The following is a 144,179-nucleotide window of genomic DNA, read 5'->3' on the forward strand; positions in this document are numbered from 1 at the left end:
AACTGTGAATTTGGGTGTATTCACAAAATAAAATATTGAAATAATAAGGATGAATGAATTATAACCACATGTAAAATTAATTGAATCCCACAAACAAAACATTGAACAAAATAAACCAGGTCCCCATTCCCAAAAATGTTTGTAGCATATGATTCTATTTGAAAATATAAAGTAAAGAAGGTAGACCAGTCAATGGTGCTAGAAATTGGGATAGTGTGATTTCAGAATAGCCACGATGGCTTAGTGGATAATCAGTGTACTCTTGTGTGTTTTAGAATAAGTACTCTGAAAAAGAATACAGTAAGGGATAGTGAAGCCTGATAATGTTGGTTAATTCATCTGTTTGATCTTGCTGGTTACACAGCTGGGTTCTGTTTGTGAGTAATTCCTGAGTCTTACGCTTATGATATACAAGCTTTTCTTTTTGTATATACATCCTTGCTGTATGTTTTCATCACTGTGGCAACATTTATAGAGAGAAAAGAAACTTAATTTGTTCTGCAAAGGATGGCCACATTAATTTTTGTGCGGGAAAGATGGCCATAATCATGTTGGTCACCTGATGCAGAATTGGTAAATAAAAACAAAATTTTGCCAAATGTTTCTGTTTGCAAAAAATAAAAGCATGTGTGAACTGAGGTACACTGTAGTTGCTTGCTAGACAAAAAGAGTACCCCTCATTTATATGTTATCATTTAGCTAATCCAGGTTATTTAAAAATTACAATTAGCAGTAAGTGATTTATTTAGTGTTGTATTTGGTTTAACTGAGTTTCACATAGAAAAATTTGTCCTGCATGTATAAAAATTACATCATTTCTTAGTAAAATCAAGCATTTTGTTATATTATTTCCCTTTCTGAGTTAAAGATGTCAGATTTCCACCAATTTCTGAAGTATTTACCAATCATCTGCTAAAAGTCTAAAAGCTATGTTGAAAACATTAAAGACACAAAGAAGGATGTTCTCTGATTTTTTGTTGTCACTACTCTTAACTTTTAGATCTATAGGACAAGCAAACTGTAGTAATTCGAGAGCAATTTGGAACTAAACTGTAACCTGTAGTCGCAGGGTAGATATTAGGGCTCAAGACCATGGTGCTCAAATTTGATGGCACATTAGGCTTGTGGGACACTTTTCGAAGCTTTTTCTTTCTTAAGGAAGAGGAGGAAGTTGGCATTCCAATAATGACCTAGTGTCTCTAATCAGGCTAGTTATACCACAAGTAACAACTATAACTTCTAGATAAAATACATTAAATAATTATTTGAAAGCACTGACTATTGACTAAAGATAACAAATTCTGAGAGGGAATTAACAATTGGAAAAAGTGACAGAAATTGAAAATGTATTTAATAATTTTAATACAGAAAATGTATTACTTTAAGGTTCTCAGATTGTATTAGTCAGCTTGGTTTATGATAACAAAATACCATAGACTAGGAGGCTTTGGTAACATATATTTATGTCCAACAATTCTAGTGGCTGGAAGGTATGTGATCAAGGTGTTAGCAAGCTATCTTTATTTTGAGGACAGATGTCACAGCTTATTGATTATTACTCACATGGCCTCTTTGTGTATGCATTGGTCAGGGTTTCTAGTGGAACAGAATCAACAGAATCAGTAGAATCCATGCAAGGGAATTTATATGACAAGCTTAGGATCACAGGCAAGGTAGTTAGTAATGGCCATCTGTGTGCTAGAGAGACAGAGGATCCAGGAGCTTCTCATTCCAACAAGCTGGAAGCTGAAGATCAAAAAGAATCAAGGATACAGTGCTACCCTGAGGCTAAAGGCCTGAGAGCTCCCTGGAGAGTTGCTGAGGTGAGTCCACTTTGAAAGACTGAGAAAGCTGGAGTCTGATGTCCACAAGCTATGGCAGTAGCAAGAGATGCATCCACTCAAGCAGAATGCAGCTTTTGAAATTACAGCCAACTCCCTCCTTATCCCCTTTTCCATTCCACATGGGCTTCAAGCCTATTGGATTTCATCACCCACAATCGGGTGGGTCTTTCCCCTTCACTTTGCTTGTCTCTATGGCAATCATCTCTGAAAACACTCAGACAGACAAACACAGAAGTGAGCTTTGCCGTTCTGCTAGGCATGTCTTAATGCAGGGAAGGTGAGAACCAAGATTAACTACCACAGTGCACCTCTCTCTTGCTTTTTTTATTGGATTAGGACCCTGCCCTTATGAACTCATTTAATCCTAATTACTATGCATGCATATGGTAGATTTGTTATTGGTTGAATCTATGTATGGTTACATTTCTCTTACTTTTTTTTTTTTTTTGGTACTGGGGATCGAACTTGGGTCCTTGCACTTGGACAGCAGGTGGCGAAACCACTGAGCTAAATCCCTGGCCCTTATGTATGGTTACTGAATCCATGGAAATATACATATTTGAAAATTGCATCTTCCCTGAATATGAACAAATTTTTTTGTCCTTATTCCCTGAATAATGTAGTATAATGATGATTTATTTATATAGCATCCACATTTCATTAAGTACCATAAGTAATCTAGAGATGATTTAAAAATATACAGGAAAATGGGAATAGGTTATACACAAATATCTCACCATTTTATATTAGACTGGACATCCTCAAACTTTGTGTTCTTTTTCTAACATTTTCCATCCATGTCTGGTTGATTCTGTGGAGGTGGAACTCATGACATAGAGGGTTGTCTGTATTTAACAAAATGTGTGTAACTTGGTTTCAGTATTACTCAAAAGGATATAGTACCTAAAGCCCAAGCTGGATTTGTCTTGACAATTCAGGGTTGTTTTTACACTTAAAAATGTATCTTACTAAAAGAGTAGGAGTGGAAAGTATTGGATTAAAGAATTTGAAAAATGCCAATGCCAATTTAAGATAAAAACTAGCAACAAATTAGGAATATAGCAAAACTCGCTTAATTTGATAAAGGATTTCTATGGGAAAAACTACACCATGAAAAACATTGAAAAATCTTGAATGCTTAACTGATAAGTCAGCCACTATTTTTAGTGTCAATAAAGTAAATTGGGTAAACTGTCACTTATTGTGCTTCAAGACCAAGACCACAGATTAAAACTTAAAAAAATTTGATAGAGAAAATTTGATAGAAAATCTGGGATTATCTCCAACATATAAGCCAGAGGCCACTTGATAGCTAAAAGGAACGAATATTCAACCTTCTTAGCAGTTTCTTTCTTACTGCCATCAACAGTTTAAGATGGTTAAGAATTAGATATCCATGTATTTGGTTGGAATGCAAAGAACTTTTCTTTTTCTATTAAACCCAATCCAGGACATGATTGAAGAGTATTATTGTCTTGGCAGTTTGATGACTTAATGCTTTTTCAGAACTCAAATGGGCTACCATGCTAAAATATTGTTAAGTTTTAAAATAATTTTAAAATAAGGACTATAATCGTTAAGTCTAATGCAATTTCAATAGCGAAGCCCTATCAGTCTAATCAAACATGGGCTGTTGTGACAGCATGGTCATTTTACAAACTCCTCTATGTGTATCCATAGTCAGCATGGATCTAAGTGGTAGCAGAATGCAGGGCCATGTGGATGGCCAAGAGGAGTCACCTCACAGTCACAACAGGAAGTCCTGGCCCTCACTGGAAGCAAGGTATGACACATAATACAAATCACTGAATATAACCAGTTTCTTTTCAGTTTTCTTAAGGAAATTTTTATTGTTTTCCCATTTTCATATAATGTTAAATATTTACTCTTGCTGAAGAGAATGGTTAAATTATTTATTAAAGGTGATAAAATTTCAAATTCATTTCTGACCAAGAGAAATATTAGTCACCCAGGGATGGTGAACTGGGGCTAGAAGCAGTCTGGTCTACTCCAGTGAGGAGATGTATATGTTTCAGTAGTTGCACTACATTACACGAGGACATCTTTCAACTGTATATGAGAGAGGGTGGTGAGGTACATTGTTATATGCGACCACAGGGTGAAATGTTAGATACCTGTTTTATATACTTTGGCATTTGTTTTCCACTTTTTCTTTGGGGAAATCCAATGTACAATCCAATGAACAACCAGTCCTCATGGACTTAAAGGGTGTTGTGTATCTCCAACCCCCCCTGGTATTATACAGTGATGTCCATGACTCATACTAGTAGAGTGGACTCCCAGACTAGAGAGATTTGTAAGGAACCTAGCTTTGAATATATGGCTGCTAAGCCAGTGTTTCCTGTTTCTAGTGTAACAAATTCCCACTACCTTAATGTCTTAAAACAATACAAATTTACTTTTGTATGGTTCTGGAATTCCTAAGTTCAAAATGAACCTTCTGGTGTCACTAGAATTGGTTCCTCCTCCTACCTTTTTTAGCTCCTCTTCTCAGGGCAGCTGACAACCTTGGCTTGTGACTGAATCACTTCAGTTTCTGTTTCTTTTGTCACATGGTCTTTTATATTTGTGATGCTCTGTCTCTCTCTTACAAGGACTATTGCGATTTGCATACCCATATGGTCCATGTTAATCTTCCCATTTTAGGACCTTAAATTAACATCTGTAAAGTCCCTTTTGCAATGGAAAGTGACATATTCATAGGTTCTATAGATCAGGATGTGGAGAACTTAGGGCAGAGGTATTATTTAACGTGCCACAGGGGAATCTCTCTCTTTTTTTTATTTTAGAATTGAGATGTCATTAGGTTTAAAGCTATTAGATGAGATTATGGTTGTCAAGTAGTGAGAGCCTACAGTAAATAAAATCAACAAAGTTAAGCTGAAAAATGTAAAGTGGAGAGAGAGAGAAAAAACAGAGAGCTAAATAATAGAAAGTGAATGGAGAGAGATGTGATTACTTGATAGGAAACAGTAAAGTAAAAGAATGCTTTTGGGTTTTCTAGCTAATATCCTTTTTCATTAAGTTTGTTTGAATTGTGATTATATCTACATTATCAGAAAAAGTATGGTAATAGTTTTTATGCAGAAATTTCAATAAAATATTTTCAATAAATATTCTGGCTATTTAGTGATGTCTGAACAAACATGACTAACAGCAAATGGTTGACCAGTGGTTGTACACTTACCTTTTCTGAGAATATAGTTAGTTACCTAGAAGTCACTTAGGGACATTGAATGAAGACATATAAAGAGAGAAAGAGTAAAATATCCAAAAATGGAGAATCATGAAAAAGCAGAAGTGGAGCAAACACATAAAATGAAATGCTAAGATTATAATAATCTTAGAAGAAAACATCAGAGTCAATTTCCATAAATTTGGATTTGGGAATTATTGCTTAAATTTAACACCAAAGCATGAACAACAAAATATAATAGTCATAAGACTCCATCAAAATTTAAAACATTGTGCTGCAAATGATAAATAACATCAATAATTTTAAAAATAACTGACAGAATGGGAGAAAATATTAGCAAATCATATATCTTATTGGGGCCTCATAACTAGACTACAATACAATTCAATAAAGACTAACCCAATTAAAAAAATGGACTGACATATCTTTAGTGATGGTATGCAAATGGCCTTTAAGCAGAAGAGAAGATGCTCAACATCATTCGTCACTGGGCAAATGCAAATCAAAACCACAGGAAGGTCCTTCTTCAGATCTACTAGGACAAAAAGTAACCAGTGTTGTCTCTTTAGATGAAAAAATGAGCACTCTTATGAATTGTTACTGGAGATGTACAAGGGTCGAAAGATATGGTGAATATTTACATTTTAAAAACACACATAAAATAAAATAAAAAATATTAAAATAAAGACACATTGCCTAGAAGGATGGGATTTGAATGGGATTTGAATGGGATTATTTTGAGTGTTTTGAGTGGGATTAACGGCAATCTATCTTTTACTGTAATAAATTTTTAAAATTTAAACTTTTGCTCCTTGCTGATCAAATATCTGCAGCAATTTCTGTCAAATAAAACATTACAGTGTGTCTCATCTGCCTTGTTACAATGAGTCCTTATCCACCTTTTGCCTTCTGGCTCTTCATTTTGACTTTAAATGACCACAAAGGTGAACATTTTGAAAGAATTCAGTACACTGAGACAGCCACAAGAGTGCAACTAGAGACACCCATGAAAGAGAACTTCTAGAAATGCTTCAGAAAGTGTCATTAAAGATGGGATAACTGAGTTTGAAGCAAAGGACGTATTTTGAGGGAAATTAATAGCAATGTATCATTTTATGTAATATGATAACTTTAAAAATTTAAAAATACATCTTTAAAACAGGTTGACAGTTCCTCCAAAATTACCAGTAGTGTTACCAAATAACACAGGAATTCCACTCCTAGATGTACACTGCAGAAAAATTCACACACCGATGTTCACAGCAGCATTATTCATAATAGACAAAGAACAGCCTAATAATAGACAAAAGCAGCCTAAGTGTTTATCAATTGATGAATGGATAAATAAAATGAAGTTTATTCACACAATGGAATATTGTTCAACAGTGAAAAGGAAGGAAGTATTGTTGCATGCTACAACATGGATGAACTTTGCAAACCTTATGCTAAGTGAAATAAGGCAGTTAAAAAGGACCACAAGATATAGCCCATATAGAGTATCCAGTGTAAGAAAATCTATACAGACCGAAAGTAGGTTAGTGGTTGGCTAGAGGTAGATTTGTGCAGTCGTTGCTAATAGGTACAAAGTTTCTTTTGGGATGATTGAAATGCTTAAAATTTAAACCTTAGTTAAAGCATTTTGAATACAAAGTTAATGAATTGCATGCTTTAAATAGATGCATTTTTATGACGTGAATTATATCTCAATGAAAATGTTTTTTTTAAATAGTAGTAAAAGCAATGAGCCAGTGAAGCTTTGAATAAACAAAGGTAGAAAAATAATATGTAGGCAAAGAAATACCAACCATCAGCAAGATAAGAAGGTATCAGGGCAGTTTAGGCAAAAGGAACCTGAGCCATGTGGATATTGGTTTATGAAGATGAGTACTTCTGAGTGTCTACTGCTAGAGTTTGCCTGTCTGATTTATTTCACTTAACACTATGGTCTCAAGAAGCATCCATTTTCTACAAATGCCTCGAGTTTATCTTTCTTAACAGTGCAGTAACATTCACTGTGTATAGATTCCACATTTTCTCCATACATTCATCTGTTAATGGGCATGTAGGCTGTTTCCAAGGTTTAGTGATTATAAATTGTGCTACTATAAACATGAGTACACATACATCACTATGACATGATATTTTTAATTTTTTTAGAAAGGAAAGTAGAAGGGAAATATCTGGGTCAAATGGGATTTCTACTTTATTTATTTTTTTTATTTTTTGAGGAATCTCCATACTGATTCCCATCGTGGTTGTATGAGTTTACACTCTCAAAAATGAAGGAGCATTTCTTTCTCCCCAGAGCCTAGCCAGCACTTATTATTGGTTCATTTCTTTACGGTAGTCATTCCTTCTGGAATGTGATAGAGTTTCTTTCTTGAGTGATCAGTGAGGTTGTACATTTTTTCATGTATTTTTTGACCAGTTGTATTTCTTCATCTGAGAAGTGTGTTTTTCAGATGCCTATTATTGATTGGGTCATTAAATTTGGGAGGATTTTTTTTTTCCTCATTGTATATTGTAGATGTTAGACTTTGTCTTAGGAGGAGCTGGGAAAATTGTTTTCCCATTCTGTAGATTGTCTCTTCACCTTTTTGGTGGCTGCCTTTGCTGACAAAAGCTTGAGACAATGAACAGAATTATCAAGATTTGTGAACAAATTATCAAGAAAGTAGTCATTGTGATTTTAAAATAGAACATATCCAACTAGGTAATGGAGCAGGGAAGGCTGTAAGATGTAGGAAATCCTGCCCTCAGTACAGATATGCCGTGGTGTTTGATGTTGGGAGAGGTATCCTTTAATACAAGGGCAGTCATTTAGTTTTATGAATGGGTTGGGAAGCTAGATCAGGAACACTGATAAATTCCAACAAGGTGGGGGCCTTTACATTTGCAAACTCACCAAAGTAACTACGTCTTTCTGCAGCTAGTACCAAGCCTTAAATCTTTCAAAAGTTGTTTCTTTGAAATTTCTGATTTCACTCCTTGAATTACAGATTTGCTTAGTGTTCTCTGAAATACTTTCATATAATTATTTCTTCACATAAAAATTTATGGGAAAAGTCCTATGCTTGTAAGAAATTAGAATCATGCTGTTCCCTTGGTAACATTTGGGGAAAACAGAGCTCTCTCATTTGTACATCTTTTTAGAAATTCCAGAGTACCCAATATAACCCAGTAAAGATTTCTGAAGTTGAAGCCTGGAGTGGCAGTGTGTATGCTTATAAATCCACCACTTTGGAGGATCTTGAGATCTTGAGTTTGAGACCAACCTGAACTTCATAAAGAGTTCCAGGTCACCCTGAGCTGAGATCCCTATCCCCTGAAAAAAATTACTGAAGTTTTTCATTTATCTAGAAGGTATGAAGCAGAATAATCATATTTGTTTTGCAAACTAATTTGGAAGTTGCTACTAGAAGTGTGTCAGTGACATTCACAATCAGATGATAATGTAGAATTCTTTTTATAAAGTTGTCAAAATATTTTTTACTTTCAAGAGCAGCTTAAATTTATTCATAACTATAAATAAAGTGAAGGGTATTCACTTCAGTCCAAAAACAAGTCTAGTAAAGATTTTGATGAATCATTCTAAAACTGTATCTCCTTCAAGGAAAGAAGGAAAGGAAGATTGATGGAAGGAAGGAAGGAAGGAAGGAAAACAGGTTGGCTTCAGGATCAAATAATTTATCTTCAATTCTTTGAGATTTTTCCAATTAAGTTTTGTTTATGTACAACTCTTCAGTCTTTTCTCTTAGAATACGAGTTCTTCTGAGAGTCCCCTGGGCTGTAAAATCAATTAACATATGGGTATGCTCTTTTATTTCCCAGAGACATGAATCAGAAGTGGGTTCCGACACCTTCTTATTAAGGTCAGGGCTCATTGGAAAGCAGCATGTCATCTTGGGACAAGTGAGACAGATTGCAGTATGGCAATAATTTCTGAGAGGCTGTCTGCTCTAAACATATAGTATTCTTTTTGTTAAGGATAAAGAACAATAATCCAGTTGAGGCTTTTATATTGAACTCTCATTTCCCTCTTCCTCTTTCTGTACAAAATAAAATATTAGTCTAATTCATTTCAATCTTTAGAAATAGGGTTTAGCCTATCTGTCATTCTATGTCTGTGTAAATATTTTCCTCATATGATTTTATTTCAAGTCTTTTTAATGTTTCTTATTACCTGATACTTTTATTTTTACTCATTAAATAATTTTACTGGTTAAATAATTTTGATAGAAAATACTTTAATTGTTCTTTTAGTGCAATACTCCTAGATATTAGAAAATGTCAAAATATTTTTATACTTACTCTGCCAAAAGGGAAAGAGTAAACCAGCAATTTTAAAAAATGAATTATGTACTATGATATATATTTATATATATATATAATTAATAACTTAAGAAAACTTGGAATTTGGGTAGAGAATATAATAGATGGCCAAGTTTTAAGCATTTCTTCTCTAAAGATTCTTTTTTGAGGAGTTATATTTTCCAGGTACAAACAAAACAATGTTTAGATCAAAGAAAAAACTTGTTGATGACTAAATATAAATTTTGGAAATATTCCTTAATAAATAAACCATTTTTAAAACCCTTGGTAAAGTTTTATTGGTGAGTCAGAAACTCCTTGGCTTTCCCTACTGAAATAAGAAGCAAATCTTTATTTGCTCAGTAATTACTTTGACAAGCACCAAAAAAAGTATCCATTGGAAAACATTCAGAATATGTAATTGCATCTGGCTTGGTGCTTTTGAATCAATAAAAGGTATTCTTCCACTCAGTGAACCTAGGAAATTTCTACATGCTTGGGTAATGATGCCTCAGAAATATTTAATTATCACTTTCCTACCTGGCCTAAAATTGCTCATGAGTTTTGGCTAAGAGAAAGGAGACCCAAAAATTCAACAATTATTGGACCATGATATTTTTCCAATGTGAAGATCAGAAAATTATGTATAAAATGATTCTCTGTATTCAGCCAATGAAGCTTCAATAAAAACCTATACACTTTATTTTTTTACAAAGACAAGTGAATTTATATATCCAAGTGCAATATATAGGTACAATTAAAGAAGTCTAATCTCATTTGGTTTTGCTATATACCTGTAGGATAAAGGACACAATTAAAGTATAGCCCTGGGAGGAGATGTCACTGAAAAAGAGTCTCAAATACTTTACAGTATGAGTGTCTCCATTACAGTTCATATTTTCCACTGACATTTAAATGAATTTTGAGGAGAGAATAAGACTGGCACAGTGGTCTTTGGATCCTAAGAGTGTATAATATATTTATTTTTATATTTTGCTTTTTTCATTAATTTTATTGGTACATTTTAGATATACAATATGTTGACATTCATTATTGGGAGTACCTTTACATAATATATCTTGATTCTTATTTTTTTCCCATTCCCCTGCCCTCCCTTCAGCCCCTCCATCCCTCCCTATTTGCAAAGACTTTGTTTCCATTTTTTCTTTTCTCATATTTATTCCTTTCCCTTCTTTCTTTTTCCCTAACCCTCCCACTTCCCCTTCCCCTTCTGACCTTTTCTTTCTATTTCACATTATCTATTATACATTTTGATCCTCATTTACACTTTCAGTTTCTCACACCAGAGAAACGATTTGGTATTTTCACGTGTGTCCTATTTATTTCACTTAAGAGCATGGTCTCACTGTGCCTCCATTTCGTTCCAGAGATGATTGACATGTAGGCCAGCAAACTGAGAAGGGACAACCCATCCTGATATTTACTCTACAGTCCCCTAACCAATACAATCCTAATCCTCCAAATCAATGACTATGTCACTTTATGTCACAAAATAAAAATTGTAACTTATTTAGTTAAGGATCTAGAGATAGGAAGATTATCAGAAATTATTCCTGTTATCTTAATGCAATCAAAATTATTATTTTAACCAAAGGTATGAAAAAGAAGAAAAGGTTGTGTGACAATGGAGAGAGAGAGAGAGAGAGAGAGAGAGAGAGAGAGAGAGAGAGAGAGAGAGAGAGAGAGGACACCAGGGATATATTCTTTCCTAGAGCCTCCAGAAGTCAGTCCTCCAATACCTTGATTTTAGTTTAGGTAGGCTGGTCTGGATATTCAAGCTCCTGAAGCAAATGTGGATTATTTTAAGCCACAAGAGTTGTGGTAATATAGTGCAACACCAACAGGAATCTAATACAGCTATTAATAGTTTTGAATTATGAAAGCTTATATCCAGTTTATAGCAATGACTGATTTTCTTAAGATCATGTAGCTAATAGGGGAGAACTAGTATTAAACCTTGGTTTCATGACCTCAAATCTAGTACTTTTATTCTACTGTAACTTAATTTAATACTTTAAAATATATATTATGCAGTTCTATATTAAATTCCTATTGATGATACAACTAACCACCACAAATGTAGTAGTTTAGAGCAACATAAATTTATTCTCCTACAGTTCTGGAAATCAAATAGCTAAAGGAGTCTAGCTAGCTAAGATTAAGATGTTGGGAATTTTGTGCCCTTTCTTCAAAATCTAAGGTAGAATTTGTTTCCTAGATTTTTCTACCTTCTGGAGATTACCTGCATTCCTTGGTTTGTGGTCCCATCTTCCACTCCTAAGCCAAGGTATAGCATCCCCAAATCTCCCATTTGGCCAGAAATCTATGATTTCTGTTTCCTTTGTCACATATTCTCTCCTGATTTTAACCCTCTCACTTCTCTCTTATAAGGTCCCTTGTAATTATAAGGAGATAATTCAAGCTAGTCTCCCTTTTTCAAGGCTATTGATTTAATCACATCCTCAAAGTCTCTGTCCATGTATGATTACATATTCAGAAGTTCTAGGAATTGAGAAAGTAGACATTTTTCTATATGCCAAGTTCTCCTATGTATCAATATTTTTTTCAATTTTCTGGTAGTAATTTAAAATGCCCAAATTTGATGTGATTCCACTAAGAAAATTTGAAGCTAGGCATGGTGGGACATGCCTGTAATCCCAGCACTTGGAAGACTGAGACAAAAGGATTTTGAGTTTGAAGCCAGCCTTGCATATATAGTGAGTGCAAAAACTACAAAATGAGACCCTGTCTCGAAAAAAAAAAGAGCATAATCTGATTTGAGTCTTTATAAAATCACCTGATTTTTTGTATAAAATAAAATGGAAAAAGGGGGGAAGGGAAAAAGGAGGAGAGGAGGGTGTCCAAAGAGCAGGTTGAGGTGGGGTTCTAAGAGGAATGGTAACCAGCAGTGTCACATGCTGCTGACAGTTTGATATTAAACAGAGAAGTTTGCCATTTCATATATACTCTATCCAAGTTACACCTGTAAGGTATGCCAGTTCTAATTTCAAAATTTTCCCCAAACTGACCACTCTCTACCACCTCCACTGTTCTCTGTTACATTTTATTACCTTTCCCCTGAACTCCTTAATGGAATCTCCATCCTGGCTTACCTTGGTGCAGCTAGTAGAATTTTTCATTTTATATGATACTTTGTGAAATATATTGCAACATTTCTATTGTTATCCAGATACTTTTATAAATGACTCATTCTAAGATTTTTCCGCTAATTTTATTTTACTTTCTGTGGTCATATAACCATGTATTTGGTTAATCGACCACTATTTTTCCAGCACATTTGTTATGGTTTAGATCTAGAGTGCTCCCCAAAGCTTCCTGTGTGTGGAAGGTGCCTAGATCATGGGGTGCTAGTAAATCCCTACGTGAATGTGCTGCTAGGGTATGCAGTTTGGTGGGATGTGGTGATTCACTGGGAGCGTGACAAGCAAGTCTCCCTCTCAAGTTCCTGCCTTCCTTCTCTCTGCTTTCTGGCTGCCATGGAATGAGTCTGCCCTGTCATTTCTGTATTGGAGCCGGCTGATTATAGACTGAAACCATGACCAGAACTAAACATCTTCTTTACGTTGTGGATGTTGGGTATTCCATCTGAGTGCTGAGGAAGGGGCTCACAACAACACTATTATCATTATTATTTAGTAAGCACTGCCTTTATTGCTGATGATATACCAATGACCAAAACAGACAAAAATGCCTATCAGCTTGGAGATAAGACAAGGCTTTGTTGGAGTAAAACAGATTCTGATAATATATATATATATATATATATTATATAAACTGTTATGTATATGTATGTATATACATAATAATATTTTTAAATGGTAAGTTTTGTGAAGGAAAATAGAGACTTAATTCTGTCTCTTCCTTTTGAAGAAATATTATTTAATTGATTTTCCTGTCATATCTCTTTTTGGGAGGGTATATCCTTTAATTGGTACATTTTAGGTGAACATTATAATGACATTCATCATTGGAAATTTGCACCTTTACATAATCTCTTGGTTCTCATTTTTCCCCCTTCCCCTGCCCTTCCTTCAACCCCTCCATCCCTCCCTATTTACAAAGACTTTGTTTCCATTTTTTCATTTTCTCATATTAATTTCGTTCCCTTCTTTCCTTTCCCCTAGCCCTCCCACTTCCCCCTCCCCTTTGCCCCTTTTCTTCCTATTTCACATTATCTATTATACCTTTTAGTCCTCATTTACACTTTCAGTTTCTCACACTAGAGAAACTATTCGGTATTTAGCATGTGTGTCCTGTTTACTTCACTTAAGAGTATCTCCTCAATGTGCATCCATTTAGCAATAAATGTCTCTAATTTCTCATTTTTGATGGCTGAGTAGTACTCCATTTTATTAAAAAAAACACATCTTGATCTAGTCTCCAGTTGATGGGCATTTGGGCTGTTTCCAAGTTTTAGCTATTACAAACTGTGCTGCTATGAACATGGGCGCACATATATCACTGTGGTATGATTCTTTTAATTTTTGGGGGAAGATGCCCAGCAGGGGAATAGCTGGGTCAAATGGGACTTCCAGTCCTAGTTCTTTGAAGTATCTCCATACTGATTTCCACAGTGCTTGCACCAGTCTACACTCCCACCAGCAGTGGAGCAGGGTTCCTCTTTCCCCACAGCCCCGTCAGCATTTGTTGTTGGTTGATTTCATGATAGCAGTCATTCTTTCTGGAGTGAGGTGGAATCTCAGCATTGTTTTCATTTGCATCTCTCCAATGACCAGTGATGTTGAACATTTTTTCATGTGTTTATTTGCCATGTCTACTTCTTTGTGTGAGAAATGTCTGTTCATTTCAGATGCCCATTTTTGGATTGGGTCTTTAAATTTGGATTGGGTCTTTCAATTTGGGAGGTCTGATTTTTTTAAGTTCTTTATAGATTCAAGATAGTAGACCTTTGTCTGAGGGACACCTGGTGAAATTTTTTTCCCACATTGTGGGTTGTCTCTTGACACTGCTGGTGGTTTCTCTTGCTGTGCAGAAGCTTTTTAGTAAAAAGAGATCCCACTTGTTGATTGTTTGTGCTAGTTCACAGGCAACCAAGATTTTGTTCATAAAGTCTTTTCCTATCCCAATGTCTTGAAGAGTTCTACCTAACTTCTGTTCCAGCTGGTCCAGCATTTCTGTTTTTATATTTAGATCTTTAATCCATCTCAATTTTAGATTAGTGCATGGTGAGAGATATAGGTCTAGTTTTAGTCTTTGGCAAGTTGAAACCCAATTTCTTCAGCACCATTTACTAAAGAGGCTATCTTTCCTCCCTCAAGGGTGTTTGGCTCCTTTGTCAAAGATGAGGTGGCTGAGTGTGTCCGGAGTTGTTTCTGCATCTTCTAATCTGTTCCACTGGTCCTTGGGTCTGTTTCTTTGCCAGTACCAAGCTGTTTTTATCACAGTAGCTTTGTAGTAGAGTTGCAGGTTGGAGATTGTGATACCCTCTGCCATGTCCCTGTTACCTAGAATTGCTTTTGCTATTCTGGGTCTCTTCTTGTTCCAAATGAATTTTGGGATTGTTTTCTCAAGGTCCATGAAGTATCCTGCTGAGTTCTCAATTGGAATTGCAATGAATCTATATAGCAGTTTTGGAAGTATGGCCATTTACACTATATTAATCCTTCCTACCCAGGAGGAGGGGATCTCTGTCCATTTTCTGATATCATCTTCAATCTCTCTTTTCAGAGTGCTATAGTTTTCAGAGAATAGGTCTTTGATTTCTTTCATTAGGTTGACTCCTAGGTATTTCAGTTTTTTGGATGGTATTGTGAAAGGAATTCTTTGCCCTATTTCTCTCTCAGTGAGTCTGTCATTGGTGTAGAGGAAAGCTATTTATTTTTGTGTGTTGACCTTGTAACCAGCTACTTGACTGAATTTGGTTATTAAGTCTAGAAGACTTTTGGTGGAGTTCTTGGGGTCTTCTATGTAGAGTATCGTCATCTGCACATAATGACAATTGACTTCTTCATTTCCTATTTTTATTCCTTTTACTTCTTTCTCTTGTCTAATATCTGTGGCTAATATTTCCAATTCCTGTCATATTTCTTTGGTATAAAAAAATGCCAAATGATGGCAGACATCCTTAACCTCTATTATTTCCAGGCTTATCCTGATTCCAGTGAGAGAAGGATCCTTAGGCTAATGAAGATCAACTGGCAGCAATAAAGTTCCAGAATGGGCAGCAAAAACAAAGCAGTCATTGCACTGCTTTATTCCAAATATGGCATCCTCAAGACAAAATATTTGGCAGCTTACAAAAATCTTATTTCATCTAGACAGCTAAAATTTCAATACTGCAGAAAGAAGTAAGACTTGAGTCATCTATATGGAGAGTTATGGCCTCTCAGTTTCTATAACTAAGCAAATACAAATATCTTATAGACCTTTTCTTAAGGAGAAGGACAGAGTCTCTTGATGAAGAGCCTGAAAGTGCTACTACAGATCTGTATATTGTAACTCTCACGTGAAAGCTTCCCCCAAGAAACTAGCAACTATAGAATGACTATGCATTGTGGGAGAGAAAATAGCCAGAACATGGGGATTATAGGACCTCATGTCTTAGTTGGTTTCAAAAACCTAATTGTAGTTTATTGGACAAATAGGAAAATAATGGAAACCAGGTTATAAATAGAGCATTTGCTCAAGTTTGAGTCGCAACTAGCCCAGTAAGTCTATGGATCCAAATTGTGGTTGCTTTCTCATTTTCTGAATCTTTGATTTTAATAGACATATTTGACAGTGGGGTACATTCCCCACTCAGCAGTTGTAGTAGGAAGGGCCCATTAAAATCTTGGTACTTTCTCCTCCTTAGCAAGTTAGTGAAGCTTAAGTAACACCACATATCTGGAGAATTGTAGATTAGTGACAACACCTGTGTCATTACCTGTGCTGGAGATGGATAGATATTAGGTTAATGAAGTACTGACTCCAAATGTAGCTGCTGTTCTAGATGTGTTATCATTCCTCAAATAAATCAGTCCAGGACCCTAGAATGTATTATACATATAATTGATCTGAAACTTCCTTTCCCATCTGTAACAACTCACAAGGGTCATATGACATAAAGCAGATTTCTTTTACCTACCAAGGTCAATATCAAATCTTTACAGTTTAGTCTCAGGGCCATGTTAATTGCCCAAGTCTCTGCTATAATATAGAGATCTCGATCATTTCATATTAGAATATCACATTGCTTTGTACATTTTTGACATTTGCATTTTTAACTGCCACTTAAGGAAGTCAGAAACATATACTAGGAAAGTTCAGGGACTCATTTTCAGTGAAGAATTTTAGGCATAGTAGTCAGAATAATGCCACAATATTCCCATCAGTGGAAAAGACAAGTTGTCTTACCTTGCACAACTATCAAAATAAAAGAAATATAATACTTTATAAGTCCTTTTCATTTGAAAAAACTTTTTACATATTTCTGTATTCTAGCATGACCCATGTATTGAATAATACATATGGATGCTAGGTTTGAATAGAAACAGGGTCAGAGAAAGTTCAGCATCAATCCACATTGGTGGCTTTTCTTTTCTTCCCTTTTCTTTTCTGATACTGGAGACTGAAATAAGGGCCTTTGCATTGACCAATATCCTCAGACTTTTTTTTTTTTTAATAGGATCTTGTTAAATCACTGAATTTCCTAGGCTGGGCTTGAATTTGCAATCTTCTTGTTTCAGCCTGCCAGAATTCTGATATTACAAGCATGTCAGCATGCCTAGCTGCTTCCTTCCTCTTATGTGCACTACTACATCTATCAATCCACAAAGATTTGGAGATAAATCCAGATGTTAGTATGGAGTTTGTTACAAGACCGAGTAGTAGAATCCCAGGCCAAGATGTTAAAGTAAATCCATCTCTTCTTCTGAAGATACTTGTTTCTTTTCTGAGCAACAGTTCCTGGTTTGCTAGAAAGCTCTCACATAGAGTGAATATCTAGCTGAGGAACATCAAGTGACAGAGGGATTCGACTACTCATTAGAAACAAAGTGTTATCTGAGCCTGTAAGCCATGAAGCTGAGTACTCAAAACCACAATTTATTACACTGAAATGATAAATAACAAATCACACGTAAGTTGCATGAGCAGACCATCTGGATCCTTTGGACAATAATTTCTGCACTGTTTCTTTTCTTCTACTGTTCACCTATTTCTCATGGAATTTCTTTATGCTCAGTTAACTGGAAAGAAAAAATCTCAAACGGTTTTCAGAGGATTTTGCATGATTTCCTGGAACCAACTGTAAGTAGGTAGCTGCAGAATTTCAGCCCCACTTAATTTTATCCCTGAACAAAATGGTGATGGGAAATTCCCCAAATGGGCAGAATGTCAGGCAGCACATTTGGCTTTCTACTCTGGCTCAATGGAGAGACACTTAGAAACTGCACTGGTTCATGAACAATTAATTACTCCTTGGTTGGATCTATGTAATCAGAGATTTGAACAGGACTGGGAAATGGGGACAAGGGGATGTAAGAAAACTGAAACAGTTAAACTTCTTGGAATGAGCACAGAGTGTGAAGGTATTTTTAATCATGTGTGTGTTTATTAACAAGCATCCGTTTTCAGGGAGGCAAAATCAGTCTCTTTCTTCAGTCTGTGTAGTAAGTCCATGTACAAACTGGCCATAGGTACTAGATTGCAGGACATGTATAGATTCAATAATGTGGACTTCTCTCACAAAAGCTGATTTGGCTACTACTATTCCTGAATCCTTAAACTTGTAATAAAGACTGATGATGATCTACCCATATGGTATCAGCTTTATCCCAGTGGATTGCTTATCTCCTGGAAAAGGCGATAGTTTATTGACACAGGAAGAGAAAGATTCCAGAAGAGAAGGAAGTTGAACAGTTTCTCTTAGTTAGTTCTGCATTATTTACAATTAGTTTTCTAAACTGATTAAATTTTAAAACATTGCTTCAATTTGTGCAGGAGACCCTAAATACGCATAGCAAGGAGTGGTAAAATGGTTCTGTCATAGCTTAGTAAATTAGCTTTAAAAAATATTTTGTGGACATTTAAATTGAAATTTTTGTTTGTTTGTTTGTTTGTTTGTTTTGTTTTTTGCTTTAGGATATAGCAACACAATTGAAGTATTCTTTTGACCTGATCCTAAGGTCTCTGAATTAACATAGAAAAACAATTTATATTTATTTTGTATACTATATGTACAGACAGAAAATTAACCATGTGTATTTGTCTCATAAACAAATAATACAAATTTTTTAAATTTTTAATTGGATTTTATATTTCCTGAGTGTTTATTTTACTCTTTTTTTACATGTTTTTTTTTCTTAATGAATTAGAAGAGATAATCATATTTTGAGTTTTCCCACTTGCTGTCTTTAACTTCAATAATATACTGAGATCCACATTTTCCTTAAATATTAAGGAAATAATTTTAGAATAAACATTTATTATCCTATATTATTCACTGATTCTTTCAGATAGCATTTAAGATTCCAAGAATGTTTTATCTGTTGTTTTGTGTGTTTAGGGAAATGTACTACTAAAACTATTCTATAATGGAAAAAACTTGTATAATTAAAAAAATTTATCATTCTTCTGCATCCTTTTTTTTTTTTTTTTTTTTTTTTTGGTACTGGGGATCGAACTCAAGACCTTGTGCTTTCGAGGCAGGCTGTGGAACCACTGAGCTGAATCCCCGGCCCGTATTATTCTTAACTTAAAAATTTAGCCTATTTTTATTTCTCTTTACAGAATCACTGTTGATTCTCATAATAATGACCTTAGGTCATCAAGATAAAATTGAATTATGTTAATTCCATCTGTTTAAAGAGGTAAAGATTTTCATTAGAGAAAAAAAATGTTATTAGAATAATTGGAACAAAAACAAAATTTTGGAACTCAAAGCCTCATTTTTGTAATATCTCATTCTGGGATAATGATGAAAATTTTAGATACACTTCCCATGTCTATATAAACTTGCATTTTCTTAGTAAACCAATTTCTGAACTCTTTGAAAGATTTATATCAGTAACATTAGTGAATTCCATGAAATTTTATGAATTATGGATAATTTTATTTAGATTCAGAGTTCTGGGCTTGAGTAAATATCCAACTGTAATAATATCAGCTTCTAAAGTCAACCTTAAATTTGGCTAAGACACTCAATGACAATGGATACATCATTTGACCTTATGGTAATTTGGTGACCTCATTTGTAAGTTGAAGTTTACGTAAAAACACTGCGGGATGTATGATGATGTCATGGTCTCTGGAACTTTCCAGGGTACTTTCCAACCAGAGTATGAAAGCTATCTGGTCCCTGGGCCAAACTATCAGAAAAATAACAAGGAGGACAGCCTTCAAATCTGAAGAGTTAAAATTAGCCAATAGATCTAGCAACTACATAAAATGTTAACTTAAAATACAATATCTAAAATAATGATCCACCTGTTTCTTTACAAGATTTTTAGGGCTTTCTGTGAGCATCTCTTTTTGCATCAGTATTCTCTGCTTTAAAATTTAAACAAACAAGAAATGTTGGGCTTACCATCAACTAACTTGATGATTACCATGCAAACATCAACTTTTCTTACAAAATCCCTTAAACGTTTTATTTTAATATTATTTGGGAGGCAAAAGTAGATGCTATATCAACAACACTCAGTATTGTAGCATTTGTTTCCAAATATAGGTAAGTCTATATTTTAAAGTAAGACGGACATACATCCTTCAAACTGATTTCTCAGATTGCTGGATTTGCCAAGAGTCTTTTATTCAAATCTTATATACCCAAAACATCACTATACACCGGGAAAAAAAATGTTAAGAAAAGTCTTATCCCATATATAACTCCTTTTTAAAGGAGAGCTGAAAAACAGCCAGAAAGGTGACACTGGACTATTCTCATCATACTAAAGAATTATAACTTTTGTCTGAAATGATTTGCCTTTTAGCCAGTTCCTTGTCTCATTCTGAACATTTCAAGGAGCTATGAAATTCAATAATTTGAACCTTTACCTTGATCCTTTTTGCAATCAGCACTTTGAGAGCATGGAAACCCTGATTCCTTTCTCTTAATTCTGGACAAGAACAAACAGGAAGAATGGCGACTGACTTAGAATTTAGTGAACAAAACATTTAAAAAATGAGCAAAACTAAAACTTAGAAACTGCACAATATCAGCTGATGTGACTGCTCACAGTCTCTGTCTCTAGCCTCTTGTAGGTCAGGGGCCATCCTCCAGCTTCCCTCAGTTACAGTAAGACTCCCTTTAACTTTTGACAAGTCTCCAAACAAACACAGTCCCGGTTGCTTCCTAAACATTAAACAACAAGACTACAAAAACAATAAAACAAAAACCCTTAGATAAAACCCTTTGCAATAATTTAAAAAATATCTTTCCCCTTTTATGAAAAAAAAGAGCTAAGAGTATCTGGGTGTCAAGCCAAATGAAAAGGTGTTACAAGGAACAGATACTCATGCTCTGCCAAAGATGATGGTTGGTAATTACAGCCTGATATGAATGATTGATCATTTCCTTCAGTTGGAATGCCTAGTGATTTGGGAGTTAGGGACCCAGAGGATAATTCTTATCCCCCAAGTAATAACAATTTGGCCAAAGTGACCTTCATATGGATTTCTGTTAAGTATTACAGATTTCCAATTCCTTTTAGTGTTGTGGTCACAGAGAGGGTGGGGAGAACTCCTTAGCAGTCAGCACATTTTGTACAGTTTCCAAGATTCTTCAGTCCTCCTGCCAGGAGACAAGCTTCCCATGAGCTCTTAATTGCCTCTACATTTTATCACAATTAATGTGAGACTAATGCAAAAAGAAAAGCTATTATACTTAGCCTTAAAATATAATAATCTAGTGGGAAGAGTACACATTAAAAAATTCCAAAGAAGCCAAGCTAGCACATTTTATTGTTTGTTTGCTTGTGGGGTTTGGGAAAAAGCTCAGATTGATTCCATCCAGTCTGTCATCAGTCTGGGACTATTAATGTACTCAGTGGGGGTGCAGTTGGATATCTGCTCCATATGGCCCCCATCCCCGGGGGTTCCAGGCATATTCTCTGCCTTGGATGCGGATTTGGATTTTGAGAAGGCAAGATGGATTTGGGTACAAGGGTAGTAGGTAAGTGGGACCTAAGAAGCCTCATAACATTGGCATCACCGTTATTAATCAACAAAAGAGGTTCTGGCTGTTCTAATGTTGAAGTCCCCTCTGATCACAGTGTGGGAGACGACTGTGGTACTGATGACTTACAAGAATATTAGACCTCCAAGTGCTGACTAAGTTTTCTGGTGGTGTTGATAGAGCTTTTGATGAGCTGATAGCCTGAGCAGATTTTGTTCTGGCCCACCAGACCCATCTATATGGGACACTCAAGTTTCAGGACTCCCACACCTGCGCCTGGTCATGTTTCTCCCTCTTTTTCCTCTCTCCTCCTGGACTCAGACTCTGAGACATTTACCTATTTTCTGAGGGACAAGGAGATTGATATGTGGTGATCAATTATTTAAAAACATTTCACAATTAGTGTTTCATAGCAGGACTTCTATGAAAACTACTATGTTTTGAAGACAAAAGCTAATCATCTGACTGTCATTAACAAAAGCTGTAGATCTGACTCTGTCATGCCCTAGCTCTCTAGTGAACAAGTTCTCTTCTGAAGTATTGAAATGCCTCCTAGTCTTACATAATTTGTGTCCAACCTGAAGCCCGCCTTTTATTTTTTGGACCTCTTTTTATTAACATCCTAATAAAAATATTTTTAAAACAGAAGTTTGTTACTTATACATACTAACTATATTATATATTTTTTTATGTGGCCTCAGACAATTCCTTTTCATTTAAAAAAAGATAAAAATGTGGGCCACTGTTTGTACATGCCTGGAAGAAGACACATATACACGTTAATTAATATACTACCCTGCTGCAGTTATATTGAAGGGTTTTGTGTTTCTAAATGATTAAGAAGCTTTGTGTTTCCCATAATAATCAAAGAGGTGTTGAGAGAAAGAGAGAGAGAGAGAGAGAGAGAGAGAGAGAGAGAGAGAGAGAGAGAGAAATAAAATAAGGTGATCTTGATTGTTTTCTGGCATTCTGATCCTATGAAACAGGGCAAAGTGCTTAATGTCTTAAGTACTAAGTACCTACTCTAGGATCTTCTTCTTTAAAATTAGGTTTAATTGTTACACCCAGTGAGAAGGAACCAACCGGAGACTGATATTAAATCCACACAGGAGTTTATTACTGTCCGGGACCCGAGCCGAACATTGGACTCGAGCCTTGACTGGGGGGAGACAAACATGTTTTATACACCTTTGGGCCCAACAGTTCCTAGGCCCCCCTATGGGATAGAACTAGTAAAGCAAGCAAAAGGTACAGAAGCAGAACATACTGCTCTTACAACATCTGTAAAACAATAGTTGATTAATTGTTATTTCTAAAGAGACTTTCTAAGGGGAGGAGGTTTTTAAGCTTCCTCCTTCTGAGTTCATCTAAAGGGCAGGCAGGTGGGTCAAGCAGCAATATGGAGTCTGTCTTGCTAACTAGGGACCTTCAGTAATAATACACATCAGGCTTGCTACCTGGCAGGTTGTATTGTATTGTGGTGGTGGGATTTAAAATCATCCTTGCTAGTTTTGAATTTATTCTCTACCACTTACTTACTGTGAGATTTGCCAAGTTTCTCAGTCTTCTTAAGTCCCAGTTCTTTCAACAGAATTGTGAAAAGAACTGAATGAAATAATCTATGTATAGTTGAGTGTAGCTATTTCTGACATGTAAACAAACTATTCAATAATTGTTAACTGCTGCTGTTAATTACTACTTCTTTTCATGTGGATAGAAAATGAATTAGTTTAGTAGAAAAAAAGTTGCCTAAATTATGACTTCATGCAATCATTTTTGTTTTAGACATTTTTCATTCGTATGTCCTAAAATCAGTTATGTACCATCCTTTTTTTTTAAAGTCAGGCTATAGAATTTTTTTCCCTTGAATGCAAGCCCATATCATTGTTGTGAACATCAACTGTGAGCCTTCTGTCATCTTTGTGATTCTAACTTGCATAGTAGCTCAGATTAGTTTTGTGTTTAATTTACTTTTTTAAAAATGTCATCCCTCCTGCAGTTACACTGTCAAATGTTACTTTTCATCAACGTCCTTTTATGTATTTCTGATGGCTAGGACTGTTCTTTAGCTTGCCATCAGTCATCTATGGGGTTTGGAAAAACAGATCATTGATTTGTTTGAAAATTGCATATTAAAAAGAATAACAGTATTAGGATAAAGACAGAGATCAAGGACCACTTTTCAACATGGGAGGTTTTGTCTGTTCACTCATTTTTTGTTTTAAGTGTTTTCTTGTTTTTTTAATAGGCTTATCTAAAACTGGTGACTTCATCATTCTAACAGGATCCTTCACATCTCAATTTCCATTTTATCATGAAGAAAAATAGCTGGTAATGTCTTAGTATTCCACAGTAAGGAGTTAGATCACATGTGTTAAAGACGTGTTTTGTGATCTTTTTCTCTTGAGATGGTAATGAGATGAAAGTTATGATTTCCTTTGGAGGAAGCTGGTAGTGAGGGAAGGAAGGTGATTTCTTTATTCTTACTTTAACTCTCAGAAAGCTTCTTCCAATGCTCATTCCCTAGGGCTCAGGAGACAGAATGGACTAAGGAGACTCACACTGGGGAAAGGAGAAGAGCAAGAGAGTAGCTGGATCGGGTTGCACCAACAGAGTAGAATATTGCAGTTAAAGAGCCACTTGGCCTTTGTCCAGTGTTCCAAAGCTTTCAGGTGGAGGTGATACTAGAGTCACTTTTTAGGATTGTCCTGAACCTTATCCAAAAGGATCACCTAGAGTAGTGAGGAGGCACTTGTAGAAAGATCTCAGCCGTGTACTGATGGCTGCTCAAGGGCCTGGCTGGGATCTTGAGCAATAATCTGGAAAGATGCAGTCATCTGTTTTGCAGTAATTGTAGTGCAGGGTTCTTAGCTGTTCTGTTTTTCTATTACTGCTGTAACAAATTAACACAAGTTTAATGGCTTAAAGTAATACATATTTATTCTTTTGGAGTTCTGGAGGCCAAAATCAAGGTGTGGTCCAGCTGTGTTCTTTCCGGAGGCTTCAAGGGAATAAGCTATTCCTTTCCAGTTCACAGCTTGAATTCCTTAGCTGTGTCTCATTTCTTCATTCTCAGAGCCAGCAATGTAGCATATTCAGTTCTCTCTCTCTCTCTCTTCCCCTTCCTCCCTAACTCCTCCTCCCCTTCCCTCTCTCCTGCCTTCATTATCATTTTGCCTTCTATGTCTGAAATTGTTGTGTCTTCCTCTAAGGACCCTTGTGATGACATTGGGCCCACTGGGATAATGTTGGATAATCTCCATCTCTCGGGATTCTTAACATAAAGAAATATCCAGAGCCCCTTTCACCAGGGAGGGTAACATAATCCCATGTTCTGGAGATTAGGATACAAACATCTTTGGAAGCTGTTATATCTACAGTAAGAGTACAGCAAGTCAGCCTATGAACCCACCAAAGTACAAGGGGAGGAAGAATCGATTTTAAGGAATGGTGACCAAGAGAAGCCCGGCATCATGACGTAGACATTTCCTCCTCTTTATTTCTGTTGGCAGAACCCCAGGGGAAAGCATCTGTTGGCCAGATAGGAAAGAGGGAAAAGTCCAGCCTGGAGAAATAGGAAAAGAATGTGGAATCAGATAAAATGATTTTTTTTCCTATTGTTAAATTCTTTCCATCTTTGTTACTGTAGAATTCTCACTCAGAATCATGTTCAGTTATTTAATTTACTTTGAATGATATTCCCAGTTATTATAGAGTGGAAATTATAGTTGGTGGAGGATATTTCTCTTGTGTGACAGTATCTAGACCAGTCACAGTCACAGCTCATGTCAGGATGGTCATTGCTCCACAGGGATGATTTGAGTTGATGGAGCCAGAGCGAAAGGAGGCAGGAGATAGAAGCCGTTACTGCAGCTCAAGTTAAACTTCTTCAATATGATGTTTATATAAAATGATCTTACCTTTATTTTATTCACATGGAAAAGATGAAGCCAGAGAGAAAGAGGTGATGCCACAGGGTAGCATTTGATTGAACAGTTAAGCGAGTCTTACCATGACCAAAACTTGGAAGTTTTCGTGCCTGCGTGTTACTGGTCTGAATGGTAGGGAAAGAGAACTGAAAGTAGACATTGAGACAACTGCTTACACTACAAGCAAATAGAAACGTCCAAAGTGGCAAACTATGGAATCACTGAGCCTGTTAAGTGACACCAGACAGCAGAAATTACCATTGAGGAAAAGAAAATGAATTAATTAAAAGAGAAATATATTTTGGAAGTATTTAGAGAAAGGGCTCACCTAGACACATTTCTGATATTAAGGTGACATAACAAAGTATGTCAAGTAGAGCATATCTCTTATGACAATTCCACAAAAGGTCATTGGTCCCTTGGTTCTCTAATTATCTCCACAATCTCTATTGTCATATAACACTATACTACCCTAATGTTCTTCACGTCTAGACCTCATAAAAAGAAAAAAAGTTATTTTGGGGGGAAGCATATCATTTTCTATGGCAGAAACATGAATAATGCATTTTAGGGGATTGCCATAAAAAGTTCAAATACAGAACTCTTTCCTGCAGTGATCAGCCTCCACCACCATCCCAGTGGTCCTTGTCTTCTGGCATTCTTGACCTCTGCATTCAAGCAGGACTTTCCCTGAGTGACCAGTAGAATGAAGTGGAAGCAAAAATGCACGATTGCAGAGTAGGTCCCAAAAGGTATTACAGTTTCTTGGTCTTTTGGAGCACTAGTTCTAGAAGAAGCCACTCACCAGGCCATGAGATTATTCAAATTGCCCAGTGGGGAGTGAAATCTACATGAAGAGGGACTGTGGTTCCCAGCCAGTAGCCAGCATGCATTTGTCAGGACCCTGAATCAACCACATTGGAAGTGGATCCTCCAGCCCCTTTCCAGTTTTCTGATAACTGCAGCCTCAGTCAATATTTAACTACAGCCTCGTATTAGACCTTGTGATAAAACCACCAACTGAGCTAGTACTGAATTCTTGATTCATAGAATGCAGAGATTATAAGTTGTTGTTGTTTTTAAATGATTATGCATGTATGTATGGATTAACATACTAAGGATTAAACTCATGGCTACATCTCCAGTCTTTTTTATTTTTATAATTAATTGATATTTCTGGTACTGGGAATTGAACCCATACCCTTCTCACTGAGCTACATTTCTAGCCCCTTTTCATTTTTTTTGTTGTGAAACAGTCTTGCTAAGTTGCCCACAGCGGTCTTGAACTTGTGATACTCCTGCCTCAGCTTTCCAGAGTGCTGGAATTATAGCCTTGCAGCACCATACCTAGTCACAGATAGTTGTTGTTTTAAATTACTACATTTTTTACAATGATTTATGACATAGCAATAAAGAATGAGTATCATCACTAAAAAGTAAAGCGTCAAGCAGCTGTGCAGTTAACAGACATTATATATTTCTATTTTTAGCAGGTTATGATGGTACACACCTGTAACTGGGGAGCCGAGGCAAGACAATCTCAAATTTGACCCCAGTTTAGGCAATTTAGTGGTTATCTTTATACTGTTTTGTCTCTGAGAATAAATACCTAGCACCCACAACTGAAAGGAGAAGAGGTATTTATTTGGCTCACTGTTTCTAGAGGTTTCAGCCCACAGTTGACAGCTCCAAGGCTGCAACTTCCTGGAGGAAGCTGCTCACCTCACAGTGTCCAGGAAGCAGAGAGAGAAGGGAGGAGTCTGGGAGAAAGATCTACCCTTCCAGGTCATACCTCTAGTGACCTGCCTACAACCAGGATTCACTGATGAGTATAATGCCCCCATGATCCAAATCATCTTCCAGAAACCCATGAGAGTTTTGTGGGACATGCTAGGCCTAAGCCATACAGCAACTTAGAGGACTCCTGTATATAAATAAATAAATAAATAGACAGACAGACAAATGGCTGGGGATATAGATCAATGTGAATCCCTGGGTTTAATCCTCAGTACCAAAGGAAAGCAAAACTTTAAATTTCAATGTAATTATTTCTACTTTGTCTAATATTGATTTCATTTCATGACTTAAACTGTTACTGTTAAAAAACGGAATAAATCCATTAGAGCAAAACCACTAGTAGCTCCCAGATTCTTCCTAGGGGTTATCAAACTAACATATCCCTGAGAATGTCCAACCTATTTAAATAAGTGCATAATTTTTTGTATAAAAATACACAGTATGTGATTTTCTAAAACATTTTAATTTCTAAAGACAGTGATATACTTGCATATATATAATATGTATATACATAACTATATTGATATATAGTTAATATGTAGGTAAAGTGAGATGTGTGCCTATATAATATATATATACTTATGTACATAAATATATTGATATGTAGTGAATATGTTTGTATAATTAAAAATAAAGACATTAATATATCCTACTTTGATTCTGTCAGATCCTTCTCTTAAGAATTTGAGCTTGCATTTGCTGCATTACAAGAAGAAAGTAAAAGCAAGTAGTTCAGTTAAGCACAATGCCAGGAAAATAATTCATCATTATGTAGAAATTATCCTTTAATTTTTTTCCATCTCTCTAAGGAGCAACACAAGCCTGTTCAACTTGATTATTTCATATGAGATCTTTTTATAAAAACATAAACATATACAGTTCTGTTTCCTGTCTATTTATAAAGTAGATTTTATATTCTCATCCTGTGCTTTCTCTCTATAAAATGTTGATGCTATAGCAAGAGTTTCACATTAATGAAAGTCCAAAATAATTATATTCATTTTCTAAAATTTATAGGTAGCTTGATAGTTAATAGATTACAAATATTTCCCACAGCTCAATAAATATATGGATAGATCATTTAAATTCAAATTGCCAACAATTATTTTATCCAACAAATACTTATATAGATGTAAACTGTAATCAGTTACATTATTGAGTTATGTAATGTACAAATATATATGTACCTTGAGGAATATAAGATATTTAATATATGGTTCCTGAATTCTGGAGGCTAATAGTTGATATAAGACATATGTGTAACAAAAGTTTATTACAATGATAGGTTCTATTCAATTTATAGCAGTCATACAAAGATGTTAAATCTTATGCATAATCATTTAAGAAAATAAATGATAGATAAATCTTAATGACAGTTTAAACCTTTACAGAAAGTTTCCTTACCTTTCATTTTCATTTTTTAATCCACTTTTGGAAAACTAGGTAAATACTGTAACCATAAAATGTTATACCAATTGTTTTGCTCTTAGTAATTGAAATTGTGTTTTAGTTGATTTTAATATATTTAACTGAATACACTATACTATAATATACTATACCTAGTATGTCTACTGAACTCTCTATATTTAATTTTCTTTCAGAGAAACACTTTCTTTTGATTTGTGGAATGAAAAACTACTGACTCATTGTCCAAAATAAACAAGGGCTTTTATTCTAAACCTAGCATTAATGAATTGTTTGCCAAAATTGCATAATAATATTAACCTAACCATTTATTGATAGGGTTAAATATGGAACATATTTACAACTTTTGATATGATGCCTGGTACTAAAATAGTTATTAGAAAATGTTTGTTTCTTTATTTTTTTCTCCTTCTGTATGTTTCAGATTGATAGTGTCAGCATAAAGATTTACACTGAGTAGAATATAGTATTTTTTTAACCCAACCATAGCCCATAGTGGTGTGCTGTCTCCATAGAGCCAAAAGATGTTTCTGCATGAGATGAGGAACTGGTCACATTTCCACAGTACTTCAGGCTGCCAAATTCTTTTTATTAATGATCAGTATTTGGAACGCTTTGTGGAAATGGATTCAGAAGAAATCTTCATATTCATTGCAAAGGTTGATAGGAAGTTTTCTGAATGTAGCCGAAAATGTTTGGGAGGAGTGGGAGGGGTAGGGGACAGGAAAGAAGGGAAAGGAAAAAATATGAGAAAAGGAAAAAATGGAAACAAAGCCTTTGTAAAGAGGGAGGGGAGTTGGGGTGAAGGGAGGGCAGGGGAAGGGGAGAAAAATAAGAACCAAGATACATCACGTAAAGGTACAAGTTCCCAATGATGAATGTAACTGTGTTGTATACCTAAAATGTGCCGATAAACTTGATGAAAAAAAAGAACACCCCAAAACAATAGGAGATAGTCACTGATAAAATGTGTCCTTTTGTTGTTGTTTTTTTTTGGTACTGGGAATCGAACTCAGGACCTTGCACTTGTGAGGCAGCTGTGGCGCCACTGAGATAAATCCCTGGTCCCAAAGTGTGTCTTATTTTGAAACCTAATGCTTAGATTCAAGAAAAGCAGAGAGAGAGAGAGAGAGAGAGAGAGAGAGAGAGAGAGAGAGAGAGAGAAGGAAGAATAGAGCTAGGCTGGAATGTCACATGCAGGACAGACACAGGCTAGCCTAGAATTTGGAAGCCTCCTACTTTACATCTTTAGCCTGTATGGAGGTTATATATTCATCTAGTAGTTTTCACCTTTCGTAGGGAATCTCTAACTTCTCATCCTTAGTTTGCAATGTACATGAAACAAACACAAATTCTTCCAAAGAAATAGCAGGCAGCAGAGACGGTTCGCTCAGCCTATGCTCTCTCAATCTTTCCATTTGCAAAGATTCTAAGATTATTTGCAACATTTTCATTCAAAGATGGGTTCCAATGGATTAAGATTTGGCCAGCTTGAGGTGAGAAAACCTGTCTGATCTAGGGCTTGCCCTGACAAGTCTTTCTGAATTTGGAATTAGTTTTACATGGATTCTGCCTTGTTTCATAGCATTGTTCAATTTTTCTGAAGCTAACTCCACAACTTTGTTAAACTTTCAACTTTAAAAGGCTAAGACTCTGAGACTCTAAATTTGCCTGAAACTAGAGCTTTTCAAAATACCAGTTAAAAAGGTATTTAAAGAGTAAAATACAGAACTTAAGAAATTTATTTTATACTTGTCTGATTTATACCCGCTATCTTGTGCATAGATTCACTTTTATATTCTAATTATACCTATGCTCTTTTCAAAGCAACTCTAGTAGTCCTAAGAGTTGATGGAGCATATTAAATGTTGATACATGGGAGGATCAAAAACATGGTGATTGTTAAAATTTAACAAATTTATTACAATAAAAGACACCTTGCCACAGACACCTTGTCATTAACACTCTTCAAAATAATCTCCCTGGCTTTGCAATACTTCTTCCATCATTATTTCCATTTTGAGGACTCTAATACATTCATATTTTCCAGATTTTTTTTGTCCTTTTAATTTTTTTAGCAACACTTAGTAGATGTGAAGTTGTACTTCACTCTGGTTTAGATTTGCATTAACTTAATGATGTCAAGACTTTCTTTTTCACGTGCTAATTGCCCATTCATATACCTTCATTGTAGAAATATCTATTCAAATCTTAGTTGGCCTATTACATTTTTTACATCCTCTGTATCCAACTATATATTCTCAAAGAGAAACTCTAGACCTATGGTCACAAATGGATTGAAAGAGAGAGGACAGAAAAGGATATTCCAATCAAATAGAAACCAAAAGAGAGTTATGATGTCTAAACTATCATTAGACAAAATAGTTTTTAAGTTAAAAATAGATAAGATGCAAGGAAGAACACCAGATGTTAATAAAAAGTTCAACACTGCAAGATGATAAAACAATTAAACTTTTACACACTTCATGTCAGACCATCTAAATATATGAAGCAAAAACTAACAAATTGCAAGGAGAAATGATAATTTTACAGTAAGAGGTGGAAACTTCAATAGTTGACTCTCAATAATGTATAGAATAGTGAGACAGAAAATAAGAAAACAGAGAATTAAAATACTACAATGAACCAACAAGATCTAGTAGACACACAGGACACTTTTTAACAACACACACACTCTTTTCAATGGAAGCAATCACATTGTTCTCAATGGCACATGAGACGTTTTGCAGAAGATACCATTTCTTATGTTTCAAAAGATCTAACAAAATTAACCTTTTCTCCCACCACAAGAGAATGAAGTTACAAATGGAAAACCATGTAACTAAGATTAAGGGTGTGAGTGCTACTGCCCTAAGTAGAATGGATAAAACATAAGGGATAATATATAAGATAGAAAGAACTGTGGTTGTCCCTTGTTTGTCTTGCTATCTGCCTGCCATTAACTGTTTCTCATCTCTAATACCTGTCTGCCATGCCAATCTGCCTTGGAGAAAGTTGATTAAGTTCTGAAATCTCTATAAACCATGAGCCAAATAAACATTTCCTCTTTTAACTTTGGGTGTTGAGTATTTTGTCTCAGCAATGAGAAAGTAAGTAACACAGAATTTGGTGCCAGGAGTGGTGTTGTTGCTGTGACCATACTTGACCATATGGCTTAGGACCCTTTGGGACTGGCTTGTGGAAAGTTTGGAAAGGTTCAGAGATGCCAGCTAAAAAAGTAGAGCTGTTACACCTTAGGAAGTACTTGATGGGAGATTCTGGTCCAAGATCAGAAGATCAGAAGGCTGATAGAAATGCTGCTTGTAAAGACCAGGCTTGGGAAGTTTCTGCTGGGAAGAATGACTGCAATGGCTGTTGAACTCCATGGTGTGTTAACCATGGCAGAAAGTTTACCTGAATTTTGCTTGTGTCCAGAGACTTTGCCTCAGACTAAGATTAAAGGCAGCCGACTAATTAATCATGCAGAAGAAATTTCAAGACAATCTAATGTTGAGGTGGTGACATGGTACTGTCCATGGGGGCTTTTAGCGGATTTATTTTGAGAGTCAAGAGCAAAAATCTCAGCAGAATGATTAAAAATACTGTGAGTGTGGCCAGAAAGGAAGACCCAGTATAGTTACAGCCTGAAAAGATGGAACAGAGGATAAATTGGTTGCTAAAAAGACTAACAAGACAAAGCCAAGTATTTCAGAAGAAGACAACAGAAAATATGACCTGAGGACATCAAAAGAACCAACAGAATTCCAGCCTTTGCAGCCTCAGAGTTGCCAAGGTGAAACAAGTTTCTTTGAGATGAGAGCCCCAGAGCACCATGTTGCAGAATGGCAGTGCCCTAGGGAAGTTGTTCCTTGAGATTTGGTTCATAGGCACTTGACCTCTACAGGCAAGAGTGAAGGAACCCTGGCTACTGCTCCACCTTGTAGCAGACCTTGGCATCATCTACATGGCGCTGATTATAGGTGCATCCAGAACACAAGAGTTGTGAGGTCCGGAAGGCTTTCACTTAGATTTCAGAAGAAGGCCTGGGAGGCCAGACAGTTTGCCCCTGAGAGGGCAGTATGTAAAGCTGTGAGTGTGAAGCTGAAGGTGCAGTGGAGACCCCAGAAGTTTGGAGAAACCAGGAACATAGATCATGTGAGGAAAACTTCAAGGAGACAGCAGAGCCAGCCCAATAGAGAAGATATGGGAACTATAACTACTGGAAGTGTTGTAGGGATGGAGCCACCCAAGCTTTTTGGTGTTTACATCTTGCCACAGATTGCTGGGGATTCTGGAAGTCAAACTATGAGATTTAATCTTTGCCCTGATGGAGTTTGGTCTTGCTTTGCTTACATTCCTTGCCATGCCCCTGTTTGTAACTTCTGAAATTGGAATGTCTATCTTGTGCATTGAATGTTGGAAGTGTTTAGTTTTTTTTTTTTTTTTTTTTTTTTTGTACAAGAGCTTGAAGCTAAGAGTTTTCTTTAAATCTCAGAAGAAACTTTGGACTTGACCTTTCAGCAAGGCTGAAACTGTTAGGACTTTGGGAACTCTTAGAGATGGACTAAACACTTTTTACATAAAGGGCTTTGTGTGAGTGGGGGGGAGGCTTTGTTATAGTTTGTGTCTAGATGTTCTCCCAAAGCCTCATGCAGTCACAGGCGGGGCATTTTCAGAGGTGGCTGAATCTAGAGTGTGTGATGCTGGGATTTATTCATGGTGCAATACTAAGTTCAAGGGCACTAGGATTAAGGGTGTGAGTGCTACCTGCTCTAAGTATCCTGCATAAGATATAAGGGACAGAAGGAACTGTGGTTGTCGCTTGCTTGCTTTGCTACCTTCTGCCTGCCATGAACTGCTTCTCCCCTGCAATACCCATCTGCATGCCAACTTGGCTTGGAGCCAGTCAATTAGGGACTGAAACCTCTACAAACTGTGAGCCAAATAAACTTTTCCCCCATTAAGTTTGGAGGTTGAGTATTTTGTCTTAGCAATGAGAAAGTAACTAATACAGCTTATATTACCTCTATAATTTTAAGGACTAGATTCTGAGATGTTAAGTGATCCACTCAAGTCCTCAAGTGTAATAGGTAATCTGTTCCACACGCCAGGCTGGCCTGGATGTGAGTGTCTTTTCACTGATGTCCTTTCAGCTGTCCCTCCACACGAGCCAGGCCTCTACAGTAAAGTTGTGAAAAAGTCATTGGGGTGGGACACAGTGAAGCCTGTAGTAAATTTATTTCATGCTTGGACAGAAAGTGATACAATTTATAAACTTATAGATGTATATTATATAAAGATTCTGTTTTCAACATTCTATAAAACTCATGGTCATTTTCTTGATTGAATACCTATTGTACCAAAAAATCATTAATGTTCATCAGAAAAGAGGAGTTCCAAGTTTACAACTATGGATTGTTGGATACTAACTTTCTTATCAAGTTTCATTTACAGTCACATTTGTTCTTATCAATATTATCCTAAACCACAAAAGTCATAGTCTGATTAAGGCTAGGCAATACTTACCTTTGCTGCAAAATTATAAATATGTTCTTGTCTTCAACATTTTCTAAGAACTCTTACTTATTAATGGATATTAGATTCATGCTTAACACCAGATTAGTTCAGCCTGAGGCATAAAAGGACTACCTTTGCTCCTTTTGTCTGTCATGCTAATTACTACTAATCTCTATAGACTAGTCAAGCATTTAAATAGCAATGGTACTCAGGCTAAACATCACACACACAAGCACACACACAGACATGCACATAGACATTGCATTTTTGTTTCATAACATTACAACAGTACTGAATGAAAATGGTTGTAACAAAAACTAAATACAGAAAATTTTATATACTGAAATCTTTAGAATTCCAACTTTCAAATGTATACTATATTGCCTTAGAACACATATACAGTTATACTTCTAGATGAAAGCTGACATTTTCTGTTCCAATAATAAGCCTATTAATGAAGTACAAGGTAATTCTAAACAATATGAAGTATTTGAGAATCTAATTCTTGAATTTCATTCATTCTCATCTTGGCACCTTCATTTTCTTTTTAACCCTAGACAAGCTCGTGTCATTTTTGTAGCTCAAGATTTCCATATGTAAAATTGAAGAAATAATTGCCATTTATAGATGTTTTAGATGAAAATGTATCCTGAGAATTAATGAGATTAGTAGTCAGTAGACCTCCAGGCCATTGTCACTGCATGGATAGTGTTATTGGACTCCAGAGGAAAGGGAATTGCAGGGTTTTGTGGGAAGAGAAGGAACCCAATGAAATGGGAAAGAGATTGGAAATGAAATGAAGTAAAGGTGTCAATTTTTAAAAGTACTGAGTAAGGTAAGTGAGAAATCCAGAGGGAAGTCTTTCTATTTCCCATTGTTCTAATCCATATTTGCCGTCTGTAACTTCAAACTACCCAACAGAGAGACAGTTATATGTTTTATCTCTTTCCCCCTTGTAATAACCAGAGGCCACCTTCTTCTTCCATCATCAATCACAAATTACTAGTGTGGCCCTCTTGTCCAATACATGGAAACAGGTAAGAAATGCTGACTTTTCCCTATCTCTACATCAGTAGAATAGAGTACTAGGATAATTTACTAGTTCTAAAAAAAGTTTTAAATTGATGACATGGATTTGGATGGAGGGAGCTATTGAAATAGTTACAAGATGACATTTTGCTTAGATAGAAGAGTTGGCTTCCTGTTTGTAATAAATATGCCCTGTGCATTTTTTCTTTTGGCACTTGGAAATGATTGTCAGTAAAGGGTTTAATCTAATGTTCATTTATTCTTTTTTTTTAATTGCCCAATTGCCAGGGCTTGTTTTCTGTGATGACAGAGAACCAGGAAGAACTTTATATTAAGCTGAAATTGATGTTCAACATAAAGGTACTCAGCACTAAATCTGAATTAGTAATCAACTAATTAGATTGGTCCATATGTTTGATGGTGATGTTTCAGTTAACACTTTCTTTAATCAGCTAATGATGCAACTCACTAAACTTGCCTTTTCACTTTAAACATACTATTAAATGTGAAGTCATCTAATCATCTTTTAGCCAAATACATACCTAAAAATAGACAGTTTTTATTTTTAGATATAAACCTAACTACTATTTTAGTAAAGTAAATCAACTTAAACGCTCCACTCTCTTTTCTGTCTTATCATCTGCACTGAAATAACAAGCAGTTAAGCTATTTTGTTTTCCACAAACCTAAATCCCAAATCAAAAGACATTTTCTAAATGATGTTCCATGCTTCATAATTCATTGTATTGTGCCCTATCACCATAGGATCCAAGCAAATAATTCCAAAATGGTTAAAGGAGAAGGCTCTGGAGCTCTCAGTTTACATGGCTTTATGTGCCTTTCTGGCTAAGATAGTGTACCCAGGGGAAGACCCGGGTGGCATACTTTGTCTCTCAGAGCAAGGATGGAAATATTGGAAAGCAGTTGCTCACCAACAATGTGCTGGGCTCCAGTGTGTTTCTCACTCTCTCATGCTGTTCCCCCAAACTCAATACAAGGTCAACACATGGTTTGCTCATGTTCAGTTCTGTCAAGTAACTTCCACTCCTCAATACTTCTCTTTGTGTCACTCTGCTCATTACTTTACATGTTGAGTATTGCAAATGCTAGTTCAATTTCTATGAAGACTTTGAGTTCACTTAAATCAAATGTTTCAGTTGAAATAAATTTGAAACATTAAAAGGAAACAAAAAAGTGAATTGAGAAACATCAGTCACTGTAAATATACTACAAAAAATATTTTCCATGAGGATAAGAGCAAGGGTCCATATTTTTTAAATGATAAAAAATTCCTAACCTATAGCACCACTGAGCTATGAAATATGGCATGTATTTAAGAAAAAAATATAAAGCACAGTATTTGCAATAAAAATAACTCATCTTATTTGTTCTAAAATATTTTTTAAAATTATGTTTGTTAAGTACAGAACTTTAATCCTCTTTCATAATTTGCAGGTTTTTTCTTTATTTTTTAAACAATATTAATATACTTCCAGGTATATATTTAGTTTATAAATAATACATGTATTCATTATTCAGAATAAAGGGCCTTAAACAATAGTTGTTCTGTATAAAAGTTGTAAATAGACACTTACCACAGTTTCCTATAGAAATGATTCTATAAATATCACCTAGTTTTATAAGTCATTTCTTGAAAGGCTGGCTCTTTAGTTTTCCAAGATAGAAATGAAAAAGCAGAACTATTTCTCCTATGATGACAACAGTGAGAGAAAAGTCTTCCTTCACAAAAAGCAAGAAAATAGCTACATCACAGCTTCCAGAACTGTTCAGATTTAGAGAATAAAACATTGATGGTCATTTGTGGTCCCATCATACAGGAAGTACATGATGCCAATTTTCTTTAAAGTATGGGATAATTAATTTCTGGGGATGTAATTCATCTCTTGTTTTAAGACTTTGGATTTGATCCCTAGCACTGCAAAAGAAATTGAGCAATTATAAAGAGGTGGACACATAAATACATATTTACAGACACACTCATTGAAATGGAAATTAATGTCTGACCATGCCCATCTCAACACAGAAAGTACTAAAATCATGAGTATTTCCTACATCCAAAGAACTGTTGCATGTGAACTGTGTACACTTTTCCCAACCTTGTCAAGAAAGTATTTCTACATTCAAATAATGAATGAGAAAGCTGAGCACAATAGGCAGTAATTCATCCCCAGTCTCTCAGCTGATAGGTGAAAGAATTATAATCAAATTTTGTGCCTCTTCACCCAGGCAAATGGCTATGATCCATACTATGTCTGGAAGCTAAGAGGTTCAAAAAATATTTTCAAATAAAAGGCAAAATGGACCATGATATGAACCTCTCCTAGTATAGATTTAAGTTTCTCTAGCAACACAAGGAAAGAAGAAACCAACATTAAATGATAATCACACTAATTCCTCTGAGGACAGAATAAAACAGAATTTTTAAAACCACATAATTAAATACATCAGTGTAACTCTCTGAACTAGGTTCCAGATCTAACCACCAGAGTAGAATTAAAACTAGTTAACCCATTTTCCAAAGCAGAGGCTGCCAGTCAATGGTATCTCAAACGGGTATAACCAATATTCAATTCAGTCATAAATTCTGTACTTTTCAGATAGTGGGGCCAATATTGATTCCAAAAAGTATGTCTAGAATAAATTACATCTAGAATAAGTTATATTTTCTTTTTGATAAATGCTATTTTGTAACTTTAATATTTACTTAACATGTTCTGAAAAAAATTTAAAGGATCTGAAAACCTACTCAGTGCTTGACAATATGCCACATTACAGCTTCATTTTAGTGCCAGCACACCTGTTATCTATCCTTGTGAGGCATGTATCATTTAAATGTTCATAATTTCAGTGGATAAATACACATCTGTAAAACTCTCCCTTCCTTTAAACCCTAAATTATATCATGCATTATTTTCACATTTTAATACATTGATTTCAAATCCAGAAAAAGTGGGCATTTGAGTTATTGCACCTTATTCTTTATCAGTATCTGCATTCAGAGCTCATCATCTTCTTTATTTTTAGATATATATTCACTTAGGAAAATTATACTCTGGATCCCATTTTTAACTTCATATTTAAAAAGGTGAAAAAAGATGAACTTATTTATAAAATCGCAAATACCTTGCTTAATTGTTGAAAGAAAAAAGAAAGGTATAAATTTTAAATTTTTTCTTAAAAGATATTATTTTAAACATTAGAATATTTAAAAAACTTTAATAATAAATATTTTATGTGTATTCAGAGATTTTGCCCATGTGCATATTTCTAAGAACTGAGGATGGAAAGTAAACAAATTAAGAATGAATGAAGAAAAAAATACAATAATTTAAAATTATTTCTGAGGTTTGCATTTTCTTTTTCTCATTCACTGCATATAGTTATATACCATGACATGTTGAAGTAGAAATAAGATAGTATTCAAGTAAATAGCTTTTTCAGATGTTACCCTAGTAATCAGAGCAGTTGCTAGTGACTGTGCCCTGCTCCATCCAGCTCACTCTGCCCACTTGCAAATAGGAAACTGTGAGGAACATCCAGGCATGCCCACCAGCCACCAGCTTAGCCATGCAGGCACCTGCAACAACAGACCACCCACCACCAGCAGCCTCTGGCCTCTTGGCTGTGCAGCTACCTGGTTCCACACTACAGAGGCACAGTGGGACATAAAGGACATTGTCCTGAGCTGCAGAAGTGAACAACAGAGAGAGGGTCTCTCTCAGGCTCTCTGATGAAAACTGAATCCCACTGGAAAAGTGAAGAGAATCTCTGCAATAAAGGCACACCAGACCACCGTGCTTGGTAAGTTGGAGGGATCATCACCTCCCATTGGAACCTGGACTATTTTCAGGGGACAAGCAGCTGGAACCTGCAATAGAAACTTGCAGAGTTCAATCCTACAGAAGAACAGGAAACTCAGCTTGGGAATTGCAGCCAGCAATCTGCCTGAATCTCATGGGTCTCTGACTGGCTTACTGATTCTCATTGACTTATAATCGCACACTGCTGCCCACATTGTCTATTGTGACAGCAGAGACATACCATGAAGGAGGCCCTTCACTTTTATCTGTTATTTGTTATTTTCAACATTACAACTATATTTTTTGCTCTTATTTTTAATTTCTTTCTTCTTTTTCTACTCATTTAAAATTTTTATTTTTCTCTTTTTTCTTTCTTTTCTCTTTTCTTTCTCTCTTCCTATCTCCCCTGCTCCCTTGGTGTCCCGCACTGATCTTCATCTCCCTTTATGGTCCTGTTCTGGCCCTAAATCGTATTTCTTATTTATTTTTCTTTTCTTCTCTTTCCTTCTCTTGCCTGTGCCCTCTGGCCTCACTGCTAACCTTCGCCTATCCCTCTACCTAATTATCTCTCCCTCCCCAACTCCTTCTAACTCCCCATCCCAAAGGGTAAAGTTGCTATTTTGAAGAGTTTATTTACTATAAACATATGTTGGGTTGGTCCTCGATTTTGATCTAATTCACATAGTTAAAGGTAATAGGTTAATAACTACCACAAATTGTCATTTTCTAAGAGGCAATTGATGCCATTGTGTTGCTGATTGTATCATTTGGATAAGGTGTTGTGATTGATCTAATCAGTTGTCCTTCCTGGTATAATGAAAATGAGATAGCCTCAGAGCTATTAGGGACTCAAAACCTAAAGACTAGGTATATGTGGAAGACACCTCTGAGAATCAATCATTCCATAAGGGTTCTAAATACATCAACAAAGATACTTACAATAAGCAACTTCAAAGTATCAATCCAGGAACTAAACCAAGGACAGCACCAAAAATAAAAATGAGAAGATATTTAAGCAACTCACAAATTCAGACTTCCACCCCACAAAAGTCAAATTCTGAGGGGAACAAGATAGAAAAGTCTGATAATTATCCTCCTGGACACCCTAAACTGATAGCACAAGAAGTAACAAAACAGATGAATGAAGCTTTAGAAAAATTCAAAGTAGAAATAATCTTCCAGATAACTACAGAGATGGTGAGTAGAGTGAAAGTCATGATTAGAGGCTCTAGAAGAGAAACAGATAATAAAATAGATGAGCTCAGAAACATGCTGGAAGCCATGAATCCCCAGCATAAGAAAGAAATGGAAAACATGAAACAGATTCAAACATATTCAGCAGATTAAAAACTCCATTGAAAGAATGCAGAGCAGATTAGGGGAATCTGAAGATAGAATATCAGATATAGAAAACAGGATTGTGGTTAAGAACCATGAAAACAGATTTCTTAAAAATAGTAAGGGACCATGAAAAATCAATCCAGCAGCTACAAGATGATGCAAAGAAGAATAACATAAGACTGATAGGAGTCCACAAAAACAGGAGAAAGTACAATTGACATAAAAAATCTGTTCACAGAAGTAATAGTAGAAAACTTTCAAGACAGAGGTGGAGAATTGGACATACAGATAAGTGAGGCATATAGAACTCCAACAAGCCACGTTCAAAAAAAATCTACACCTACATATATAATAGTTAAGATCCTAGAAATGCAACAGAAGAACAAAATCCTGCAAGCAGTTAGAGAAAAAAAACAAATCACCTACAAAGGAAAGCCCATCAGAATCATGGCAGACTTCTCAACACAAACTCTCAAATCAAGTAGAGCCTGGAGTGAAGTATTTCCAGCCCTAAAAGTAAATAACTTCCAACATAGACTGTTGTATCCTGCAATATTATCTTTCAAAATTGATGAAGAAATTGGATACTTCCAAGACAGAGAACACCTGAGAAATTTCATGAACACCAAAGCAGCACTCCAAACAATTTTAAGCAATGTCCTAGAAAAAGACAATAAAATTGGATGTAAATAACAGAAGAAACTGCAAAACACCCCCAAACTCATAGAAATTGAATAACACCCTCATAAACAACCAGTGGGTCACAGAGGAAATTAAAAAATAAATTAGATAGTTTCTACAAGTAAATGATAATTCCAGTAAAACATTCAGGAATCTATGGGACACAATGAAAGCAGTTCTATGTGGGAAATTCATAGCAGTGAATGCCTATATTAGGAAAACAGAGACAACTCAGATAAATAACCTAATGCACAATCTCAAGATTTTAGAAAAAGAAGAGCACAACAAACCCAAAGCTCATACAAGAGAGGAAATTACAAGGATCAGAGCAGAAATCAATGTAATGGAGACTAAGAGAAAGATATAGAAAATTAATGAATCAAAGAGTTAATTTTTTAAAGAATAAATAAAATCAATAAACCTTCAGCCAAACTTATCAAAAAAAGGAAAGAAAAGGCTCAAATCTATGCAATTAAGAAGGAAAAAGATGAAGTCACAACAGACCCAACAGAAATCCAGAGGATCATCACTACTTACTTCAAGAACCTCTACTCATAAAATGGAAAACACAGAAAGAGATAGATTCTTAGATACATATGAATTGCCAAAGTTAAATGAAGAAGATATAGAAATTCTAAACATCCCAATTACAATGAGTGAAATTGAAAATGTAACAAAAAATTTACCAACAAAGAAAACCCTGGTCATCATGGCTTCACTGCTGAATTCTACAAGACATTTAAAGAAGAACTATCACCATTAATCTTTAAACTCATCAAGGAAATTGAAAGGGAAGCAAAGCTTCAAAATTCATTCCTGGAGCAAGTGTTACTTTGATTCCAAAACCAGGGAAAGACCCAACCCAAAAAGAGAACTACAGGCCAATCTCCCTAATGAACATAGATGCAAAAATCCTCAACAAGATACTGGCAAACAGAATACAAAGTGTCATCAAGAAGATCATACACTCTGACCAAGTTGGATTTATCACAGGGATGCAAGGATGGTTCAATATTTGTAAATCAATAAATGTAATATGCTATATTAACAGAGTCAAGAACAAAAACCATATGATCATCTCAATAGATGCAGAAAAGGCATTCAACAAAATACAACACCAATTCATGATAAAAACTCTACAGAAAATTGGAATAGAAAGTCTTTATCTCAACATGATTTAGGGTATCTATGAAAAACAAACAGCCAACATCATAAGAAATGGTCAAAAACTGAAAACTTTCACACAAAAATCAGGAACAAGACAAGGATGCTCACTATCACCACTCCTGTTCAATATAGTTCTGGAAACATTAGCCACAGCAATTAGAAAAGAGAAAGAAATAAAAGGAATAAAGATAGGAAAGGAAGAAGTGAAACTGTCATTGTTTGCTGATGATATGATACCTTATATAGAAGACCCAAAATACTCTGCCAAAAGACTTCTAGGCTTAATTGACAGATTCAGCAGAATAGTTTGGTACAAGGTCAACACTCAAAAAACAATAGCCTTTTTATACACAAATAATAGACTCACCGAGAGAGAAATTATGAAACAATTCCTTTTACAATATCATCAAAAAAAGAGAAATATCTAAGAATCAATCTAAGAAAGGAAGCAAAAGACCTCTACACTGGAAAATCCAGCACTCTGAAAAAGGATATCAAGGAGAATATAAGAAAATGGAAAGACATCCCTTGTTCCTGGATAGGAAGAGCCAATACAGTGAAGATGGCCATACTTCCAAAGCTACAATATAGATTTAATGCAATGCTGATTGAAATTCCAACAATATATTTCACAGAACTAGAGTAAGCAATCCAAAAATTCATTTGGAGGCAGAAGAGACCTAGAATAGCAAAAGCAATTCTAGGCATCAGAGACATGGCTGGGGGTATCACAATCCCCAACTTGAAGCTATACTACAAAGCTACTGTGATGAAAACAGCATGTTACTGGCAAACAAACAGACCCAAGAATCAGTGGAATAGATTAGAAGATGCAGAAACAACTCCAGACATACTCAGCCACCTTATCTTTGAGAAAGGAGCCAACCACCTTCATTGGAGGAAAGATAGTCTATTTAATAAATGATGTTGGAAAAACTGGATTTCAACCTGCCAAAGATTAAAACTAGACCTGTACCTATCACCATGCACTAAACTAAGATCGAAGTGGATTGAAGATTTGAATATGAAGACAGAAACCCTAAACTTACTGGAAGATAAGTTAGGTAGAACTCTTGAAGACGTTGGCATAGGAAAAGACTTTATGACCAAAACCTCAGTAGCACAGAAACTAGCACAAAGAATCAACACTTGGGATCTCATGTCATTGAAAAGCTTCTGCACTGCAAAAGAAACCACCAACAGAGCTGAGAGACAACCTACAACATGGGAAAAATTTTTTAGCATCTGTGCCTCAGACAAAGCACTACTATCTAGAATATATAAAGAACTGAAGATATCAAACCCCCAAAATTCAAAGACCCAATTCAAAAATGGGCATCTGAAATGAACAGACATTTCTCAGACAAAGAAGTAAAAGGAGAAAATAAATATATGAAAAAATGTTCAACATCACTGGTCATTCGAGAGACGCAGATGAAAACAACACTGAGATTCCACCTCACCCCAGAAAGAATGGCTGCTATCATGAAATCATACAGTAACAAATGCTGGCGAGAGTGTGGGGAGAAAGGAACCCTTCTCCATTGTTGGTGGGAGTGCAGGCTGGTGCAACTTCCTTGGAAATCAGTATGGAGATACCTCAAAGAACTAGGACTAGAGGTCCCATTTGACCCAGACTATCTCCCTGCTGGGTATCTTCCCCAAAGAATTAAAAGAATCATATCACAGTGATATATGTGGACCCATGTTTATAGCGACACAGTTTGTAATAGCTAAAGCTTGGAAACAAGCCAAGTGCCCATCAATCAACTGGAGAATGGATAAAGAAGATGTGTGTTTTTTTTTTTTATAAAATGGAGTACTATTCAGCCATAAAGAAGGAGAAACTAGAGACATTTATAGCTAAATGGATGCATATTGAGGCCATCCTCTTAAGTGAAATAAATAGGACACACATGTGTAAATACTGAATAGTTTCTCTAGTGTCAGAAACCAAAAGTGTAATTAAGGATTCAAGTGATCAAAATGAATAATTGATAATTTGAGATAGGAAGAAAAGGTTCAAAGGGGTAGGGGTGGCTGGAGTCGAAGAGGAGAGATCAGAGTTACAGGCTGGAATCTGGAAAAAATCCATATATAGATTGTGTTTAAAACTATAGGAAGAGATGTAGATAGAGACTAGGCTGGAGCTCATCAGTGGGTTGGGAAGGAAGAGTCACTGAGGTCAAAGGAGTGGAGGGTTTGTTTCCAGAAGAAGCACATACAACTATGTACAGTACACAGCACTCGATAGTGTGATAAATGACTGTTACTGTTTTAGGTACTTATCATAACATGTGCTTTTCATCCTTTAGAGCATGATCCTACTTATATAAAAGAGTTTACTGTAAAACAGTGTGGGGCTATGCCAAAGATAGCCTCATGTGTCTCCTGTTTAAGTGTGTATTTGGATAATATCAAGTGGCCGTCACAGATGATCGACGTATACCTTCTCAGTTTGCACTTAGAAGTTGGCACTCAGTGTGGTACTTTGCAATACACACGGATGAAATTGCCTAATAACATATTTCTCAGATTATATTTCCATCACGTGTCACATGACTGTATTGAAATTTAAATTAGAAAAATTTGGCCTATGTGGAGTCTACTAGCTAATTTAGAATTTTTCTTCCAGACTACTATTTGTTCAATATTAGTTTTGAAAATCTTTTTAAAACAAATCACATCCTTTGATATCTTGTTAATGCTTGAGATGTTTTTTGAACTTATATGGAAAAATGTTTAAGTTCTTTTCAGTTTTGCTTTGGTTGAGTTCTATTATATTTGAATATGATTATGATTTTTTTCTCTTGCATTGCCTTTCTTTGAATAATTTTAATTTTTGTATATATGTGTGTTTAGTGAATGATAATAAAGTTATACTTTTTTTTTGGTACTGGGGATTGAACTCAGGTCTTTGCACTTGCAAGGCAGGCAGCAGAACCACTGAGCTAAATCCCCAGCCCCTAAAGTTATATATTTTTTTTAAAAAATAGCTTTTTCAAATTATTACATTGTAAGTCTACTCTATACATTTTATAAATTTTCATAAATGTAGTAAAAATTTCTGTGGTTGGCTCTCCATATCCTTGGATTCTAGATCCACAGATTCAATCAATCATAGATCAAAAATATTTAGAAAATAATTTTATACACTGCTTTTCTCATCATTTTCTAAGCAATGCATTACAAGTATTTATACCTAATTTCCCTTGTAATCAGTATAATAAGTCATCTAGAGAAGATTTAAAGTATGTGAGAGTGTGTAGGTTATATGTAAATATTACATCAAGATTTTATATAATGGAGTTAACAATTCTCTGATTTTGATATCTGAGTGTGGCTCTATACTTTGCAATCAAAGAGTGCTTATCTGAATCATGGCCCTACCTCTTACTCTCTGAAAGATATTGAACCATTCACATTGTACACTCAAATACTTGCTGCACAATGTAAAATGAAGACAATAAGATCTACTCTATAGCCCCTTGAATGACTGAGTATAGAAACACACTCTAGCTCACAATGAGCACCAAATTAATATTTATTCATTTTCTTCATTTTATACTCATATCACAAATTTACCTTTTATTTGTATATACTTGTAAATAGGTCATATTTAAGTATAAAAGCTCATAAATATGGGAACATTACCCATTCATATTTGGGTCGAAAGGAACCATAAACTTTATTTAGTGCATTCTCTATAGATTAAAAAAAAACCATAGGAATTTCTGAGATCATACACTGTTGTATTTTATATTCTCTAATGAAAATTTGTGTCAGATTATTAGGAACCCCTGAAACTTTACCAGAAACCTCTATAATAGGCTCCAGTCTCCTGCCCAGTGTATGATGCAAGGCTGAACAAAAATCTAAAAGACAGAACTGAAAGAGATAGAGAAACTGGGGGACTGGGACAACCAATGCTGCTCATTCAGCAAAGGTGCTGGTCTGTCCAAGCCACTGATTCTTATTAGTAATCAGTTGGGATAAAGGCAAGCTACATGCAAGGATGGGACTATATGAAAGGACATTCAATCCTCTAGTTTCTATGGAAACTAATGGAAACAAGCCTTATAAAGGAAAAGACAAAACATTCTCAAATTAGGAACAGAGTAGACAAAATATACAGTTGTAGTTAGAATATCATCTTTCTAATTAAGAAGGTTTTAATTATGGCAATGGAATTTGGTTGGAAGCTGCTCTGACTTTGGTATGTAGGCTTTGGCTGGACTCACTTCTATAAACAAACCAATTGTGGGGTTAACTCTTTAAAGCCTGCACTGCTTACAGCCTGCTTCTGGTATAATCAATATTGTGATTCCCCTCATCAGATAATGAAATGGACAGAATGAGAATCTTCCCAAGATATAGATTCATAAGGGCTGCTAGAATATCACTGGGTTCCACCTAATTAAATTTCCTAAGAATGCCTATATGTATAACTGGAAAAATATAAATTTGTCTCCCTATGTGTTTGTTTTCTACATTATCTCATGGTACTTGCAGGTCAGAAGTCTAGACATGGCAGTAACTATCCTGCTCAGTCTCTCATTGATCTGAAATCCCAACATCAGCTGGGGCGGTGAGCTCATCTCGGGCTTAAGTTTCATCTTCTAAGATAACTAGTTACTGACAATTCAATTCCTTACACATTAGGACTGAGGTATTAGGACTGAGGTCTGCTTTTCCTCATGAATCAGCTGTTGAGGCTTAGCAGCTAGGACTGGGTGCAGTTCAATGTGTGGCTCCACACAAAGCTCATAACCTGGCTGTTTGCCCTCTTTCACGTGAGATTGAATGTGTGTGTTTGACTTCCTCTTCTGGGACCAGCTAGAGAAAAAGGTTCTGCTGTTCTAAATGACTCACCTGATTAGATTAAACCAACTCCCTTTCTCTCTAATTTCCCTTTACCATAGAACATAAATAATGGGAGCAATATCAAAGCATACTTTAACAGGTCACCCACACCTGCAAGGATCACACAGAGCATGGACAGGAGGAGATGGAAATCCTGGGGACCATCTCAGGACCCTTCCTAACACATCCCCTTAATAAAGAGAGTCTCAGGTAAGGAGGGAAACAAAAATAAGGCCTTTGCTGCACTGACATGCCTAGGTTGAGTTCTCTGGCCATGGGCACATGCAAGTTGCAAAAAACATTAACACCTATGTCACCAGCTCTGAGACCTCTGCTTATTCCCTTAACTTCACAAAATAAATGCCCGTATGTAGGTGAAGATTGTTTGCTTGAGGAAGTGTTAAATTATTAGCCTATCCCGAATAGTTCTGTTTGTCTTCAATACTTTGTCATTGTGATATTTTCCTATTTCAAAGGTTCTGCTGAGGTTAGAATTGGAAGACAATTTTTGCCATTGAGATAATGGAGAGATGATGCTTCAAATATATTTGGCCATATGATGAATTCTCTTGGCATAAATGTAAAATAGGAAGCAAGAAATCATCAACTTTTAGGGCCTAAGAGATGCTGTGTCATTGCTGGAGATGAGAATAAGGAACTGGAGATACTAAGAGACCCATGTCAAATCTAGCATGGTCAGGATCAGTGTCATGGTTGCCTGTGTCCAGGTCCTAAAGCACTGCTACTTGCAGGCTACAAAGATTCAGCACTGTAGTGAGCATTCTGGCCCAGACAGGGACTTTAAGGGGTGTAGGAAAGAATTGTTGAGACTGCAGTTGAGTGTCCAGGAAATGCAGCATTGGCAAAAGATTAGCTGAAAAAAGGATCCACTTGGAAATCACTGCTTTAGAGTCCTTTTGCAGTGAGTCCCTACGGCCAATGATTTTTGTTCTCTTTCTTTCCTTCAGAAGCCAGTAAAGCAGATCTATATAATAGCACCTCTCCTCTTACCCTGGGGAATGATTAAATGAAGGAAAGAATTGAGATCATTTGAATGATTGATGCTTAGAAGTGATTTAAAGATATGGGCTCCCGGAAACCAGAGGAAACACTGAGAGAAAACTATATTTTCTCAAATCAGGTGCCTTGTGAGTGCTCTTGCTGTCATGCTGTAATCCTTAGGAGGAGATTTTGTCCCCGTGGAGAGTCAGTAGAAGACTGTCCTGTAAGGATGAGCACAGACTTAGAAAAGTGGCAAAATAAGCTTACCTGTTCAGCAGTGAATCCTTATCATACCAACTTCTCCATTCCTCTTTTGGAGAAAGCTTAACCTATACAGTTCTGTCATGTTAAGGCAACCTTAAAGTTGAAGACAGAAGGAGAATGACAGGAAGCAGGAGGAAGGAAGTAGGAAAGATGTGTAAAAGAGAGGGAAATACAAGGATTGAGCAGCATTTGCACAGAACACCATCCGGAGGTTGTGGAAAAAAAGGACAAGTTCTTGGTAAAGACTCTAGGGCACAGAGCCTGAAAGTGAGTGAAGGAGACAGACAGGCAACTGTTCTGAACAACAAAACAGCTGTCTCTTGCAATTTTTTGCTTAGTATTGTATTTATACACATTTCCTTTAAGGGTATGTATTTAATTCTTCATTAAAACAAGTTTTACTGGATTTTCAAAGTTGTGTGGTAGCCCTTGCCCTGCTATTTGCCATTAGTATGATATTTGATTGCCTTGGAATAAATACAAAATTATTTTGTCTCATTATAGCCAAGAATGAATAACGGTATTTTAGATACAGATTGAATTTTCACATTAATATCATGGATATAAAAACTTTAGAAAAATGAATTGGTTCCAAAGAAGTGCACTTAATTTCTATTTGCCTACATGAAGCTCTACATAGCAAGATACAGCTGCACCTAAAATAGATATGGCTATTTGAAAGAAGATGTGAAATATCTTTATGTTCTGAGAATGACAGAGGCTTAAAAGGATCTTCATAGTCTCAGCAGAGAAAGAGTGAGCTGCCCAAATTGAGTTACTAAGAGAGAGGTGATACACTTGGGAGCTTTAGATGGATTAAATTCACAGCATCCAATAAATTACAGCTTCAGAGGAAGAGCAAGGGTCAATGAGCACTCTAAGAATATTCCAAGCACAGATTTTCATACTTATTTTCACCAAAGATACATCTAAGTTCAAACTTAAGTTTTGCTCCACTGTTTTTTGATAATTGGCTCCTATAAGATGTAGAAAGCAGAGATGGGGATTTAGTTCAGTGGTTCCACCACCTGCCTTGCAAGCACAAGGACCCAAGTTCAATCCCTGGTACCAAAAAAAAAGACGTAGAAAGCACTCAATTTTTGGAGTCCTGTTTTTACCATGGAGTATCCGTGCATCACACTTACTTCTGGTTTGCTGTAGCACTTAAAGTATTCAATCTATGTTGTTAATTTTCACTTGCAGCCATGGTTTTTATGCAATTTTTTGATATCTATTTAGATTATCCAAATCTTGATTCTCATACTCTTGATACTAAGAATTTGATATATTTATAGTATTTGACCTTATACACAGAAAATCCAGATATACTGAATAAACTGAATTTTATTTGAAAATCAGCCCAACAGGTAGGCAAGAATGTCATGTTTTCTCTTGAAACACAGAGCCCTGTCTGCTTCACCTGGGCAAGTTCCTAGGTTTTTCTGGACACACATGGTTACCCAACTTCCAGGAGAAGGGTTAATTTTTTTTTCTAAGAATGTGAAACTTAAATTTAAAAGATGGATGACATTTACTTTATCCATTTTTAAATTGTAGATTTTATTTCAAAAGCAATAGCAGAGACTATATGAATGCCAGAACATCCCTCTTCAAATATTAAAAAAGTTTATTGCTTCTTTACCTATAACATTTCTCTGAACACATTTATATGTTATAAATTAGTTACCAAATATATTTGTTTAGTGCTAATCAACTCCCAATCAATTAAAAGTTGTAACTCTACTTTCTCACTAAAAGCAAAATTCAAGTGAGAAATTAGTATCTGGCTCAGCTTGAACAACAGTATTGGTAAGAAACATCTTTCAGAGACTTACATTTCTTTCCTGAATGTAATACAAAGCCTATCACCAACTCAACCTCTAAGTAAACATCACAGTATGTGGCCTCAATGTGGGAGCCATTTATTTCTTTGAAGACAGTGTCAGTTATTGTTTAAATATTCCAAACTACCTCTGCCTCCTAACAGTCTCAGCACTACCGCATTTACTCAGCAATGCCTGCTTTATGTGATATAAAGGTTAAAAAAAAACCCTGCTGTTCTCATCTATTCATATGTATCATATCTCTTTTAAAATTGACATTCATGCTCACAGAGCATACCCAACTAAGTTTGAATTATATCATTGCTTTATAATACTTTCAGATTTAGTAGGTCAACATTATTTCTGAGTAGACAATGAGTAGTATTGAAGCAGTGCTCCAACCTGTACCTTAGGTTCAAGACATGCTGGTTGAAGAGCCACTCCAAGCCTACATGGGGCATGGTAAGCCCTCCACAAGAGCAGAGTTCATTTGCATTCTTGTTGGTATCTGGGATACTCTTGAGCACACACCCACTGGATTGCTACCCTTCCTTTCCTGGCTGCAAGTGATGCTTTGTCCCAAACTCTGTTTTCTTCAGAATAATGATTGTGATTTACCAACATACTCCCAGATGTGAGCCCAAGTTTTCATTTTTTTTTTTTTTAGATCCTGCCACTTGACCTAACTATAAAAATTGTGGGATGAAAATGAGGTCATGATGAATCGGAATGATCCAGAATAGTCCAGGAATGCACTCTAGCCTGGACTGTGTTGGGCCAGCCAAGAATGGTGAGGACCAGTCTGGAGTTCAGGAGCTTTTTCCCACCAAGAGCCTGGAGATCCAACACACAGTGTACCCAATGGGAGCTGTGTACCCTAGGCAGGGCAGCAGGTGGTATCACGTACCACCAGATAGCCTGTATTGTCCTTTTTAGTGCATGTTCCTCTCACAGCTGTATATTTCAATAAAAATATTTTAGAATTAAGGTGTGATCTGGGAGCTAACTCTCTGGAGAATATATCTAGTCCTCCATTGTACCCTTTTGCTTCAGTCTCTGAAGTCATGGAGTTGTCCCCATCCTGCCTGTGCACCTGGCCACTGCATGAGCCTCACTGGCTCTCCCATCCTTCCCTGTACTGGTCACATCTTGTGGGAGGAGCTGCAAATCTGAGATCCAAGAGAAATGCCCATTATCTTTCTCATATCCTTATATTATTGTTTTATGTTCTTTTCATTTTGTTTTGTTGAGACAGGGTCTAATTGTATATTATAGGCTGGCCATGAACTCACTATGTAGTCTTGGCTGGCCTTGAACTCAGGGTGATCCTTCTGTCTCAGCCTCCCAAGTGCTGGGATTACAGTCATGGGCCACCATGCCCAGCTATGTTCTTTCACAACACAGTGATCCATTGTCCTTTGATGCTAGTGACTACACTGTGACTTTTATATTTCTTTTTAAAAATTTCTTACATCTTGTTATTATTTTTTTCCTTTAAATTCTTTCATTGATACATTTTAGGTAAACAATACATTTACATTTATCATTGGGTGCTTGTACTTGTACATGATGTATCTTGGTTCTTATTTTTTTCCCCATTACCTGTGCACCCTTCACCTCCTCCACCCTTCCTTATTTACATAGACTTGGTTTCCATTTTTTTTTCTTTTCTCGTAATTCTTCCTTTCCCCTTCTCCTCCTACCAGCCCTATGGCTTTGGACCATTTCTTCCCATTTAAAATTATCAATTATTCATTTTAATTATTTTAATTCTTATTTACAATTTCAGTTTCTCAAACTAGAGAAACTACTTGGTATTTACATGTGTGTGTAATATTTATTTCATTTATGAGTAGGGCCTCAACATGCATCCATTTAGTTATAAATGTCTCTAGTTTCTCATTCTTTATGGCTGGGTAGTATTCCATTTTATTTTTTAAAAAACCACATCTTCTTTATCCAGTCTCCAGTTGATGGGCATTTGGGCTGTTTCTAAGTTTTAGCTATCCCAAACTGTGCTGCTATAAACAAGGGTGCACATATATCACTGTGGTATGATTCTTTTAATTCTTTTGGGAAGATACCCAGCAGGGGAATACCTGGGTCAAATGGGACCTGTAGTCCTAGCTCTTTGGGGTATCTCCATACTGATTTCCACAGTGGTTGCACCAGTCTGCACTCCCACCAACAATGGGGAAGGGTTCCTTTCTCCCCACACCCCCAACAGCATTTGATACTGGTTGATTTCTTGAGAGCAGCCACTCTTTCTGTGGTGAGGTGAAATCTCAGTGTTGTTTTCATCTTCATTTCTCAAATGACCAGTGATGTTGAACATTTCTTCATATATTTATTTGCTGCTTTTTTTTCTTTGCCTGAGAAATGTCTGTTCATTTCAGATGCCCATTTTTGAATTGGGTTTTGTAATTTGAGGGGTCTGATTTTTTTTTTCAGTTCTTTATATAGTCTAGATAGTAGTGCTTTGTCTAAGGTAAAGCTGCTGAAATTTTTTTCCCACATTATAGGTTGTCTCTTGGCTCTGCTGGTGGTGTCTCTTGCAGTGCAGAAGCTTTTTAATGACATGAGATTCCAGTTGTTGATTCTTTGCACTAGTTCCCATGTTACTGAGGTTTTGTTCATAAAGTCTTTTCCTATGACAGTGTATTCAAGAGTTCTACCTAACTTATCTTCCAGTAAGTTTAGGGCTTCTGTTTTAATATTTAGATTTTTAATCCACTTTGATCTTAGTTTAGTGCACAGTGATAGGTATGGGTCTAGTTTTAATCTTTGGCTGGTTGAAATCCAGTTTTTCCAACACCATTTATTAAATAGGCTATCTTTTCTCCAAGGAGGGTGGTTGGCTCCTTTGTCAACGATGAGGTGGTTGAGTATGTCTGGAGTTGTTTTTGCATCTTCTAATCTATTCCACTGATCATCAGGTGTGTTTTTTTGCCAGTACCATGCTGTTTTTATCACAGGATCTTTGTAGTATAGTTTCAAGTTTGAGATTGTGATACCCCCAGCCATGTCTCTGATCCCTGAATTGCTTTTGCTATTCTAGGTCTCTTCTGGTTCTGAATAAATTTTTGGATTAGTTTCTCTAGTTCTGTGAAGTATATTGTTGGAATTTCAATCAGGATTGCATTAAATCTATATTGTGGTTTTGGAAGTATGGCAATTTTCACTGTATTGGCTCTTCCTACCCAGGAGCAATGAATGTCTTCCATTTTCTTATATCCTCCTCGATCTTCTTTTTCAGAGTGCTATATTGAACAGGAATGGTGATACCGGGCATCCTTGTCTTGTTCCTGATTTTAGCATGAAAGTTTTCAGTTTTTGAGCATTTAGTATGATGTTGGCTTTGGTTTTTCATGGATAGCCTTAATCACGTTGAGAAACAGACCTTCTATTCCAATTTTCTGTAGGGTTTTTTTTTTTTTATCATGAATGGTTGTTGCATTTTGTCGAATGCCTTTTCTTTATCTATTGAGATGATCATATGGTTTTTGTCCTTGACTCTTTTAATATAGTGTATTGGATTTATTCATTTATGAATGCATGAACCATCCTTGCATCCCTGGGAGAAATCCAACTTGGCCAGGTTGTACGATCTTCTTGATTATCCTCTGTATTCTGCTTGCCAGTATCTTGTTCACGATTTTTGCATCTATGTTCATTAGGGAGATTGGTCTGTAGTTCTCTTTTTGGAGTGGGTCTTTCTCTGCTTTTGGAGTCAAAGTAATACTTGGTTCCAGGCATGAATTCAGAAGCCTTGCTTCCTTTTCAATTTCCTTGATGACTTTAAAGTGTAATGGTGATAGTTTTTCTTTTAATGTCTTGTAGAATTCAGCAGTGAAGCCATCAAGACCTGGGCTTTTCTTTGTTGGTAAATTTTTTGTTTCATTTTCAATTTCACTCATTGTAATTGGGGTGTTTAGAATTTCTATATCTTCTTCATTTAACTTTGGCAATTCATATGTATCTAGGAATCTGTCCATTTCTTCTGTGTTTTCCATTTTATTAGAGTACATGTTCTCAAAGTAGATATTGATGAGCCTTTGGATTTCTGTTGGGTCTGTTGTGACTTCACCTTTTTCATTCTTAATTGTATGGATTTAAGCCTTTTCTTTCCTTTTATGATAAGGTTGGCTAAAGGTTTATTGATTTTATTTATTCTTTCAAAAAACCAACTCTTTGATTCATTAATTTTCTATATTGTTCTTTCCGTCTCCATTGCATTGATTTCTGCTCTGATCTTTATAATTTCCTCTCTTGTATGAGCTTTGTGTTTCTTATGCTCTTCCTTTTCTGGGAGCTTGAGGTTCTGCATTAGGTTATTTATCTGAGATCTCTCTGTTTTCCTAATATGGGCATTCACTGCTATGAATTTCCCATGTAGAACTGCTTTCATTGTGTCCCATATATTCCTGTATGTTGTACTGGCATTATCATTTACTTGTAGAAACTGTCTAATTTCTTCTTTAATTTCCTCTGTGACCCATTGGTTCTTCAGGAGGGTGTTATTCAATTTCCATATGTTTGTGGGAGTTTTGCAGTTTCTTCTGTTGTTTATCTCCAATTTTATTGCACTATGATCAGATAATATATAGAGGGTAACTTCAATGCTTTTACATTTACTTAAACAATTCCTGTGAGCTAGGATGTGGTCTATTTTGGAGAAGGACCCATGTGCAGCCAAAAAGAATATGTATTCTGATTTTGTGGTGTGGAACACTCTGTAAGCATCTATTAAGTCCATTTTTTCAATAGCTTGGTTCAATTCTATAATTTCATTGTTAATTTTTTGTCTAGATGATCTATCTATTTGTGATAGTGGGGTATTGAGGTTCCCCACTACAATTGTATTAGTGCTTATTTGGTTTTACATGTCCATTAATATTTCTTTTGTATAGTTGGGAGCATTTGTATTTGGTTCATATATATTTAGGATTATCATCTCTTCCTCTTGGACTGTTCCCTTCACAAGGCTGTAGTGACCATCTTTGTCTCTCTTAGTTTTGGTTTGAAATCTGCTTTGTCTGCAAATAAGATTGCTACTCCTGATTTTTTCTGGGTTTCTGTCACATGGAGAACAGTTTTTCATCCTTTAACTTTCAGTCTATGCATTTCCTATTGAGTTTGGTGTGTTTCTTTTCTATAGCATATTGCTGGATTTTACTTCTTAATCCATTCTGTCAGTCTATTCCTTTTGATTGATGAATTGAGGCCATTAACATTGATGGTTATACTTGATAGATATTGATTCATCCTTCTCATGATGTTTTACTGCTGTTGGATCTTTTATTTCTTATTTTTCCCCCTTTTCCTATAGTGTCTTACCTTGCCTTGTGGCTTCCCTCTGTTGGGCCACATAGAGTTGTGCCCTACATTGTCTTTTTCTAGGATATTGCTTAGAACTGTTTGGAGTGCTGGTTTGGTGTTCATGAAATTTCTCAGGTGTTCTTTGTCATGGAAGTATCTAATTTCCCCATCAATTTTGAAAGATAATTTTGCAGGATATAACAGTCCAGGTTGGAAGTTATTTTCTTTTAGGGCTTGAAATACTTTCCTACAGGCTCTCCTTGATTTGAGGGTTTGTGTTGTGAATTCTGCCATGATTCTCATGGGCTTTCCTTCGTTGGTGATTTGTTTTTTTTCTCTAACTGCTTCCAGGATTTTGTTCTTCTGTTGGGTTTTTGGAATCTTGAATATTATTTTTCTATGTGTAGATTTTTTTGATCATGGCTAGTTGGAGTTTTATATGCCTCTCTTATCTGTATGTCCAATTCTCCACCTCTGTCTGGGAAATTTTCTACTATTACTTCTGTGAACAGATTTTTTTATGTCAATTGTACATTCTCCTGTTTTTTTGTGGACTCATATCAGTCTTATGTTATTCTTCTTTGCATCATCTAGCAACTCCTGGATTTATTTTTCACGTTCCCTTACTATTTTGAAGAAATCTCTGTTTTTATGGTCCTTAACCACAATCCTGTCTTCTATATCTGATATTCTATCTTCAGATTCCCCTAATCTGCTCTGCATGCTTTCAATGAAGTTTTTAATCTCTTGAATATGTTTGAATCTGTTTTATGGATTCCATTTCTTTCTTATGTTGGGCAATCATGGCTTCCATTTCTTTCCTATGCTGGGCATTAGTGGCTTCCAGCATGTTTCTGAGCTCATCCTTTTTTTTTTTTTAAATCTCTTTCTGTTCTAGAGCCTCTAATAATGTCTTTCACTTGGCTCACCATCTCTGTAGTTATCTGGGAGATTATTTTCTTTTGCATTTTTCTAGAGCCTCATTCATCTGTTTTGTCACTTCCTGTGCTATCAGTTCAGGGTGTCCAGGTGGTTGATTATCAGACTTGTGCACCATATTTCCCCCAGAATTTGCCTTTTGTGGGGTGGAAGTCTGAGTATGTGACTTGCTTAAATGTCTTCTCATTTTTGTGTTTGGTACTATCCTTGGTTTAATTCCTGGGTTGATACTTTGAAGTTGCTTATTGCAAGTATCTTTGTTGATGTATTTAGAACCCTTATGGAATGATTGATTCTCAGAGGTGTCTTCCACATATACCTAGTCTTTAGGTTTTGAGTCCCTAATAGCTCTGAGGCTATCTCATTTTCATTATACCAGGAAGGACAACTGATTAGATCAATCACAACACCTTAGCCAAGTGATACAATCAACAACATAATGGCATCAATTGCCTCTTAGAAAATGACAATTTGTGGTAGTTATTAACCTATTACCTTTAGCTATGTGAATTAGATCAAAATCGAGGACCAACCCAACATATGTTTATAGTGAATAAACTCTTCAATATAGCAACTTTACCTTTGGGGATGGGGAGTTAGAAGGAGTTGGGGAGGGAGGAATATGTAGGTAGAAGGATAGGGGAAGGTTAGCAGTGAGGCCTGAGGACACAGATGAGAGAAGGAAAGAGAAGAAAACAAAAATAAAGAGAAATACTAATTAGGGCCAGAACAGGAACATAAAGGGAAATGAAGAACAATGTGGGACAGCAAGGGATTGAGGGAGAGAAAGAGAGAAAGAAAAAAGAAAAGAAATTAAAAAGGGAAAAATAAAGATTTTAAATGAGTAGAAAAAGAAGAAAAAAATTAAAAATAAGAGCAAAAATAGTTGTAATTTTGAAAATAACAAATAATAGATAAAAGTGAAGGGCCTCCTTCATGGTATGTCTCTGCTGTCACAATAGACAATGTGGGCAGCAGTGTGCGATTATAAGTCAATGAGAATCAGTAAGCCAGTCAGAGACCCATGAGATTCAGGCAGATTGCTGGCTGCAATTCCCAAGCTGAGTTTCTTGTCCTTCTGTAGGATTGAAATCTGCAAGTTTCTATTGCAGGTCCCAGCTGCCTTTCCCCTGAAAATAGTCCAGGTTCTGATGGGAGGTGATGATTCCTCCAACTTACCAAGTTCAGTGGTCTGGTGTGCCTTTATTGCAGAGATTCTCTTCATTCTTCCAGTGGGCTTCAGTTTTCATCATGGAGCCTGAGAGAGGGCCTCTCTCTTTTTGTTCACTTCTGCAGCTCAGGACAATGTCCTTTATGTCCCACTGTTCCTCTGTAGTGTGGAACCAGGTGGCTGCACAGATAAGAGACCAGAGGCCAGGGGAGGTTGGGTCTCTGTTGGAGCAGGAGGCCTTGGTGCTCCAGGGTCAGCTGGTGGGCATGCCTGGGGCTCCTCGTTGGCTCTTGGTCACTAGTGGGCATAGTCTTCCAGACAGAGCTGGGCTCAGTCAGCCCAGGGTGCTTTGCCCACGTGCTTCTGCCCATGTGGCTCCATGGGTGGCTTATTTTTTATATTTCTAAGCTAAAGTGACTACAGTCAAGAAGAAGATCACACAGTTTATGCAGAAAGAGCACTTTCATAAAGTATCCAAAGTGAATCTTTGTAACAGCTCTAAATATTACATTTACTGTGATAATTATGTGAGCATTGCAATAAATAAGGAGATCATCAGAGAATCTAATTTCTAAATTTTCCTTTCCCACAACAGCAAAGTTTTTGAACTCCCTATACAATTTGATTTTTTTCCACATAAAATTATACCAAATAACTTGAACCTGGGTCTTCTCAAACAAAGGAAATGTGCCACAGAAAAATGAATTTACATGAGTAATGAAATTTGGTGCTGAAAATAAATGAGTAGAGAGCTCATTTAAGAGTGGGTTGTTTAGTGATACTCAGCATTTTCTGTGAAGTTATAACTTCCAAATTATCAAATGGATGGTCCTAGGTGTTAGGGATTAGAGCATGAAAATGTTTCTTGAGCTCTTCTCTGCAAAAATCAAGGTATACAAATACTGACTGATCATCTGGATAGAAAACATTTGGAAATTTTTAGGATGATAGAGTTTGAAATTTGGATTGAGCATTTGTTAACTAAGTGTACATGGTATCTTAGTAGGCCTACAAAATTCTAATTGACTCCCAGAAAAGTGGGAGGTGAAGGAATTTTGCATATTGGTTTTCCTTATTTTTTAAAAAATTAATTTTATTGGTACATTTTAGGTGTACAATATAATGACATTCGTCATTGGAAATTTGCACCTTTACATAATCTCTCTTGGTTCTTTTTTTTCCCCCCATTCCCCTGCCCTCCCTTCAACTCCTTTTCCTTACTTGACTGGTACTTGGTACTAAAAGTATTTGACTAACAATTTACATTCTATCAAGATAACTTGATTTCTTTATTCTTTTTATTCATTAAGTTTATTGGTACATTTTATATATACATAATGCTCATGTTCATCATAGGGAATTTGTACCTATACACAATATATCTTAATTCCTCTTTTTATCCCATTCCCCTACCCCTCCTTCAATCTCTCTTCCCATCTATTTTAAAAGCTTGTTTCCATTTTTCTTGGGTTTTTTTCTTTCCCCTTCCTTTCTTTCCTCCTCACACTTCCTTAGTTCTCCTTCCCATTGAGCGTTTTCTTCCCCTTTCATAATATCTAGTATACATTTTGGTTCTTATTTACACTATCAGTTTCTCACATCAGGGAAACAATATAATATTTACACTGTGTGTTCAATTTATTTCACTGAAGAGCATGGTCTCAAGATGCATCCATTTACTTAGAAATGCCTCAAGTTTTCCCTTCTTTATGGCTGAGTAACACTACACTGTAGTAAAACACACACACACACACACACACACATACACACACACATGCACATACATCATTTTTATCCATTCTTCAGTTGGTGGGCATTTGAGCTGTTTCCCAGATTTAGCTATACATAGTGTGCTGATAGAAACATGGGTGTGCATATATCGCTGTGGCATGATGTTTTTAATTCTTTCCAGAAGATTCCAAGAAGGGGAATGGCTAGGTCAAATGTAACTTCTAATCCTAGTTTTTTTAAGGAATCTCCACATTGATTTCCACAGTGGCTGAACTCTTACTACACTCTTACGAACAGTGGAGAAGGGTTCCTTTTTCCCCATGACCCCTGCAGCATTTGTTATTGATTGATTTCTTGAAAATAGCTATTTTTTCTGTAATGAGGGGGAATTTCAGCATTGTTTGAATTTGCATCTCTAAAATGACCAGTGATGTTGAACATTTTATCATATATTTATTTGCCATTTGTAGTTCTTCATCTGAGAAATGTGTATTCATTTCTGATGCTCATTTTTGGATTGGGTCTTTAAATTTGGGGTTATCTGATTTTTTTGAGTTCTTGGTCAAGGCTATTTGGAGTCTTATATGCCTTACTTATCTGTACGTCAAGCTCTTTTCCCCTGCTTGGGAAGTTTTCTGCCATTATTTCTGTGAAGAGTTTTTTTATGTCATCTGCACTCTCTCCTGTTTCTTCATTGACTCCAATCAGTCTTATGTTATTCTTCTTTGCATCATGTATCAGCTACTGGATTGATTTCTCATGTTCCCTTAGAATTTTGAAGCAATTTTTCTTTTCCTGGTCACTAATTGCAATCTTATCTTCTATATCTGAAATTCTAGCCTCACATTGGTTCATTCTGCTGTGTAGACTTTTAGTGGAGATTTTCATGTCCTGGAAATCTGTTTGCATCTGTTTTATGGATTTCATTTGTTTCTTATGTTGGGATTCCATCATGTTCCTGAGCTCCTCTCTAGATTTGTTAATCATGTCTTGCACTAGGGGTACAATTTCTCCTGTTATCTGAGAAATTATTTCTGATTTCATTTTTTCCAGATCCCCTTTTGTTGCCCGTTCAGTGGGTCCAGGTGATTGAGTATCAGAGTGTTCCATCTCATATCCCTTTGGGGTTGCTGTAGGTGATCTGGAAGTCTGGTTTTGAGACTTATTTATGTGTTTTCTCATTTTATCTGGGGCGGGAGGCTGTTGGTGCCTGCACAGATTACCTCCTCTGAGCTGGGAGAGGTGGGATGGGGCTGGGAGCAGCGGTAGGGATGGTGACCCAAAAGCCCTTTCCTGTGGGCTGGGAGCAGTGGGAGGAATGGTGGCCCAGAAGCCCCTTCCTCTGGACCAGGAGCAGTGGGATGGTGGCTCCAAAGCCCCTTCCTCTGGGCTGGGAGCGGCGGGACTCAGTACCGTGGTCTGGTGGTCTGGTGTCCTCTGCATCTTTGTAGTGTGGAACCAGGTGGCTGCCTGTCTGCAGCAGGGTGATTTGGCCTGCTCTGCATGACTCAGGACCTCAGTAGGGCATCTTGAGTTCTTTATATATTCTAGATATTAGTCCTTTGTCTGAGGAACAGCTAGTAACTTCAAAATGTCGAACAAAATGTCTTCATTCTATTAATGAGTCTGGAATTATTTTATAGGGCTAGAATGAGAATGTAATATACCTAGAGCTCAATTTATCAAATTTTGGTCTTTGTATACCATTGCCCTTTTTATAATTTTTTCCTCTTTATGATTTTTAATTGTACTTAATCTATTTCTTTAAATCAATTTATATGTTAATTTGCATTTATTTTATAAGGAAACTTCAGGTCATCATTATGAAGGGAAAAATCATTAACCCTGTGTATAATAATAAAAAAAAACTGTAAACTAAATTTTATGGGAACAAGACACACTATTAAATTTTAGCTAGATAATTATGTTTAGCAAAACTCTGAGCCTGAAGTTCATATCAGTTTTTCTTTTCTTTTGAGGGAAAACAAATGTTAGAGAGCAGCTTAGGATCTGCTAGCACTAAATGGAGACTTTCTTTCTTGAAGTTGTCAAGACTGGAGAATAATTGGAAAATATTTTCCTGTATGTGTAATTTAGTGCACATTACCTGAACTTACCTCCCCTGGGCAGAGTACACGTTGTATGATATTGAGAAATACTTACTCAGAGTGACCCACTCTCTGACTATTTTGTACAAAAGATTTTGTCCAGTTACTTAGTTTAAAATTTGACTATGATGGTTTAATAAAATAAATGTTGTTATTTGTTCTTAATTTAATCCAAATCCAAAAATAGAGAGTACAGGGCTGAGGCAGACGTTTGAGAATGTCATCGTTGACCGATGTTCCTTCTAATGCTCTGTGCGACCATCTTTAATATTGCGTCAGTCTTTATAAAGGAGGAAGAAGAAAAGGTCGGAGCCAAGTGGTAGCCAGCTGAGTTTTCTTTCTGAGCATAAGAAGATGTAAAGCTTGTTCATCAGGTAGACTCTCAATTCCATCTCACTGTTCAGGATCAGTTACATGCCTACTTAGGGCTGCAGGGTGGTCTGAGCAGGTAAATAATTTCCCTGGACATTTGTTCTCAGAACAAAACAGATCCTATTAATAAATATGAAGTTGATGAAGTAGTGTCTGTTACCTACCATCCAAAATTTCTCTCACTGGAATTGCAAATTATCATCTTAATACATCCTTCTATTGAGAGAAATTCATACCAGTTACCACTCAAAGTCACTTAACATAGAAATCCAGATACCACACGATATTTCTGATTCTATGTTCCATCACATATGATTTGACCTGGTTAGTAATGAACGCTAATAAGAGAGCTGAATTAATATGTCCTTCATGTTATATAGCTTATGTTTGCTGCCATTAATATTACTTCAATAGATCTCTCCTCATGCCCATTTTTCTTTTATAACTTTTTCAACATCTCCACATTATCAATAAAGTATGTATAACAGTTCTATCTAAAATGTATCAATGATAGCAATAAAAGTGGCTGTATTTTGCTAATCATCTTAATAAACGCAGTGGTTCTTTATGTTGGTTTGCTTGTTCAGACTCAGATACTGTGTGTGTGTGTATGAATGCTTTGTGGTTGTTCATCTAAGTGCATTCTGGGATCATCTACTTACATGAACAATTTATCTCACTCAAATGCACAGAACAATATCCCCTCTAAGTAGTCTGATTATCTTAGAAAAAGAAAATGCAATTGAAAAAATTTTGGCTCCCATGAGTATAACGTTTTAGAAACTGCTTTTATGTTTTCCATTTTTCTGCAAAATCTAGGGCTTAATGCGGATAATCATTGTGGTTACATTTCATCTGGAGAGATTGTGTATCTCTCAAGATACAAACTGCCCAAGTCTACTCTAACAGAATGAAATGCTGAAGAAAAACCATTTGATAAATCAAGATCACTCATTTTGTCTAAAATAACCAGAAAATCTAATAGAAGAAAATTTTTAAAAATCTAGTTTTCTTAATGCATGCCTTAGATCTCTACCTTGTTAGTATATATGCTATTTCATATTAATATTAGTTGTTTTTTTATTGTGGTTAAATGATCCAAAATACTCAAACATAAGTAGTCTTATTCGGTTCTAATTTTTATAAAGTAGTTATAAGGTATGTTGCTGGCTGCATTTTATAGATAAAATTGAAAATACCCAAATACCCAAATGTAAAATATAATTTCTAAATGCCATATTACTAGAAAAAAATGTCCTTTTACTTAATAAAATGAAATCTGAGCAGTTGTATGAATTGAAAATAAGCATAACATCCTATAACTAGATGTCTCATTCATATAAATTTCCATACAATGTATAAAACTTTCAAGTTCCACTGTGAAGAAAAGTTCCCTTTGCTAAGATGGGTGGTAAGCTTCCAGAGCCTGAATCTAATAGAAAGTGGATTAATTGTTCTTCAAAGTTATAAATTTAAGTATTGTATTTCAGTATACTTTTCCTACTCTGAAATCTTAAAAACATTCTCCTTTCTTTTCTAAGAATTTTCAGTTTTAGGGGGAAATTGTATTCTCAAATTACTTCGTACTTATTTTTTTGAAATAACTGATGTAGAGAACTAAATTTTGGCCCATGTGGATAAGCAAATGTAATCACTTACTGAAGTGTGAAGCTGATGGAGACATATTGATTATCACATATTATTTTGTAAATGTGGGCATGTGCCACTCAACAGGCAGCTTCACATTCAGAAGCAGAACAATGTGGATGTCATGATTGATTTCCCCTTGGCCCAGATGTGGAACTGTGTGGATGCTATAACAAACTTCATTAGCAAATTTTACAATAGGTCTCAAGTCTGGACAGGCACTGTAGTGGTTAGAGGTTGGTAGTTTCAGAGGAAATGAGAAGCATGAAGTTAGATGAAATAGCAGGTAAAAGAAAACAGAGTACTGATGTGAAGATGATCAAAGAAAATCTTATCTGAATATCACAATAAGTTCTCAGTCTCTGTGCTTTTGTTATTGTTCACTTTCCAATTTATTCTCTTACCATCAGTCAAAGTAAAGCCATTAAAATTTAAGTCATATCATATAATTCATCTCATCGAATTCTGCAATGATCTCCATCTCACTAGAAGTCCGAAATCCTTAGCATGACATACACAATCTAAATAAATTCAGCCAACACTAATTCTGACCTTCACTTTTGACAATCTGCTTTGTTTTTTTGTTGTTGTTTTGGGTTCTGGAAATTGAACCCAGGGTCTGCATATGCTAAACTCATGATCTAGCTACACTGCCAGGCTTTGCCATAGACTTTTGTTTAAAGAACAATTTGAAATTAAAGAATAATAAGCTAAAAAGAAAACCAGGGTAATGGCCAGAAATATAATTAACCTGGTTTCACTGAGACAATTTGTGAAAATGTTTAGTGACATTCAGTTTTTTAGAAAGGAAAGATAGAGCTAACATCTGTCAAGAATTGGGAATGTATCCATTCTATTATTTATTTTATTCCCTTTTAATCATATAAACAATGGAATCTTTCCAATTTATAGATGAGAAAACTGAGAATCAAAGGGGCTAGATAGCTTTTATAAGGCCTGTCTCGTAGACATAGATGAACAGATTCCCCTTAAAGATCTGTCTGACATTCACCACCCTACACTATGCTAGATTTTTCAATATAATAATAGGAAAGTGCTAATAAGGTATTTATTATTTCTAATCTAACAATCAGGGTAAATTGAACCCAACTGAAATTATCAACACCAGTAAGAAAGGAAGGTCCAGTAGCACAAGAAATTGGAAGAAAGTAACCCAGTATTGTAAAGGTCAGCCTCAAATGAAACTGCAAGAATTCCTGTTTCTTTAAACCCTTATACTCTAGGGTTTTTTGTAATAATAAGAAGAAATTAGTGGGCTTTTTGTGCAAAACAAAATATGTTTTGATTTATAAAAGTAGACTAGGAATAATAAATGTGGTAATCTGTTTTTCTCAGTTGACCAAGCAGAGAAAGGTTCTAAGGTATGAAAGAACAATTAATAGATTTTTGGAGGCCACAGGGAAATATCTAGAAGTCTTTTTTCTAGTCTCATGGAATAGCTGTAAATTTGTAAATTTATCATAGTTTGACCATTTTTGCAGGTTTCCTAGCTTTGTTTCTGTTCCTTTAATTAGCCCTTTTTCTGGGAATGAACAATTTAATCACTTTCATCTCCCAAACTCAGACATATTTCCTTGGATATGTTATTACACCTACTCTGGTTATAAGCTAGTCTTCTTGCCCAGGGATAATAATGATGATGATGATATTAATGGTAGCTCTAGTAGCTATAATTCTGATAATGATATTAAAATGATAATCATATAAATGAGGAAAAAGTTCATTTTACCGCTTACTTTCTGACAAACATTTCTAAAAGCATTTTATGGATATCGTCTACTGTAGCCTCACAACAAATCCATGCGATAGGTACTATAGCATGATTTTCATCATCATTTTTCTGAAGAGAATCAAAACATATGTAATATAGCAAATTGTTCAAGTTCACAGAGAAGAAGAGGGGGAAGGTCACTGTACACACAGGGAGCCTGGAACTACTGCCTGTGCCCTTACCCCCTAAGCTGCTCTGCTGTGTAAGGGTGGCTGAACACCTTTGATACCACCTGACTCTGTTCGTTGTTGATTTTGCCACCTCAGTGCACAAAGAGCAATTTCATTTCCTTACTTTCAACTTATGATGAGGATTAGCAGAGGAGCAACTTTTTGGTAAGCACCCAAACACCAGCAATATAATTATCACATTTCCAGAAGGTACTTGTGACACACCAATAGACTTGTGTCAATTTTAGATTTAAAAGACAGTGTAGAATTCTACATGATGTGGTTTGGAAGCATGAAATATAGGGGTATTTCAGACATTTGTGAATAAGGCATGAGAGTGTTTGGGATTTGAGAGCCTGTAACTGAGATAAATCTACCTGCCAACCCCCAAATTACTCTAACAATCTGGCACCTGATTGGGATAAAATAAAGATAAAATGCTAGGGAGAATGAAGGGAGCTCACTAATATTTTCCTGGGCATCCCAGCATTTTGAATAGAAGAGAAAGCCTCTGTTTATATGTAAATTTCGAACTGTCTTTAAAGTAATAACAATATAAAAACCATGTGCTGTATTTTTTAGGGAAGTTTCATTTTACTACTTCTTATTCTTTGTTTTTCCCTTAGGGAAAGAAAAAAAAAGAAAAAGAAAATGAAAGGACACCTTTTATTTCTATATTATCTTGACATAATTTCTCTATTAAGTTATGAGGAATTGAAATACATCTGCCCCAAGAAAATTGAAGAAAATACAAACCTCATCATAAAGAATGTGAATATTGAAAGCAGAAATAATGATGCTGAGAACTTCAGAAACTATGATTCTCATAATCATTATTTTCCTGTCTTTCAAATATTTTGCATTTTTGCCATTCTGAGGCAGGATCTCATAAGATACAGTGATGGAGATGATGAAAGACTTTTTTGTGAGTACTTTAGGAACTTCTTTCTTCAGTTTTGGCTATGATCAGTGCTTATAGACCCATCTTGCGTCTCCCTGTTGGATTTAGTTTTGTGTTTTTTCCTCTTAAAACTCAGTGTGTTAACCTTTCTGGTGTCACTTCCTATATTGTTGATCTTTTTGTTGTTATTTTAAATATTGCTGTCTTTGAACTTTTGGAAGAGTGGCTTTGTGTATTGTATCATTGTGGATGAACTCTATAAGTATAGGTAAGGCTAGAAAAAATTTCCTTTTGACTGCATAACACCAACCCCCTAAATAAAAATATATTGAAGCATCATACTAGTTCATACTAGTTCATAGTAGGTTTAGGAATATATGGTGTTTTTCTTATTAAATATTAAAAAGAAAGTTTTGTATGCCTGAAAAAATTCCTTCAGATTCTTCATGATGTTGGATGTTCAAAATTATAACTGAAGGTTAATAATTTTGCACTTTATTCTTTTTAATAATAAGGGATGGCTTGTTACTAGAAACCTTCAAAGAAGTAGAAATTTATTTTTCAGCAGCACAATTTATCATATATGTAGTTTAATTTCCTTCATTTATAAAAAAAGAAAATTATCTCTCTTAAACTAGTTAGACCAAGTTATAATTTTCCCTGAGATACCAAGTTATAATTTCTTAGTAGTAATATTACAAGTCACAAAATATTTAAAAATATATTCATGGTTTGGGGTGTTTCTATATATACATTATATATATTATATATCTTTCATTTTTCTTTTATAGCCAATTTATGTTCTAATATTATCTTTCTTATAGTCTGCCATAATCTCAGAAAAATAAAGCAATAAACACAATGCTTTCACTGGCTTTTTTCTTCCCTCCATTTCTCCCTCCTTCCCTCTCTCCCTCCATCCCCTTCCTCCCTTCATTCTTTCCTTTCTTTCTTTTTTCTTTCTTTCTCCCTCCCTCCCTCTCTTCTTCCCTCCCTCCCTTCCTCTCTCCTTCCTTCCTTCTTCTTCTTCCTTCTGTGGTACTATGGATAAAACCTGAGGCCTTCACACTGAGCTACACCCTAGCCCTTTTTTACTTTCATATTAAGAGAGCATCTTACTAAATTGTCTGGGCTTGGCTTGAACTTGTGATCCTCCTGACTCAGCCTCCCAGAGTACTGGGTTACAGATGTCCTCTCGCCTTCTCTATCTCTCTCTCTTACACACATACACGCACATTTTTTTATGAGTCTGTTAGTGTATTGATAGGCAAAAATGTATATATATATCCAATGTCATTCTACCTTAAAATTACATGAAATTCTGTCATTTGTGACAGCATGAATGGACCTAGGGGTCCGATGACAAGTTAAATAGGTTAGAAACAGAAAGTCAATACCAGATAAGTGGAATCTAGAAAAAATTAGTAATTTATACTTTGGACAATCAGGGTGATGGTTCAAATCACATCGGCCAGAGCTTAAGTCACTTCAATGTCTTACCCTCCAACCCAGGTTGCTTCAGGACCTTCACATTTCTTGTTCCTATGGACAGAAACACAGCTATTTATATTTTTTCTTCCCTAACTTGAATGTCCCAATCATCAGTGTGGTCTTTCACTTTTTCCAAAAGGAGCTGTAGTTAAGGATTCCAATTTATCCTCTCATTCTGCTACACACAGATGTCTACTTTCAACATAAGTGAGAACCCCATGATCAAACCAATTCCTCATTTGTCCATACTTTTCAGACTCAAAGTTAAACACATTTTTAGATCATAATTTTGGATATTGACATTTTCATTCTCACCTGGCTTTATTACATGATTCCTATAATTTTATTCTTATATAGACATGTTATTTTTTGTTTTAAGCAGCTCAAATAATTTCTTTTAGGTAAAGAGACTATTAATAATTTTCTTTTTGCTTAAGTGTACGCTTTACAGTTGATTCACTCTTAGATTCTCAAAAGAATTGGCCATTAACAAATAAAGATTTTCCATATGTCCCAAAGCTATCACACCCCATTTATATCTCATAGTTGGACAAAACTGGATTAAGAAAGTAGCCTCCCCTCTTGTTCTTTTGGATGGTGTCAAGATTGAAAAAACCTTAAGCAAAATTGAGGAATGAGGTTTAAAAAAGTACAGAAAATTTGCCTAGAAATGAACTATAGTGATATAAAAAAAAATCCAAAATAGTTTAGCAGATATTTTATTAGAAAAAGTACATCATAATTAGGGAAGTTGCCTCAACCATGAGATACCCAAGGTCAGACAGAAAAGGCTTTTCTTTTAGAGAGAGGAATAAACACGGTTGGAAAGCACCCTGTGAGGTGGGGCTCAGCAGTGCTATTGGACAGTCAGGGCCACCATGATTCTCTCTGCAGTCAGCCCGCTCCCTGGTGGAGCTTGTAATGGTTGCTTAGGGGTGAGACAAAGTTCGGGGGTCTGGATGAAAGAGAAAAAGCTGACAAAATTTGGTCATGTTGGTGGGTATTTTGTTCAGACTAGACAATGGTAACAAAGAGGTCAGTGGATCATTTATGACAAAGAAATATGAATTTGGAGAGCCTTTTGATAGATAAATAAAGGAGTCATTTGAGAATCTTATCCAACACAAATAGACAAGGGTGGTTCCTTGCAGTAAGCTCTTTCCATGCACAAAAGGATGGGAGATATCTTTTAAGCATCACTGTTTTTTCAGAACATGAGGCTTAGGTAAAGTTTAACATTGCAGGGGTTATTGGAACATGAAATTTTCTATAATAGAATGGATCAGAGTTCTACTAAATGTATTGCTGAGGAATGAGTCACACCTCTTAGCAATCATCCTTGACTGGTCAAGCTTTAAGGCAATTCTTGATATCTCACATTTAATTAAGAAACATCCTGCAGAGGTCATATAGTCTCTGGGTTGTGTGTTCACCCCAATTTTCACTTCAAATATAGCCGTAGAGGTTACTGGACAAGGATGTTTCCCTGGTAGTTATGCACATGGGATAATGAAGGCCAGGGAACAAAGAGTACTTCCAAAAATCTTGGGCTACTTAAGGAATTTCCTTATCTTTAAATTGTGGTATTCACAATTGTTATGACTAAACTCTTTCTTTAAAAAATAAATTCCATTTGAGTATCCCATATCTGCTCAGTTCTTATAATGGAAATCTAAAGAGTTGTGATTAGCTTGTTCTTTTAGATTTTAGGCAGCTGTACTTGGAGAAGCTATGTCTGGACACAATGGTGAAGACAGTGCAAGATCCTCCAGATCCTAAACTTTGAGTAGTATAGAAGGGTAGGAGTGAATGTTGAGTTTCTTCCTAGGGGAAAATGGGAGTGTGTTTTGTTTTGGGGGCACTGGTAGAGATGAGGTACAGATACTACAGGGCCAGAGAAGCCAACTATTTAAAGGAAACAAATTCTCTATTACAGACTTGCTCTCCTCTTCCCCAGAGTTTGCTTGTTGTTGGAAAGTGAGTTCTCTTGCTCTGCAGATCCCTTTGTACATCACTAGTCTCCTATATTAACTCTAACCAATGAAATATGAGTGAAGGAATAGAATCTCTCTGCAGATTCACCTTATGCAGAGCTCCCACATATGATCCCTCTTCCCTTATTTCCTGACTGCTTACCCATGCCAGACATGCCTTGACAGCCTCTCATTGGAAAAAGAGAAAGGGAATATTATAAAGTGATTAGTTTGGTTATATTATTCAGCAATATCTCCTTTAAGCAGAACCAAACATACAATTAAAAAAAACCCTAGGCTCAGAAAAGTTTGTTGCTTGCTAAAGGTAAAAATATGACTAGCAGAATCTGATTTAAAATTACATATAGTAGGTTATTTTGACTATACCATAATGCTTTTAGCTAAAAATGTCCAACTATCACATAAAGCATTTCTTCTCTACCATTGTCCTTTTTATTGATATTTTTATAATAATCAACATTTTCATCATTAATTTAACAACATTATTCTTCTCACTATCATCCCATCTGGCATTTAAGAAGCGCTCACTATATAACCAGAGCAGGATTAAATGTCTGTCATGCACTATTCCTCACCATCATCATCATGGTCTTTTATAAAATCCCATTTATCATTTGTTGATCCCTTTTTCTGTGCCAAGAACTGGGCCATAGGTTTTTCCAGCATTTACAAGAGTCATCTTGTGGCAAAGCAGAACAGCTCAGTGCTATAGAGCCAAGTGTCAGAGCTCAGTGTCACAGCCAAGTGCCACAGCTCTGAGGCACAGCTCACTGTCACAGCCCAGGGTTACAGCTCTGGGTTGCAGCTATCCCAATTTGAAGACTCAAGAATCTGAAGGTCACTTGAAGAGGTGGAGAAGAACCTTTTATTACACCAGAAGGATAAGAAGAGTTTGAATTCCTAAGTCTGAGTGCTGACTAGAAATGTGGGCCTCCTTATATAAGGATCTCTGGGGTAGGCAATCATGCTCATTGAAGCAGGGGGGTGGAGTTACAGAACATTCCCGAAAGGGGTAGAGATAACAGAACATTCCTGTAAGGGAGCAGAGATAACAGAACATTCTTGAGAGGTCACACAGTTCAAATGGTTTCACAAAAGACTGCTCCTGGTCCACAGGAAGGTGCTTCTGGGTCACCATCCAGCCCACCACTCCCAGACCAGAGGAAAGGGCTTTTGGGCTGCCATCTGTCCCACTGCTCCCCAGCCCAGAGGAAGGGGCTTCCAGGCCACCATCCCTCCCACCACACCTGGCCCCTGTCCCACCTCTCACAGCTCAGAGGAGGTGAGCTGCACAGGTGCCAAAAGCACCCCCCAGCCCCCTAGTCAAAATGAGAAGACATGTAAATAAGTCTCAAAACCAGACTTCCAGATCACCTACAGCAACCCCAAAGGGAAATGAGATGGAACACTCTGATACTCAATCACCTGGACCCACTGAACTGGCAACAAAAGGGGATCTGGAAAAAATGAAATCAGAAATAATTTCTCAGATAACAGCAGAGATTGTGCTCCTAGTGCAAGACATGATTAATAAATCTAGAGAGGAGCTGAGGAACATGATGGAATCTCAACATAGGAAAAAATGGAATCCATAAAACATATGCAAATAGGTTTCCTTGAGATGAAAAACTCCACTGAAAGTCTAAACAGCAGAATGAGCCAATGTGAGGACAGAATTCCAGATATAGAAGATAAGATTGTAATTAATGACCAGGAAAAGAAAAATTGCTTCAAAATTATAAGGGAACATGAGAAATCAATCCAGCAGCTGCTAGATGATGCAAAGAAGAATAACATAAGACTGATCCGAGTCAAAGAAGAAACAGTACAGAGTGCATATGACATAAAAAAAAACTCTTCACAGAAGTAATGGCAGAAAACTTCCCAAGCAGGGGAAAAGAACTTGACATACAGATAAGTGAGGCATATAGGACTCCAAAGAGCCTTGATTAAAAAAAATCTACACACAGGCATATAATTGTGAAGATTCCAGAAACTCAACAGAAGAACAAAGTTCTACAAGCAGTTAGAGAAAAGAAACAAGTCACATAGAAAGGAAAGCCCATCAGAATCACAGCAGACTTCTCAACACAAACCATCAAGGCAAGAAGAGCTTGGAGTGACATATTCCAAGCCCTAAAAGAAAACAGCCTCCAACCCAGATTGAGGTACCCTGCAAAACTATCTTTCAAAATTGATGGAAATAAGATACTTTCATGACAAAGAGCACCTTAGGAACTTCGTGAATACCAAACCAGCACTCCAAAAATTTTTACACAATATCCGAGGATCAGACACTGAGAATCACAACCCCAGGAAGCAAAGCAGAATGGACCCATCTGGCACGACAAGAAATTAAATTTAAAGAGGGAGAACCCAAGAAAAAGAAAAAGTCATGGCAATGACAAGTCAATATGTTTCAGCTATAACCATCAACGTTAATGGTCTCAGTTCACCAATCAAAGAAATAGACTGGCAGAATGAATCAAGAAGCAAAATCCAACAATATGCTGCATATAAGAAACACACTTAATTCAAAAGGAAACTAATAGACTGAAAGTTAAAGGGTGGAAAACAACACTCCATGCAATGGGAACCCGAAAAAAAGCAGGAGTAGCTATCCTCTTTGCAGATCAAGTAGACTTCAAACCAACACTGATGAAGAGAGATGAAGAAGGACACTACATCCTTGTAAAGGGAACAATCCAAGAGGAAGAGATGACAATCATAAATATCTATGCATCAAACACTAGTGTGCCCAACTATATAAAACAAATACTAACAGACATGAAAAGTCATATATGCACTAATACAATTGTAGTGGGGGACCTCAACACCCCATTGTCACAAATAGATAGATCAACTAGACAAAAAATAAGTAATGAAATACTAGAACTCAATCGAACTCTTCAACAAATGAACTTAACAGATGTTTATAGTCTTCTACCCCACAAAATCAGAATACACATTCTTCTCAGCTGCACATGGGTCATTCTCAAAAATAGACCACATACTCACACATAGAACATGTTTAAGTAAGTGCAAAGGAATTGAAGTTATCCTCTGTATATTATCAGTCCATAGTGAGATGAAATTGGAGATCCATAGCAAAAGAAACGAAAAATTTCATAAGCACGTGGAAACTGAACAACACACTTCTGAATAACCAATGGGTCACAGAGGAAATTAAAGAAGAAATCAGACAGTTCCTACCATTAAATGACAATGACAATAAAACATATCGGAATCTATGGGACACGATGAAAGCAGTCTTACGAGGGAAATTCATAGCAGTGAATACTCATATTAGGAAAATAGAATGAGCCCAATTAAACAACCTGATGCTGCAGCTCAAGCTTCTAGAAAAAGAAGAGCAGGACAACCCCAGAGCTCATACAAGGGAGGAAATTATAAAGATCAGAGGAGAAATCAGTGCAATGGAGACTAAGGGAATGATACAAAAAAATCAATGAAGATAACAGTTGGTTCTTTGAAAGAATCGACAAAATTGACAAACCCTTAGCCAACCTTGTCAGAAAAAGGAAAGAAAAGGCCCAAATCCATGCAATTAGGAATGTAAAGGGTGAAGTTACAGCAGACCCAGCAGAAATCCAGAGGATCATCAATACCAACTTCCAGAACCTATATGCCAATAAGATGGAAAACACAGAAGAAATGGACAGATTCTTAGATACATATGAATTAACAAAGTTGAATGAAGAAGACCTAAAAATTATAAACAACCCACTATCAACCAATGAAATTGAAAACATAATAAAAAACTTATCAACTAAGAAAAGTCTGGGCCCTGATGGCTTCACTGCTGAATTCCACAAGACATTTAGAGAGGAACTACTGCCACTACTGTTTAAACTCTTCAATGAAATTGAAAGGGAAGCAATACTCCCAAATTCATTCCTGGAAGCAAGCATCACCTTGATCCCCAAAGCAGAGAAAGACACAACCGAAAAGGCGAAATATAGGCCAATCTCACTAATGAACATAAAAGCAAAAATCCTTAATAAGATACTGACAAATAGAATGCAGAAGATCATCAAGAAGGCCATACACCCTGATCAAGTGGGATTCATCCCAGGGATGCAGAGATGGTTCAACATATGCAAATCAATCAATGTAATACACTATATCAATAGAGCCAAGGACAGAAACCATATGATTATCTCCATAGATGCAGAAAAAGCATTTGACAAAAATCTAACATGCATTTATGATAAAAACCCTATCAAAAATTAGAATAGATGGTCTCTACCTCAAACTGATTGAAGCCATCTATGAAAAACCAACAGCCAATATCATACTAAATGGTCAAAAACTGAAATCCTTCACACTAAAGTCAGGAACAAGACAAGGATGTCCACTATCACCACTCTTGTTCAATGTAGCTCTGGAAATATTAGCCATGGCAATTAGACAAGAGAAAGAAATAAATGGAATAAAGATAGGGAATGAAGAAGTCAAATTGTCATTATTTGCAGATGACATGATACTCTATATAGAAGACCCCAAGAAGTCCCCCAAAAGTCTTCTAGACTTAATAACCAAATTCAGTCAAGTAGCTGGTTACAAGGTCAACACACAAAAATCAATAGCTTTCCTCTACACCAATGACAGACTCACTGAGAGAGAAATAGGGCAAAGAATTCCTTTCACAATAGTATCCAAAAAACTGAAATACCTAGGAATCAACCTAATGAAAGAAATCAAAGACCTCTTCTCTGAAAACTATAGCACTCTGAAAAGAGAGATTGAAGATGATATCAGAAAATGGACACAAATCCCCTGCTCCTCTGTAGGAAGAATTAATATAGTGAAAATGGCCATACTTCCAAAACTGCTATATAGATTTAATGCAATTCCAATTGAGATCCCAGTAGCATACTTCATGGCCCTTGAGAAAACAATCCAAAAATTCATTTGGAACAAGAAGACATCCAGAATAGCAAAAGCAATTCTAGGTAACAGAGACATGGCAGGGGGTATCATAAGCCCCAACCTGCAACTCTACTACAAAGCTACTGTGATAAAAACAGCATGGTACTGGCAAAGAAACAGACCTGAGGATCAGTGGAACAGATTAGAAGATGCAGAAACAATGCCAGACACACTCAGCAATCTTATCTTCGATAAAGGAGCCAACAACCTCACTGGAGGAAAGATAGCCTCTTTAATAAATGGTGCTGGAAAAATTGGGCTTCAATTTGCCAAAGATTAAAACTAGACCTGTATCTCTCACCATGCACTAAACTAAAATCAAAATGGATTAAAGATCTAAATATTAAAATAGAAACTGAACCAGTTGGAACAGAGGTTAGCTAGAACCCTTGAAGACATTGGTGTAGGAAAAGATTTTATGAACAAAACCTCAGTTGCCTGTGAACTAGCACAAACAATCAATAAGTGGGATCTCTTCTTATTAAAAGGCTTCTGCACAGCAAGAGCAACCACCAGCAGTGTGAAGAGACAACCCACAATGTGGGAAAAAATCTTCACCTGCTCTTCCTCAGACAAAGGTCTACTATCTTGACTCTATAAAGAACTTAAAAAGATCAGACCTCCCAAATTTAAAGACCCAATCCGAAAATGGGCATCTGAAATGAGCAGACATTTCTCAGACAAAGAAGTAGAAATAGCAAATAAATACATGAAAAAATGTTCAACATCATTGGTCATTGGAGAGATGCAAGTGAAAACAACCTTGAGATTCCATCTCACTCCAGAAAGAATGGCTACTATCATGAAATCAAACAATAACAAATGCTGGCAGGGCTGTGGGGAAAGAGGAACCCTGCTCCAGTGCTGGTGGAAGTGTAGACTGGTGCAACCACTGTGGAAATCTGTATGGAGATGCATCAAAGAACTAGGACTGGAAGTCCCATTTGACCCTGCTATTCCACGGCTGGGGATCTTCCCCAAAGAATTAAAAGAATCATACCACAGTGATATATGTGCACCCATGTTCATAGCAGCACAGTTTGTGACTGCTAAAACTTGGAGACAGCCCAAATCCCCATCAAGTGGAGACTGGATAAAGAACATGTGGTTTTTTTTATAAAGTGGAGTACTACTCAGCCATAAAAAATGAGAAATTAGAGACATTTATAGCTAAATGGATGCATATTGAGGCAATACTCTTAAGTGAAATAAATAGGACACACGTGTAAATACCAAATAGTTTCTCTGGTGTGAGAAACTGAAAGTGTAAATAAGGACTAAAATGTATAATAGGTAATGTGAAATAGGAAGAAAAGGGACAAAGGGGAAATAAGTGGGAGGGATAGGGGAAAGGATAGAAGGGAATGGGATTAATATGAGAAAATGGAAAAATAGGAACAAAATCTTTGTAAATTGGGAGGAATGGAGGGGTTGAAGGGAGGGCTGGGCAAGGGGAAAAAATAAGAACCAAGAGAGATTATGTAAAGGTGCAAATTTCCGTTGATGAATGTCATTATATTGTATATCTAAAATGTACCAATGATTAGAATGAATAATCGGTAATGCAAAATAGGAAGAAAAGGTCCAAATGGTAGGGGTAGTGGGAGGGACAGGGGAAAGGAAAGAAGGGAAAGAAAAAATGCTGAGAATTGGAAAAAATGGAAATAAAGTCTTTGTAAATAGGGAAGGGTGGATGAAGTGAGGGAGGGCTAGGAATGGAGAAAAAATAAGAACCAAGATGCATCATGTAAAGGTTTAAGTTCCCAATGAGAAATGTAAATGTGTTGTGCACCTGAAATGTACCAATGAAAGAATTTTAGAAAAAAACACATTTACACACCATTTTGATACATTGAGCAGGAGAACTGCAGGACAAACTTACATTTCTGGAGCATTTTGTTGAAAATAATCATAGAGGCAAGGCAAGGGCCTGTCTCATTGTTTATTATTGCTCTATCAATCTCAGTAAAATCAGACTCTTACAATTTACATGATGCCATTGTGCCCCTATAAGCCAGCCATAAATTGAAGATATCATAAGTTGAAAATGTGTTTAATATACTTACCTAACTTACTGACCATCATAGCTTAGCAACAGCACAGTTGTAGGATGTTGGTTGTTTCCCACGTAAACATGGATCTGACTCTGAGCTGAGACTCTGATGCTTCCCAGAGTTGAAGGGGGTACTGGACATATCCAAAGCCTCAGAAGAGATAAAAATTCAACATTAAAAGTATAGATATTTCCCAATTTACCATGGTTCCACATACATTTTTTTTACTTTACAATGGTGTGAAATGATGTGCCTGCCCTAGAAACCTATATTGAATTGTGAATTTTTATCTTTCCCAAGACAGTGATACATGGTGGGCTTTTCTCTCCCAGTGCTGGGCAGCAGCAATGAACCTGAGCTCCCTGTCAGCCATGAAAACAACTAATACCATACTGTATCATTAAGCTCCGATATTATTGTGTTAGGTGTATTAAATACATCTTTGACCTGCTATAATTTCAATGTACAATGGGTTTGGGGGACTTAACTCCATTTTAAGCCAAGGAACATCCACGTGTTTTCCATTGACTATATATTTATGCCATTCCATTCTAAAGTAAAAAAATTATTAAAATTAACCAGGGTAAGTCAGGGGTCATCTGCAGTTAGCATTTCTAATTTACTGATGCATAAAGTCAAATTTGGAGAGAAATTTGAATTAATAAACAAATCAGGGTGCACATACTTTGCATGTAGCCAAAATATGTTCACACACAATATAGGACATTTTTTTTCAGAAAACTTTATTGTATTTTTTGGTATATGCTTGTAATATTTAATGAATAATTAGAATCATTATGTAGAATTACATCCCCTTTTCTTCCTTTACCTCCCCTCTTCCCATACTTGAATCATTTCACATCTCCCCAATGTTTACCTCCCTCTTTTCTATTACCTCTCTTTTATTTTGCTCTTTAAATTATTTATACTTAGAGTTTCTCATATAATAGAAAACATGCAATATTTAACCTTGTGACTGATTTATTTCCTTTAACCTTATGGTCTCAAGATGCATCCATTTTTCTTCAAATGACTGAAATTTATCCACATTTATATTGACTTTTTATCTATTCACCTACTGATGAGCACATAGGGCACTTCCAAAATGTAGCTATTATAAATGGTGCTGCTGTGAACTTTTTCTTATGTTGCCTAATTTGATCCCATACTAACCCCTGGATGTATGTAATTCTTACAGGAAGAACAATTGAGTCCCATGGAAGTGACAGGACTCAGGATTCAAAACATCTTGGAAGGACTGAGGCCTAAATGTACTTGTTCTCTCAGTGCCTGTTCCGTCTCATCACAAGCCTGATTTCAACGGTAACCTCCTCTCCCTGAGCAATGGTGTTCTAGAATTCATACTCATGTAAATCTGGAAGCTAACATTTGGCCAAACTTTTGAAGTTAAGCGTTTGTTTCATTGGCTTAGAGAAGACAATGTTAAAAAGAATCATGATTTTACTACCTTTTATATATCACAAGACACATGGTTCAGAGTGAGGAATGTTTTAAATGCTTTTTAGAGGGACTTTTCAATTTTTAATCTTTATTAGTACATGTTTTCAGTACACAATTATTATATTTATTATGAAGAATTGGTAAGTGTACTTAACATGTTTCAATTATTTTTCCCTTCCCCTCTACTCCTTTTATTTGCCAGTAACAGATTCATTTATTTATGTCTTTATAAAGTTAATTATCATACATACATATTACAGATTTAATTAGAAGTAATTAATTTTGGTCCCATGTGAACAGGTAGAGAGAAAATAAATGTTATAAAAAGAAAAGAAATATACTTTTCATTCTCACAGAACATCTTATTTTTTCTCTTTTGCTAATGACTTCTGCTGGTTACACTGTACACACCACTCCACAAAGCCAGAGCAGAACCAACGTAGCAGCACTATGGTCTTACTCAGCTTTCTGTCACCATGACAGACACCTGAGATAAACAAGTTAAAGCAAGGGAGGGTCTGTTTTGGCTGGCAATTTGCATGTCCCAATTCCTGGTGACTGGGACCTGTTGCCTTTGCCCTGGGGCACAGCAGTACTAATGGCTGGAGCAGATGATGGAAGGACTGCCCATCTATCATGACTGGAGAGCCAAAGGAGAGTGGAAGAACCTAGGACCTTTAATGGCCTAAAATCTCCCAGTACGCCTCTCCTCCTAAGGGTTCCACCACCTCCAAAACGCACCACAGGCTGGGGACCAAGTCTTCAATATATGGCTTTGGGGAACTTTTAAGATTCAAGCTACAATCACTGTGTATTCCACTCACAAGCAGAAGTATAAGGACATCCAAACCTCTAGCTCACTTTTGCTCCCAATCATCTTGGAAACAAAATGTTGCTTCCTCAATTGGCTACTTACAGCTGTGTCTGAAATCCTAATTCTACTCAACAAATGGATAGAATTTAAGTAGTGGTAGTGGGTGGAGGCAAAGCATGTATCATTACTTGCCTATCCATTTGCATCAGAAGATCCTAAGCCATGCAGGCCTTTCCCTTGCCATCAGGCCTGGAGAAGTTGGGGAGAAGAACTGACCCAAAATGATTCTTCAGACTCTTATGAATAAGGTGCATCAATGATAAATCTTTGCAGAACAGCTGGCTGCATATTTAATCTCTCAAAATGTGCCTATTCGTTTGGAATGTGTGGTTATTACACATTTCCATCCGCATTTATGGCAACTCAGAGGTATGAAACCACTATGGAAAATCCAAAATGCCCATTTCATGATGGTTCACTCAGAATATGTGGAACAGTGATATCAAAGGAGCCAGGACTCCTGCAAGTATTGTTAAAAATGATGTATAGAACAAGAAGATAAAGAATCCCCCATCAGAGCAAATTTACACTATTTTACAACCCTTCTCACTGAGACAAATAATGTAGCATGAAGATTTATCACTTTGTCTCAACCTGTGCCATGTAGAAGGATAGAAAAAGGAAGGGTGAACATCTCACATGAGAATAGTAAGGGGGAGGTAGACGATCAGCACAACTAAAAGCAGCCCACAACCTGGAACACAAATGCCATAAATTCACAAGCAAAGCATTATTAAAAATTTCCAGGCCCATAAATGCTATCATTAATCACTTCCAAATAAACCTGATGTGAGTTAAATTATTGGAAGTTCCTGTGTAAATTAAATTATTATTAGTTGCAGGCTTTTTTTTTGTTGGAACAAGAAGCAGCCGAGAAGGAAGGGTTAGAGAGACCTACTGGCTTCAATTTACAAAAGAAGGTTTAAGGGGGAAAAGATTTTTGCTTGATTACAAGACCAAAACCACTTCACAGTATAATACCACAATAATTGTAGCCATACATCATAGCATGTCATAAGCCCAAGACAAAGCTCAGCCGCCTTTCGTAAGCAGCAGCCAAGGATGCAAGGAAAGCAAGTGAATGAGGTAATGGATTTCTTTCTCCTTATTCCACTAGAGAGCAGTGTTCTTTTGTACAAATCAGGTAAGTTTTTTTTTTCTGCAAAGAACCTGTGAGGGAAATATTCTATATAAGAGGTTTTAATACCAACAGAAAAGTCTTCCCCTTGCTGTAAAGCTATGCACTTTGATTGATGGATGCAGACAGGTATTTTTTCCCAAGAAAGTTGCTCTGAATTGAAGTAAGTGTGCTTTTGATATCTTCTTTTTTATAGACAAGTGTTAATGATTCAAAGTAGAACTTGCAAATTAAAATTACATCTTATAGTACACATTTTAGATGGCAATCTTCTGCCCAAACAGGTAACAATAATCAACCATTCATTATCTTTATAGGTAACACAAGGATGTTGTTAATAATACTTTCTTAAATATACCTAAAAATATTCAAGGGACAATAATCAACAAAGTCCAGGACAGAAATGAAGGCAAATGAAAGAGTGTAAGAAGAAATGTTTGCTTTGAAAAGTTGTCCTGATCCACTCCTTTACACTTTTTAAAAATGCATTATCCTGCTAGTAACTTTATTGATAATCCTGAGAACAGCAAGTTTGCATGATAGATATTTGCCAGCCTTTCTAAAAGAAAATATAGTCATAGGCAATTTGGCTATAATTCCTTGATGGAGCAGTGGACATTCCAAGAAGTCCAAGGCCAGGTCAACAATAGCTGAAGGCTGCCTCTCCATTTCATGTTGTTTAAATAACATTTCTAACTCTTCAATCCTATGCACAGAGAAACAAGCATAACAAACCGGTGAGTCTGTATGCATCTGTGTATAACTGACTGCTTTTCTTGCTCAATAAGAATTAAATTACTGGGTAATTTTGGTTTCTCCTAGAAAGGAATGAATATACTTTTAAGTATTTAGAATCACCAGAGAGCCTTTTAGCTATCCCTAAATACAAATCAGTGTCACCTGAAGTGTGGTTTCCTTGCGGACACAGCCCTGTTTCTTCTCCCTATTTACTCTTGGTATTCTTTTTCTACTACCCAACATCATTTTGTTATTTCTTTTCCTTAAACAAACTGAATGATACAGTTGTAAGCAAAAATAACTTGGGAGAAAAATAGAGTAAAATCTGAAGCATGACAAATAACAATAGGAAAAGCTCTTCAGAGTATTTACCATGTTAATTCAGAGAAATCAGATTATAGAAAGTGTTAAATTTAACATCAGCAGATCCTGGGATTTATTTTGGCTGGCTCATTTTTGCCTACATGCTGAACTTTCTAATATAGTAAATTCATGGAATTTGGTATTCCTTGACAAGAGTAAACTTGGGCTTCCTGAACTTCATATCCTGGTAGCATGAAGAACATTTCTTCACATGAGATCTGGCAAATATACAAAGCTGAATAAACAAGGGTGAATCCAAGAATGATTGGAGAGAGGAAACAATAATTCCTTCCACCCTAACCTGTTTTAATGCCAAATGTTTGCAATTCAGCTACAATACATTACTTGTATTGTAAAAAGCTGATCCTCTACTAATTAGACATCAGTAACAGTACAGGGAACTTCATGGAAAAAATCTGTATCATAGTCACTTTCCCATCACTGGGACAAAATATTCAGCACCCACAATTTAAAGGAGAGGCTTTTTCCCCACAGCTTCAGTCCATGGTTGGTTAGCTTCAAGGCAGAAACAATATGGCAGAGGGGTGGGAGGAAAAAGAAGTGCTCAACCCATGGCAGCCAGCAAGCAGAGAGAAAATGGAGGAACCATAAGCTTTGCTAGATCACACTCCCAGTAACCTCCAAACAGGCTCCACTTTCTAAAATGAGATTCAGCTACTGAACTCATCAATGGATGAATTGGATAGATGAATCAACAGATGATATTGTGCCCACATGATTCAATCACCTTCCAAACACATGAGACTTTGGGGGGATATGTTAGATCTAAACCATAACACTAAAAAAGAGACCTGGGTTTGGATCATAGTTCTATTATATATTGTGTCACACAAAGCTCTCTGAGCCTCACCATCAGCATTTATATAGGCAACAAAATTTGACAGTGCTTCCTTTCCAAAATTGTGTGAACAGCCAATTACTATATACTTTGCTTAAAATAGGCACTTCAAAATTGATGAAAATATTTCCAAGCAACTGGTGTCTCCCAGCCAGAGGCATAATCTGTCATTTTTATGTGAAATATTTTAAGTCAGATATTTTAAATAATCTAGAACAAATGTTAAAATGTTGGAATTTCTTGGCCAAAAACACATTTTATGTCCATTTATGAAAACAAAGTAGCCAAATAATTCATTTAGAAAAACATTAATTCTAAAATTTTTTGGATATCTGAACTCTAGATGAAGTACAAAGAGTGTCAAAAGTTTTTGTTTTGTTTTGCTAAAGATTGGAAAGGCATTGAACAAACTGTAAATGCATATGCCCATTTTGAGGGCAAGTTGGCAATGTGTTCAAAAGCCTTAGAAATATTCAGACTTTGAGGTAGTAATTCTATTTTAAGAAATGCATTCCAGAGGAATAATAACCAGAAATATGCCATCAAAAGCTTGCATTCCAGGCTGTTTATAACCTTTTTTTTTACAGTAGTGAAAAATTGGATACAATTTAAATGTCTAACAATAAGAGATTAGTTAAATATATTGTGGTATTTCCTTAAAATAGTCTATTGTAAAGCTATTAAGACTGTATTTTCAAATAATGTTTAATGACACAGAAAATGCTCATATAAATTTAGGTGAAAAAATAGGATATAAAACTGAATTTACAATGTGATGTCAATTTTACAAAACTGAGCATTTCACATAATTATTCTTATTCAACATATTTCAAGTAGTCAACCAAAATATTGTCAAAACATTAAGAAATAAAGATAAATTGCAAGCTTACAAATAAAGTTTTCATTTTTCTCCATGTGTATCTCAAATTCAAATTAACAATCATGAATTTAGAAAGCTACAGTCCATAATTTCATAAGATTTTAAGATAGTTCTTCATATATCTTGCTTTTGTCCAAATTCTGACAGGACTTAACAATATTTATTGGCAGAAAACCAAAGAATAAGTGATTCAACTACAGAGATACTACAATTTAAAATACTGTCTTTTAATTTGTACCATGTCAGATTGTTTCTGCTCCTATAACAAAATACTTAAAATGTGGGAATTTATATAGGATACAAGTTTGTTTCTCATAGTCCTGGAGGATAGGAAGTCCAACATGAGAAGACTTCCCCGGAAAATCTGGGACCTGAAGAGGGTTGCTCTCTGGTTCCAAAATGGCGCTTCCTACATCACCCTCACATGGCAGAAGGAGCCAACAGTTCCCTTGCACATCTTCTATGAAGTCATTTATCCCCATTCATGAAAACAGAGCCCTTAATCATGCCCTGAAGACTACTCCTCTTAATTTTATCACATCAGTGGTTAAGTTTCAGCATGAATTTTGGTAGTACATATTCAGAGCCAATTAAATTCAAGGAAATTTGACTGTATTTGGTAAATGTTTGAGGGGCAAAATGAATTTGAAGGTAGAAACCATTTTTTGGGGGGGGGTTACTGAGGATTGAACTAGGGACCTTGTGCTTGCGAGGCAGGTGGTGGAACCACTGAGCTAAATCCCAGCTCTAGGCCAAATGAATTTGAATTGCATTTTATCTGAGATTTTTAAGGGCAAAATAATGTTGCAAGGAGCTTACTTGAAAACATCTCATTGACCAGCTGAGGGGATTCCATAGAAATTTATTTGCAAGAAGGCTAGAGAAAACCTCCTGAGATGTAACAGGATTAAATAGAGAAATAGGAGCCAGATACTTTACTCACCTACAGAGAAAAAGAGTGTTTTCATGTGACCTTGACTTGAAAGGTCTCTGCTTGACCTTATAGGATCCTGACTGGAGAGGAAAGGGAAGAGTTCCAGGTAAAGAGACTTGTACATAAAACCTGGGCAAATTTCTATTTGGGCCCAAGAAATAATTCCATGGGATCCCGCCAACAGTTGTAGAAGAAGAAGAAAAAAAAGATATCCTTTATTCCTCAATAGCATTAATATCCTGGATAATTTTATAAATTGTAAAAAAGAAACCAAGGCACTGGTTTATCAAACACTTTGCACATGGCCCAACAGCTGTGGGTAGGAACTTCTCTCTTCCTATCGGCAACACCAAGAAGTGGTGCTTTCAAAAGAGTGAACATTTTCTTGAACACAAGCAAGATACCCAAGAGGTCCTCTGGATATAATGCAGAAGGAAATGATTTATATGCAGCTTGAGTTTCTGAGTTAGAAAGAGAGACAGACAGAGCCAGGGAAATAAAATATATTTTGGCCCTTTTTCCCTGGAAACTGTTTATTTTCAGAACAAAAGCTCAAGTTGTTCACTGAATCAAGATTTCTACACTCTTCTACCTATCAGGGCACTAAACTAGAACATAGTCCTCAAGACTGCTCCAGAGAACTGATACCAAGTTGGATTTATTGGGAATATTGTGGTGAATAAAATGAAAGTGGAACACCAGAACACTAACTGCAATTCTGTACATAATGTTGAAGAATGATGTAGTATTTTAGCACACAGATATACACTGCTAATTTCTGCTTTCAAGAAGTAATTTTTTATATCCAATTAACTCAATACCATCAGGATTCATCTGAACCAGTTTTTATTTCTGAATTTCTTTTTCTGAATTGTTCTATTTTTAAGTATTGACATTTCATGACTTTTATTCTTTCTGAGATATCTTGCAAAGAACCAGAAGAATGATTCATGCTTTAAAGTTAAACTAGGATCAAACTTGTACTCTTTTTATAATCACTATTAGGTCCAGTGGATCCTTTGATATATGTAATTATCATTTGGGTCATTGGACCCTTTATATATGTCACATTATTGGTTCTTGGTGATTTTCCATGTTTTCCTGTATCTTGAAACATTTTACTATTTCATTGTCCTAGCAATTATTTTTTCATTACTTATCAATCATTCCAAGGTATTTTTTAAAAAGCTTAAATTATGAGAAAATAGAAGAAAGATGGGTCACAGACAGGACTCACAGAATTCTACAACGTCACTATTGCCGCAATCTTCTGGTTTTATACTGTGCTGTCTGAAATATGATATCATTGAAGAAGATATATTAAGAGAATGGAGAAATAGTCTTTGTGGTTTACTCGTAGTTTTCGTGGAACACAATTTTGAATTCAGAATTTCTCTTGTCCAGTCAATAGTGGCAAACAGAAACACTGAGAAATGTAGTTCAGAATGCAAACAAACAGGTAGCATCACTTTGTATTATAATAATCATGAACTTCATCACATAAGTAAAATTTTAGTTTATAAATATTCATAAGAAAATGTCCCAGGTGAATGTTTTCAAACTCAAATATCAGTGAACAACACATTTCTAAGGATGGGAAGGAGATGTGTATTTCTCACAAAGACATTCATTGGGAAGGAAGTGATCACTCAGTGTTGTGTGACAACAAATGGGCCATACTGTTTGTCAAAAGAATGCATGGCAATATTCCTTCAGCTCTGATAGTGTCTGTGTGCAAAATTCAACCTGCTACAGCTTGTAAAAGGACAATTGTTAAAAGCAAGTATGTACACAAAGGTGATCAGAAAGAAATTAGTGATGTAGAAATGACAAATAAAATCAATGATAGCTCCAAATGGTGTTCAATGTGAAATCGAAAATGGTTTGGACCTACAGAGCAGGTAAGGTGCCACTACAGTTATAAGTCACCCAAAAGTTTCAAAAATTGTGTTTAAGTATTATACCTTGGTGATGTAAATTCAGTAAGTACAAGATTGAACAGTTAGTTAAAAACTATTACATGTGCATTTAAAATAAGGAATCTACACTTACAACATGCCTATGTTCCAGAGTCATGCATGAAGGGCAGCTAGTAGCATTCAGAGGGTGCTGCCCATTGTAGATGTTTGTAATGTCAAATCAGAAAAATAAAAAGGGGGAATTTCAGTTGACTGTGTTGAGTTCTCATTAAAATTTCTAAATCATTTTCACTATTTCTCTATTCTTGTGAATTTATTAAGTGATGAAAAAATAGGAGAAACTGGAATAGAGCACACTGGCTCTACATGGTAAACAGCAATGCCTATTTTTCCTGGTATAAATGATGAAGGGTGAAGACTGGAAACTGGTTCATGAACTGGATGCCAGTGTGATGTTGTATCAGGAAAATTTCATGACACAATTCTGGGAGTTGATTTAAAACAAGGCACATGTGTTTGACATAAAATTTGGGGCAAAAATTACAATTATATAAAAGGTGCTAATGTTTTAAGACAAACAGAACAGAAATGTCATAACCAGTCTTCTTCATGTGCTCTTTTCCCTTCTTTTCTGGCTTTACCTTCTTAATCTTCCTCCCTTTCTATCCCTCCTCTTTCTTTTATGATTCTGGACTAAATTACACACTGCTGAAAGGATGTATAAATGGCTTTCCTCACAGTGTTGCAATTATGGATCAAAAGAAAAATTATTGGTTGTCTCTCAAGGAAAGCCAAGCCACTGACCACTTTCAGGCAGTTTTTCTTAAATCCAAGTAATTAACACAGTTTTAAAGAAAAGATTACAAGTGAAGAGTAATTCACAACATCCCCTAGTTTATATGATTCTGTCTTCATAGTCTTGATAGCTGCAAAGGAATGTTTCAGTCAGCGTTTATTTATTGAGCAGCTACCATATCCTAGACAATGGGAGTCCAAAAATAAATATGGAGAGATAAATTTAAATGCTCAAAATTATAATAATTTAAGATCTAAGAGATCAAAATGTGTAAAGAGAACAACCCACAGACAAAAAGACAATACATTCCCAGGGGAGAGACACAAGTTACACCTGATAAAGCAATAGAAACTCAATAGATCCTCTGTTTAAAACTTAATTTTAAAGCATTCTCTGGTTTTTTGTTTTGTTTTGTTTTGTTTTGCCTACTGCATAGGTAAGCAAACAAAATTTGTTTACTCTATGGTAATAATGGATCTGGCATAGCTATCACAGATTTAATTTTCTTACAAATTGTTAACACCCCTTTATTTTAAGGTGGACATGGCTAAAGAGTCTGTTTGGCAAGCCAGCCAAGTAAGAACGATGCATTAGTTTTGGTTAAAACTTTCCCCCAACCAAATCAATTTTTCTTGCCAATGACCTGAATCTCAGTCCAAAAACATTATATATAAGGTAGAAGAAATCGATATTTTCAGCTTACGCACCATGGTACTAAAACAATATAAAATTTATATCCAATATACACAATAAATTTTCATTGCTTTAGGTGCAAAATTAATGCATTTTAACTTCCTTTCTGTTCTGCGTCACAACACTATGTACAGTTCTGTAATGTTTATGTGTGTTTATATATGTGCATATATATGTGCATATATATATGTTTCAAACTTTCAAGGTGGTCTTAATAGGTTAACATAACTTCTAGGATAGTTGGTTTTTCTGAAAAATGCTTTTTTTTTCCCTTCCACTTAATTTGCCCTTTCCACATCCACCTTTCAGTTTCTATATTTTTAGTAAATGCAGATTAGGCAATTGTTTATTTTTTGCTTATGTATAAAAGCATAGCCATAGGCACAGAAATGTGTTTTGGATCCCATTCATGCTGAAAATTCACTGGTCACTCACTGACTCTGCAAGTAATTTTATAAAAATGTTTAGTTAGTTTTGCCAAGGATGTCTGATCTCCAATTTTACTTCACCGATGTAAGGTTTTGAATGGGTGGCCTGGTTTGATCAGTATCAGCCATGAGTGCCTTGGTCCTGAACATTGTTGTTTTGTTAAACAAAGGTGAAAGAATTGCACACTCCTATGCTGGCTTAAAGCTTTCTGAGGTGGGACAGAGACAAGGCTGCAAGTGAAACTGAGGTATGTCTTTCAGTTCTGCTAAACTCTTCTTTGCTCAGTTAAGCTATTTGATTGCACTCTGATATGACAAAATCTTTCTCAATTGGATGCTGATTAGACCAAAAAAGTAAATGTCCCTAAAAAGGTGGGACATAATTCATTAAGAAATAATTTTATAGGGCCAGGGATCTAGCTCAGCGGTCCCACTGGCTGCCTTGCAAGCACAAAGTCCTGAGTTTGATCACTGGTACCAAAAATAAATAAATAAAATAATAATAATAATAATAATAATTTTGTATAATAAAACTTTTTTCCAAATTTCTTCATGAATTTTAAAGAAAAAATAATATAATAATGGTAATGTATGGTAATTTCATTTCAAAGTAATAACAAATCTATTCCAGGTCACATATTTATAGCAGTAAGATGATTTAACTTTTTACTTTTTGCTTTGAGAGATCATGTGACTGGTTCTGAAAGTATGGAGTATTCTGAACAAATCTACATGTAGTCTAATACTTATGTAATGATTCCATTAAAATCAATTTACAAAAGTAGCATTAAATATTATATTTCCCTGCCTCTAAACACAGAGTTTCTGGGCCAAGCTCCATGGTATCAGAAGAAGCTGCATTTGAGGTTCAGGATCTCAGAAACTGTCACTGAAGATGAGTATTGTGATAGAGAATGTAGTTAAAGAGGGCAGAATATTCATTAGAAAAAATAAAATAACAATAACGTTTTTCATAGTAGACAAATAATGGACACAAACCAAAGGATGAACTCCATTGATGAATGGAGAAATACAGTGAAAGTATATCTACACAATGGAATATTATTCAGCCCTAAAAACAAATGAATTGCTTGCATATGCTCCAATATAGGTACATCATATAAATATTATGCTAAGTGAAAGAAGCTAGATGAAAATTGCTGTGGTATATGATTTCATTTACATGAAGTATGCAAAAAGGGCCACTCCATAGACAAGGACGTGAAATGTGGAGTGACTCCTAATAGGCATGGAATTTATTTATGCATGATGAACATGTTTTTGAACTAGATAGTGGTGATGAATGCATAACTTTTGAACATGTTAAAACCACCAAATTGTGTTCTTTAAATAGTGAATTATATTGATTTAGAAAAACTGTGTGAGAAAGAGAAAACCAAATCCAATTTGTTTTGGTGCACATTTTTGTGTGCTCTGGATTACTTGTCCCTAAGAATCTGTACAAGCTTCGTTGGATTATCCAATTCTCAATGTTTCTCTCAATTTTTTCCCCTTCATTTTTCTCTGCTCTACTTTAAGTTGTTTATATCCAATCTCCTGTTTTTTATTTCTTTTGCAACTATGCCTAGTTTCTTATTAAAATTAAATATTGGAGGCAGAGGAGATTTCTGGGCCACCATTCCACTGCTCCCAGCTCGGAGGAGGATTCTGGGCCACCTTCCCACCAATTCCAGCACAGAGGAGGCTTCCGGACCACCGTCCCACCACTCCCAGCACAGAGGAGGTAACCCCCCCCACCCCACCCCTGTAGAAATGAGGCAACATGTAAACAAGTCTCAAACCAGACTTCCAAATCACCTAAAACAACCACAAGCAGAAACGAGATTGAACACTCTGATACTCAACCACCTGGACTCCCTGAACTGGCAACAAAAGAGGATCTGGAAAAAATGAAATCAGAAATAATTTCTCAGATAACAGAAGAGATTGTGCTTATAGTAAATGACATGATTAATAAATCTAGAGAGGAGCTGAGGAACATGATGGAATCCCAACATTGAAAACAAATGGAATCCATAAAATAGATGCAAACAGATTACCAGGATATTAAAAACTCCTTTGAAAGTCTACACAGCAGAATGAGCCAGTGTGAGGACAGAATTTCAGATATAGAAGATAAGATTGCAATTAGTGACCAGGAAAAGAAAAATTCCTTTAAAATTGTAAGGGACCATGAGTAATCAATCCAGCAGCTGCTAGATGATGCAAAGAAGAATAACATAAGACTGATTGGAGTCAATGAAGAAACAGGAGAGAGTCCAGATGACATTAAAAAAAACTATTCACAGAAGTGATGGCAGAAAACTTCCCAAGGAGGGGAAAAGAACTTGACATACAGATAAGTGAGACATATAGGATTCCAACTAGCCTTGATCAAAAAAATCTACACATAGGCATATAATTGTTAAGATTCCAGAAACCCAACAAAAGAACAAAGTTCTACAAGCAGTTACAGAAAAGAAACAAATCACATAAAAAGGAAAGCCCACCAGAATCACAGCACACTTCTCAACACAAACCATCAAGTCAAGAGAGCTTGGAGTGATGTATTCCAAACCCTAATGGAAAACAGCCTTCAACCCAGATTGATGTACACTGTAAAACCATCTTTCAAAATTGATGGAGAAATAAGATATTTTCATGACAAAGAGCACCTTAGGAACTTCATGAATGCCAAACTGGTACTCCAAAAAATTTTAGACAATATCCTAGGAAAAGAAAACGAAGATCACAACCCCAGGGAGCACAGCAGGATGGATCCATCGGGCACAACAAGAAATTAAATGTAAAGTGGGAGAATCCAAAAAAAGAAAAAGTCACGACAATGATAAGTCAATATGTATCAGTTACAACCATCATTGTTAATGGTCTCAATTTACCAATCAAAAAAAAATAGACTGGCAGAATGGGTCAAGCAGCAAGATCCAACAATATGCTGCATACAAGAAACATACTTCGTAAAGAAACTCATAGACTGAAAGAGAAAGGGTAGAAAACAATACTCCATGTGACAGGAACCCCCCCAAAAGTAGGAGTAGCTATCCTTGTTGCAGATCAAGTAGATTTCAAACCAACACTGATTAAGACAGAAAAAGAAGGACACTACATCCTTGTAAAGGGAACAATCTAACAGGAAGAGATAACAATAATAAATATCTATGCACCAAACACTAGTGTGCACAACTATATAAAAGAAATACTAACAGACATGAAAAATCATATAAGCACTAATACAATAGTTGTTTGAGACCTCAATACCCCACTGTCACAAGTAGATAGATCAACTAGACAAAAAGAAGCAACAAAATGGTAGAACTCAATCAAACTCTTGAACAGATGAACTTAACAGATGTTCACAGGGTGTCCCAGCCCACAAGAACAGAATACACATTCTTTTCAGCTGCACATGGGTCATTCTCCAAAACAGACCACATACTCACTCATAGAATGTATTCAGGTAAGTACAAAGGAATTGAAGTTATCCCCTGTATATTATCAGACCATAGTGTGAAGAATTCAAGATCCATAGCAAAAGAAACCACAAAAATTTCATAAACACATGGAAATTGAACAACACAGTTCTGAATAACCAATGGGTCACAGAGGAAATTAAAGAAGATATCAGACAGTTCCTACAATTAAATTATAATAACAGTAAAACATATCGGAGTCAATGGGACACAATGAAAACAGTCTTAGGAGGGAAATGCATAGCAGTGAATACTCATATTAGGAAAACAGAGCGAGCCCAAATAAACAACCTGATGGTGAATGTCAAGGTTCTAGAAAAAGAAGAGGAGGACAGAACCAAAACTCATACAAGGTAGGAAATTAGAGATCAGAGCAGAAATCAATTCAATGGAGACTAAGAGAATGATACAAAAAATCAATGAAGCCAAAAGTTGGTTCATCGAAAGAATCAACAAAATTGACAGACTCTTAGCCAACCTCATAAGAAAAAGGAAAGAAAAGGCCCAAATCCATGCAATTAAGAATGAAAAGGGTGAAATTACAATGGACCCAGCAGAAATCCAGAGGATCATCAACACCTACTTGCAGAACCTATACACCAATAAGATGGAAAACAGAGAAGAAATGAACAGATTCCTAGATATGTATGAATTACAAAGGTGAACACCGAAGACCTAAAAATTCTAAACAACCCAATATCAATCAATGAAATTGAAAACATAATTAAAACCTTTCCAACTAGGAAAAGCCCAGGCCCTGATGTGTTCACTGCTGAATTCTACAAGACATTTAGCAGCAGGCAGCAAAACCACTGAGCTAAATCCCTAGCCCTCCCTCTAATTTTTAAAAATCACACTAACCAGTTCATGAACACAACCATTATTCACCAGGGACTTTAGCTTAAAACAAATTTCAAAAATGTTTAATTGCACATTTTTCTCATTAAAATGCTACTGGGCTTCTGCATGTATTAATAAGCCTGTTTATACCTTTGTCAATATGGGTAGATTAGGAGATAAGAATGAAAAAGAATAAAACAAGCAAAAAAACGAATGATGCTTGTATGCTACATATACTCTACAGAGAACATCAATAACCTTTCTACTAATGAGTAGAGTGGATCTGATGAAATTTCCCCTTGGAATTTTTTCAGATATTAAATTTTGAAATGACATACCTTGCAAACAAAGGTAGAAGCAATTTTATCCCATTAACAGCTTGAAATTTCACACCATGAAAATGGAAAAGGAAAGTAAAATGAGGTTAATGAGAAAGCTAATTAGAATCCAGAGGTTTGCTGGGTTAATGTCTAGACTTTGGAGGCCTAGGTTCAACAATTTACATACCTTGTATTTAGCCTTAAAGATTGACCTGCACTTGAGCAATTTGATAAGCAGAACTCTGTGTTCCTCAGCATGCTACAGACCCACATTGAATGTCACAAGAGTGTGGGAAAAACAAATAAACAAACAAACACAGACTATTTATAAATCATAGCATGGCATAGTCACTTAATGTTTAGAATTGACAAAACTCATGTAGCATATACAAAAGAACTCATGTGAACAAACAAGGAATAGTCCAGAAGCCAAAGGACAAGTTACAAAGAATTTGCATGGGCAAATAAAAGAAAAGAAAAGCAAAACATGTAACAAGTATTAAAAGAGATAGTTGAAACCAATAATTTGATATATGTAAAACCAAAATAGTAATGTAATAATGACAACTGATTGGTATGATGGGGGAGACAACATTTATTAATTGTTGGTGGAATTATAAAATATAAATTGGGTAAGATTCAGAACAGGCTGGTAGTATGTAGCTAAATGTGGATTGATATGTTCTCTGACTTGAATGTAATCTTGGGTGTGTATCACAGAGAAATATTTGCATACTTCCAACACTGGTCATAAATGTGATTGTTTATTTTCTTACCAGTAGTATTTTGCTTCCCATTCACTGTCTCCACAAACACAGCTTGTGGGTAAGAGGAAAGAGTGAGAGACAAACTAGATACTTGCTACTATAGGATAAGTATGAGGATGCCATGGATGAATGCCAGGGAATCTTTTTCAGCAGTTTGAACCCAAATCTATACAGTGTTTATGGTCCTTGAAGGTACTATACTGAGTGACAAAGGAAAGAAGTAGAATACAATTTATAGCAAAAACACTACTAATGTAAATTTAAAATACATAGATACAGAAAGCATTATGTAGTTTTTAAAAGGTGAATGCATAAATATACCCATGACCATGATTTTAAAATGGAAAAATGTGAATGTGAATGGGGATTAATGTGAAAGAGGAAATAAACACTGCAATGTGGGGCTGTGCCTTAGGCTGAGGAACATAATACACTCTGAACTTGGTAGTATTTTTAGCTCAGTTCTTAATTTTGACATCACTGGAAGGAAAAGAGGAAGAGAACAATCTAGTATCTTTCAGTCCGATGTTGACTCAAATATGTAAGCAGGACAAATTCTTTATTTCCTGACTGATTTGTTTGGTGATGGGTCATTTGTTGTGAGGTTTCTCTTTCTGTGATATTATGCTGCATCCCGGGGACTCCTGGGCCTTGTTCTTCTTTTGTATTCAACAAGAAAAAGCAATTTTCACTCTTGAAGCATCAAAGAAAGACTTGGTGTTCTGTGTAATTGGGTCAATTAAGACTCATGTAGTCCCTACCTAGTCATGTCTGAATTTTCACTCTTTGCTGTAGCCTGTGTTCAGCTTCTGACTACATGCACACTGGGCTTGATGGCCCTCCAAGTCCCTCATTCTGAAGGTCTAAATCAGCTTCATTTCCTCAGGGAATGGTTCTACTTCAGGTTCCCATCATTGCTCTAAATTTGATATCATGCATCTTTTTCTGGAACAAGTGTATGACAAATTTGAAGCTGCTGGGTTTTGTTTGCATGTTTGTTTTCTCAAATATAATATTCCATAAAGTTTTTTTATTATCTTTGTATGTGAATTTTATTCTCATACATAAATACAGACCACTATTTGCTGGAAAATTTATCCATTTTCCAAAGTCAGCTTTAAAAACAAACTTTTGGAATAAGATTTTTTAATGAATTTGTTAATGAATTGAGAGCTACTTACATATTTAAATAAATATTTAAATGACACTTTTTCCAACCAAGGATAAAATATTAAAATTTTAGGAAATATGGTTTTGAAAATTTCAAGAAATTAACTTCCCTAATAATTTTTATTTTGGGTAAAGAATGCAACTTTCCAGGAAAATCAGCTCATAATAATGCACAGGAGAAAAAAGAAGAGTGACAGGTCTTTGTGACTATACATGATCTCTCACTATTCGGAAAACTATTACATCTTCCAAGAGATTTTTGACCCAACCATGTAATAACTTCTGAAACTACTTGTATTTATAATATGGCGAAACATATTTATTGTCAAAAAATTAGCTTTAACCAAGGAAAAATCAATGTATACTCATAGGCTTTCTTAACAGTTTAAAATTACTTCTCTATGTGACTCTTAACATCTAGAAATCATTCAACTATATCTAGAAATAATATCTACAGTTTTTAGGTGAGAAGACTGTGGTCTAAGAGTTTAAGTCACTTGGCCAAAACAATAGTCAAATCAATACTTGGCCATCTCTGGGTGTATTATTACTCATCTTTGTAATCTATTGTTTTATTATCTCTTCTTGCTACCTACATCAGTATTGTTCAGAGTAAGCCAGAAACACTGAGGCCAAATGGAACTGGAAATGTGAGTGCTCACGTATGACTGTTAGAATCACTATTCAAAATCACACTTAATGGAGGGGATCATTAAAATCTCTATAGATTGTAATGAACATTTAATTCATAAGCCAATGCACCAGAATGGAAGAGGTTTTCAGATTTAAGAATAAGTCTAGTTCAATATGTCATTACCTTGTTCACTTATTTACTATACTAAGTGATGGCACTTGGCATTTGGTAGCTTCTGAGGTTTTTTACAGTGTTAATGGTAAAATACTTTTCTGGTATAAATCTATTAATCTGAATAACACAAAATTCAAAAACACAACTCCTGCAGAAGACACACATGTGTGCATACACATTTATAAGCAACTGCTTTGGGGGAAGTGTTTAAGAAGCTTCTAAAAATGATGCTTATGATGTATGTAAAATTTACTTTTAATTATTGTTATCACTGTTTTTAATATTGTATTTATCACTGTTGATATCAATGTTATTATTCCTGTAAATCCTAAAATCCCTTGCTAATTTTACCCTCTATGATTTTTGAAAATTATTTCTTGTGATGTCTTTCCTAGTAGAAAGTATGTTTGTTTTTAACCAAATTTAATAGAAAATTTTAAATTATTTAATTAATAATGTTTGATTTTCTGTGATACCAGGAACAAAGGGATTTATCATGGCATCAGAAAACAATGAAGGCAAGATTCAAGTTTCTCTGATTTTTAATAATCTTTTGAAATATGTACTAAATTATAAGCTAACAATCCATAGGTAGTGCAGTTTTAATCCTTTTTGCTTCATTCTAATAAAAAATAACTTTATTCTGAAAAATATCTGCAAAATTCATTGACTTGCATTTATTTATAATGATTAGGATTATTAAAAGCATGGTTTGTATCAGGTATTTATTTTTTTCTAGTAGTTTGTTGATCTAAAATTAATTTAAACGGCATTGGTCTTCATGTCTGCTTTTAAGTAGGTAAGAGTAAATATAATGAATAAATTTAAAGAGTCAATCTCAGCAAAAACATTTGATCATCTCATATATGCCAAGTAAATTGGAGGTGAGACCTTACAATATCTTATGAAGTACAGTTCAGTATAACAAAAACAAAAATTGGGGAAATGATATTATCCTGGAGACAAATCAGCCCACTAAAAACCATTATTTTGTTTCATATAAACTTAGATCATAGTAAAATTCCTTAGAACAAGAGTGTAGAAGGTAAGATTTATAAAGGGTCATCAGGGGTGCAAATAAAATTTTCAAATATATATATTTGAAAATATATATATTTGAGATTTGAGATAGATAGATAGATAGATAGATACCCTAGGGCTTCAGTTTTCCAGTTGAAGAACTGAAGAATCCAATGAAACCTTTGGTTATTTTTCCTAATGTGAAAAAAACAGACACATGAGTTAAGGATTTAGTTAAGTACCCAGCCTGTTTAAAACCCTGGATTTGATTAAGAAAAATATACAAGACAGGGCTGGGGATTTAGCTCAGTGGCACGGTGCCTGCCCCGCAAATGCAAGGTCCTGAGTTCAATCCCAGGTACCTGCCCCTACCACAAAAAAATCCAAGACATAAGCAAAAATAGACTCATGGTCATGGAAGAGAAAAAAAGGAAAAGAATAGAAAAGAAAAATATCCAAAATTTTCAGTGGATTTTCCAAGTTGTATAGAACTGGAAAAGCTATGTTAAAAGAAAAACTTTAGATAATTGTAGAGTTTATTTTAGCAGAGAATAATTTGTGAATTGGGCATAACTCAGATTTAGGAGAGGGACAAAGAGATCCACACAGCAAGCCAGGCGGAAAGAAAAGAAAAAGACAACTTCATTGATTATAGCTCATCATTTGCCTTATTTGGCATGGTGGGATGAGATGTTTGCCTTGCACAGATACAGTCCATTCAGAAGCCTGTGATTGGCTGAATCATGGCTGCTGTGATTGGCTGAGACACAGTTATATGTTACAAAAATATACTCAAAGTATAGTTTATTAGTCTACTAAGCTGTGCTGTGGCAACTTGAAACTACATTTAATTAAAGAGCTAAGAACGACTATTTTAAGAAAGAATTGTATTTAATTTCCTAAATAAAAACCAAGAATTGTCAAGTTGTTTTTCTCTGACAATTAATCTTGTCAATCTATTTTCAGAGATCTTAATATGAAATGAGCAGGTCACAGTAAGTCAGGTGGGGATATGATCAAAAATTTACAAGTAAATTATTTTCTCACTTCCTATTTGTTGAAAGACTTAAACTTCTTTGGTGTTTCACATTCACCATAGCTAATTCTGTTCAAAGAAACCCCAGCCAGAATGATTGCTATGCTCACTAGTCTAAATATATTCTTCAAGTACTATTGAGAATGAGGGCAAATAGTGAATTTTTTTCATTTTCTTTGAAAGCACCAGAAATATGTGTACAATGCTTTCCGTAAGTATATAATCATAATTCTAAGACTTGTCAGGAAAGAGTTCCATATAAATCTTTTCAAAAACTAATGTTAAAATTTCAAAGTAATTTTAGAATACAGGAAGATTGTGATGATATTAAAAAGTTTTTCCAGATACTCGGTGCCTACATTCCACTATCATTAATATCGTATGTTCATATAGCACACTTGTCATAATCAACCAATGCCTACATAGTATTTACAAAAGTCCATGTTTTATTCAAATACACTTAGGTTTTATCTGATCATGTTTTTCTCTCTAGAATCCTACCCTGGATACCACCTTACATTTAGTCATGATGTTTCTTCAAGGTTCCTGTGTGTTGTGACAGTTTCTCAAACTTTTCTTGTTTTCATTGACTTGATAGTTCTGAAGAGTACTGGGTAAATATTTTGCAGAATATCCTCAATTCAGGTTTTTCTGATGCTTTTCTCATGATTAGATAAATTATCATTTGAGGGAAGACCACAGACGTCAAGTGTCATTCACATTACATCCTATCAGTGTTGTAAATTATGAAAAATGACTTATCATTGTTGAAGTCAATATTGTTAAATTGGCTTGGCTAGGATTTCTCAGTTTCTTTTCTATGATGTTACTTTGTTTTAGCCCATTTCTGAACTATACCTCTTGGGAGGAAGTCACTAGGCATAGCTAGCATTTCAGGAAAAAGGGATTATGCTCCACCTACATTAAATGAATTATGTAAATAAATTGGAGGTTTTGGCATGAGAGATTTACCTATTTTTTTAATTTACTCACTCAAGCACTTATACATAGGTTGAGCATCCATAGTCAAAATCTACAAAATCCAAAATGTTTCAAAATGCAAAAATTGTTGAGTGTTGGCATGATGCTACAAGTGTAAAGTTCATGTGATGGGGTGCAGTCAAAGGGCAGGTGCACTTAAAATATTATAGAAAACTACCCCCAGGCTGTGTGTATAGGGGGATATAAAACATATATGAATTTTGTGTTTATATTTGGGTCACATCTCCAAGATATCTCATTATATATGGAAATATTTCAAAAGTAAAAAATCAAAAACATTTCTGGTGCCAAGGAATAAGGGGTAAGGAATATTTAACATGTATAATAACATAAACTCCTTTATATTTGTCTATGTTTGGGATTTAAATATCATATGTGTATATATATCAAATATGTGCACTTATATCATAAATGTGATATAAATATATAATATAGAGGCACATAAGTTTCAGGCAGAGGCCTGACATTCCATCAGTAAGTGTGCACAGATCCCAGGGAGCAGCTGTTTGGCCCAGACCAGTGCAGCTGCAGGTGGATCCCAGCCAGGGGTCCCTCCCCAACCCAGGAACTACTGCACACACACCCAAGCTGAAGGCATGCCCAGAAAAGAGCTGCACTGGCACACAAGCTTCAGCCAGAAGCCTGAGATACCATCAGCCAAAGCCAAGGATATGCCTGGAAAAGAGCTACACAGGCACACAAGCAATACCCAGAAATCCACCCCGATACCATTGATAAGTGCATGGAGACCCTAGCCAAAGCCTGCCCAGACAACAGGAACTGGGATGCACAGCCCCTCCCAGACAACAGCTAATAGGAGAATCACCAAGAGGCACACCTACATACCATCCCAAGTATGCACAGGCCCCAGCCAGAAGACCACCCAGACAACAGGTCAGGTCATCCAGAAGACCACCACTCTGATTCCAGGAATTGGGGTACAGGTGAGCACCAGAGTAAAGGCTCCCAGGTGGCTGGCTGAGAATTCAAGACCACTGGGTGATCAAAAAGTTGCATCAACAAAGGCACAGTAGTCTGCATCTGTTAAAATGAAAAGAAATGTAAATAAGTCTCAAAACCAGACTTCCAGATCACCTAAGGCAACCCCAAAGGTCAATGAGATGGAACACTCTAATACTCAACCACCTGAAGTCCCTGAACTGGCAACAAAAGAGGATCTGGAAAAAATGAAATCAGACATAATTTACTCAGATAACACAGAGAGAGTGCCCACAGTGCAAGTCAAGATTAATAAATCTAGAGAGGACACAGATAAAAAAATAGAGGAGCTGAGGAACATGATGGAATTCTAACATAGGAAACAAATGGAATCAATAAAAAAGATTTCAGGAGATTAAAATATCCATTAAAAGTTTACAGAGCAAAATGAGCCAATGCAAGAATAGAATTTCAGATATAGAAAATAGGCTTGTAATTATTGACAAGGAAAAGAAAAATTTCTTAAAAATAGTAAGGGACCATGGGAAATCAATCCAACAGCTACTAGACAATGCAAAGAAGAATAATATCAGACTGATTGAAGTCATTGAAGAAACAGGAGAGAGTACAGATGACATAAAAAAAACTGTTTACAGAAGTAATGATAGAAAACTTCCCAAATAGGGGAAAAGAACTTGACATGTAGATAAGTGAGGCATATAGGACTCCAACTAGCCTTGATAAAAAAAATCTACACATAGGCATATAATTGTTAGAATTCCAGAAACTCAACAGAAGAACAAATTTCTACAAGCAGTTAGAGAAAAGAAACAAATCACATACAAAGGAAAGCCCATCAGAATCACAGCAGACTTCTCAACACAAACCATCAAGCCAAGAAGAGCTTGGAGTGACATATTCCAAGCCCTAAAGAAAACCTACAACCCAGATTGATGCACCCTGCAAAACTATCTTTCAAAATTGATGGAGAAATAAGATACTTTCATGACAAAGAGAACATGAAAAACTTCATGAATACCAAACTAGCACTCCAAAAAATTTTAGACAATATCACAGGAAAAGACAATGAGGATCACAACCCCTGGAATCCCAGAAGAATGAATAAATCAGGCATGCCAAGAAATTAAAGGTAAAGGGGGAGACTCCAACAAAAAGAAAAAGTCATGACAAGGATAAATCAATACGTTTCAGTTGTAACCATCAATGTTAATGGTCTCAATTCACCAATCAAAAGAAATACATTGGCAAAATGGGTCAAGAAGTAAGATCCAACAATATGGTGCATGCAAGAAACACAATTCAAAAGGAAACTCAGACTGAAGGTTAAAGGGTGGAAAACAATACTCCGTGCAACAGATATCCCCCAAAAGCAGGAGTAGCTATCCTCTTTGCAAATCAAATGGATTTCAAACCAATAGTGATTAAGTGAGACAAGGAAGGACACTACATCCTTTTAAAGGGAGCAATCCAAGAGGAACATCTGTCAATCATTAATATTGTATGCAAAAAACATTAGTCCACCCAACTACCTAAAACAGATACTATTGGACATGAAAATTCACATAAGCACTAATACAATAGTAGTGGAGGAACTCAATGCCCCACTGTCACAACTAGATAAATCAACTAGACAAAAACTAAACAATGAAATTCTAAAACTCAATCAAACTCTTGAACAAATACACTTAACAGATGTTAACAGAGTATTCCATCCCACAAAATCAGAATACATACTCACTCATAGAACATGTTTAAGTAAGTGCAAAGAAATTGAAGTTATTCCCTGTATATTATCAGACCATAGTACGATCATAGTGGAGATCAATAGCAAAAGAAATCACAAGAACTTCATAAACACATGGAAATTGAACACACTTCTGAATAACCAATGGGTCAAAGAGGAAATTAAATTAGAAATCAGAAAGTTCCTACAATTAAATGACAATGACAGTACAACATATCAGAATCTATGGGACCCAATGAAAATAGTCTTACAAGGGAAATTCACAGCAATGAATATTCATATTAGAAAAACAGAGTGAGCTCAAGTACTAAACTTATGCTGAACCTCAAGCTTCTAGAAAAAGAAGAGCTGTACAAACCAAAGCTCATACAAGGGAGGAAATTATGAAGATCAGGGCAGAAATCAGTGCAATGGAGTCTAAGAGAAGAATAAAAAAAAATCAATGAAGCCAAGAGTTGATTCTGCGAAAGAAGTTTTAAAAATTGAGAAACTCTTAGCCAACCTTATCAGGAAAAGGAAAGAAAAGGCCCAAATCCATGCAATTAGGAATGAAAAGGATGAAATTACAATGGACCCAGCAGAAATCCAGTGGATCATCAATACCTACTTGGAAAACCTATATGCCAATAAGATGGAAAATACAGAAGAAATGGACAGATTTCCAGATATATGTAAATTAACAAAGTTGAACACACAAAACCTAAAAATTCTAAACAACCCAATATTAATCAATCAATTTGAAAATATAATTAAAAATTTACCAATTAAGAAAAGCCTGGGTCCTGATGGCTTCACCACTGAATCTATAAGACATTTAGAGAGGAACTACTGCCACTACTCTTTAAACTCTTCAATGAAATTGAAAGGGAGGCAATACTTCCAAATTCACTCCTGGAAGCAAACATCACCTTGATCCCCAAAGCAGAGAAAGACCAAACTGAAGAAGAGAACTATAGGCCAATCTCACTAATAAACATAGATGCAAAAATCCTTAATAAAAGACTGGCAACTACAATGCAGAATATCATCAAGAAGATCATACACCCTGACCAAGTGGGATTCATCCCAGGGATGCAGGGATGGTTCAACATACACAAATTAATCAAGGTAATACACTATATGAATAGAGCTAAGGACATAAACCATATCTTCATCTCAATAAATGCAGAAAAACCATTTGGCAAAATCCAACATGCCTTTATGATAAAAACCCTACAAAAAATTGGAATAGATGGTCTCTACCTCAATCTGATAAAAGCCATCTCTGAAAAATCCAACAGCCAGTATCATACCATATGGTCAAAAACTGAAATCATTCACACTAAAATAAGAACAAGACAACGATGTCCACTATCACCACTCTTGTTCAATATAATTTTGGAAACATTAGCCATGACAATTAGACAAGAGAAAGAAATAAAAGGGATAAAGATAGGAAAGGAAGAAGACAAATTCTCATTATTTGCAGATGACATAATACTTCATATCAAAGTCCCCAAGAACTCCAGCAAAAGTCTTCTAGACTTAATAACCAAATTCAGTAAAGTGGCTGGATTCAAGATCAACACAGAGAAGTCAATAGTTTTTCTGTACACAAAAAACAGACTTATGGATAGAGAAATGCGGCAGTCAATTCCTTTCACAATAGCATCCAAAAAATTGAAATACCTAGGAATCAACCTAACAAAAGAAATCAAAGACCTGTACTCTGAAAACTATAGCACTCTGAAAAGAAAGATTGACGACAATATCAGAAAATGGACAGACATCCTCTGCTTCTGAGTAGGAAGGATTAATATAGTGAAAATGGACATACTTAAAAAGCTGAATACAGATTCAATCCAATCCCAATTGAGATCCCAGCAGCATACTTCACAGGCCTTGAGAAAACAATCCAAAAATTCATTTGGAACAAGAAGAGACCCAGAATAACAAAAGCAATACCAGGCAATAAAAACAAGGCAGGGTGTATTACAATCCACAACTTGAAAATATACTACAAAACTACTGATAAAAGCAGCATGGTACTGGCAAAGAAACAGACCTGAGGACCAGTGGCACAGATTAGAGGATGCAGAAACAGCACCAGACACACTCAGCCACCTCATCTTTGACAAAGGAGCCAAACACCCTCACTGGTGGAAAGATAGACACTTTAATATATGGTGCTGGAAAAAATGGGTTTGAACTTGTCAAAGATTAAAACTAGACCTATATCTCTCACCATGCGCTAAGCTAAAATCAAGATGGATTAAACATCTAAATATTAAAACAGAAAGACTAAAAAATCCCACATCTTCTTTATCCAGTTTCCAGTCGATGGGCACTTGGGCTGTTTCCAAACCTTAGCTATTACAAACTGTGCCGCTATAAACATAGGTGCGCAAATATCATTGTGGTATGATTCTTTTAATTCTTTGGGGAAGATACCCAGTAGGGGAATAGCGGGGTCAAATGGAACCTCTAGTCCTAGTTATTTGAGGTATCTCCATATGGGTTTCCACAGTGGTTGCACCAGTCTGCACTCCCACCAACAATGGAGAAGGGTTTCTTTCTCTCCACACCCCGCCAGCATTTGTTATTGGTTGATTTCTCAATAGCAGCCATTCTTTGTGGGGTGAGGTGGAATCTCAGTGTTGTTTTCATCTGCATCTCTTGAATGACCAGTGATGTTGAACATTTTTTCATATATTTATTTGCTGTTTTTACTTCTTTGTCTGAGAAATGTCTGTTCATTTTGGATGCCCATTTTTGAATTGGGTCATTGAATCTGGGGGGGTCTGATTTTTTTCACTTCTTTCTGTTTTAATGTTTAGATGTTTAATCCATTTCAATTTTAGTTTATAAAATGGAGTACTACTCAGCCATAAAGAATGAGAAACTACAGTCATTTATAGCTAAATGGATGCATATTGAGGCCATACTCTTAAGTGAAATAAATAGGACACACATTTGTAAACACCGAATAGTATCTCTAGTGTGAGAAACTGAAAGTGTAAATAAGGATGAAAATGATTAAAATGAATAATTGCTAATTTGAAATAGGAAAAGGTCCAAAAGTGGAGGGGTGGCGGGAGGGGAAGGGGAAAAGCAAGAAAGGAAAAATTATGTGAAAGAAAAAAAAAAGGAAACAAAGTCTATGTAAATAGGGAAGGGTGGTGGGGGTGAAGGGCACACAGGTAATGGGGAAAAAATTAAGAACTAAGATACATCATGTTCAGGTACAAGCACCCAATGATAAATGTGAATGTAATGTATGCCTAAAATGTACCAATTAATATATAAATAAAAAAAGAATAAAGAAAACAGAAGACTAAATCTGCTGGAAGAGTTTTGGTAGAACTCTTGAAGACATTGGTGTAGGAAAAGATTTTATGAGCAAAAACTCAGTTGCATGTGAACTAGCACAAACAATCAACAAGTGGAATATCTTACTAAAAAGCTTCTGCACAGCAAGAGAAACCACCAACACTGTGAAGAGATAATCCTCAATGTGGGAAAATATTTTCACCAGCTGTCCCTAAGACAAAGGTCTACTATCTTGAATCTATAAAGAACTTAAAAAAAATCAGACCTCCCAAATTGAAAGACCCAATCCAAAAATATGCATCTGAAATGAACAGACATTTCTCAGACAAAGAAGTAGAAATAGCAAATAAACACATCAAAAAATGTTCAACATCACTGTTCATTCGAGAGATGGAAATGAAAACAATGCTGAGATTCCATCTCACCCCAAAAAGAATGGCTGCTATCACAAAATCAACCAATAACAAATGCTGGCAGGGCTGTGAGGAAAGAGGAACCCTGCTCCACTGCTGGTGGGAGTGTAGACTGGTGCAACCACCGTGGAAATTCTTATGGAGATACCTCAATGAACTAGGATTGGAAGTCCCATTTGACCCAGCTATTCCCCTGCTGGGTATCTTCCCCAAAGAATTAAAAGAATCATACCACAGTGATATATGTTCACCCATGTTCATAGCAACACAATTCATAATAGCTAAAACTTGGAAGCAGCCCAACTGCCCATCAACTGGAGACTGGATGAGGAAAATGTGTTTTTTTAATAAAATGGAGTACTACTCATCCATAAAGAATGAGAAGTTAGAGACATTTATTGCTAAATGGATGCACATTGAAGCAATATTCTTAAGACAAATAAATAGGACACACATGTGTAAATACTGAATACTTTCTCTCATGTGAGAAACTGAAAGTGTAAATAAGGACTAAAAGGTATAACAGATAATGTGAAATAGGAAGAAAAGGGGCGACAGGGAATGGGAAGTGGGAGGGTAGGGGAAAGGAAAGAAGGAAATGGAAATAATAGGAGAAAAAGAAAAATTCGAAACAAAGTCTTTGTAGATAGGGAGGGATGGAGGGGTTGTAGGGAGGGTAGGGGAATGTGGAAAAAATAAGAACCAAGAGAAATTATGTAAAGGTCCCAATTTCCAATGATGAATGTCATTATATTGTATACCTTAAATGTACCAAGAAAATTAATTTTTAAAAATATATGATATATGTAATATATGTATACATGTAATATAATATATATATATATATGTGTGTGTGTGTGTGTGTGCACAGATATTTCTCATTTAGCAACCTACTAGGTTAATGACTATTCTGATTTATGACCGAATCAGCTGTTTTGAATTACAACTGAGGGCTTAGACTTAAGACTTGTCTTTTTTGAGTTTTTTTGGTACAGTTTTGTATATCTTGTTCATAGATCCACAATGTCTTTTTTGTATAGTATACCTTGTTTATACAGCAACATTATTTTTGCCAATTGTACTGTACAGTACACTACTGTAGCTTTATGTTCTGTCATACACTACAGTACTGTATGTAAGAGTTATACAAATAAAAGCAAAGTCATCAAGTAGCCAAGTTTCCTTTGACCATTTCATCATTCTGAATATTGTAATGTTCATACTGTATCCAATTCCTCATTTAGTGATCAATTCATTTAATCATAGAAACAGAACTAGATCATTAAATTTGATGTATATCAGTCAATCTCTCTAGCTTTGGTTATTGGCAATTCTTGGGATTTTTTTGTTTTGTTTTGTTTTGGTACCAGGGATCGAACTCAGGTCCTTGTGCTTGTGCAGCAGGTGGCGAAACCACTGAGCTAAATCCCCAGCCCTGTTGGCAATTCCTTCAGTTGGCTGAAGTGTCTCGTATTTTTTAAGCAATTTTTAGTTTCTAGCACAATATGATGTTCATCTCACTGTAATTCATATTCCTTTTATTCATTTATTCTTCATTTTTTTTTCCTTTTTGTATGTAGATGTTAGTTTCTGATGTGTCATTTTTCTTCTCCCTGAACAAAAGTATGCCTTTCAGGACAGGTTACAGGCACTGAATTCACTGAGTTTTTGCTCATCTAAGAAAGCTTTGATTTCTCCTTCCTATATGAAGAACAATCTCCCTGGCTAGTAAATTCTAGTTGACATTCATTTTTTTCTTTCAAACCTAAATATTTCCTCCAGTTTTTTCTACTTGCATGTTCAAGGAGAAATTTTCTGTAATTCTTATCCTTATTTTTCACACATGAGATTTTTGTGGATTTTTTTTAACTCTGCTGAATTTTAAGATTTTCCCCTTTGTCTTTGGTTTTCTTCATTTTGAGCATGATATGCCTTGATGTATTCTTTTTTCAAGTTTATCATACTTGATATTCTCTATTTTTCTCAATCTGGTATCTGTCATTAAATTCAGAATACTTACATCATTTATCAGTTAAATATTTATTCTGCTTTATTCTTTTGCCTTCTCCTAGTACTGTATTCCAATTAAGAGAATTTTATGGCTTTTAAAATTATTTCATAAACCTTGGCTATTCTTCCATATTAATTTATTCTCTGTGCACTCTATTTTGAGAAGTTTCCGTTAACCTATCTACAGCCTCACTTATTGTTTTCTTGGGTATTTCCAGTCCACTATTGTACATCAAGTTCATTCTTCATTTCTGTTAGAGTGTTTTTTATTTCTAGTATTTCCTTTTGATTCTTTTTTAATCATTCTTCATTTCTCTGCTTACATTACCTGTCTCTTCTTGTCTGTTATTTATATCCACCATTAGATTCCTTAGCATATAAATCCTAGTTAAATCCCTCACATTTTTTCCCCCAGAATCTGTGATATATAAAATTTGAATCTTATTTTTATGCCTGTGGTTTACATTGTGCTACTCCTTTCCTGTTTGCATATCTTCTAAATTTTTACTCTTTTATAAATCTGGACATGATTTTTCAGAACAGGAATTGAGGTTAATAGGCTAGTAATGTGAGACTTTATGTTAACCTGACTGGAACTTGAACTTATTTAATTTTTAATGTACCTTCCAGACACTTCAAATTTCTTTACTTTCCTTGTTTTTAATCTTCCTTATCAACTTTGGAAAGTTCTAAATTCTCTCTCTCAGAAAAAAATCTGTCTTGCAAATCTAATCCTCTGTTATTATACTGGAAATACTTGATAATATAGAGATTTGAGGGGAGGGAAATATTCTACAATACTGTCATTTAATTTTCATCTTTAAATTGGACTCTTATGTTTTTATACTGTGATCTTCACAAATTTTTCTTAACTGTTCCTCTTCCCTCTATTTCAGGTAGGACCAGTAAGCTAAATGGAGTAGGAGTAAGAGAAATGCCCTTTGCTAGGTCCGAAAAAGTGTTGATAGAGGCCTTTTCCCCTAAAGAATAGGCTTTTGCTCTAGAGAACTTTCTGGAAGTATTTGATAATGATTACTCTTCCCTTGCCAGACCTCAAGAAACTCTTTCTCAGATCTTCACTGTGAGAATCAGGTAGTATCCCCAGAGCTAATGTCCAAAAAAATTGGGGACTGTTAAAACTGGAGGTACCAGGAATTCCTCATTTTCCAGCTATTCAACACAGCCTCTAGCTATTCATTAAAATTACCACTTAATTGCCCTACCCATTAAGATTCATCAGCTTCTTCTGCAGATAAGCAGATCTTAGTTGTCACCCTGTAGCCACCAATCTTTCCAAATTTCAGAGTGGTGATATATCTTGCAACCTCAGTTCTCCGATGGATTGAAAACAATGGATTTTCAGTTTGGTTTTATATTTTCTTTCTCTAATTTTAAGAGTAAGAACCTCCATCCTTTTCATATGTTGGAGTTATAGTAGGAAGTTCTACAGTGTTTATTTTGGTTCTGTGATGGGAAAAGTCTGAGAAATAGATTAAAGTGATTATTTTCATTATTTTTTTTAACTTTATTAGTCTCAGGTATGCTGGGACCTTTCAATTTAGTCAAACCTCAACAACACTTGGGCCCGCTACTGCATGATAAGAATATAAACACAGCAGATTCTTATTTGTGTCACTTATGTTTTTCTTTAAATTTATGTAAATTTTCTGAACAATTTACATATTATTGAAAATCTAGTATTGTTTAGAATATTTCTGAGCATATTTACCCATGTCATTATATCATTACACCCACTATAGTCAAATATACATTATATAATTATTTTATCATCTAATGTTTTCCAACCACTAACACAATACATTTTTTTCTAATTAATTTTTCACATTCTTTCAGTTTTCATATAACAGAGTAGCTAAAAAGAATCTGTCCTTACTAGCTACAAGAAAATCTTTTTTTCTTGAATCCCACTTAAGAAGTGGAAACATGAAATTGTGTCCTATCTAGCAACACATAATGAATGAATGTACTATTTGTAAATGTTTAAAATACATATAATCCCAAATAATGTGAAACATGGTTATCATGTTACATGAAATCTCATCACCTAACAAATTTTAGAATGCCAAGAAACCCAATATAAGAACCAATGAAAATATATGGTTACCCACAAGCATGCCATACATTATATATTTTATGCTCTACAAAAGAAACATCTGGAAGAAATGAACTTCAATGGGCCACTGAATTCAAGTATGAGTATGAACTCAAAAGGAAATAGTTTCTCTATAAATTGCAACATGAGGAAAAGAGAAACAAAGCCAAAAAAAAAAAAAAAAACTAATTCTCCAGCCAAGATGTACAAGTCTTGCCAAAATGAGGAGGGCGAAGGGAGGCTGAAGTTGGCCTACATCACCCACATTTACTTCCTTGCTCCTCACAGGAGCATGTTAAGAGGCCCACACACTTTATTCTGGCAACAGCAAAGACACCTGAGCCATTTGCACACATAGCTAACTATTCCAAATTTGCATTTCCATGTAAAACTACAGAATAGGCACAGTATATGTGTTTAGACAATATGACACCTGGCTTTTTGAAAATTTAGCTCTATCCACAAGTACAACCCTAGCCTATCTTATTTTTCTGAATGTTTGGTTTGGGCACTTAGGGTCTGTGCAAAAGGGTTGAAAGAAAAAGCAAATATGCCTTGAGATATTGGTAAGATAATAATGTGGCCTAGGAGGAGGGGCCTACATATAGCCTATGTGATGCTGCTTGGCCGACAAAGTTCTATCTCAAATATTCTCCTCATATGTTTACTAACCTAAAAGATGAGGCAGTGTGAAATAATATCAGGTGATCATAGGATATCCATAGTGATGTCAAATTGGGAAAGGGACTAAGAAATGGGCATAAAAAAAAAAGGAAATAACATGTAGTATGTACGTGTAATGTACTTACAGGGATATATACACTATGTACTGCTAACATGGACCAACAAAATAAAACAAACAAAAATAAAAAATCTGAGGGTACAGAATCCACAGGCTTTTCTAGGTAAAAGAAAGTAAAAAGGAACAATGTTTTCTGCAAAGGCAATGTGCAGATGGGAAACAGGCAAGTTACTGATGTGGATTCAGAGAGTGATAAACTTGCCAAAAAACTATAGTGGCACCAGGGCGTGGTGACTCATGCCTGTTATTCCAGCACTCTGGAAAGTTGAAGCAGAATTTTCTCCAGTTTGAGCCCAGCCATACAGCTTAGTGACTTAGCAATACCCTAGCTCAAAATAAAAAAAAAATAAATAAAATTGGCCTTAGGATGTAGTTGAGTGCAAAGGCACTGGGCTCAATCTCCAGTATAAAACACCAGCAACAAAAAACAAAAACATAGTGGTTGATGAAAACTCCCAAACTACTTTCAGGGGACTAGAAAATGTAAGTCTGAAGATAGAAAGGGTAAAACTAATTCAAATTCACACTCAGTTCTTCTGTAATACTGTCACAACACAAATCACTTCACACACCAAGCAAGAAATCATTTCTGCAGAGGACATCAGGGAGGTGTTCCCTTGTTTAACACAGTTCTGGCACTGTCTATTTGGAGAGAGAATCCAGTGCCACTGGTTGAGAGCTCAGCACCAAGACTGCTCCCACCAATGCCAGTCCCAAACCCCAGGTTATTTTATTTTTCTTTCTGATTAACCAGTTATAAATTAGGGCTCCCATAACTCTTTGCTCAGGTTTAAGTAATTTGCTCAGGTGGCTCACAGAACGAAGAAATCACTTATTTAGAATCATCGCTTATTATAAAAGATACTGCAAAGGGTACTTTGAAGATATGCAAAGGGCAAGGTGCAGGAAAAGAAGCATTAAAGCTTCTGTGGCTTCTTGAAGTGTACAACTTTCCAAAACTCCAAAAATTCAACTATCCAGAAGCTCTCTGAACCCCATTCTCTTGGTTTTTATGGAGACTTCCCTACACGTGTATGATTGAAGCCCATGTCCATAGTATTATTGGACAAAAGGGTCTAATCTAATACTAACAGACCTAGGTAAGGAAATCCAACAAGAGCTGTCTATTCAAGATTCTTTAGCATTACAACTTTGTGGGTGTTGGCAGTGGGAGAGAACCTAAGGCAGATGTACCACAATGGGCTGTTTGTATCACTGAAAGCTCTAAAAGGTTCTCCATCACTGGTGTAGGTCAAGATCTTTTCTAAAGCTGTGGACATATATCATAGTAGGTCTGAGAGAGGGAGAGACAGAGAGACAGAAAGAAAAATCGGTAACTTGATGGCATGATATTCATAAGTCTTAGTTACTTTTTCATTGCTGGAACAAAATACTTGACACTCACAAGTTAAAACAGGAAAGGTTTATTTTAGTTCACAGTTTGTAGAGGTTTCAGTCCATAGTCAGCTACCTCCAAGGCAGGGTGGCATGACAGAGGGGCATCACAGAGGAGAAACAGTCCATGGTGTGGAAGCAGAAGGAAGCAAGCAGTAGGCCTTCTGGACTTTTATCCCATCTAGCCTAGAAGCCTATTGGTTGGTGTTACCTACACACAGGGTGGGGCTTACCGCTACTGACACTCAGAACTATGCTAAACCAATCAGTGAATAATTTGGTTATCATGCACCCTTCCTCCCAGTACAACACACCCATGATCCAGCCACCTCCCAGAATTCCCACCTATGAGCACATGAGGCTTTGGGGGGCATTTAGACACGTCATAATAGTAAGTTATTTAAAATTATTCAGCATAGAATGGAAAACAGTTGCATATGACTTTTTACCACATTTCAGGATTGGTAGACTATCATTTTTCTTATAAAATAAAACCCAGTCTTTATAAGATGGTCAACCAGTATTGTAACAATATGCCTCTATATCTTGAGCTTCATCTATCTTTATATCTAATGAAACAGCAAATGAGTAGCTAATTAGCATAATTAATGTCAGAAATAGATTTTCATTAGTGAATTTAGTGGCTTGTTAATCAGCATAATGGATGTTAAAATGGGTTCATTGTGAAATTAGAATTCAAGATTTCTTGATTAAAATATTTCAGAAAAACACATTCTATGACTTACACAGAATGAAGAGTTAAGAGTTGTAAGCTGTGTTTTCTATACTCTTTGGGATGGCACCCAGAGGTAGATTGTTATATGGACTTGGTTCAGTATTTCAGAGAATTTCTTAGTGACTGATGATAATTTATAATACTAACAACAACTGCCTCTTAAATTTTTCTATCTCTAGTAAATCATTCATGTAAAAAACATACATAGTTTGTTCACCTAAAAGGGCATTGGGTTGAGCCTTTAGTAAACTTTTGTAATATTGTATTAATACTTTGTGTCTCCCTGCGCATATATGTTTAATTAATGTATGTCTATATGAATATAGAGTTTGGTCTGAGAGTTGATTTTATTACAACTGGTAACAGTTTGCTTACATGGAACAGCAAATACTCATCCACATCAGAATGCAGAATCATATTGTTTTACTTCAGATCTGATCACTTTGCAATAATGTGCTAGTGTGGATTAAATATAATCTGTTCCAGTATTGTATTATTCTGTATGCTGTTAGAGACTCTGTTCAGTAAGACTATCGTGCTTACTGAGAATAAAGCCCTGGCAGCCTAACAAAACTGTCTTAAATTTTAAATAATTGTCATTTTCTCATTTTTGTTTTAATGAGGGATAAATCAGAGGACAAATAAGTAGCTATGGCAAATCTAATACATAAGAAAGGTAAAAACAAGTAGTTGCTTCCATATACCTTACTTCTTCACATTGTAGTCTTTTCTCTAAGTCATGGTTCTATCTTGGGACACTGAAAATAGAAAACAATTTTCAATAAACAACATAGCCAAAAGAGAAGTCTTTCAAGAAAAGAAAAGGCACACATAAATCCTTTAACCTCAAATGCTTAGGAGTATCTCAAATCCTTTAAGGATCACAATAAAATCCTCTCTGTATAAATTCTGCTTGTTCTTTGACGTTAAGTTAAATGTTTACTAAGCACCAGAGTTCATTCCACAGAGTAGGTTCAATCATTCTTAGCTAATCCTTGTTGCTGTTATTTTTAAATCTTGAGTTGAAAGACCCTTTTCCAGTATTGTTAAGAAAAGACATGTGAACAGGATATAGATGCTTGAAAGTTATAGTCAAGTTTATGTTTCCTAAGGTTGATTAAAAAGCACTTCCTAGCAAATGCTGGCTTACTAAGTCTTATTTCTAATTGGGTATATTACACTGTACAATCAAATCATTCTTAACTAGAATCATTTCCTTTAAAAAAAAAGTTACACTCTTATCATGCATGCCCAGCACACACTCACATGCATCACACACAAGGATATTATTGACAGTGTCAACTTGCTACATCCTACCTTGATTAAATGTTTGCTTTCAACCTTATAAACAGCAAAATTCACAGTCACTTCCATGAAATAATCATTCCGTCAAGCTGTATAATGACAAAGCCTTTTCCTCCTCTCTGTCTGTAGCTATTCCCTTTCTTTCTTGGATCTCCCACCCTTCCTCCCTAGAGAAGCACCTTGCATAACTTCCTGAGAGCAGAATGCAGTGCTCTTATGAAAACAAAATAAAAACTTGGAGGTACTCATAGAGAATACTGAGCAGGGCCTGAGAGCTCCGTGAATGCCGATGACAGAGCAGGCCACTTCAAACAGATAAAACCACATTAGTGCTTTTAAATTTGTCCTTGGGAATATGCTCATCTGAAACAATGATTGCAGAGACAAATCAGATGAATGCTGCTTTCATAACTAAATGAATGCTCTAAGAGAACAGCTCTGAAAGGAATATATTTGAAGAGTCTAGAGAGTAATTTCATGGAAAACAAATTGGATGTCCAGTTTATTTGAAAACAAAAAGATGGAAGTAGAAGAAGGAAAAAAAGAAGGGAAATATTTAAAAGGCTACTTGTACATGCCACAAATTTTGTGTCTACACAATATGTTTTATGTATGAGTCTGCCCTCTGACAGAGAAGTATTCATCATAAGGTGTTTCATATTAAGGATGCATTCCCAAATTGAAAATCTCTATTCAAAAAGCCTACACAATTCAAATATTTTTCTCATTTCTTATGTAATTTATCTACACAAGTTTGTATTAAACCAATACTAAAAGCATATTAAAATTAAAAATTCATCCAAGTGACTAATAAGAATTTATGATGTATTTATTAAACTTGTAAAACCACACTCCAAATATCTGCTGCCCTGTGGATGGCATTCTCTGAATGGGTTATATTCATCCATGTATGTATAGCCTCAATGAACAGCCAGTTAGATATTAGGAAGCTATCTATGTATCACCATTGAGATTCACCCTATAAGAATACAAAGATCTATTTTATCCCTGATGGGGAAACATGAATCAAAGATGATTAATGGTTGAACAGTGGGTCAGAATCATGAATGACAAACATTTTTCCTTCAACTCCTCTTGAAATGAGAGCAGGACCTTGCACTGAGTCTTCAGGAAAAGGAAACACTTGTCTATGGAAAAGTCTATTCCAAGTAACAGAACCAGAAATGTTTTACATGAGGTTTGCATTTAGAAGAAATTAAGATGCCTTAGCTTTAGGCTTTCAGAAAGTGTTATTTTGGCTGTTTAAGATATTTAGGGCAGAACAGCAAGTGAAGACAAAACCACCCCCACCCCACCTTCACTGTTACCTTCTTTAACAGAATGTTTGTTGATATCCACTCAGCTGAAGACCAAAAGGAAAGACATAAAACTCACTCATAAGTTCTTGATTTGCTATTGTGTAAAGAACGAATCCTCATTTGTGGCAGGCAGTTGTTTTCTGCTCAGACAGTAGTTAAAAACAGTTTGCAAAGCTGATGTTTCTTGGTGTGGCTTGCTCAGAGTTTTAGTTCACTAAGTGATATGCAATTGTGAAACAAGAAGATACAGCAGAAGCCAAATCTTTCATCAATGTACATGGTCTCATAGGTTAGTGGGGTCATGCTAAAGCTTTTGAGGGAGTAAGATAATTTTCAAGGCTTCTGATTGACAATCAGAAGTGATAACTCAGTATTTCAGGTCATTATTGAAAAATTAGTCTTGCATCACACTAAAGAAGGGTGTGTGTGGTCATGCACTGAGTAATGATATTTCCCATAACTTTACAATGGAGCCAAAGAATTCCTATCACATACAATCACATATTGGCATTACAGCCATCATTGCATTGGAGTCCAATACATCCTTCATGTGTTTGTGGTGATGGCGGTGTAAACAAACATATTGCATTGCCAGGCATACAAAATGATGGCACAAGGCTGGAGACATAGCTTAGTGACAGAGAGCTTGTCCAGCATGAAAAAGCCCCTGAATTCAATCCCCAGCACTTGAAAAACAAAACAAAACAAAACAAAACAAAAAGTATAGCTCATACAATCATGTATAGTATATAATGCTTGATAGTGATAATAGATGGCTATTTCATTGGTTTATACATTTGCTATGGATTTTATTCTTCTTGTAGAGTTTATTTTTCCTTATTAAAAACATGTACTATAAAACTATAAGTGTGCTGTATCAAACAGGCAACTGCTTCCCAGGTTTCTTGATTGCATCAAGAAACCAGGTCAAGTGGTTGACCTCTGCTACCTGGGTTTGTGTAAGTACAGTCGGTAAGGTCAGCACAATGACAGAAGTCCCTAACAGCATCAGAACATGCTGTCTTTGTGAAGCGATGCATGGATGGTGTGATGCCTTTGACAGTGCCATCCAGATCATGAAAGGTCATTGGAATCCAGAGACCCTCCACTCTTCTTCCTCTCCTCCGAGTTCTCAGTGTTTCACCCATGCTCCTTAGCAGCTGTTAACTTCTTGAGATATGCTCAGGCCACTCTGTTGTCCAGTCAGTAACTGGTACTTTTCATCCTTCCTCCAACTCCTGGAGCTGTTTTCTGTTGACATATCTCTAGCTCTTCTCACAAGCCTAGGTGTTGCTGCATTCTTATCAGTTCCCAAATGAAATGTAAACTTTCAATGCTGTTGCCTGACTTTTCTCTCTGAACTTGAAGACACACTTCCTGGAACCACATCACAGAGCATTCTAATAGTCTCACCCATCCTTAAAGCCAAAGGTTGGGTCTCTCAGCATCTCTTCATGCCTTTACACTAAAGTCAGCCAGGATTAACTCCAGCTTCAAGCATTCCCACCAGGAACTCATTCTCTTAGAAAAAAACAAATAACTTGGCCTTTTGGCTGACAAAGCATACAGATGAGAGATGATTCAGCTTTGATAACCAGTAACTATACACCCTACTATGGCTCTACTATAACTAGTAAACTCTGTTAAGAATTTCTGATTAGTATGTGGATAAGTCCATTTTTTTTCTACTAGCTCACATTTTCTGAATTGTTTTATAATGAATAATTAGGAGTCTACAGGAATTGAGGACTAGTGTTTCATATATATTTGTAATATTCTTGAGGTCAATATAGTATATATGATATTTTATACTTAACATTTATGAGATTTTACTTTTATTTGTAATAATTCAAGTCCATCAAATAAAGAAAACACCTAGGAGTAAAATTTTTGAATATTATTTTAGCCATTTATATTCTGATATTAGATTTAATTAATTGATGCTTTGGGTAGCTATTTCCAAAGTGTGTATAATTGATGTGGACTAGAAATTCAATGTGTAGGTTTCTGAATACCAGTAGCAGGTAGGAATTTTGAGCACATTATTAAAATATCTTTTCCCGAGGTTGCCTAAAATGAGTTGCTGTTCTGCCTAAAATGAGTATGTAATAATAAATTAGGCCTAAAAAAATACAGTGATTTCCTCAGGGAAAGTGATTTTTATTATTAACTCGTTTGGGACAACTTCCAAGATGTCGATGTAACTCTCAGGAGGACCAGCTTAATACAAAGTTGGCAAATGCAAGATATTGGAGTACATCTTCCTTTATTAGGTTAATATACAGCTCAAGAAAATTAAGGCTGACTTTCCTAATGCATCAGATTAACTTTCAAGGATAAACTTTCAGGCTAGGTGACTTCCATAATTGCTACTAAAATATTTTTTGAGATGTGAATTTATAATAAAGTACTGATATTGTAGGGAGTAAATTATTTTCTTCATTCCAATTGTTATGATAGCAATTTTAACCACTCACAACATCAACAGACAATTGTAACCTAAATTATCATATTTACTTTTCTATACCTATTGAAGGAACTGACCTGATAATTTTCTATGACTGCACTATGTCAAGAAATAGAATAATAGTAAACAAGCAAACATGTAAGGGACAGTATTTTCTTCATACCAATTTTACATTTCCCTATAAAGTTATTTTAAAAAGATTTTAAATTTTCATTAGAGAGAAAAAAACCCGCTCTGATACATTTATTTTACTTTATATAAGCAAAATTATTTATTAATTTGTTTTAATGCCACCTGTTTACACACTTCTGGATGGAAAATATTTCTATCTTGAAATAAACAACAAATACAGACATTCCTCACTGAATGAGTTCTTTTCCTGTGATTAACTCATTAAATGAATTGGTCACTAAAAGAGGATATATATATACATGTTGCATATAGTATGCTCATTGCAACATTCAGAAAAACAAATGGTCAAAGGGAACTCAAACTTTTTTTTATTCACTTTGTTTTTATTTACATGACACATACAATACTGTGATGTACAACAAAATATAAAACTACAGTACAATCAGCAAAATTTACAGTTTTTATTTATATGACTCTTACATGCAATACTGTGATGTATAACAGAATATAAAACTACAGTACAATCACCAAAAATTACAGTACTATCCTGAAGAAGCCACCATAATGCTGAAATTCTGCTCATGTTCTTGAATCATAGTCCGAATTGCGGGTAATAATTCCAAATGTGGATAGTGAGCCTCAATCATAAGTTTGAACAGTCATTAAACAAACAAGTTGTTAAACGAGGAATGTCTATATTTCTAAACCATCATAGAGAATCCAAAATTTTGTTTTCATCTCTTAGAATTTTCATTTGATTGGTGGAATTATATGGAAACTTGGCTAGGTTATAATACCCAGTTATTAATCAACTACTAATCTAGGTGATACTGTAAAAGTATTTTGATGGTAGTAAAATTTAAAATCAGTTGACTTCAAAGATTACTCTTGATAATGTCTATGGGGCTTCATCCAATCACTTGGCCCTAAGAGAAAAAAAGTCAGGTTTCTTGAAGAAAAAAATTCTAGTTCAAGAATTGCAACATTAACTGCAGTCTGAGTTTCCAGCCTACTGTCCTAGCTTATAGATTTAAGACTTGTATATATAGGCAATATATGTTTATATATTTGTATATATATATTACATAATTTGCACAGAAAGTTGTGAGTATTGAAGGAGTTTGATGTATTGGAGTATGGCTTTTGGAAATCATCTGTAAATAGTTTTTACTAATTATGAAAAATAAAAAAAGATGTGTGGATACCTGATGCACTTCTGTTGTAATGAAAATCCAAGTCTGGAGCTATAGCTCAGAGGTAGAGCCCTTGCCTAACCCACATGAGGGTTCCATCTCCAGCATCACAAAAGAAAAATAAACAGAATCAGAAGAGAAGAAAGAAGAGGAAGAACATCTCGATTATTAGAACGAAGGGGCTGTTTTAACTGTAGAATTGAAGATGTGTCAAATCAACTCTTTGACTATATTTGCCAGTAGCTCAACCCAACACCAGGTGGTACCTACATGAATATCTGACTTTGAAATCATTAAGAGAAAAGGGCAAGTTTCTGTGGACCATTGCAAATCAGAAAAGCACAACTTTGTGGACCACTGCAAATCAGAAAAGCACAACTTTCTATGTAAATGACATAGCCAAATAGCCAAGTTGCATGGTTATTGAGCAGCCAGCCCCAGGTCCTATAAATTCTTAAGATAATATTCTTTCTACTTCAGTACACAAATATATTGGTTTCTCACCTAAGCAAAGCCACAGTGAGAATGGTATGACTTCATTACCATTAATATAATATGGTTCTAAATGTTTTTCTCTGTTCTGTCTCTGTCTCTCTCTCTCTCTCTTCTCTCTCTCTCTCTCTCTCAGCACATGTTCACATAAAGAATAAACTGAAAATTCAGAATTTTAAGGAAATAGATCTTTTTTCCTTAAATTATTTGTGTAATTACCTTGATTTTCTCCTTAACAGTCGATATTTCTTACAAGTTCAATTAACCATCAGTTTTCATACTCCCCTCAGTATCCTCCTTCTTGATAATCTTGCAAGAATCCAATCTTTTCAAGAAAATAAATTTGATAATCCTCTGTGGTGCCTTGCCATTTACTGCACAATATTTTTCTTTTGTCTCTTTTTATAAATTTTAGGCCTTGTTTATCTGTTTTGAGCACCAGTATGTCCTTAGCTTGGTGAACCCAGGCTAAGTACACACAGAAAACCACATCCCAGAAGCAACACTGACTGGTCCTTTCCTTTCTAGGTTGGGTTCATGGAAATGTACACAGCGCACATTCTTCACTTCTATTTGTCCCCGTAAGTTCTAGCTGCCAAAGTGTTTAATGGGTTATCAACATGGTGTGCATTTTAGAGATTTATAGCATTGTTTACTGCTTTTCCATCTTACCCAATAATTGGAAGGATACAATTCCTCATTGAAATCAAGTACACAATAGTAGTAGGAGTAATGTGTTTCCCAGGTAACAACTATTCAATCTTGACGAACTTCAGACACGGTTTTCCTTTATAAAATGATGTTTTAATAGATAAAACAATAAATACAATGCAGCTGGCATCATGGCTCTAGGTACAATATATGGTGGTTTCAGGAAATGAAATTTTCAGTAGTTTTCTAATTATTCACTTACAGAAGAAAAATATCATGCAATTTATATAAGCCATTTTTTGGTAATATTAATCAGGCTAGAATCACTGCCAATAACTTTATTCATGACTGCATTCTGACTTAATGGTGCTCATTTCTTGTATTATTTTTCATTTCTTTTCTTTTCTTTTTTGGACAATCCTGAGAAATCAAAGTTATTGCCAGCAACCCAGATGTACAACATAATCCCTCATTTTCTTTTTATATCTAAAAAGTATTTCTTCAGTTTGCTACCTTGGACTTTTAATATTTTAAGCATTCACTTTTGTGATATGCATGATGAGGTTTGGTAAATTATCTAGAACTCTGGTGTATTTCCTCATAACTTGAATATTGTACTTGTAAAACCAGCTTTAGTTCATAATGACTCACCTGCTACTGTCCATGAAGACTCTCTCTTCTTATTTAGACATACAATTCAGTCTCTATAAGAGAAATCTAAGGTCAAATTTTCATGGTAAAATTTAGAAATGAGAAAAGACTAAGAAATATAGGAAGTGGACAGGCAAAGTAAAGCAATTAAAACTATTATCCAAAATTAGTGTCTTTTTGTAACTCCCATAAAATAAAACAACAAAAAACCCAGAAACAGCTGAATAAGGGATATTGCTATAGATTGAGCATGCTTTGTGTCTTTCAAGGGTCCATTAGGATCAAAAGGTTTAGTTCCCAGAGTGACATTACTGGAAATGAGTGAAGCCATTCTAGTCTCTCTTTTGGCTTCCTTCTGGTCACTCTGACATGCACTCCAGTCATGGCCATTTGTAATTCAACATGATGTCCTCACCAAAATTGAAACAAGGCTAATCCATGCTCCTGAACCTCCAATACTGCAAGATAAATAAACCTTATTTCTGTATAAAGTTAGTGACCTCTAGTGTTTCACTACAGTGACAAAACTGAATAATACAGATATCTACAAACTTCGTTGCATATTTCACTTCACTCACTGGAGAAAAAAGCATGAATTTTAATCATTAATTTTTGTGTATCAACTACAATCTCAATTTTAAAAGTTATTGGTGAGGGGAAATCTATTGTTTTCACCTATAAAACATCACAGATTACGACCTAAGAGTGCCTAAAGGGAGGTTCCGTGTGACCAAAGGAGTCACCTATATTCAGAAATATTGCTGGTAATAAACCAATATCCATGGTGAAAGCATTTATATTTTAAATAAAGCTTTATAAGGAATTCCGGAGTGAGTCATTTAGCTTCATAAAAGTTCAGAGGTAATGATTCAGAATTGCCACTTGAAAAATGGAAGTAAATTTGAAGAAATGAGTAAATGAATAAGTTTGAGAAATACTCAGTTCTAAATTGAAATACAGAAAATACAATCCAGCAGAGCTTTCTAAGCCATAGGCTTACTCACCAGAAAGACAACTTCACTGGAATTCAAAACCTTTTCCCATAGGCCAGAGAATGGCTCAGAGTTGGGTAGATTTGTCACTCCTCTCTCCAAGAAAAGTTGATGCAGCATTGTGTGAAGTCACGGTTGGGCAAGTAGTATCCTGATATTGTCATTTGCAACAGTATTTTATAATCACAGCACTGAACGGAAACATGGACAGCCTGTGATGGAAGGGGAGAGCTGCTAAAGGCAGAGCACAATTGGAGAGATAAAATATGATTTTCACAGACATCAGTACTGCAGATCTTCTTTGACCAAGTGTTTATAAATGCCCCTTTCTTACTCTCTCCATGAGCTCAGCAAAACTTTAGTCAAACTTCCTTCTCTCCCTAAGGCCCAGAATGTTGGCTTGTTTTCCAAATCAGAGCAAGTGATAAAAGGCAGAGAAAACTTCACTTCCCCACTCTGGATTAACAGTTTATCCTAAGAATCAGATGACCACAGTGAGGAATATTTCACCTTTGACCTCCACCATATTGTTATCTGCTTGCTGTCTTCCCTTACTTATAGTTTGGTTATTTCTCTTTGAAGTTTATCTTACCTGAGTCAGAATGGCTATCACCAAGAAAAAAAGCATGATGAGTGTTGGTGAAAATACAGGGTAGGGGGACAAGGAGACCCCCTATATTGTTAGTGGGAATGTAAACTAGTACAGTACTGTAGAAAGAAGTAGGGAGATTCCCGAAAAAAGTAAAAAAAAAAAAAAAAAAAGCTATACATTCCCTAGGTATACTATACATTCCCTAGGTATGCTCCCCAAATAATTGAAGGCATCATTCTATAATGATACATGCATTCCTATGTTTACAGCAGTTCAATTTATAAGTAGATGCATTCTGGAAACAGTCTAGATAACTGTCCACAGATGAATGGATAAAGAAAACATGATATATATGCACAGTGGAATATGACAAGCCAAAAAGGAAAACGGAACCCTAAATCATGTCATTTGTAAGAAAATGGACAGAAATTGAGACCATTGTGCTAAGTGAAATAAGCCAGACTCAGAAAGTTAGATATCTCGTGCTTTCTCTTATATGATAAACATAAAATATAAATAAATGAATGAATAAAATAAATTAAAAAAGGTTGGAAAACTGAAAAATAGACTCTTGGAGAGAGGAGAAGAGATGAGGAAAGTAGGGAGGGGAAAAAAGTGGGTAAAGGCATTGAAACTGAGCAAGATACCCTATTTGCATGTACCAATTATCACATGATCATCATCATTCCGTAATAAAAACATACACTGATAAAAATATAAAATAATGATTTAAAAAATTTTAAAAATATCTGCCAGCTCTGATTTTCCTTCCTCATAAAACAAAAGCTTTACTTTTTCATTTAACATTTTAGATATTGCCAGATCCTGAGACTGGAAGATATCATTGCAGTAGGCATTTGAAGAAAGTATCTTCTGAAGGGTACATTTGTCTTTATTTGATGTCTCAAAGGTGGAAAACTGGCTCTTTTAAATCATAAGGAGCCTCAGTTCTACCTGGGCATTTCTGATTTGTTCTTAGTATCCAAGCCTCTTCCATTTTTTCTGGTTTTCTAAAGTGGGAGGCTGAATTCTCTTTCACCTTTTAGTATTGATCATTCTTTCTATGTATTATTGGTTCTGCTTGGCTTCTTTGGCTTCCTTGAGTAAATATATTCCTTCTGAAGAAATCTTGAAGGGTCTGGGGAGACCAGTTTTCCTCCTTAATTTCTTTTTTTAAATTTTATTCACTAAGTTTATTGGTACATTTTAGGTATACATTATGATGATATTGATCATTGGGAATTTGTTTCTGTACATGGTATATCTACATTCTTGTTTTTTCCCTTTTCCCCTTCACTCCCTTCCACCTCTCCACCCTTCCTTATTTACAAAAAATCCATGCCAGAGAAATTATTCAGTACTTACACATGTGTGTCCTATTTATTTTACTTAAGACTATGGCCACAATGTGCTATAGTCTCTAGTTTATCATTATTTATGGCTGAGTAGTACTCCATTTATAAAAAAAATAAACCCACATCTTTATACAGTCTCCAGTTGATGGGAATTTGGGCTGTTTCCAAGACATAGCTATTACAAAATTTGCTGCTGTAAACATGGGGGTACATATATCACTGTGGTATGATGATTTTAATTCTTTGGGGAAGATACCCAGCAGGGGAATAGCTGGGTCAAATGGTACCTCTAATCCTATCTTTTTTAGGCATCTCCATACTGATTTCCACAGTGGTTGCACCAGTCTACACTCCCAGCAGTAATGGAGAAGGATTCCTCTTTCCCCACAGGCCTGCCAGCATTTGTTATTGGTTGATTTTAAGACAGCAGCCATTCTTTCTGGAGTGAGGTTGTTTTCATTTGTATCTCTTGAATGACCATTGATGTTGAACACTTTTTCATATGTTTATTTGCTGTTTTTACTTGTTTGTCTGAGAGATGACTCTTCATTTCAGATGCCCATTTTGGATTGGGTCTTTAAATTTGGGAGGTCTGAGTTTTTAAAATTTCTTTATATATTCTAGATAGCACACCTTTGTCTGGGGAACAATTGTTAAGAATTTTTTCCCACATTGTAGGTTGTCTTTTATCTCTGTTGATGGTTTCTTTTGCAGTCCAGAAGCTTTTTAATAAGATGAGATCCCAGTTGTTGATTCTTTGTGCTAGTTCCTGTGCAACTGAGGTTTTGTTCATGAAGTCTTTTCCTATGCCAGTGTCTTCAAGAGTTCTACCTAACCTCTCTTCCAGCAGGTTTAGTGTTTCTGTTTTATTATTTAGATCTTTGATCCATTTTGACTTTAGTTTAGTACATAGTGAGAGATATGGGTCTAGTTTTAATCTTTGGCAAATTAAAACCCAGTTTTTCCAAAACTATTTATTAAAGAGGCTATCTTTCCTCCAGTGAGGTTGTTGGGCTTCTTTGTCAATGATGAGGTGGCTGAGTATGTCTGGAGTTGTTTCTTCATCTTCTAATCTGTTCCACTGATCCTCAGGTCTGTTTCTTTGCCAGTTTCTTATTGAAGATTATTGTGTTCATTAGTGAGATTGGCCCATAGTTCTCTTTTTTGTCTGGGTCTTTCTCTGCTTTGGGGATGAAGGTGATGTTTGCTTCCAAAAATGAATTTGGGAATATTGCTACCCTTTCAATTTCATTGAAGACTTTAAACAGTACTGGTAATAGTTCTTCTCTAAATGTCATATAGAATTCAGCAGTGAAGACATCAGGACCCATGCTTTTCTTTGGTGGCAAGTTTTTAATTACATTTTCAATTTTGTTGATTGATATTGGGTTTGTTAGGATTTTTAGATCTTCATTCAACTTTGGTATTTCTTATGTATGTAGAAATCTGTTCATTTCTTCTGTGTTTTTCATCTTATTGTAGTATAAGTTCTTAAAGTACATATTGATTCTCTGGATTTCTGCTGGGTCTGTTGCAATTTCACCCTGTTTATCCCTAATTGGGTGGATTTGGGCCTTTTTTCTTGTTTTATAAGGTTGGCTGAAGGTTTATCAACCTTGTTTATTCTTTTTCAAGAACCAACTCTTTGCTTCATTGATTTTTTTGTATCATTCTCTTAGTCTCCATTGCACTGATTTCTGCTCTGAAGTGTATAATTTCCTCCCTTTTACAAATTTGGGTTTGTCTTGCCCTTCATTTTCTACTGAGGTTCAGCATTAGGTTGTTTATTTGAGCTCACTCTGTTTTCCTAGTGTGGGTATTCACTACTAAGAATTTCCCTCCCAGGATTGCTTTCATTGTGTCCCATAAATTCCAGTATGTTTTATTGGCATTGTTGTTTAATTATAGAAACTGTCCACTTTCTTCTTTAATTTCCTCTGTGACTCATTGGTTGTTCAGGAGGATCTTATTCAATTTCCATGTGTTTATGAAGTTCTTGTGATTTCTTTTGCTATTGATCTGCACTTTGATTGCACTATGGTCTGATAATATACAGGGAATAAGTTCAATTCCTGTGCACTTACTTAAACATGTTCTATGAGCAAGTATATGGTCTCTTTTGGAGAATGACCCACATGCAGCTGAAAAGAATGTGTATTCTGATTTTGTGGGGTGGGACACTCTGTAAACATCTGTTAAGTTCATTTTTTCAATATTTTGATTGAGTTCTAGTATTTCATTGTTGATTTTCTTTCTAGTTGATCTACCTATTTGTGACAGTGGGGTATTGAGGTCCCCTGCTATTATAGTATTAGTGCTTATTTGATTTTTCATGTCTGTTAGTATTTGTTTTATATAGTTGGGTGCACTAGTATTTGGTGCATAGATATTTGTGATTGCCATCTCTTCCTCTTGCATTATTCCCTTTACAAGGATATAATGACCTTCTTTGTCTTTCTTCATAAGTCTTGGTTTGAAATTCACCTTGTCTGCAAATAGGATAGCTACCTGTGTTAGTTAGTTTTCTCTCATTTCTGACAAAATACCCAACACCAAAAGTTGGAGGAGAAGGGATTTATTTGGCTTACAGTTTGTAAAGGTTTCAGTCCATGATCAGCTGGCTCCAAGGTGAGGATGGCAAACAGGCATTGCAGAGAAGAAACAACATGGGACACACAGGCAGCAAAGGCAAAAAAGGGAATCATCACATCTTTCTGCCCCTTTTATCTTAATCAGACTACTGGGATTAGGGTGGTACCAAACTAATTGCTCACATGTAGTGGTTTAGTAATCATATCCCCTTAATCCCAGCATCACAAACTCCTCTGAAAAAGAAAGTCCCACCTCATTGTCATGAGACTTTGGAGGAACATCCAAACACAAACCATAACATTACCCCTGCTTTTTTTCAGGTTTCTGTCTCATGAAATATTGTTTTCCACCCTGTAACTTTCAGTCTATGAATTTCTTTTGGATTGAGTGTTTCTTGTACACAGCATGTTGTTGGATCTTAATTCTTGATCCATTCTGCCAATCTATTTCTTTTAATTGGTGTATTGAGACTATTTACATCAATGGTTATAACTGAAATGTATTGACTTCTCTCTGTCATGATCTTTTCCTGTTGTTGGGTTCTCCTCCCTTTGCATTTAATTTCTTGCCTTGCCTGATGGATTCATTCTGTTGGGCTTCATGAAGATGTGGCCCTCATTGTCTTTTCCTAGGATATTGTTTAGAATTTTTTGGAGTGGTGTTTTAGTATTCATGAAGTTCCTCAGGTATTCTTTGTCATGAAAGTGTCTTATTTCCCTATTGATTTTGGAAGATAGTTTTGCAGGGTACAAAAATCTGGGTTTGAAATTGTTTTCCTTTAGTGCTTGAAATACTTCACCCCATGCTCTTCTTGACTTGAGGGTTTGTGTTGAGAAGTCTGCTGTGATTCAAATTGGCTTTCCTTTATATGTGATTTGTTTCTTTTCTCTAACTGCTTTTAGTAATTTGTTTTTCTGTTGGGTTTCTGGAATCTTAACTATTATATGTCTAGGTATAGAATTTTTTTTTTGCATGACTAGTTGGAGTCCTATATACCTTACTTATCTATATGTTAAATTTTTTCCCCTGCTTGGGACATTTTCTGCCATTACTTTTGTGAACTTTTTTTTATGTCATTTGCACTATCTCCTGCTTTTTCATTGACTCCAGTCTTATGTTATTCTTCTTTGCATCATCTAGCAGCTACTGGATGAATTTTTAGTGGTCCCTTGCTATTTTTAAAAAATCTTTCTTTTCCTGCAGTAACCATAAACCTGTCTTTTATATCTGATATTCTGTCCTCACATTGGCTCATTCTGCCATGCATACTTTCAATGATGTTTTTAATCTCCTGGATATCTGTTTGAATCTGTTTTATGGATTCTGTACTTTCCTATTCTGAGTCTTCATGGATTTCACCATGTTCCTGACCTCCTCTATTTTTTTCTGGTACCATGGATTGAACTCAGGACCTTGTACTTGTGAGGCAGGCATGGTGCCACTGAGCTAAATTCCTAGCCTTCACCTCCTCTATTTTTTTTATCTGTGTCTGCTCTGAGTTATTAATCATGCCTTTCATTATGGTCACCATCTCTGTTGTTATTTGAGAGATTATTTCTGATTTCATTTTTTCCAGATCTTCTTTCGTTGCCAGTTCAAGGAGTCCATGTGGTTTAGTTTTGGATTGTTCCATCTCACCCCCCTGGATTTTCCTTTGGTGATGTGGGAGTTTGGGTTTGCATCTTGTTTAGGTGTCTTCTCATTTCTATTTTTTGTTATTGTTGGAGTTTTTGGTTCAATTCCTGGGTTGCTACTTGTAAATTGCTTATTGCAAGTACCTTTGTTACTATTATTTAGAACCCTTAGGGAAGGACTACTTCTTGGATTGTCTTTCACATATAGTTGGCCTTTGAGTTTTGAGTCATAATGACCCTTAAGCAATATCAGTCTTGGTATACCAGGAAAGACAACTAACTAGAGCAGTCCTATCACCCTGGCTATAGTAATAGAATCAATGTTAACAATAGCATCAAACACAGATTAGAAAATGACAAATTGTGGTAGCTTTTATTCTGACATTTTTAACTGCATGAACAAGACTTATGGTTGTATATTGAAATCAAGGACCAACCAGAAATATGTTTATAGTAAATAAGTCCTTCAATATAGAGGCTTCACCCTCCAGCAAGAAGACTTAGAAGGAGTTGGGGAGGAGAAAGAGAGATAGAAGGAATAGGAGAGGTTAGAAATAGGGTTAGCAGACACAGGAAGATCGTGCACCTTTGGGAAACTAGTGAAGACAGAAGAAAAGAGAGAAGGAAGGAACAAAAATGAAAACAGAACTAACAGCAACATGAAAGCTAGAAACTGTATTCACACTCCTATAAAAAGAAGAACAATCAAGAAAAAACAGAATAGGACAAAAACAGGAACAAGAAAGGAGAGAAATGAAGAAGGAAAAAAGAGAAGTAAGAGAAAAGAAAAAAAAAGCCCCTTTCAAGGTCTGTCTCTGCTATTTCTAGTATACAACATGGGCAGCAGGGTGTAGAACTGAATTGATTAATCTCAGCAAACCAGCTGTAGTCCACTGAGACTCAGGCTGGTTTCTGGCTATGAGGCCAGAATTGATCTCGCCAACCTCCTGTAGGTTAGAACTCTACATGGTTCTACTGCAGGTTTCAGCTGCTCTTCCCCCATAGCAAGTCTGGGTTCTTTAGGAGGTGGTCCCAATAACTCACTCACTGCTGTAGTCCACTCCACCTTCACTCTCCCAGTGTGCTTCAATTTTCAATGCAAGCTTCAGATAGGCCTTCTCTCTGCTGCTCACCACTGGGCTATCTTCCCAAACTCATAGGACTGGTGCCTCTGCCACATGGATCTGTGTCCCTGTGCAGTGGCATGCCCTCACAGTGTTGTGGTGAGCGGTGCTCCCCTTGTGGTGTCATCCTTCTTCCTTAATTTCTGATAATGTCCTGGGATAATAAGATCCAGACACTGAGAACCTAAGCTTTGTTAGAAAGTTTGAAGGGAAGCAAAATAATTCAGTGCAAAAAGTTTGGAGGGAATAGAATCACTTTTACCAATGATCCTCTTAATCTTCAGATTATATAGCTTTGAAAATGTGACACTGTCCTTCTAAATTGCCATAAAATAAAAATAGGAAAAATAATCCATTTATTTCAAGTGCTTTATGTAAACTGATGTGGAAAACCAATGGCACAGCTAACATAATTGCTAATATGTGTATTTAATTGTATTGGTCCTCTTCATTCATTGTCCGTCCCCTTCTCCTCATTTCCCTTCTCCTGTTGTACTCTTCCCTGTCAAAGAAGCAAGCTCTTTGAAGACATGGTCACAGTCTATTTTCTGTTGCCAGTATTGAATTTCTGAGCCTGGCTAATTTATAACAAGTAGAAGTTTATGTTCACTCACTATTCTACAGGCTACAAAGTCCTAGAAAATGATATCAGAATCCTCTTAACTTCTGGTGAGGGTATTTTGTTGCTTCAACTCATGGCATAAAATAGAAAGGCACCTGGGTGCATGCGGAAGAAACAAGTCATAAGCAATGACTTTGCTTTCTAACAACTTACTTCTGTCATTACTAATTATAGTCCCAAGTTAGGATTTATTTCTAGGCATCCTACAAGAGCCTCTTGCACTCACAGGCAGGGCCTCGTGGAAGGTGATTGGACCAGCAGGCGTTACAGCTAATCGTGATGTTAGTAGGTCAGATCTGGCTGGAAGAGGCAGTCGATTGGGGATGTGACCTTCTAGGTTGTATCTCCCTCCTTTGTTCTTCTCTTTGCTCTCTCTGCTTTCCAGCTCCCATGACATGAGCAGATTTCCTCTGCCCAGACCTTTCACATGCAGTTTCTATGTTTGAGCCTGATGAAAATGGGCTGAAGATTCTGAAATGTAAACCAAAATAAACCTCTCCTACTTTATCAAGTATTGTGTCTCAGCAATACAAAGTGACTAAGACATCACACAAGAGTGAGAACTCACTCATACAAGAAAAGTATGAATTCACTTATGAAGCCAGAGCCTGCCACTAGACGTCACACTGACACACTGAGGAGTCAAGCTTCCAAAATATGAATATGAAATTTTGGAGGATATACTGAAGCCACGCTAGACATATTAGTTGTTTCCAGTCCCAGGGGCTGGATCTGGGGAGTTACCTAGCAAAAGTGTTCAGAATAAAGTTTTTTTCATGTTTATAAACAAAAGCCAGAGGCTGAAATTTAGTCTTTCCCAATACTAGACAGGATTTTCTAAATTTCCTATGGTATGCTTGTTGACATACCACAAATACAATATGAAGAAAATTGCATTAGCTAGTTTCTAAAGCCGAATTCAAGGCTAAGATTCTCTGACACTTAAGGAAAACTGTACCGATTTGTGCCAGTGTCCTATGCTTGGTCCTAAGAGTACTTAGTATCTACACAATGATTCATGTTATGTAATACCAAACAACCAGATGAAAAATGAGAAAAACTGTCATGCATCCATATATTTTATGTACATGGTACCAAACATCTGGGTGTTTAGAAACATTGACTGAATTTTTCACTTTTCACCTGGGTTTTTGGCATTGTGTAATCAGAGCAAATGGCAAGCAGACATCTTGGCAATGCATACGCTGAGACATATGGATCCGGATGGTGCTGTCTTCACATTCAAGCTGTTTGCCACAGAAGGAAAAGTTCACAATTGCATTTTGATCAAATTGCTATATTCTCCCATTAAAAGGGCTTTTTCTCCCAGAGGGGTTGTTAACCTGTTTGGGGTTATGAGAACTCTTTGCCTTCCCTTGATATATCCTTATAGCCTCAATGTTGGGCCAGTTGAGAATTTGGAGGAACTAATATCTCACTGTGTACACTGAATCAGTTTTACGAAGTGACTTAATTTTGCCTTGTTTCCCATGCATTTTGGCCCTGTGTTTTGGCCATAGTTTTACTCTAAGCAAGTCTCTATAGTTATTTCTTTAACCCAATAAACTAGGCTTTGCCTCATGCCTTGGCTTCTAGTTAGTAAGGTCCTGCTTTGACACAGATTCCTGAATTCCTAGAAGGAGCACCCTTGACCTGTGGGTTATTTCCTTCTATATCTCTGTGTTCCATCATTTGTCTCCTTGCCAGCTTCCTCAGATGTTACAATTTAAATGTCAAGACATGCTAGATGTTGCTGCTATGATAAACAACTTCACGAAATCTTTGGGTTAAAAGAAAGTTTTGTCATTCTGAGAAATTATTGTGAATATGGGAAATTCTCAAGACTAGAACTTGAATATCACTATTTCTTTGGCAGGGTTTCTGGTTTCTCTCAGAATTTAGAAAGCTAGAAGAAGGGTTACTCTTAATCTTACAACAAAAATTAGCCAGGGTAACTTAAAATATTATAACCTACTGGAGAGCTGATGTTTCCCAAACAAATGACCTTAAACCTGACAAGACATGGTACTTAAAGGAGAAGCCCTGTGAGTACACACTAACCTGGGGAGGAAATGACCAAAGGCTGTTCAGAAGAGTTAGATAACTCTTAAGGTTTTAATATATCCTTCAAGTTTATATGCTGGAAACTTAATCCTCAGTGAGAGAAGTTTTAGAGCTAGGACCTTTATGAGCTTATTAGGTCATGAAGGTTTTATGGTCATGAATGAGTTAAGGCCATTGTTGCAAATGTGATTCTTTGTTATGAGAGTGGGCTCATCCTGAAAGCAAGTGCAGCCATTTCTTTGTAGTCCTCCTGACTTGCCCCTCTGGCTCCTTTCATGGGATGATTCTACATGTAGGTATTTACTGCTAGATATAGTGTTCCTTAACTTTACACTTCACAGCTCCCACAATTGCAACAAACACAAAAATCTCTGTTTGGAGGGTGTGTCTCTTTTGTTTTGTTTGTTGTTGTGGTCATTGTTACTGTCATCATATTAACAATTGAACCTAGGACTATTGCACTGAGCTAGATCCCCAGCCATTTAAAAAAAATTTTTTTTTAATTTTGAGGCAGGGTCTCACTAAGTTGTTAAGTTTCCCAGGCTGGGGTGGAACTTGTGATGGTACTGCTTTAGCTTCTCAGAGTTCTAGGATTAAGGCATATGGCACCACACCTTGCAAATCTCTGTTCTTTACAAATTCCCCAGCCTGGGGTTTTCTGTTATTGCCACATGAAATAGACTAAAAAATGTTAAAATAGTTGACAGATTGGTAAAAGTTCAATGTAGGCTGGTGGAGCAGTGTGAAAATACTAGGGACTATAGAATTTAGAGGAATCTGCATTGTCTTGCAGGCTTTTCCTCCACAAAACCTATGGAGCACTCACGGTGATGACTTGTAAGAGACATAAGCATCAGCTGTGGTGCAGATGAGGGAAAGGAATCAGCAGCTACTTGGGAAGAACAAGAAAATCCACCTGCACCTTCTCCTTCTTCCTCATTATGGAAGCCTCAGTATATGGCAGGAATGACTAATAGCCTTGGTGCACTTGAGATATTGGTCAAAATTTATTTTAGCTAGGGCAGGAAAAAAGAGAACCCTGCTTTGGAGATAAGGGCAGCATTATGAGCAAAAGACATAAATAAAAATAAAAGATGGTCATTAGAATAAAAAAGGACTCACTCTAAGACTAAGGCTTACTCAAAACGACAAAGACTGCAAACTCCTATCCTCTGATCCTAGTAATTTCCCTCACCATTCAGATGTTATTCACATCTGAATAACAAGCAGAAGCAGAATATTGCTGGGAGAGGACAAACAGGAACAACATCTTCTGAGGGAATCTTTTTGGAGGCAGAGACTTGAAGCCACAATTAAGAATTTACTGCACTGGTAAACAACCCCATCATAAGCACAGGTGTATCTATGGGAATTTGAACACTGTGTCGTACCAAGGTTAAGCAACTCAACTCCTAAGTGGATTAATTCAATATCCTTAAGAAAAATCCAGCAGAAGAAAAGTCTTTTTACTTTTGCTAGTCATTGGGTACTATATCATACTTCATTTAACTCTAACATACATCTGTAAGTAGACTATTGAAATCTCTTCAGAGGAAATAGCTAGGGTAAACTCTGTGTCTCACTAAATGTAACTAACACATATACAGTTGACCCTTTATATATACAGCTTCCACCAACCAAGAATTGAAATTATTGAGAAAAAATTGTGCATGTGCTCAGCATATATAGACATTTTTCTTGCCATTATTCACAAAATAATACAATATAACAATTATTTACATATAATTTATATTTTATTAGGTATTATTTGTAATCTAGTGGTGATTTAAAGGATATAAGTAGGTAACGTAAATAAAATTCTATTTTTTGATAGTTGATATCCAGGGATTTGGGTATTGTTGAAAGTATGCTAGAATTCAGCTTCCTTGGGTACCAGAGAATAACTATATATATAATAATAACCAAATTTCATTGTTTCTAAAACTTTCCACACTTCATTTATTTAAAGATTTGTAATTTTTGACTCTGAGCACATTTTCAGTGGGTACTTTCAGAGAACATCTCCTGTGTAGCCATTACACAGCTATCCTTCAGGGTGGAAGTCTGCTGCGGTGTCTGCCTTCTGATAACTTTGTCGGCTGATTTTTATGCATTCTTCTAGTACATTCAGTTTCAAGACACAGTGTATTCTGTCTCTGCTCCAGGTATATGCCTATCCTATTCAATTTCCCACCTAGTTCTTAAAATCTTAAGCATCAGTTCCTTCAAGAAAGTCTTCATTGACCTTTTCCCAGGTACAAAGCCTAGCCCCATGGTCAGACCATAACTTCTCTTTTACACTGTCCTGCAGCATTCCCTTTTCTACTATGTATATGACATGAAAGCCTGATACATGTAGGAATAAAAGTGCGTCCGACTTTTCTATTGTCTCTGCTATTGCCTAACATAATTTCTGCTACACAGTACATGCTTAGTAATTATTGAGTAAACAACTGACAGTTATGACTTCTCCTTATGTTTTCTAATGATGCACAAGACACCAGTCCCCAATTTTAGTGTAGAAGCTTCTAGGAAGAAATTGGTATTTCTAGGATTTAACACTTTTGTATACTTACTGTAGAAAAGCCCATGGATCAGCTTTCATAGGTGCTAAAGTCGAAGAGCTCAGAGATATATGATCAGAATTCCTAACATTCAGCAATCAAGAAGCACGTTCTCTATACATTACCATTTTATAGGTAAATATTCTACATTGACATTTTGCATCCTGTTAGTATCTATGTGCAGGATTGTATGATTATTTGACAGACATATGTGGCCTACTAAATTTGTCCAGGAGAATTATTAATCAAGTAGAAAGTACCTAATACTAATGTAATAAAATAAATGTGCCTCTTAAAATGGTTAAACCCTTTTCCTACTATGCCTATTATCACTGTGAAATTAGTTATGTCTTCTTATAAATAACATCCTCCTCCTTCTCGTCCTCTTCCTCCTCCTCATCACCACCACAATAACTAAAATACATTGTGCATACTGTTAAGCACTTTGGAAATTATGTTTCTCATATCACTGAATTCGTATGCCATTGTTATCACTACTTTATAAATATTCATATTGAAGCTTAGTTAGTTAAATAATGTCACATACCTATTGAATGACAAAACAAATCACATCACAGATGATTTAACTGCATAGATTTTAAGTGCTCTACTTAATGCTGTATATCTAAATTCTGAAAATCTAGATAATCCAAATAAGCTTTATTCTCTACCATCTTGGAGTATCCACTAAGAATATTTTGACATATGTTCGATTAGTTTGTGTATGTATGTCTGTGTATGCCCCTTCACACAAATAGATTTCACGTAATTTACCCACCTATTCAATTCAATTTCCATTCTTATTCTCTTTTCTTCATATGGAAAATATTTACATCATCTCCAATAACCATTGCGAACCTAGGATATGAATGTACTACTGTTTTGATAAACAAGGCCTGTTTATATCCCGCATTATAAAAATCACATATCACTTTAGCCATTTATATGTAGACAGATAGATAAAAGTAAGAAAACTTTCACTCCTAGTTTTTCAACAGTGGACAGAAAGGATGGCTCTTTCAGATTTTTAACTTATAGATAATACATTGACCATTGCAATGACAGCATGATCATAGCCATATTACCCTTTAAGCACCTTTATTCCTTGACATCTTTACTTCGACAAAGCCTTGGTCTTCTTTCCTGTTGTCTAGGGCGCTTTCTTTGGCCTGTGTAAGACATTTTTTCTTTACCATAAGGAACTCTACCTGTCATTTTTTACATAGTGAAAGTTATATTTCTGTATTAGTATTTCAAAATCTTTCTGAATGCCTAGAGTATCTTTGTTTCAGATTTCTGTGTATCTAATCCATTCAAAGCTTATAAGTAATTTTGCTCTTAGGTGTATGTATAGATGCATATGTAGACATATGTATGCATGTACAAACTTTTCTCTAAATAGATGGATTTTTGCTTCATACCTAGTACTTTTCATTTTTCATGCCCTTATGGATATTATTTGTTTTAAATCTTGAGCTATTAGAAGAAAGTGTCTACTTTTGTTTAAATACCTTTACCTGGTATTTAATTCTATGAGATGCCCAGAGACATGTATTTTAAGATAAATAGTAGTAATAATACTATATATTTTTATAAATGTGTGTAGGTTCTGCTATGTGTTTCCTCTTTCTCAGCTCTGTCCAAGTGAGTCAATAATATTTTCCTGGATCTGAACCCAACACAATTAATTGGGAAGCATCTGTTCTGTGTTAATTATGTGCAGTTTAATGAAAGTCCAAATTGATCAGGTCTTTCTTTCCAAAATTTTCCATTCATCTCTTCAGTAGGCAGAATTTGGAGACTTTTAAAACCTGATTTGTAATTGAGCAATTGACATTAAGTAATGTAACATCTTAAGGGAGCTTTAAAATGGATTTGAGTCCTAATTGATCATCTGAGGGGTTGGAGTGAGACACTTTATCCCAGGACAGCTGACAGCATTAGGAATGTTTATGTGGCAGTGTCTGTAATTCCAATTCGAAATCCATCTGGACGTTTTAGGAATATCACATATCTAACTTCTTGCTTTACGACGGAAGATTTGTCTCAGGAAAGATTAGTTACTACATGTGTTTAGCAGTGCCAAGCATGGCCCCATTGACATTGCTACATTCATAGATTCCTGGGTACGTATTGACCTGAGAGATATTTCTAAATTTATCAGGAGTTTATAGACATATATTGAGTTCTAAAAATATCTTTTCTTTTTGTCAGTCTTCAAGGAAACAGTGGTTGGAATTTGGAACTTGGCATGTGCAGTGCCCTATCCTCCCTTAATCCAACCCCAACATGATTTCTGGAAAAAGTGGTTTAATAAAGTTTCAAGTTGGCCCACTAAGTGCTAGGAAATAAAGACAGCTTCACTCACATGGCTGTGGGGGGTAGATGGACACGAAAGGGAACAAAATATTTACTTAAAAATAATGATGACTTATTTAATCATGTGGAGGTTGGGGAAATGTTGGGAAAGTGGATTAATAAAATCATTCTAGGAATGGAGAAGTGTCCATATAAATTCCAGGAAATATGAATGATGTCATTATGGAACTTAAAGAGGACCAGCCACTATAATTCAAAACACACAGAAGGAGAAGTTGCTGCTGGCTAAGGCTTTTCTAATGCCTCATGCAGGAGAAGCACCTGATGCTTGCTTTATCAAGACCATTCTAGTTAGCAGTATACCAAGAACGGTCTGGAGGAGGTAGAATCCAGGGGCTGCCTCACTAACCTTATTAAAAGATAGCAGTGATTATACGAGGGGCATTCAAATTAAAATAGACACATAGTTGTATAAAAACTCTATTTTTCTGGTAATCATTATAATGTTGTCACTTGTGTCCAAGACATGTCCAGTCCTAAAGCAATATACTTCACCAACTTTGAAAGATCACAGATATACCTTTCTTTCTCAAAGATTTTCCATTTATGGATAGTCCCAGGAGAGTATATCCCTCTCTTCTGGAAATAATATTGTCACTGAAGAAATAGGACAAAGTTCTTTGAAGAGATGAACAAAATATTTGTTTTACACCTTTCCTTAGTGAGAGTGATGATTTTGACTATCAAAAATCTCAAATTTCCCTTGTTCCACCTCCCAGGTCTAAGGATTGACAGAAGAATAAGTGGTACATCTTACCAATTTGGAACAATATTATAAAACCATAAAATATTATTCTCAAAAATACTTTCCCTGGAAGACATTAGGAAAAAGTTATTGAAATTAACTTTAAGAGATCGGCAAACTCAGCTACTTTAATACTTTGGTGAGTTCAGAGCATGTCACTCATTTCACCTATGTAAATGTTCTGACAGTTCGAAACAAACGATCCTTTAAGAAACTGTTACTGAGTGTGTGGCTCACAGAGAACCAGAGATTTTAAAATAGGAAAAGAAAAGGTCTTAAGAAAATTGAAATTATCTCTGCTGATATGAAGGCCACTGGGCCCATAGACAAGAAGAGCATGTTTCCAAAGAAAATAAATAGGCAGTTATCTGTCCTAATCTATGTCTGGCACAATAGAACCCAGAGACTTTCAGTTTGTGGACTAATGTGTTTCATGTAATTTACATGTACTGTTATACAATATCTCACTTTTTTTTTTTTTTGGTACCAGGGATCGAACTCGGGTCCTTGCGCTTGAGCAGCAGGTGGTGAAACCACTAAGCTAAATCCCCAGCCCCAATGTCTCACTTTTAATTCAAGTTCATTCTTATTTTGGCTGAACTAATGAAAGAATTTTTCAGGTTGGGGTCAAGTTTGACAGGGCCTCAAGTGGCTCCTAGAAAGTGAATATGAAGAGAGTCAGAGTTAATCCTAAAAACAGGGATCAAAAATAATGGTAACTCAAGACAAAGAGAAAAGAAATAGCAAAAGAGTCAAATCTGGACAGCAGAGCTCCTTTCATCTGGACTATCATTCATGTACATTACTTCCAGATGAAAAGAGATTTGATTTCATTGAATTACCCATAAATGGAGAGTTACTAAAAGCTGGAAGAAGCATGTGTCACTGAGTTTTTAAATGTTAACAGAATATCATTACTTTAGAACTGGGCTCATGTTATGTGGAATTTTCATATTTCTGAGAGTTATCGTAAGATTGCACCAATGTAGGCAAAGTTATTTTACTTCAGATTTTTCTTCCAATTAAATGGATAAAAATGAAAGCAATGAGTGGTAATTCCACATCAGATATTTTCTCATTTATAATTGAGTCTAAAAATTAACTAAATTCTTAATCTCACTATCTCTAGAAAGGGCATTGATTTCAGACATATATAGAGGACATATATTTGATTTCATGATTTCTGAAGACTGCAGGACTTTCTGTTGATAATTCATCTCAGTGCCAAACAAACTTATTACTTTAGCAAAATGCATTTAGCATTCAGTTGAATCTAATAGCATTCAAAAGGACTCAATGTAGTCATATAGCAATTATCCCTACTAATGGAAAAAACAGTAGCATCAATAATTCCAAAATGCAAGTAATGTAAAGATCTTTTCCATTTGGTCTGAAATTACAGTGTGCTAACATCTATCCGTAAGCATTAACCTTTACTGCAACCTTTCAAAGGATGGAACTCTTGTCTAGGAATCTGGAATAGTAGGCTTGAATTCTTACGGACACTATACGCTTTGTGCCTCAACTTACTTATTTCTGGAAAATAGTGGAATTAAGAGTTAAGCCTATATTGTGACTTAATAAGGTAGAAGCTACCATCAGGAAAGCAAGTCTCACCCAGTGGACTTCAGGGTTATCCCTGTGAGGAACCTGTCAGCGTTGTCCACCATGACTGTGCTTGATATATGGTGAAACTATGTAAAAATAAATATTTTGAGAAATGATTTCTTTTCTTTAGAAGTAAAGGAAAGAAAACCTCTGTGGTAGATAGTCCTTAAGACTCTTTCCAACTGGATATTTTGTGTTTATGTTTTTGGTGAATATCTAACATTTTCTTACTAGAATTTTCTTCCCTAAGCTACTATCACCTAATAAGGGGGCTCTGATTCTGCCAGTATATATGATGGTAGGCAAAGGCCTTTTAGTAGTCATTGACTCTTCTAAAATATCGATCCTGAAGAGCAAAATTACAATGCTTCATGATGTGTAACACTGATACCATATCTACTGATTCAAAAAATGAAATGGGTAACTATGTACCTCTTAAACACAATCTTAGGTAAAATACTGATGCATTTTAAAGGCTATTAATGATTTATGACAAATTATAACCTATTCTGGTGCCAAAGGATAATCTAATTTTCCTTCTGATTACTAACGAAATTGATGCTGAAATCCATTATTTTTCAGGTCTTTTGACAATGATTAATTTTGACTAATTTGCATTTTGTTGTTATTGTTAATTCAGTTAAATTGCCCTTGACCCATGGGCTGGCAAGCCACATTCATGAATATTATACAGTGAAATTTGCATAACGCTATATTAATTGAAATTTTATTTTCTATCTTCTCTATTAAATTTTGAAAAGATAGACCCACATGTTACAGCTTTGTAAAAGGGCATATGTGTGTTTGAACTTACTTGGTGAAAGCTAACCAGTGTCAATTTGAAAACTGTTGTCCAACAGATACTGAGATGGTTGCTATTTCTTCTACAAAGGCTATTGGGCTGTCCCAAATTTCTTGATTTACAAAATCTGTAGAATTTCTGGTTCACATTAAAGCCCCTTCTGGAAATTTTATGGAACTGGGTAATAATCAAAGGCTCCATTTGACTTATGATTCCTTTTTAGCAAAGCCTTTATCCTGCCAAAATTCAGTCAGCCAAAATTCAGATGCACAAGGTTAGCTAAGTTAGAGACAAAAATAATGTAATTGTAAAATTTGGCTAACCAACTAGAAGCCATGTGCATTTCAAAGTCTTTTACTGAACCACAAGTATTTCATAACATCAATTTAATAACACATGTACACACAGATATAGGTCAAGTATCTCCACCATAAACATGTATAGTTTCTAAATGTTATAAAAAATAGCTAAGGATAGTGAATACAAACTGAGTAGTTGAATGCAAAACAACCATATAGTGCAACATGGGCAAAAATTGTCATATAGACAGTTAAATTTAGATTTTAGATGTCTTCAGTAATATAGCAGTGCAGCATGGTGCTTAGGGAGAATGGTACTAGAACCAGATTGCTCAAATTCCATTTCAGAAGAGGGCCGGGATTTAGCTCAGTGGCACCACGCCTGCCTGGCAGGCTCAAAGTCCCTAGTTCAATCCCTTGTACCAAAAAAACAAAAACAAAAAAATACTGGGGCCAGGGATTTAGCTCAGTGGTTCCGGCGCCTGCCTCACATGCGCAAGGTCCCGAGTTAGATCCCCGGTACCAAAAAAAAAAGAAGAGACTCTCACTACCTATGATACATAGGCAATAATTTAACCTTTCAAACACTCAAGTTTCTCAAGGGGCTACGAATAGTACTTATTGCTAAAGTTCATGTTGACGTTCGGTGAATTATTCAAAATCAAGTACTTTCTTGATGAAAACTGCCACATCAGAAATTCTTAACAAATATTATGTTTGTCAATTATACATTATTTGGTATTGTAAATGTTATATATTATTTATACATTATATTATTATAGCATCTTCTCTTTAAAAGACAGTCAGATCAAGAGTAAGCAAACTGATAAAAATATTTGTATCATCTCTATACAGTACATTTCAAAACAGTATTATAAATACTAGGACATTTTCAGAAAAAAAGACCTACGTAATGTAACATGGACAAATAATGCTCTAGGAAGAGTTGTTCAAGTGTCTAGAACATTATGTAGGTGAAATAGTTTAGATGAGAAATGTCCCTGAACATCCTGTATGTTAAAGCAGAGGTCCCCAACCTTTGTGGCACCAGGGACAGTTTGCTGGAAGACTATTTTTCCACAGAGCAGGGGGTGGACGGGGCTTTGGGGATGATTTCAACACATTACATTTATTACACTTTATTTCTATTGTTCATACATTATAATGTACAATAAAATAATTATGCAGCTCACCATAATGCAGAGTCAGTGAGAGACCTGAGCTTGTTTTCCTGGAACTAGGCTATCCCATCTGGGGAAGACGGACAAGAGTGGCATGCAGTGTGCTGTCTATGTCCAGTAGACTCTGTAATCTTGTTGTGGTTGCTGTCACTGCAGAAAACTCTGCTTTACAGACATAGAATGTTGGAAATGAAAACAGGCTTTTCGCTTTTCAGGGCTTTTGCAGCAGTCTCAGGATACATATACTGCTTTGACTTCAATCCAGAATATATGGAAATTTGAAGTTGTCCCAAACATACCTTTAAGGCCACTGCCGTTTGTAGTCTCAAAGAGTTGATCTTCTTCTAGTACAGACAAGGTTAATTCACCTGGCTTATTCACAAATGGATTGCAGATTCCTTTGTTCTCAGTTCAGGGTATTTTGTGGCTGGGAAGTAGTGCTCAGACCCTTTTGAAAGCCGAGGGAAGTGATCATGGACCAGCTGGCAAAAAGGAGACCCTGTCTCAGTCTCTTTCAAAACTTCTGCTCTTTGAAACATGTTAAAAATCCTAAAGAAGATAAAATGAAACCCTGTTTGGGGCCAAGGATTTACTTCAGTGGTGCCGAGTGCAAGGTCCTGAGTTTGATATCCAGTACCAAAAAAAAAAAAGCTTGATATATATGCTTAGAGGAGATGGACATTAATTTAATAATCAAACATGTGAAATACAAAAGGGGAAGGGTTTTCCAAGCTGATGGCACAGTATTTGCCAAAGTCCTGAAGCCTGAAACAGAAGAAAAAATACACAGGACACAAAGTCCAGCATGTCCTAGGGAGAGCAAGGAGTCACACTGAAGTCTGTTGCCTGTATCACAACACAGGAGGGAGATATTGAAAGATTTGGGCTAAGTGTACATGATGGTCAGGATCATGATGATGAAATTCCCCTGAATGCTGTCTGGCAGAGTAATTGGAGGCGCACATGGATTGCAGAAAATATTTGGGTTTCTACTTGCTAGAATTATTCAGCTAAAAATCATGTAGTCACAAAAAATTCATGAGGTTTCTGTCTTTTAAATATTCAAGCAGAGGCTGAATGACTGACTTACTATGTGCATAAAAGGGAATATAAATTATCTAACTGAAGAATCAACAACCTCTCAGGTTCCTTAACATTTTATAATTGTATAGTACCCAATCCCAGCCATTATACAGGAAATCAAAACAACATAGCAACAGGCTCTAAAATATACACAAGAGGCCCAACTTCCCATGATTTTTCCAAAATATGATGAAAATCATATCCAAGGAGAAAACAAGAATGGAAAATTGATCCCTGTGATATCTATTTTTGCCAGAATTTCAAGATGCCCAATGGAAAAGGGAAAACTGGGATATAAAACACAAGTGCAGGTGGAATATATGCCTTAAAAACATACATAAGTGCATGGGACAGTGAGTGATATATTGCTAAAAATATTCATTTCTAATGGCCTGGGTTTGAATTCCTTTTTCTTCCACTCAGCAGATAGGTAATGTTAAAGAAGCAACCTCTCTAGACCTAAGTTTCCTCATCTGTAAACTAGAGAATTCGTACATTTAGTTTCTTCTGATGATTTAGGGAGATAATGTATGGTATAAAATACATACGTATGCCATATATATGGTATACAATAGTAGTGAAATTATCATTAACAACTATGTAACCTTTGAAATTTTTGAAATTAAGGTATCTATTAGAAGTATACCTTTTATTGAAATAAATATAGAAAAACCTGATAATCATAGTTCATTAGAGAGTTGGCATATGTATATATATATAGTAATTTAATGTAGCAAAAAATGCAGATGTAACTCCCTGGAGCCATTCATGCTCTTTTCCACTCTCTTTAACATAAAGGCCAGAATGTTAAAATACTCAGCTGGGTGGACTAGCTTTCCAACAAGGGGTGATGCTTTGGCAAGTTTTTGGTGAAGTAGCTAAAGGCTCAGAAGTAAGTGGCTTTTACCCTACAGTGCGCTCTCCAGTTATGACCAGCCTCACATACAAACAACTTGGATTATGAGTAGAATTTTAGTTTTAATTTATGACCAGAGTCTTATGTTACAACTCAAATGCCAGGTTTTTGGGTTTGGGCTTAATTAAGAAATCCTGGGCCAATGTCTCTCTAAGGACACTAAAATCTTCCTGGAAGAAAATGCGGCCTAAGTTATGCAGGAGACTTTGAAGGCTGTGTAGAGGAGCTGAGCCTTAATTGACCTTGTGGTTGATGACATTGTCACTACAACGGAGTCCACAGGCTTGAAGGTAGACAGTGGTGATGCTGAGGAACTGGTGGAGGAATGCTCAGAGGAACTGTCTGCAGAGGAACTTCAGCAACTTCTGGCTGAGCAACAGAGAATGGCAGCTGAAGAGCTTTCTGAAGAGGAGGGGGAGTATCAAAAATCAGTGCAGTGAAGTTCTTCTTTTGAAATAAAGGAAATCCTGAAAAACAGACAGAGCTAAAAGCTTTGGAGAGAAGACTCACCCACACAGAGAAAAAGCCAACCATTGCATTCACTTGCTTAATTACAGTGTCGTGTCATACTACAGAACAGTGTTAAAGAAAAGATAGAAATAGATAGCTTTAGACCAGTTATTAGTTCTGAGAAGGTTGAGACCTAGTGATCCAGATGCAGTCCTAGTGTGCTACAGACTCCCAAGGAGAGAAAGGCCACCAGAGAGTGATATTCCTGATGTTCTGATGGAAGGGGACTTTCTTTCCAAATAATATCCACCTTCCATTTCATCCTCCCTTCCTGCAAGACAAAGATGTCAACTAGAATGGTGAGTACAGTATGAAATTGTTGTTTCTGGTAGACTAGGCACACTTTATAACTTTTTGGTGAATACAATAGGAAATTATTGATGTTTCTGGTAAATTATGAACATGATACAACCCTTTTTATTATGAAAAGGTTAGGTAAGGGGTGCTTTGGGAGGTTTGGAATGCATTATGGGTATTTCATTATTTCTTATGGGGAAAATAGTTTTGACTTACGATCAACTTGAGATACAACTGTGAATGATTGAGTTTTTAAGCTAAGGGTCCACTACACTAGGAAACAGAATACAAAAAAATTATCAAAATGTTCATATATCATGATCAAATCTCTTTCATTACACGGATGCAAGGATGACTCAATATATGCAAATCAATAAGTGTAATACATCATATAAACAGAAGCAAGAAACAAAAACACATGCTCATCTCAGTAGACAGAAAAAAACTCTTTAAGGAAATCCAACATCCATTTGTGATTAAAAAAAAAACTTTGAAGAAAATAGGCATAGAAGGACTTTATCTTAATTTGACAAAAATCATTTATGACAAATCTACTGAAAATTTTTCTTTTAAAATCAGGAACAAGACAAGGGTGTCCACTATCACAACTCCTGTTCAACATAGTACTCAAAACATTAACTAGAGCAATCAGGACAGAGAAAAAAGAGCAAAAGAGATATGTATAAGGAAGGAAGAAATCAAATCATCATGATTTGCAGATGACATGATCCTCTTCCTAGAAGATTCAAATAATTCCA

The 144,179-nt window shown here is 35.8% G+C and overlaps 1 long non-coding RNA gene across 1 annotated transcript; it reads right to left on the bottom strand.

The window, feature by feature from the left end:
- Positions 1–22,654: 22,654 nt before the first annotated feature.
- Positions 22,655–113,374, bottom strand: LOC147825992 (uncharacterized). Its single transcript, XR_015440134.1, has 4 exons — positions 113,170–113,374; positions 112,557–112,610; positions 76,846–76,983; positions 22,655–25,097 (listed from the first exon to the last, which is right to left on the bottom strand). It is a non-coding gene; the product is annotated as an uncharacterized LOC147825992 (long non-coding RNA).
- Positions 113,375–144,179: the final 30,805 nt, after the last annotated feature.

This window comes from Heterocephalus glaber, unplaced genomic scaffold, assembly GCF_053883595.1.
Source record: "Heterocephalus glaber isolate CG9 unplaced genomic scaffold, H.glaber_assembly_v1.0 deba00001481, whole genome shotgun sequence".
In the NCBI taxonomy this organism is placed as follows: Eukaryota; Metazoa; Chordata; class Mammalia; order Rodentia; family Bathyergidae; genus Heterocephalus; species Heterocephalus glaber.